The 144179-nt window shown below is 41.8% G+C and overlaps 1 protein-coding gene and 1 pseudogene across 1 annotated transcript; one reads left to right on the top strand and one right to left on the bottom strand.

The window, feature by feature from the left end:
* Window positions 1-77894: 77894 nt before the first annotated feature.
* NDFIP1 (Nedd4 family interacting protein 1) lies at window positions 77895-134078 on the bottom strand. Its single transcript, XM_059417809.1, has 8 exons — window positions 133994-134078; window positions 99894-99981; window positions 95559-95689; window positions 91772-91859; window positions 90725-90849; window positions 88643-88709; window positions 85703-85808; window positions 77895-78977 (listed from the first exon to the last, which is right to left on the bottom strand). Exons 1-7 carry the CDS (start codon window positions 134054-134056, stop codon window positions 85705-85707), a joined length of 666 nt encoding a protein of 221 aa, XP_059273792.1. The 5' UTR covers window positions 134057-134078; the 3' UTR covers window positions 77895-78977; window positions 85703-85704.
* LOC132027896 (tubulin beta-4B chain-like) lies at window positions 107139-108072 on the top strand (annotated as a pseudogene).
* Window positions 134079-144179: the final 10101 nt, after the last annotated feature.

Genomic DNA, 144179 nt, shown 5'->3' with positions numbered 1-144179 from the left:
TACATCATCATTTTACATCATTATGGCTCAGACAACTTAAGCCCCTTACTCAGGTCCACACAGAGTGGTCTGTCTGATTCCAAAGCCCATGAGCATCAACCACCATTCTAGAAGAAAGGAGAGGAAGTTGTAAGGCAGTCCTTCTGTCAGCAAGTGTCACCCCTGACCTCTCCACAGCACAGCATTGTGAAGGATCTGCCCCTACAATCTCAGGACCTAAATAAATGAGCTGCTTCCTAATTTCCCCCAGAATTCTATGTACCTCATAAACAAGCATTCAGATCTGTTGCTCTAACTGATTCTGGCATTTGAAACAACATATTTGGATTAGGTCCTCTAAAACACTAAGGTGAATTTACATAAATGGGCAAATAGTCATGCTGAATTCAGTGTTACTTAATATTTTCTTTAACAGACCTGCAGGACTAAGAGTATCTCATTACACATTAAGATATTCAAGAAAGAAGGACTAGAATAACACTAGCATTATTTGGAGATGAATAAATGATTGGCTATATTAAAACCCTCAAATAATGTGCAGATATAATAGCTGAACTAATCAGAGAGATTGGTAATATTGCTAAATATAAAAATCACACATTTCTATACATCAGTAATAATCACTTAGAAATAGAATTTTCTTGGGGTGCTTGGGTGGCACAGTTGGTTGAGTGTCCCAATTCTTGATTTTGGCTCAGGTCATGATCTCAGGGTCATGAGATACAGCCCTGTGTCAGGCTCTGTGCTCAGTGGGGTAGTCTGCTTGAGATTCTCTCCCTCTGCTGCTACCCAACCCCTGCCTGCTTTCACATGGGCTCTCTTTCTCTAAAATAAATACATATTTTTAAAAAATAAAGATTTTTTTTTTTTTAGATTTTATTTATTTATTTGAGAGAGAGAGAGGGCAGGAAAGAGCACAAGCAGAGAGAGTGGCAGAGGGAGAGGGAGAAGCAGGCTCCCCTCTGAGCAGGGAGCCCAATGCTGGTTTCAATTCCAAGACCCTGAGATTATGACCCACACCAAAGGCAGATGCCCAAATGAATGAGCCACCCAGGTGCCCCAAAATAAAAATGTATTTAAAAATAAAAGAAAGAAAGAAAAGAAAAAAGAAATATGGGATGCCTGGGTGGCTCAGTTGGTTAATTGTCTTCCTTTAGCTCAGGTCATAATCCCAGGGTCCTGGGATGGAGCCCAGTGTGGGGCTCCCTGCTCAGTGGGCAACCTGCTTCTCCCTTTCCTTCTGTTCTTCCCTGACATTCATGCTCCCTCTCTCTCTCTCTCATGCTCACTCTCTTTCTTCTCTCAAATTAAAAAAAAATCATTAAGGGACACCTGGGTAGCTTAGTCCTTAAGCATCTGCCTTTGGGGTGTCTGGATGGCTCAGTTGGTTAAACGACTGCCTTTAGCTCAGTTCATGATCCCGGAGTCCTGGGACTGAGTCCCACACTGGGCTCCCAGCTCTATGGGGAGTCTGCTTCTCCCTCTGACCTCTCCTCTCATGCTCTCTCTAACTCTGTCTCTCTCTCTTTCAAATAAATAAATAAAATCTTTAAAAAAACAAAATTTTCTTAAAAAGACACCCATTTCTAAAGACCACCAAAATTTTTAAAATTATGTAGGAATAAATCTAGAAAAGATATGTAAACCTTCTGTGAAAAATGATCAAACTTCAAATGACACTTAAAAAGTTCTAAATAGATGGAGACAAATACAACATTCTCAGATAAGAAAACTAAAAATCATAACTACATCAATTCTAGCAGTACCATTAATGCAGTACCTATAAAAATCCCATTATATATATACCATCTATACCATTATGCAGTACCTATAAAAATCCCAACAAATATTTTTAGGGACTTGAAAAGTTGTTTCAAAAATGTATATGATAGAGCAACTATCCAAGAAAACCAAGACACTAGTGAAAAAGAATAAGTTGGTGGGGACCTACACAACCAGATTCCATGATCTACAGCTCAAGCTGGTAATAAAGACAGTGTACATTGGAATAAGGACAGGCAAATGGACTACTTGAAAAGAAGAAAGAACCTAGAACAATATCCATGTACATATGGAAGCTTGATTTATGACCAAGAAGATATTTCAGATAGATAAATCCTGGACTAATAAATGGTGGTGAGACAACTGGTTAATTACACAGAAATAAATGAAATTGCCTCTCTGCCTCACATTATACACCAAAAAAAATCCATTCTAGGACTTCAATATCAAAGATAAAACTATAAAATCCTTAAAAGGCAACATAAAGAGAGACACCTGGATGGCTCAGTTGGTTAAGCACACAACTCTTGATTTTGGCTCAGTTCATGATCTCAGGGTTGTGAGACTGAGCCCCTTGCTGGGCTCTTGTTGGGCATGAAGCCTGCTTAAGATTCTCTCTCTCCCTACCCTCACCCCGCTCCTCTCTAAAGTAAATAAATAAACAATAAACATAAGCAAAGGCCTTAAAGTATTTCACAGAAGAGGAACACAAATGGAGTATCAACATGTGAAAATCCGCTCAACCTCATTAGTCATAGAGAAATGTACATTAAAGCCTGCATGAGATGCTGACACCACAATTTTTTTCTTTAAAGATTTTATGTATTTATTTGACACAGAGAGAGAAAGCACAAGCAGAAGGGAAGGGTAGAGGGAGAGGAAGAGGAACAAGCAGACTCCCCAGTGAGGACAGAGTCAACAAGAGGCTTTGGCTGGATGTGGGGCTCAATCCCAGGACCCTGAGATCACAACCCAAGCTGAAGTCAGATGTTTAACCAGCTGAGCCACCCAGGCATTCCTCATACCACATCTAATCAGTCCTACTCCTTCACACCTACTAGACCAACTACAGCTAGAAAGTTGGTCAGCCCAGGTCCTAGAGAAAATGTAAAGCATCAAGAACTGCCATCTACTGCTGATGGTAAATAAATTGGTACAACCACTTTGAAAAAGTTTGGCCTTACCTAACAAAGATTAAGGTGCATGTTTTCTGTCACCCAGCAATTCCACTTCTGTGTTATGTATCCCAGACAAACTCCTGGCCAAGGATCCTAGGCGACAGGCACAGATGTTCTTAGCAGGGTTGCTAGGCAGATCCATGGCCTGAGGGAGGGAGAGAGGCTCTCAGGGCACAAAAGGTAATGTGACACAGCTCAAGGGCTGTTGTAGGCTGTTGCCTCTAATATCACACCCACAGTGTCTGCAGCTGGAGGGGAAGAGGAGAGGGGGTTGAACAGTGACTACCCAAAAGACATGCGCATGTCTTAAAACCTGTGAATGCCAGAAGATGTAATTAAGTTAAAGATCTGGAGATGAAATCATTCAGGATAATATGGGTGGGCCCTAAATTCAGTGATAAGCAACCTTGTAAGAGATACACAGGAAAGGACTTCAATATCAAAGATAAAACACAGGAAGAGAAGGAAAAAGTCATGTGAAGACAGAGGCAGGGACTGGAGCCATACAGCTACACGCCATAAAGCAAGCAACACCTGGAGCCCCCAGAAGATATGCAAAGCAAGGAAGGACCCTCTCCTGGACCCTTTAAAAGGAGTGTGGCCCTGAGGACATTTTGATTACAGACTTCTGGTCTCTAAAACTGGGAGAGAATAAATTTCTGTTGTTTTAAACCATCCTATTTGTGGTCATTTGCTAAGATAGCTACAGGAAAATAACAGTGTCTCTCTTGCCTCACTGTAGCCCCACCTCTGCTGCTCAAGAGAGTAAAAAGAGGAAACAATCCTAATGTCCATCAACAGCAGAATAAATTGTGGTATTATCTTACAATGGAATATTATAGCTAAATAAACGAAATGCAAGAACATGGGTCCATTTGAATGAATCTCATTGAGTGAAGAAGCAAACCAGAGAAAACTATAAATAGGATTCCATTTATATACATTTCAAAAGGAAATAATATATTATGTAGGTCTCCACACACAGATAATAAAGCTATAAAGAAAAGCAAGTGATTAACCAAAATAGTGATTATTTCTGGGAGGGAGGGACAGGTGTTTGGGAAGAAGCACTCAGAGTATATACGGTTGTGGGATCTATGGGTACTGGGTAAAGCAGTAGTTCTTCTACTGTTTCTCTTTACACTCTACATGTACCTTGTACAGATTTTGTAATATCTTTGATATAATTTATAATAAAAATTAACAAAGCAAGTATAGGCTTATGGAAATTAACCTGGCCAGCGTGCTGTTTCTTCTCAGATGAAAGATTCCTTAAGACCTGGGCTAGCTAGGTCAGAAGTCACTCAGTCAGGGGCACCTGGGGGGCTCAGCATGTTAACTGTCCAACTCTTAGTTTCAGCTAGGGTTATGACCTCAGGGTTGTAAGAAAGAGCCCTGCACTGGGCTCTGCACTCAGCGGGGAATCCTCTCTGCTTGAAATTCTCTCTCTTCCCTTTGCCCCTTCCCCCACCCCTGGCTCATGGTCTTTCTCTCTCTCTTTAAAAAAAAAGGAGGGGGGGGCGCCTGGGTGGCTCAGTGGGTTAAAGCCTCTGCCTTCAGCTCAGGTCATGATCCCAGGGTTCTGGTATCGAGCCCCACATTGGGCTCTCTGCTCAGTGGGGAGCCTGTTTCTTCCTCTCTCTCTCTCTCTCTCTCTGCCTGCCTCTTCACCTACTTGTGATTCTCTGTCTGTCAAATAAATAAATAAAATCTTTAAAAAAAAAAAAAAGTCATTCAGTCAGGCACAGATACATCTGTACCAAACTCCAAAGAGGGCAAATAGTGTGCTGTGTTTTGGGCTACCAAATAGTGTGCTGTGTTTTGGGCTACCAAATTTGTAGGGAAAGTGGGTGAGAGCTCAGCCAAGAGAAGGAACATGCACTGACTTATTTGCAAAATTAATTTGCAAACCGAAATATATTTAAGAGCCAGGACATTTTTGCTACCCAAAGCGTGAAAGATTTAGATGAATCTAAATTTAGATTTAGATTTTGATAAAGGGATAAATCTACCAACTGGATAAATACCATCTAGTAAAAGATGAAGGACTGAACACATGTATTTAACATTCCAAAGATGGGATTTTTTTTTTTTTAAATACATAAACCCAGGAGGACATCAGCAAAACAAAACAAAACAACATCACAGCACCAACAAGAAAAAGCAGGAGTACACGTATCTTGATGAAGACTGAATAAAGTACAGAACTATTGAATTAATATGTTGTAAACCTAAAGATAATGTGACACTGTATGCTAACGATACTTTGAAAAAAATAAATGAAGAGTTGGAGGGAAAAAAAAGTAGAAAGCAGATGGACAAGTGGTCACCAATTTAGCAGGCTCCAGAAAGCTGAGTCCTAAGCCAGCAGCTGGGCAAAGGGCTCAGTGGGGGGACAGCACCAAGTATCTCTGGAAGTGGAAGCAAAGGTGGAGCCCAAGTGCTGGAGAATGGGCTGAAAGGCTGCTGACAGTGTGGCCAGACTCCATTCCCTCCTGTTCACCTTGCAGTCCTGGGTCTGTCCCTCCCTGAGGTGGCCCACAAGACACTGGAGGTTTATTCTCTCAAGAGGGAAGCATGGAGGGTATCTTTCCTGGGGGCAGCAAATGAGTTGACAACGGTGGGATTTAAATCAATGTTTACATATGCTGTGCAGAGACACTCCCAGTCCTCTGCCCCACACAGGTTCCCCAGAAGGCTGGCAGCCAGGCAAGCTAAATGTAGTAATTAGCTCCCTGAAGAGCTCAATACTTGTCAGCTCTCATTACTGTGTCATTAGCATGTCTTTCTCCTTCCCCGGGTTCCACCACAGAGCGCCAGGACTGAAGCCCAGACACCTACCCAGACCTTCCAAGCCCAGTGTCTTCCACATTTTTCCAATGGTTCTCCCAACTCAGGTAGACACTCCCCTCTTACCCCAACCCCCATCCTTACCCACCCCCCTTCCCCAATTCCAACAATAAAATATACTGATCAAGTTAGCTGGTATCCATCCCCTCAGACAGGCTGAAGGCCTGGCTACGCTCCCTGCCCTTGGTTAACTCAACTCAGACTCCCTCAGACTCCCACACTCATGCTACTCTTGAATGCAGAGGATTCCTCCCTCTTCTACCCTTACACTGGGAGAGGGTTTTCTGGAAATTTGGGGTAGGTATGAGGAGTCCGCAAGGGTCTTAAACCCTGAAGTGAGAGATGGCATCAAAGGGCAGAGTCTGAGCTTCATGGGCCATTCCTGAAAGCTTGCTGGTCATAGCCAGGGTGTAGGTGATGGGTATCCATTTCCCCAAGCAAGGGAGAGTTCAAACAACTGCTTTGAGATAGTCAGAGAAAAAGAGAAAAAAGCAGCATCAGCTTCTAAACCTGAAATGAAAACCTCCATCTCCCCTGCTCATGCCACCCTATCACTGTCAACACCAGATTAGGGCTCAGCTGTGTCTAAGAGCCTTCTGAGAGGTAAGCAATACAGCCATTTCACACAAAATGCAGTGGCTTCCAGACTACTGGGAGGCCAGGTATAGAGTTTGGATGGTTCACAGTCCTGCCCTAGATGGGGGGCACCCAGGCCCAGCTAACCCAGTCCAATGGGACTTGGACCCTTCCCTCCAATTCACACATCTGCCTGAGCGGTCTGCTCCATTAGTCGGTAAGGGCCCTAACTGACTTAGCACCTCACAACAGAAATGAGAGAGTGAGGGGAAAAGAGCAGAAATACTCTTTAGAAACCCAAGAGGAATTCTGAAAAGATCCTCCACACCCACCCCCTCCCTGCTCCAACCCCAACTGTCATCAGCTCAAGCCACAAAGCCTTGATCCCTTGGGAGCCCCCACTGCTATTCTTCCCTGAGGGTCCCACACAGCCAGGACAAGAAAGCATTCCTTTCGGTGGGCCAGGAGGAAGTGGGCCCAGCCCTGCCAAGCAGGAGGGGAAAAGGATTCCATTCCCATTGTTCTCACCCAGACTGCCCAACAATGGAAGAAGGAGCAGGAGGAAGGAGGGCCTTGAGAGTCTGTCTGACCTGCTGGAGCGGCACTAACTGGATCCAACCTCCCAACTGGTTGTCAGTTGTCCTGTCTTCTTCCTCCCTCCCTTCCCTAGATTTCCTACACCCCTTTCCTTCCTGCCCCTTCCCCTCCCCCACCACTTCCTGTGTCTTCAGTGTTCAGGCTGGAGACAGGGGGACCCTGCCCCAGCCCCAAGGCCACCACCTGTGGCCAGCCCCTGCTTGCCTCTCAGGCTCTCTGCAGCTTTCTTTCTGGCATCCCATAGCCACAACCAAAAGTTAAAATCTGAACCCGTCCCCAGTCCTTAGACTCCACAGCATAATTCCCAAAGCCTCAGTGCACAGGGTAGGTGGCTCATCAAAATCAAGTTTCTTCCACTATAGTCATCACCCCCACAACACTCACAGGCCAGGAGTGTAATAGCTAAGGTTTGGTAACAAATGACCAGTAATCATTTGTGCCAGGTACTGGGGATACAGCAGTGAATGAAACAAAATTACAGTCCTTATAAAGCTTATGTCCTAAGAGGCAGATCTTTCCTTGTTTTCTGCTCTCACTTGTGTGCCAGGTCTATGTGGCAAAAAAAAAAGAATCCACACTCAGCAACGCAGACAGGAGTATGTAATATGGTATAGTAGTTAGGAAGACAGTTTTTGCCCCTAACTAGAACTGTGTTCAAGGGCTGTTTCTACCCATTTGCAAAGTGTATAACCAAAGGAAAATGTTTCTTAGCCTTCTAAGTTTCCTCATCTGTAAAATGGGGTTTTATCACTGAGATAACCATTACTGTTTAGGATAACAGTTAATTATCACCAGAATTGTTATGAAGATCCAAAGGCATGTGAAGGGCTTGGCCCACAGTCAGGCATGTAATAAATAAATGCTCAATAAACATCAGGTGTCATCATGGGGCCGTTCCTCCTGGTGGAAGCTGTCCACAGGAAGGAATCTCTATACCGGTTTACAATATACGTAACAAAAGTTCCACTTGTTCTGACTGCTCCCTTTTCTGTAACATCTGGTTGTGAGCCAGCTTCCAAACCAGACTGTTTGGGCTGTTTATTTTTCATTTGACCATATGCTCACCACAAATGCAGAAGAACCTCTGGGAGAGGATCACACTTAGGAGTTACAGTTGTAACCTTGAGGCCAACACATAGAGTCAGGGGATGGGACCCAAGTACAGACAAACTCTCCTTATGTTTCAGATTTCTGAGGTCCTAAGAAGCATAACCCAGGAAGGTTTTTCATTATGTCACTGGGCTATCTGAGAGGACCCTTCTCAAGCTATCAAACCAAGAGAGAACTCACATTAGCTGTCACATCTCATCAGTTATCTGTGTACACTAGTCCACTGTGTTGGGACAAAAATACAGGTCCCATCTCCCAAGAGGGAGAACACAAGGATGTCTGAAATCATTCACTGAACATAGTATGTGCAGGACCAGGGTGGGAACTGTTACCACATTGCTGCAAATAAATCTTGCCCACAAATGATGTCTACCTCTTTGTGTCTGCAGGGAGAGTGGGAAAACCATTCTCAGAATGGACACATAACACGGCCCTGAGTTTATACACCCAGCTTCCCCAAGGGTGTTCATCCTTGCCTCATCATTTATATGGATATTAGAAGACTCAAGGAAACATCTGAGGAGAACACCATCTAGCCCTATTATCTTACACAAACGTGCTTTCTGAGTTCTTCTCACCACAAACTTGATTTAATGAAGCCTAGTGCTGCACACAGCATCCTGCTAAGCATCACCACATTTGGCTGCCTGCTGTCATTGTACCTATCACATGTAAGGAGGTTCTGCTGAGCTCTGAGGCTCCTAGACACAAAGAAGAGAGAAAAAGCCAACATTTCTCTTGGTTTGTTGGTCTGAGGATCTGGGGCAGGCCAAGATATCCCAGGATGCAAGTCAAATTTCTCCATGTGTGTTGGGGGGTAGAGGTGGGGAAATGGTGCTTGCTTGTCCTCTGCATACACTAGTCCACTGGAATGGGGGGCTCAGTATCAGCTTAGAAATCCCTGAAGTGACTGATCTGAGGTGAACACACAATGACCTCCAGAAAGGATAGGACTACATCTGTTTTACTGATTGTGATATCCCTTGGAGACTAGCAAAATTGTTGGCACAAAGTAGACCCTGCATCAAACAGAGTTTTGGAAGGAAATAAGTAGTATACTCAAATTGGATCAATGAATAGCTTAATAAAGGTTCTTTTTACAAACTTGAAGGAAAATAACAAGGGATAGTGCAGTGTCCCAGGGCAAGTCATAGTAGGGGATCCTTCACATCCTTAGGCCTGAATGGGTGAGAGGAGGGAATAGTGCTCACCCATGGCAAACTAGTTCACTCTCTCACCTCTCTCCTGTCTCCTGTTGGTGCTTCCCACTGGCTAAACAAACCAAAAACCAGGGAAATGGGGCATAGGTGTAGTGGTCTCCCTGGCTAGCCCTTCAAGGCAGAGAGCAGGGCACAGAAGGGAGAGGTTGGATCTGGAGAGGAAAAAGAAGACAGACAGCCCTCATATGAATCTTCTGGTTGACTGAGAAGCTGGCCTCTGACCAAGGATGAAGCTAACAGAGAAAGAAGCCAAAGGATGTTTCCTCTGAGCTTTTGCTGCTCGTGGGCAAACTCAACTCACTGAGTCCTTATGCACTAAGCATTGGATTAAGGGCATGACATAAATGATTTTACTTAATCTTTACAATACCCCTATGAGGTAAGCAATATTGTTATCTCCATTTTTAAAAAATTTTTAAAAATATTTTATTTATTTGTCAAAGAAAGAGAAAGAGATCATAATCAGGGGGAGCTACAGAGGGTGAGGGAGAAGTAGGCTCCCCACTGAGCAGGGAGCTCAACATGGGCTCCATCCCAGGACCCTGGGATCATGACTTGAGCCAAAGGCAGATGCTTAAACAAATAAGCCACCCAGGCACTCCCGTTATCTCCATTTTGAAGAGGAGAAAAATGAATTTCAAAAGGTTTTTGTAATTGGCTCAAGGCCCATACTTATTAAATGAAGGAACAAGATTCAAGTCTAATCCTACTCCTCTATTTTTATATCCCAACTTTTCATTACAAAAATTTTTAAATGAAACAAACACTGAAAGAATAAAACAATGAGCATCCTTATATTAACCACCTAGATTCGACAACTCTATTTTGTCATATTTGCTATATATATTTATAAAAATACTAGCTTTTTATTTAGAAAAAACATAAAATTAAATTTTATAAATTTTATAAATAAAATATTTATATATTATATATAATTATATTTCATTTATAAAAATTATATTTTATTTATAAAAATAAGATTTTATAAATAAAATAAAACATAAAATTCACTTCATGCATCTTCTAAAACAATGGCATTCTCCTCATAATCAGTCATAGTACTATCACACATAAGAACATTAACAACAATTTCCTAATTGCAAGCAAAGTAGTTAAGGGCCAAATTTCTCTAGTATTCCCTAAAACATCTTTTTACTTTTGTTCTTTATTTGCAACATGAACCAATTAAAGTTCATACGACACACATGGTCACCATGTATTTTTAGTCTCTCTTAATCTAGAACTGCCTCTGCCCAATTTTTTCATTTAAATGACAATGGCTTTCTGATGAGTCCTGACCTGATACCTTACTCAACATTCCATATTCTCGATTTGTCTGTTTCTTCATGATGTCATTTGAATTGTCCCTGTATCCCTCTTATTTCTGTAAACTGGAAGAAGAAGCTATGTTGTATTTGAGTTAAACATGTTTAGTAAGAATGCTTTCCGGGTGGTGCTGGTCACTCCTCAGGGTGCCTCTGATAGCAAGAGACTCTCAGAGTCTTCACTCTTACCTGCCCATCAAGGGCTCGTTCCCAAGCTAGGGTAAGAGATAAGCTTGCCTGCCCTTAGAAAAATCCAGACTGGGGAATTCCTACTGACCATTGTCTGCAAAAGAGAATGAAAAATCTGCGGAAAAGAAACAGGACAAAAATGGAGGACAGATGGCCTTGCCTTTGGTCCCAACACAGTGGTAACATACCTCATTTTCCAACTGCAAGGTAAAGGACAATGCCCCACTGTAAAGCATGAATGTGTAGATGTGTGCTTCATTCAGAGGGAGCTGCCCCCAGGCCAGCAATCCCTTATTCACAACCAAGGATGTTTGCCTTACTTACATGGCCACCTTTGCCCATCAAGTTAGGTTCTTTTTTTGGTCAAGGACTGTCCTGTTCCAAGAAATAAAAGTCCACTCCAGGTAACTTAAGTGAAAAAGGAAATAAGGAAATGGGTGCATAAACATACAGACTCCTGGGGGTCCCAAATGAAGAGTTGTCTGGCTCCTCTCAAACTACACCCAGATATAGTAGATATATTTGGGGGTGACTGGACAGTACAGAACGCCCACAATGGTTCTAAAAGCCTGGTTTTCAGTATATCCTCCTTTGGTCAATCAAAATTCACCCCAGTCCAATGAGATTTTGCCTCCCAGGAATTTGGAACTGGAACTAAGAGACGTGGGTCTCTTCTCTTCCTGGAATTAAGGCCGTGTCAACTAGAGTAAAGCTGAGAAAGCCAGAGAGAGAACAGTGAAGTTGCCCCACAAAAAAGCCAGGAGTGTGTCACAGGATCCTGGACAAAGGAAACTGGCACTGCCCACAGGCTTCTCCATAAGAGACCCCACTTCCTTCCACTATATCACCTTTTTGGCTTAACCCAGCTTGTAATGAGTCTGTGTAACCTGTCACTAAACTGACTTGACCAAACAGTTGCATACCAGGGCAGGGCAGAGGAGTAGTCTGCCCCATGGAGAAGAATATTTTATCACCAACATTGTTTAAAATTGCTGGTGTATGGCAAGCAGTCCTTTGCCTTGGTTTCATTCTTGACTTTTCATTCTCCTCAGACAATGTACCCCCTTATTGTCCACACCGGGTGGGGAAGGGCTCCAAACCACCCTGCTCTTTGGCCACCACTGTGACCAAGTCAGAAGCCGGAAAGACTGTTTAAAGCTTTTATTTTCCCTCTGACGTCTGGGCCTTAGTTCAAATGTGCTTCTAGAGGGAGCCTCCAAAAGGAATTCCCGAGTCCTGAAGTTTTCCCTCTGGCCAGCCTGAAGAGGGGCAGAGGACAGCCTCTGCCCATGGGAAGCTCAGCTCTGGGCATCAGCAGGACCAGAGCGTGAGATGCCTACCTGTCCGCAGGCCAGGTACGCACTGGATAGAGGATTTTCCTCATACAAGGAAGATGGTTGTATTCACTCATCCTCCTCCTCCAGGCATTTACTCTTCTGTTATTCAACAAGATCCAGCTCTTTAAAGGAAGTGAGGGTCAAAGATGGCAGCTCAGAGAGCTTCCCAGTGAAGAATTTATGCACAAGACCTCAAGACACAATCCAAGTATCACCCCCTTTTCCAGAAACATTCCAAGAATATCTGCCTCTTTCCAGGCCTGTGGGAGTTTTCCCCTGATCGATGAGATGAAAGCTATCCCACAGAAGAATGGTTAAGAATCAGTCTCTGGCCTGGCTGCCTGCATGTGAATCTCTGCTTTACCACGTAACAGTCAGTCCCTTCAAGCAGCTTACGAGCTCTTAGCCTCAATGTTAAAAAACAACTTTATTAAAGCATAATTTACATATCATAAAATTTGCCCATTTTAAGTGTACAATTTAATAATCTTTAGTAAATTTACCAACTTGTGCAACCATCACCATAATCCAATTTTAGGACTATTTCTATGACTTCACTACATCTCTTATGCCCATTAACAGTTAATCCTCACTCCTACCCTGAGCCTTAGGCAACCACTAATCTACTTTCCATGTCCATAGATTTGCCATTCTGGATATTTCACATAAATGGAAGCATGCAAAATATGGCCGTTTGTGTCTGGCTTCTCTCATTTAGCATATATCAGAACTCCCTTCCTTTTTAGTGCCAAATAATATTTCACTGTATGCAATATGTATATTTTTATCCATTCATCAGTTGATAGACATTTGAATTGTTTCTAATTTGGGGCTAGTATACACAATGCTGCTATGAACATCTGTATCTAAGTTTGTTTTTTTTTTAAGATTTTTTATTTATTTATTTGACAGACAGAAATCACAAGTAGGCAGAGAGTCAGGCAGAGAGAGAGGAGGAAGCAGGCTCCATGCTGAGCAGAGAGCCCAATGTGGGGCTCGATCCCAAAACTCTGGGATCATGACCTGAGCCGAAGGCAGAGGCCCCAACCCACTGAGCCACCCAGGTGCCCCTGTATCTAAGTTTTTGTGTGGACACGTGTTCTCAATTCTTTTGGGTATGTACCTTGAATTGAAACTGCTAGGTGGGGGCCGCCTGGGTGGCTCAGTTGGTTAAGTGACTGCCTTTGGCTCAGGTCATGATCCCAGGGTTCTGGGATCAAGCCCCACTCTGGGCTCCCTGCTCACTGGGGAGCCTGCTTCTCCCCTTTCTCTCTGCTGTTCTGCCTGCTTGTGCTCTCTCACTCTCTGTCAAATAAGTAAATAAAATCTAAAAAAAAAGGAAGAAGAAAGAAAGAAAGAAACTGCTAGGTGGTATGGTAAATTGATGTCTCACTCTTTAAGAAACTAGTAGGTTAGGAGCCTGGGTGGCTCAGTCAGTTAAGTGTCTGCTTTTAGCTCAGGTCCTGATCTTAGGGTCCTGGGATCAAGCCCCCACATCGGGCTCCCTGGTCAGTAGGGAGCCTGGTTGACCCTCTCCCTGTAATCCTCCTCCCTGTTTGTGCTCTGTCTCAAATAAATAAATAAGTAAATAAAATCTTAAAAAGAAGAAGAAGAAGAAACTACCGCACTGTTTTCCAAAATGGACTCTGCTCAATTTTACCATTTGCAAACTCAATATACTGAGTCCCCACAGTGTCTGCATGTAGGGAGGACTGAATAAGTCAAGGCATGTATATAGTGCTTCGCAGAGCCTGGCTCATGGTAAGTGCTCAAGAAATGCTACTTACTATAGCTAGTGTAGTTAGCTCCTGATTTCTTGACTAATTCTTCCTTGCAGGCAAGTAATGTGTCCAAGCTAAGTCTTTATCTCCAGACCTACCAGAGTCTTAGAAACTCAAATACAGGACAAAAGGGGTGCAGTGATGTCTCAGAGGCAGACAGTGACATGGGGATGGAGAGAGAAAGAGGGGCTGATTCTAGCTGAGTGTATCAGGCATGATACTCTTCACACTTCAAGGTAAAGTATCCAAAATACCTCAACTTGAACTGAATCGTGGGGCCAAAATTTTCTTTTGGCACAGAGGAAAATGATGGGGGACACTTTCTGCCTGTTTTCTCTGTTCCCTGCAAAAGGGAGAATAATGACTTCTCAAGGCATCCAAACTGACAGTTCTGTCCAGTATCAAATCCCTCCCTACTACCCACTGGCCATCAAGACTAGAAACAGGCACTGGGATATCCCTCCATGGGGTTGGGTGACAAACCTTAGAACTCACTGCTTCACTCCTTAATGATGCTTCAGCTACTTCCCACCGAGCCTCCATGCTCTGCACCTCTGTCTTGTGTTGAACTCCCCCATAGCTCTTCTCTGTCCCCAGGATTCCCATTCTGTGCAGGCCTCTGTGCATGACAGAAAGCTTGGTTATATGTGTATATGGTGGTGATGGTGGTAGTGGCAAGCAGCCAGGAAAATCAGAGTTCACTGTGGTGCATACTCTCTGCTGGCCTTGCCCTTGCTTTCCTCCTATGCCACTCTCAAGAGCAGAGGTAGAGTAGAAGACCAAAGAGCAGATGCTGGAGACCACCAATACAGGAATGCCTCCAGCCTGACGTGCAGGGGGCCTTGGTCTCAATGCACTTGAGTTGCTTTCCACCAGGCAGCAGGACCAAGAGCATTCCGACCACCAGCAGTCATACCTGCACCTCTACCTCTCACATCTGCTGGAAGCCCACTCCCCATCAGTCCCAGGGACTGACTGGGCGGTGGTGGGGGGGGAAGGAAAAGGGAGGAGGACACACTTCCCATCCCGAAGGGCAATTTCAAAATCAACACATGGCTGACCCAACAGCAAGTCAAAGGCATGTTTAAGGAAATCAGTGGAATGTATGCAATTAATTAAAGGGCAAGTCTAAAAGCAGACTAAATACTGGAAGTCAGGAACCAGAGTCCAAGTCCCTTCATGATCGGAAAGGGGAACTTCCCGAATTGATTGCAGAAAGCAATTTACTTCAATTAGCAGTGACATAAACAAGGTGATTGCTTAATAGGAGTACAGAATCTCTAAAATATAAACAGCCTGAATTGCATCCCTTACCATTATATTAGCAGAATGGGATTGCTTTCCCCAAAACAGGTTTGATTAACCTTTTAGGAGCCACCTCCTCCCAAGCAGAGAACTTCATATCTCTTCTAAGGTCTTTACATGGTGGCCCTAATATTTATGGCACATTTGATTCATACGAATCAATTTACTGGTTGCTCTCATGTCTTTTAATCCCTTCAGGAGATATGCTTTATTTTTACCATTTTATTTTATTTTATTTTCAGATTTTATTCATTTATTTGACAGAGATTACAAGTAGGCAGAGAGGCAGGCAGAGAGAGAGAGGAGGAAGCAGGCTCCCCACCAAGCAGAGATCCCGATGCAGGGCCCAATCCCAGGACCCTGGGATCATGACCTGAGCCGAAGGCAGAGGCTTTAACCCACTGAGCCACTCAGGTGCCCTATTTTTCCCATTTTAAAAGATGGGGAAAATGAACCTCAGAAATTAAGGGAGTTATCTTTTCCTTCCTTTCTTTTTTTTTTTTTTAATTATTTTATGTATTTGAGGGAGAGCAAGAGAGAACACAAGCTGGGGCAGAGGCAGAGGGAGAAGCAGGCTCCCTGCTGAGCAGAGAACCCAAAAGGGGGCTCTATCCCTCTATCTAGACCCTGGGATCATGACCCAAGCCAAAGGCAGACATTTAACTAACTGAGCCACCCAGGCACCCCTTAAGGGGGTGATCTTTGCAAATATAAATCAAATCAGGCCATTCCTCTGCTTAATTTTTAGTTAAAACCCCCCAAAGGCTTTCAAACTCTATCATGACCTCAAAAGCCCTTCAAGATCTGTCTCCTAACTACTCCCCTCATCTCAACTCAAACCACTCTCCCTCTGGCTCACCACATTTACATTCTGTGGCCATTGCCTGTTCCTCAAGCACAACAAGACTTTCCCACCTCAAGGCCTTTGCACCTGCTGTTCTCTCTGCCAGGGATGTTCTTCCTCCGTTTCTAGGTAGAACGGACTTTCTGCCTCCAGGTCTTGAGTCAAACATCACCACCTCCTTCCTTGGAGAGGCCTGCTTCGTCTGCCTGTCTTTCCAACTGCTTTTGGCTTTGCACCAGATACTTAGCCAAAATTATTCTGTTTACTGATGATGTATCTCTCATTCATCCACCCCCACCCCAAGCACCATTAGATCAAAGATCTTATTTCCTATCTTGTTCAGTGCAAATGGTCAAGCACACAGTAGGTAGATGGAAAATATCTGCTTAATAAAGGAAGTATAATCCCTTTTATATAGATGAGAAAATAATGATTCAAATCTTAAGCCCCTTCATATGGTCAAATAAGTAGTAAACTGCAGAGCTGGGGTTCAGACAGCTTCTTCCCATGTAGGTCTACTATACAGACCTTTTGACTTTTTGAGGAGCCTTCATTCCCCTCATCTACACTCCCCCTCAACCTTCTCACCATAACCACCCCAACCCCAAGAAGTTGGCACCCATGCAACCAGCTGGTATATGTCAGTATTGCTGCTCCTTAATTGGGCAATGTCTTCATTCTAAGAATGTAAATTCTGCAAGTTAAAGACCTCAAGACCTTCTTCCTTTGGCTCCTCAACTGGAAGAACGGAGGTAATGAACCAGGCTCGCTTCAGAAATGCACCCCAGCCCAAGGAATGTGGAGCCCATGGAAAAGCTGTTTAGAGGAGCTTAAGCTTCTTGGTGACTCCCACCCACCTACAGTCAAATCCCACCCTTGGCCTAAGCTCACACACAACCATTGGGTGGGGGCATTCTGGGTCTCATCCTAGGCTGGCTGTAAATTGGAAAGGGAAGGGTGGAGAAGTGGTTAGGAGGAGAACTGAGACTGGGTTAAGGTTGTGAAAACAATGAGCATGAGAACCCCAGCTTTGGGAGGAATGGGACTATGAGTATTTTCCTGTTGCCAGGCAGCAGAGGTGGGGGCTGCCTGGAAAGCAGAGTTCTTCCCCCTACCACTGCCCCGTTAGATGCCACCTGACTTTGGGTCTCAGGGTCTTTATCCAGTTCCTCTGCACTGTCCGCTCTCAGAAGAAGGTCAAGTACAATTGTCATCACTGTCCCACTCTCTCTGCCCATTCCCTATGTGACTTTGAGGGGCTTTAATCCCTCTGAGGCCACTTCCTGGTTGATAAGGAGATTATAATATTCGCCTGCCTAGTGCCAGTGTTTCAATAGCTTTAAATAAGGTAATGAACAGGAAAATGCCCTGGAAAATATAAAATATAAAGTATACTAAGGGGATATACTCTAGGTGAAGCCTATGAAAGGGATCTGAACATTTACTAAATGTCTCCAGCCTAAGTTAGGGTTCCCTATGCCCCATAGTCGGAGGAAACTGAGCCTGACAGAGCCCCTTGCCTCCCACTACTAAGCACTGAAGCCTGGATGTTAACCATCATCTCTGCTGCATGTAGGCAGCAGAGATGTGACACTGCAGCTCAAACCTGATCCAGTATCCTGGGGAAAGAATAGTCTAGCTCGGGCCTTGAATGTGGGGTGAGGCGCAGGGTACAAGATGAAGATGAAGATGGGAGAAGAGGCAGGGTCACAGGGCCCCCCCAGGCCCAGAAACGGTTTTTTAGTGTGTGTGTGTGTGTGTGTGTGTGTGTACACATGCATGTGCACGTGTGCACATGTGCATGTATTTTTCAGACCTATTTATTTATTGGTGGGGGAGGGGATGGGGGGAAGAGAGAGAGGGAGAGAAGCAGACTCCCTGCTGAGCAGAGCCTGACTCAAGGCCCAATCTTATAACCCCAAGATCAGGACCTGAATCAAATTTAATAGTCAGACACTTAACCGACTGAGACCCCCAGGTGCCCCAGAAAAGGGTTTTTATTATTTGGTTCCAAATTACAATAAGCACTGAAAGGTCAACATCTCTAAAAGCACCCCGGAAATGAGCATGGGCAGTAGGGCCCGGGATGGTGTTGGAAGAGCATGGAGCTAGAGGGAAGAGGATGCACTTGAATTCAAAACAAAATTTAAAGTTGGAACCCACAGGACCTGCAAGGTGTGGGACATGATGACCAAGAGTGACCACTACTGGTTGAAAATACTTTGCAAAAAAAGCAAAACAAAATTTCACAGCCTCCTGCTTTGCTGCAGACACCCTAGAAAATTTAAGGAGATCCCAAACCTAGTGGATAAACATGGAAAACTCCTGTAAAAAGTCTCATGTATGCCCTCCAGGAACAGGAATGTATGGCACCCCTAACCTGACTGGCTAGAGCCATCTGCTTCTTTAATTAAGCTCCTCTCTTTGCCCCTTCACTGTTAATTATTCCCAGCCTCCTGGGTGAGACAGAACGTTTACTAGAGATTCTGGTCAGGCACTTGTCTTCAGAAATGCCTTTGTGTGGCTTCACTCAGGCTCTGGCACCAGCTTTGGGCCTCAGAGCCTCAAACTCTCCCTTGACCATCAGGAGGGATGACTGAGTCCAATTTGAAGTGATACAATGTTTTCAAAGGAGCTCAAATACCGCCTTTTCCATGACACCTGCCTTGACTACTCTAAAATAGGAATTCCATCTCCTCGTTACTATTTATCTCTACCCAGAGCACTCACAGCAATTATCAAAATTTATACTTAACAATTACTCATTTGATTTACTCTGCCATCCTTAGCCCACCAGGTTGGGCTTTCCTGAGTGTAGGGAACATATCTATCTACTCAGGCTGCATCTGCTGTCCCCAAGCACATTGCTACCGTCCAGAAGTAATTTGTTACGTATTTGCCCACTAAATTCAAGACACATGACCAGGGCTTTGAAAGCCCCCAACAAGCCTTGCCTCTTGTGGTCTCTCTCAAGCCCCAGTGGTCTGATGGTGACAGTGACTGCCACAGAGATTCCTCCTTTCCCCTTAAGCGCCCCAGGGTTTTGTTCCCAGGGGGATGTAGTCCAGTGGCAGCCATGTCTATCATATGACTGAGGTCAAAGAAGTTACTGATAACAGACAGAAGCCAGGCTTCACTTGTTAAAATGATGGCACCCGAAGGATCACTGCAGGTTTAAGTTGATCAGTCAAGGATTCTGTGTGCTAGCCATGTGCCAGGCACAGTACTCCAAAGTGGAATACAGTGGACCAGACCAATACCATCCCTTGGCCCACTTGGAGCTCACAAGCTAGTGGGATCCTCCAAGTCTTTGTCAAGAAACATCTGCTTCTCCAGGGCACAGCTCCAAGGCCAGGGAATCCAGCTCTTCCCCTTCTCTAGCCCTGCGCATGAGAGCTTCCAAGTTTCCTAAGGAAGGAATCAATGCAGTAAACTCCACCTCCCCCAACTCCAGGCCCAGGAAACAGCAGGAATGAAATGTCTGTATCCTAGCCTTATGACTCATTAACTACATGACTTGTCTAAGCCTCATTTCTTCCCTCACAAAACAAAATCGTGTCCTCACCCCATAGACCTATTATGAGGATTAGATGAGATGATGATGATGATAACTGCTAACATTTTTTGAACTCTTTCCTAGTGCCAAGCATTGTGCTAAGAACTTGTCGGCATTATCCTATTTAATCTTCCTAACAACCTTATCAGGAGGGCTATTATCACCCCCATTTTCAGAGATGAGGGCAGGCAGGTTACACCACAGCCCAATGTCACCCAGTCACTAAGTGGTAGAGCTGGGACAAGACCCAGCCCTTCTCGGTACAATCTGCCCTCCAACCTATGGTCTTACCTGCCCCCATGTGCTTAACTTGGTGTCTGGTATGCAGTAAGTGCTCCATAAATGGCACTTCTTATTTAGCAGCTGGAGGCTCCCAATACAAGGCCAGCTCTGACAGTTCTTCAGCACTGGCTGGTGATTTCCCATCAGTCAGACCCTCCCAATCCCACTCCTATTCCAAGTTCCCAGTTTGCCTCCTTATAAAAGCTCAGACTGGAACAACAGTGGCTGGAAGGCTGGCCTTCCTCATCATCTCCCAGCAGCCCAATCGCTATGGGCCACCCAGATCTGGGCCTCCTTGAAGCAGCTAAGTGGCCAAGTTGCCTCAAGAAACTAATTTGTGCTCTCCCTGTCCCCTTTACCCTACCCGCAGGATGAGCTGAAGCAGAACAGCAGGGGCTTAGGAGGTAGCTCCAGGTATCACTGGGACAAGCACAACTCGCTTCCAAAGAAAATGATAGTATGAGATCATTCATGATAATATTTAGCTCCCAGAAAAAAACTGCGCTGCAAGCCCCATCCAAACCACAGACAGCTTTGGCAGCGCCAGTATCCTCTTACAGTTACATAAGCTTTGCAGAGAAATAAATACCAACTCATCTCGAAGGAATTTTAAGGGCTAATAAACCTTAACCAGTCCGTGCAGAAAGGGCTCCCTTCCGAGGGAGGAGAATGTGGTTTTAGAGAGGAAGGACTGAGAGGGCTCTGGGGCAGGACACAGAGCCTCATGAGCCTGGCTACAAGGACGTTCCTCAGAGAGGTTCAACCCCATGGCCTGACTTGTGGGATACACATCTCCAAGGCCAGTCAGGCCCTGGCCACCCCCTCCCTATATACCATCAGAATGCAGGTAACTCTTACAGGTAGTGAGTTTCCCATAACTGGAGATGTTTAAACATATCCAAACATAAACTGCATGGCTCTAAGAGACCTTCTAGTTCCAGGATTTTATTGTTATATCCTGGTTTTCAGCTGTGGGAATGCATTCATGGCAGCAACAAAAGGCAGAATAATATAGGAGAAAGAATCTATATCCAGAGACTGAAGACCTGTAATTTGGTGTTAGCTGGGTGACCTTGGGCAAGCTGCTTCACCTTTTTGAGGTTATTTGTTATTTGTTATTTGTTATTTTCTATTGTAAAATAGAAATAACAATTATTTTCTCCTGCTTGCCCCACCTGATTGCGAGAAGAGGCAGATAATTTGCAGGTGTATGAAAATGCCTTGCAAATCCCAAAATGCTTTGCAAACAGTGAGCTGCTACAGGCACACCACACACTAAGCAGAGATGGTGGCTGCCTGCCTGGGGAGACAGGAAAAGCACTAACAACCCAGACTGACCATCATTCCTTGCATGTCTGAGGCGGCTCCATCCAGTATCCTGTGTTTTCTGGGGGAAGCAAATCAAGTATGTCAGGTCAGTAAGACTGTAACTGGGAGCCAGATTCCCCGGTCTGAATCCTGGATTTGCCATTCACTAGCTGTGTATCCTCAGGCAACTCACTTGACCTCTCTGTGCCACACGTTCCATACATAATAGCAGTACTTATCTTTTTTGAGGTATAAGAAGAATTAAGTGAAATACCAAGAGCTTAAAACAGTGTCTGACCAAAAGGAAGTGCTATATAGGGATTTGCTGTTGTTACTGGCAATATCTTAGCCAGCTAGTTACACTACCTGTCACTGAGCAGGAAGATCAATCTGAAGGGAGAGAATACAAGATGAGCTCATTTTGAAAGGAATGACAAAGATGATGGCTACCATTTAATGAGCATTAATGAGTATGTATTAAGCACTGTGCTAAGCATGTAAGATAAATTGCCTTATCTAATCTCTAAAATAGTCCTTTGTGGGGGTAGTGTTATTGTTCCCCTTACACAGAGGAGAAGACTAAACCTCAACAATGCCATGTGACTTCTCCAAGGTCACAAGGCTTCAGCATTAGAACCTAGATTGTCTGGTGCTAAAACCAATTCTCTCTCTCTCTTTTTAGAGAGAGTGCACATAGGAGCAATGGTGGGGAGGGGGACAGAGGGAGAGAGGGAATCTTAAGGAGCCTTGACAACCAGGACAAAGCCCAACACAGGACTCCATCTCATGACTCTGAGATCATAACCTGAGTCAAAATCAAGAGTCAGATGCTTAACAGACTGAGGCACCCATGCATGCCTAAAACCAATTCCCTTGAGCTTATTTAAGGCTTGGGGTATTACCTAGGCTTTCAGGAGGTACACCAGCGCAGGACACTCATGACCAGAGTCCCTGCAGTGAGGTGTTATAAGGAAATGGGCAGATGTTGTATCATGAACACAGTGGGTAATCTGTAGGTCATACCCCAGTCCCTGGCCATTCTCAAGATCCTAGTGCCTCTGGTTTCCAAGGAAGAAAAGGGCCTGACTTTAGGGCCAGACAAAACGGGAAGGTATTAGGGAACAAATGTCAGGTCTGAGGGAAGTGTTAAGTATAAGAAGAGACTGACCCCCACCCCAGACCGTGTTCAGGAGCTAGGGGACACACCCCCAGGAAGGTGAGACTGAGTGGCAAACTGCCAGGAGACAAGGCTGCCCACTCATGTCAGACCAAATCCAGGGAGAGGTAATGAGTAACTGGGCTCACTGAGATTCAGCCTATGTAACCAAGGCAATCATGGGGTTAAATCATCAGAGACCACAGAGCTACAACAGGACCCCCCAGTTCCAGAGCATATAGGCCACCTTCCCAAAGTGCCAGGATCAAGGCATTTGGACTCCACTGCTTTCTCCTCACCAGCAATGGGAGGCCCTGTGAGGTCCTCCAGTCAAGATAATGATTGCCTTCTCATATTAAAAGCAACAATTTTTGTCTCTGCTTAAAAGTTCTTACTGGCAAGGAGTGCTTGTCTATCAAGCGTCCGACTCAGGCCTTGATCTTGGGGTCGCTGGGCTCCACATTGAACATGGAGCAAACTTTAAAAAAGGTTCTAAAAAAATTAAAAAAAAAAAAATAAAAGTACTTACTGGCTGACACCAATAATAGAAAAAGAACCTGCTCGATGCTTACTCCCCAGACTACTGCACCCTCCAAAACATACATAGGCTGAAAACACCCTGGAAAAGTGGAAGATCGTCCCTATATGCCAGGCATGTACTAAGTGCCACCAGGCTTCTAGACATCTAGGTGCTGAAGGCAGAGCCTAGAGAGGGTGGACACCTTGGAAGCCTGCTGAGAGCCCTGTTGTGAAATCCTGCCTTTCTCCTCCTTTTTCCAGCAGGAGTAGTTTAAAGGTTGGTGGTTTGGGTTTCCCTCCCTGGCCCGGAGAAGTGCTCCAGGTAGCCAACGAGAAGGCTCACAGATCAGCTGTGTTGCCCTATCAGCCCACCCAGCTCCCAGCAAGGCACCTGTCCTATAGAACCTTGCCCACATTGCAGGCAGGCAGCTGGCAGCTTGTTTGATGAATGCCCAAAATCTAAGGGGAACCACAAAACCATGCTGGGCTGCAGGCAATCAATCATGACAGAGGCTGACACTGGGGATGCCCCTGCATCCTCCTCCTAAGATGGGATTTTCTTTTTTTTTTTTTTTTCTTTTTGGCAGGCAGCAAACAAGGTTTATTGAATGATAGAGTACAAAGCTCCCAAAGAAGAAGGGGACCTGAGAAGGTTGTCCTGGGCTCATTTTTAATTTTAGGATATAAAATGATAAGTATTTTCAAGTGCCTTTTTCTCTATGAGATTTGGCCGGTGTGGAGATGGGCAGATGGCTGGAACAATAGAGTTAGGGCTTCTCCCCACCCCTCTTGCTTCACCACATTCACAATATCACAGATCATACGGTCTTAGCTTGGATGTAATTTTCTTCTGAGTGCACCTCCCTAACCATGAGGGCAGCCTTCTTTCCTCATTGTTCTTCATCTCTGTAAGGTTTTTTCCCCCCTCAGAGCACTTCATCATAATGTTAGCTGGGGATTTTTTGATTTTTTATTGTCTGTCTCCTCCACTAGGCTATGAGCTCTATGACAACAGATGTATTCTAAGCATATAGCTTAATTTCCAGCACATACTGTGTATTCAATTAATATTTGTGGGGCACGGGGGTGGCTCAATAGGTTAATTATCCGACTCTTGGTTTCAGCTCAGGTCATGATCTCAAGGTGGTGAGATTGAGCCCCATATCGGACTCCACACTCAGTGGGAAATCTGCTTGAGATTTTCTCTTCTCCTCTCCCTCTACCCCTGCCCACACCTCAAATAAATAAATAAAGTCTTCTTTAAAAAATTAATATGTGTTGAATGAATGAAATACTAAGTTCACAGAAAGATGCCAAGAGGCAAAGATGTGGTCCCTATTTTTGGTCTTACTTATTTAGGTGGTAAAAAGATGGTTATGTGGGGGCGCCTGGGTGGCTCAGTGGTTAAAGCCTCTGCCTTCGGCTCAGGTCATGATCCCAGGGTCCTGGGATCAAGCCTCACATCGGGCTCTCTACTCGGCAGGGAGCCTGCCTCCTCCTCCTCCTCTCTCTCTCTCTGCCTGCCTCTCTGCCTACTTGTGATCTGTCAAATAAATAAAAATCTTTAATAATAAAAAAAAAAGATGGCTATGTGGAAAAAAGTAATCAATAAATTAGAGTGTTCAACAAATGGTCTTAAAGCGACTGCTTAAAACATTAATAAGCAAAAAGAACAAAACTCAAGCTAAATCTTGTCCCTTAAACATTTTTTTTTTTCAAAACAAATCAGAGATCTAAATTTAAAATATAGAGACTCCTGGTTGGCTCACTCAGTTTAACATCCGACTCTTCGTTTCGGCTCAGGTCAGTTCTGTTCTGGGCAAAGTGCCTGCTTAAGATTCTCTTTCTCTCTCTCCTTCTGCCCCTCCCCCGCCCTACTTCCACCCCTCCCAGCCACATACTCTCTCTCAAAAAATAAAAAAGTTTAAAAAACTCCACAGTGACATTCCTATTAGACACTCCTACATACCTATTAGAACAGCTAAATACAGACTTGACCAAGTGCTGCAAGGATGAGGAGCTCTCAAGCACTAGTAGTAAAAATGGAAACGTCTAACGATTCTGGAAAACAGTTTAGAAGTTTCTGATAAAGTCAGACACACTAACCACATGACTCAGCAATCAAACTCCTGAGAATTTACTAAAGAAATGAAAACTTATGTTCATGTGACAAGATTACAGAGATGGAGAACACATCAGTGGTCACCAGGGATTAGGGAGGAGGATAGGAGATGACCATGAAGGAGCAGCTGTGGGAGCTCCTTCGGGGTGACAGTAGAGTCTGTATCCTGATTGTGGTGGTAGTCACACATCTCTCTATAGGTGACAAAAATTTAATACAACTACACACACATACAAAAGTACATGTAAAAACTGGTAAAATCAGGGGCACCTGGGTGGCTCAGCTGATTAAAGCCTCTGCCTTCAGTTCCGGTCATGATCTCAGGGTCCTGGGATCCATCCCTGCATCGGGCTCTCTGCTCAGCAGGGAGCTTCTTTCCTCCTCTCTCTCTGCCTGCCTCTCTGCCTACTTGTGATCTCTGTCAAATAAATAAATAAATAAATAAACTCGTAAAATCCCAACAAGTTCTGAACTCTAATAAAGTAGCAATGTCTACTTACTTGTTTGTTAATATACTCTAGTTATGTAAAATTTCCCCATGGGGGAAATTGGGTGAAGGATAAAAGGAATCAGCAGGACCACTCTGTACTACTTTTGCAACTTCTTCTAAGTCTACAATTGCGAAATTAAAAGTTTTTAAAATAGTAGGGATAATATAGGTTAAAACTCCAAAAGTGCAGAATAAATGTTAGAAGCTCTGAGCATCCAGAAGAGATAAGATTCCCACCCAGTTTTCTTGAGTGGTCAAGAAAAGCTTCAGCTCAATGGGTAGTAACCAAATGCCTATTCCATGATGAATGCTAGGCATCATGCCAGGCAGTAATGGGGCATTCAAAGACACTGGTCCTATTCTCAAGAAATTATGAATCAAGAAGACAGGGTGGTGGGGTGATGATGTGGGGAAATGCCCATTGGCAGTGGGGGCACCCAGGCAGACTTACTGTAAGCTGGATCTTGGTCAGGGCTCCATTTATTATGTGGCCTTCTGTGGGATGGTTCCTTTTCTTTCCTATAAGGTCTATCACATCACCAGCTGGGTTGTCTTGTGACTTAACCCTAATTTCAAGCCATGTAAGGGAAAGTAAAGTCTGATCCCGGAGGTATGTGTTGCCTTAGGGAGAGAGGTCCTTGCACTGTTGTCTAGAACAGGAGAACCCTAGGTCATACTAGCAGGGCTGGGCCACTTCCACGTGCTTGGAAGGCTCAGCGGAATCCGCGAATTTACAATATGCTGGGGAAGCCACATAAGTTTCTCCATCCCACATGTCAGGGTCCTAGCTTTTTCCCACAAGGTCTTGACACTCACATAACATAAATGCTTAGCTTGAGATGTGCCCTCGGCTAAAAGAGATTAGCACTTTTTTCAATGTAAAGAAGAAGCCTCCTGGCTTTCACACTAGCCTTCCAATCTCCTGTTACTGATACATAGTAGTTGATATCTTTCTGGAGACCACTAGTAGGGCTTAGTAAAACCATACCATACATTTATCCACACAGTTCTATTAACTCCACTCATCTCAAACATCTCCCATGTCTACCAGTGCATCCTCCCCACTTCACCAACAGATGAATTAACAGTTGGGCCACCACCTCATCCCCATGCTCCACCACAACCTATGGTAAGTCTTGGGATAAGTGATCCAGCTCCAAACCCTACCTTAATGCTTGCTTTCATGGTCATTCCCTGAACCAACTATCATAGGCTGGGTTCTCCACAAGCACACCCTGATAACAAGTTTGGGGTACAAGTGTTTCTGAGAGCTCAATGCCTGTGAAAGAAAGAAGGCATAAGCAGAACTGGGTAGAGGGAAAACTCAAGTTGCACGCAGAATCTTCAAACACCTGGCCAACCCAGCGGGGAGCTGTGGAGCAAATGTTGTACTAGAACTGTCCTCGTCAAGCAGCAATGGCAGTGCCTTTACACCCTCGCCTCACCAGGCCACCAGATGTGAATGCCCTGACAAGGGCACAACCTTGAGTGGGATAGGTCCTGGAAGCTGAGATGGACTTTGAGGGAACTGACAGCTGGACACTGCCTGCTGACAGCCCCACAGGTGGCAGCAAGTCCTGCCCTAAAGGGAAATGAGGGTGATGGAAGGAGAACTCAAACTCCTTTTGGCTGATGACAAACTTCTTCCCCACAAAGAGCTAAAGCATGGTTGGGATTTCAACTGAAAAAACAGAAGAGAGATACTTTTTTCTGGGAGAGAGCACTTGAAGGCTTTCCAAAATACAGGAGATGGAGGTAGTCCCATAAGGGAAGCTCTGCTCCGGGCTTGGGACATGGTCTGGAGGTCCCCTGCTCAGAGTCACTTTCAGTGGACTAGACACTCTTGACACTCACCATCTATTTGTTGCTCTCTTTTGAAAAGTAGTTCAGACTACTGTTCTTTAGTAAAGCCTACAGAGCTCTGTGGGCACAGTCTACAAAAAGAGGACTCTCAGAAGTTCCCTAGTTAGAACCCGTAACACTACCGATGTTCTCCGGGAAGATCTCTTTACAAAAACTGTGGTGGCTTGGGGCATGTGGGTGGCTTGGTGGGTTAAAGCCTCTGCCTTCGGCTCAGGTCATGATCCCAGGGTCCTGGGATTGAGCCCTGCATCGAGCTCTCTGCTCAGCAGGGAGCCTGCTTTCCTCTCTCTCTGCCTGTCTCTCTGCCTACTTGTGATCTCTCTCTCTCTCTCTCTGTCAAATAAATAAATAAAATCTTTAAAAAAAAAGGGGGGGGGGGCGCCTGGGTAGCTCAGTAGGTTAAAGCCTCTGCCTTTGGCTCAGGTCATGATCCCAGGGTCCTAGGATCGAGCCCCGCGTCTGGCTCTCTGCTCAGCGGGGAGCCTGCTTCCCTTCCTCTCTCTCTGCATGCCTCTCTGCCTACTTGTGTCTACTACTACTGTCTGTCCAATGGATAAATAAAATCTTTAAAAAAAAAAAAACAAACCTGTGGTGGCTTGCTATTTCACATCACTAGTGAAGAACAGAGGGAGAAGCCCCTCAACTCCCTGCAGTAAGTCCTGGCACTAGGATTGCACATCACCACTTCTGATGAGCTACAACCTTGAGCCCTGGTAGTCTCTCCACTTCTCTGAAACAAACCGGGGTGGAAAAGCCTCACTGTGCAGTTAATACAGAGAGAATAAAGGGATATTGGAATAACACTTTGACCATCGTCTACATATCCCTTGGAGTGTCCTGAAAGATCTACTTCATTGCCTATTCTGAGAGAGCTAAAAATTAGCTTCCCTCATAAAGAAGTCAATTCTTCCTACCCTATTTGAGAAAAAACTAATACAGAAGGGGAATTTCTTTTTCTTTTTGTTTGCTTCCAAATACACTTGAATCCAGATACTCAGTCCTTGTGACACCTCCTTACCCCAGTTCCAATCTCCTTCCAGAGGTGACCATGGCCAGTGTTTATCTTTTCAGATCTGTCTCTATGCATGCACATACCTAGATGTGTACAGATGGAAATAATTTTTGTGGAAGTATTTTTTAAAACATATGTCTGTAATACCCTGAAACTCGCATTTTTCACACATCAATAGGTCTTGGAAATCTTCCCTCACAGCAGTGTGGTGGCTTTGTAATTCAGCAATTTGGCAAGGCTCAAGTAGTCTTGGGATTTCCCTTCCCTGTATGTTTCCAGTTAAAATGGGCTAGGAGACATTTCTGCTGAGATGTGGAGGGCAGATGTGATGCAGCTACTATGCTCCTTTTAACTCTCAGAAGGTGAGAGCTGGGTTACTGGGTGCTTTTGCAGGGCACACAAGCTGCCTTTATCTACCCTTTATCAGCTGCTCTGACTTCTCCCATGTCCTCTGCCAACTCCTCCATCTCCTGGGCCTGGTGAGCTTCTCCTGAAGGTTCACAGTTGGAGGCAGTGAGGCTGATATGGATTTTGGTGGGCTCCAGCTGGTTCTTGCTCCCCCGGCCCCGCTCATTTACATTGCTCTTCTCTACCTGCCTGGCCTGTGGACTTCAAGCTCCCACTTCAGATGAGAAAAAACAACCTTACAAAGACTGTTTAACCAGCTCTTCCAGTTGTGTAAAGTCAAGTACCCATCACACACACACATATGTACATCATACCTCTTAGTGGTACCTCTTCTCTAACTGAACCAATAAGAATGCATAACTGTACTTCGTTCTTCATTCTTTTTAAATACCATGGAAATACATTTTACTTAACTCTTCTATTGAAGGACCTTGGGGAAGATCCACTTTGTCACTCTTGTGAACTATGCTACATGAAGCAACCTTCTTAAATATATATTTTTTTAAACCACATCTATGATTATTTCTCCAGGACAGAGATATGAAACTGATGACTCCAAAAGTTGACACATTTTACATTTTAGCAGGGAGACTACCTGTGTCTGGAAACAACATAGGTAGAGAACAGTGACAAGGTAGTTTTGGTCTCCCTCCCAACATAGAAACACACCAGGCAGCAATTAATCAGTCCTGTTAAAGAGCTTCCTGGAGTTCAGTGGTGTGGTTGGCACTAACACATACTCGACATGGGAAGGCATACAGTAAGTGTAGTAAGTTGGATTATTAGTCTCAATTCTTTACCCTCCTAACATCAGGAGTAGCACACATCCCTACCTTCACCATGTTTCCATGTATGACAGAACATGCCTCCCACCCTTGACTTAATACAGTCTTGTGACTTGTATTAACCAATTAGACATTTTATATGCAAAGTGAGCAAAACTTCAAATGTGATGGTGCAATTGAGCTTGACTTGCTTTTTGACCATGAAAAGAATGAGCCTCAGGTATCTCCTGATTATAGGAGTATGAGAGACATGGGGTGCAGATCTGGACTCAACCCACAGCTTGGAGCTGAAACCAACAGAGCCTACCTTAGAGCAGCCAAACCCTGGTGGCCCACAGACAGTTCAGAATCACACATAGCATCACATCTTTATAGTCTCCTCAATTTCAAACAGGTCCTCAGCCCTCACAACCTCAACGCTTCTGAAGATTATAGGTCAGTTATTTTGTAGAATGTTAATTTGGTCCTGATGATTAAATTCTGGTTATGGGGGCACCTGGGTGGCTCAGTGGAGTAAAGCCTCTGCCTTCGGCTCAGGTCATGATCCCAGGGTCTTGGGATTGAGCCCTGCATCAGGCTCTCTGCTCAGAAGGGAGACTGCTTCCTCCTCTCTCTCTCTCTCTCTCTTTGCCGACCTCTCTGCCTACTTGTGATCTGTCAAATAAATAAAATACTTTTTAAAATAAATAAATAAATAAATTCTGGTTATGCATTTTGGCAAGAATATCAGAGAAGTGAGGCTATGTTCTTACTGCATTCTATCAGTGGAGTGTGATTTGTTTGTTCCATTGCAGATGATATTCACTTTGATCATTTGATTAATACAATGTCTACCTGACTTCATTGTAAAGTTACTCTTTTCCTCCTCTGAATTTAAAAACATCTTGTGGAAAGAACATTTGAAATGATGTAAATATTCATTTATGAAATTATATTGGTATGAGTCATAATTTCCTAATACAGTCAATGGGTTATAATCCCTCCCTGCCATTGTTGATCGTCACATTGTCCCAGACTTGGCCAGGAGCCTTTTTAAGCTGGCTTCTGTGTCCACTTGACATTTCCCCATTATATTTTGAACACATCCTTGCTTTCTGACACAAGATGTTCTAGGCTCTTCTTGTACTTTTCATGCCCTAATGCAGGAATCACCATTTTGTTAAGTAGTTCTAGTTCCTGCTAGTGGAAAATGGTATTTAGAAGCCAAGATCTGGGTACTAGGTGTGTTCATTGCTACTGAGGTGTCACTATTCCTGAATATTCTGTGGACATTTATATCTAACTATGTATCATCTGCCTATCTATGTATCTACCTATGTTCTGATAGATAACTGATAGATAACTCCAATTCCAACACTACAGGGTTTGAGTTTTCTCCCTCTCCATAATCCTCTCTTCTCTCACAGTGAGAAACTTAGCTCTTATTAAGTCCTAACATATTTATTTAATAATTCTCCCCAGCATCATCAATCTGTCGTCACCATCCTTTCCCCTGGATATTCTTCTCCTCCTCTGACTCCCGTGCTGGAAACCCCCACCCACAGGAGCATGTTCCTCACTCTGCTGGGATCCTGACCCCTCCTACCAGATCCTGCAGAGATACCTTACTCACTCTACAAGCATACCTTGGAGATATTGAGGGTTTGGATGCAGACCACTTCAAAAAAGTATTCTAAAGAAGCAATGTATATACCTTAATTGAAAATAATTATTGCTAAAAAATGTTAAGCATCATCTGAGCTATCAGCAACTTAAAATCTTTTTGCTGGTAGAAGGTCTTGCCTGAATGTTGATGGCTACTGACTGATCAGGGCTGTGGCTGCTGAAGGTTGGGGCGGCTATGGCAATTTCTTAAAATAGGACAGTATTGAAATCTAATTCATCAATGGACTCCTCTTTGCAGAAAGGAGTCCTCTGTAGCACGCGCTGCTATTTGACAGCATTTTACTCACTGTAGAACTTCTTTGAAAATTGGCATCAATTGTCCCAAGCCTTGTTGCTGCTTTACCAACTAAGTTTATGTAATAGTCTAAATATTTTTTAGGGGGGTACAGAAGGAGAGGGAGAGAGAAAATCTTAAGCAGTCTCCATGCCCAGCATGGAGCCCAGCTTTGGGCTCGGAGATCATAACATGAGGAGAAATTAGGAGTCAGATGTTTAACTGACTGAGCCACCCAGCTACCGCTAAATCTTTTGTTGTTATCTCAACAATCTCCAAAGTATCTTCACCAGCAGATTCCATGTGAGAAACCACTTTCTCTGCTCATCCATAAGAAGCAGCTCCTCGGGGCACCTGGGTTGCTCAGTTGGTTAAGCATCTGCCTTCAGCTCAGGTCATGATCCCAGGGTCCTGGGATCGAGCCCCGCAGGAAGCTTCTTCTCCCTCTCCCTTTGCCTCTTCCCTCTGTTCATGTTCTCTCTCTCACACACACATAAATAAATAAATCTAAAAAATATAGAAAAGCAATGATGAGGACTTAGCATTGCAAATGGCTTTCTCATATATTAAAAAGAAATAGCTCCTCATTTATTAAAGTTTTTTGATGAGATTAAACCAATTCAGTCACATCTGCAGGCTCTACTTCTAATTCTCTTGTTATTTATTTCTACCATATCCGTAGTTACTTCCTCCACTGCAGTCAGAAACTCCTCACAGTCGTCCATGATGATTGGAATCAACCTTTTCCAAACCCCTATGAATATTTTGACCTCTCCTGGTGAATCACAAATGTTCTAAATGACATTTAGAATAGTGAATCCTTTTTAGTAGATTTTCCTTTTGCTTTGTTCAGACCCACCATATGAATCTACCTCAGGCATCTATAGCCTTATGAAATCTATTTCTTAAAGAATAAGACTTGAAAGTCAAAATGACTCCTTGACTCCTTGATCCATACGCTGCAGAATGTATGTTGTGCTAATGTATGCTGTGAAAATAACATGAATCTCCTTGCACATCCTCATCAGAGCTCCTGGGTGTCCAGGTGCACTGTTAGAGAGCAGAAGTACTTTGCAAGGAATCTTTTTTTCCGAGCAGTAGGTCTCAACAGTGGGCTTAAGATATTCAGCAAGCCATGTTATAAACAGATGTGTTGTTAATCAGGCTTTGTTTTTCAATTTATACAGCACACGCAGAGTAGATTTAGCATCAGTCTTAAGGGCTCTAGGATTTTTGAAACAGTCAATGAGCACTGGCTTCACCTTAAAGTCACCAAATGTATTAGCAGTTAGGAGTCAGCCTGTGCTTTGAAGCCACACATTGACTTCTCCTCTCTAGCTGTCAAAGTCCTAGATGGCTATTTCTTTAAAGAGAGAACTGTTTGGTCTACACTGAAAATCTGTTGTTTGGTATAACCACCTTCATGAATTATCTTAGCTGTATCTTTCTGGTAGGTTGCCACAGTTTCTCCATCAGCACTTGCTGCCTCATTTGTACTTTTATGTTATGGAGACAACTTCCTTCCTTAAACTTCTAAACCAACCTCTGCTAGCTTCAAACTTTTCTCTGCAGCCTCTCTCAGCCTCCACAGAACTGAACAGAGTTAGGGCCTTGCCCTGTTAGGCTCTGGTTTAATGGCATGTTGTGGCTGACTGGATTTTATCTCCAGACCACTAAAACTTTCCCTGTATCAGCAATAAAATTATTCTACCTTCTTATCATGTATATGTTCATGGGGGTAGCACTTTTGATTTACTTTAACAACTCTTCCTTTGCATTCACAACTTGCCTGTTTGGTGCAAGAAGCCTAGCTTTTGACCTATCTTGGCTTTGGTCATACCTTTCTCTTGAAGCTTAATCATTTCTAGCTTTTGATTTAAAGTGAAAGACATGCTACTCTTCTTTTCACTTGAATATTTAGAGGCCATTGTAGGGTTATTAATTGGCCTAATTTCAGTATTGTTATGTCTTGGGGAATAGGGAGGCTTGAGGAGTGGGAAAGAAATGGGTAATGGCTGGTCTGGAGCAGTCAAAATACACACATTTATCCATTAAGTTATATGATTGTGGTTCCTGGAATACCAAAACAATTACAAGAGTAATATCAAAGACCACTAATAATAGATCACCATAACAAATATAATAATAAAGTTTGAAATATTGTGAGAATTACCAAAATGTGACACAAAGACACAAAGTGAGCAAATGCTGCTGGGAAAATGGTGCCAAGAGACTTACCTATTCAAAAGTGGCAGGACTCAATTTGTGAAAAAAAAAAATACAGTAGCTGTGAAGCATAGTGAAGCATAATAAAATGAGGTATGCCTATACCTGGACTCTGATACCTCCTAATAGGCCTCTCCTCCTCATGGCCATCCTCCCTTCCCACCCAAGTTCTGTCTTCCCATCTTCTCACATTTGGGTTCTCTCTGTACCACTTAGACACCTTCTTTACCCTTCAAAGGCTCTGATCCCTCCTCCTTGGATGCCTTCTTGTCCCTCTGGGTTCTGACTCCCCATGCCAGTCTTTCTGCATAGACATATTCCTTAAGCCCCATTCAAACTCCAGCATCATTGTGAACCACAACAACTCCCCTGAGTGCGTCCCTTGCTTTGTCCCACCTGATGGCTTTAGAACCAATTTATTCATGAAGGGATGGGAAAATACAGGATGGGTAGGAAAGGGGACCCTGCCCATCTGGATGCCAGGTGAAGAACAGACTGTAGGAATGCATGAGTAGAAGGAAAGACACCAGTTGAGAGGTTATTACAACAATCCTACTGAGATCATAGAGACTCTGTAGTGGGGAAAGTGAGAAATAATCATATTCTAGATATATTCTAAAAGCAAAGCCAGTAAGACATGCTGATGAAATACTTGGGAACTCAAACAAGTATTTATTTTTCATATCCCTTAATCAAGTTTCTCTAGTTGTAAGAAGCAGAAACCTATTCTAACTAGCTTAAGCAAAGACGATGAATTTATAAGGATTTTAACTCTCTTAGGTCTATCTCTCAGAACCCAAAGGCAGAAGCAGCAGCCAGGCCTCACGACGGGCAGGAACCAAGACCTAGAGAGCCACTTGGAACCAGGGCAGGCACCCCTCCTCTCTCTTTAGCCACATGATCACTTGTGTATGCTCTTTTGTACACATCTTCTCCATTCTCTTCTCTTGGCAGATCTCCTTCCTCTGTTCTCCATGCACACAGAAGAAGACAGTGATGATGATTCTGAGCTCCTGTTTCACAGACCCCATTCAAAAGTAATGGGAGGGACACCTGGGTGGCTCAGTTGATTGGGCGTCTGCCTCTGGCTCAGGTCATGGTCCCAGGGTCCCGAGATCGAGTTCCGCATAGGGTTCCTTGCTTGGCAGAGAGCCTGCTTCTCCCTCTGCCTCTCGCTCTACCTGCTAGTTTTCTCTCTCTCTCTCTCTGTCTGACAAATAAATAAATAAAATCTTAAAAAAAAAAAAAAAGTAATGGGAACCAACTGTCTGGTTCCCAGTCCCAAATTCCCAGGGAAAGAAACTGAGTGGTTCAGTGTGGGTTAGCAATCTATCTCTTATGGCCAGGGAAGCAGGGTTACAAAGTAAAAACTTGGCTCCTGGACTTATTCCTGATGGGGAAAGGGTCATTTCTTAGGGATTAGAGGTTAATGGGCAGGTCAGACACACCCCCAAATGTCACCTATTAATCTATCAAATGCAAAGGACTGAACAGCTGCTGTGAGTTACACAGAAACAAGTCAGACACAACCTGTATCTTCAAGCTAACAATCTCCAAAGAGAACTAAGATATGAAACCATAAGAAAATGATTCAAGACAGTTAGGTCATATGGCAGGAGCTCTGAGAAGCGCTGGTGGCCTTCAGAAACAGAAAAGCCCCCACCCATAGCAGGCTTTAATCAGCAGCATCTCAGTTACCAAAACTGAGGTCGGTGGGGAAAGAGAAAGGGAAGAGAAAAGTCTGTGGTTATTTTGCACTGGACATGAGAGGCCTGGCAGAAGCCCTGTGAGCCATGCCGTCCTCTGATTCTGCAGGCAGTGGGCCTCTAACAAGACCTTGGATTCCCTCGCCACTGATTTATGGCTTGTGCAGCCAGCAAATTTATACCCTCTGTGGCTTTGTTTTTATAGCATTGCTTCTCCCAAGAGCTGGCTTCATACCTCAGACATATAAATCTGTTAGAGGGTGGTATATAGCCCAAGAGGTCTTTCCCAGGTGGGCAAGACTTTGTTCTCATCTGTAGAGTCTTTCAGAGTCCTCTCAGGCTGACCCCCACCTCCACTCCCATGCATTCAGCCTATCTTTTTTTTTTTTTTTTTTTTTTTTTAAGATTTTATTTATTTATTTGACAGACAGAGATCACAAGTAGGCAGAGAGGCCGGTAGAAAGAGAGAGAGGAGGAAGCAGGCTCTCCGCAGAGCGGACAGCCCGATGCGGGGCTCGATCCCAGGACCCTGGGATCATGACCCGAGCCAAAGGCAGAGGCTTTAACCCACTGAGCCACCCAGGCGCCCCATTCAGCCTATCTTTATTCACTGAAAAAGCCAACCCAATCTACAATCCCAGTGCCACTGGGAGACAAGGCCTAGCTCCCTCCTGAAGTTCTTAAATGGTCACTGAGCCTCCCAATTGTTTTTAGACCACAGCTTGGAGAGTCAATCCAGTTTGCTCATTTTGCTAATACTCACCTACTGTAGTTAGTTCTACCATCTCTAGGACCTTGGCTAAAGGGGCAACATGACAAAACAGAGGCAGAGTGCTGTTACAAGTAATTCCAGTTGTCATTCAAAACGTACATGTTTAAAATCACATTTATACTCTAAAGCAACACAGTGCTAGGGCAAAAGAGGAAATGTTATGCAAATTCTTGATAAAGCTGTTCTTTTCCCCCTACCTTTTCCTTTTGGAATACTGCTTTCGTTGGAGGAAAGCTGTAGTGTTTGATGTAGGGATGGGGGAGGCAGTGCTGACAAATATTTACTTATTCTTGATAAACAGACACTCCCCCCCACCACACACACACACCTCTAAGCCAAGAAGCACAACCCAACTACCTTCCTTAGGAGTGACCTGCTTCTGTCAGAGATAGAAGGAAGCTTGCGCTGGTTTGTGTGTTGAAGAGGACTTGCTAGAGCAGAAAAATAAAGCACTGCTACCCAGGCTCTCTGAGCACCATAGAAATTGCTCTGTTCTGAGGGCTCCCTTTTTGACTCAGTGACCATAGATTTCATTCACAAAGAAATACGAAGATAATAGGAGCTTCTTCTTGCCCTCTATATAGTTCAGTCTAGATCAGCTCCTTCTAGAGACTGTTCCATGCAACATCAGTCCCATGAAATGTTCATCGACATGTAAGCTTGGACAATACTATCTATCTCCAACAATACTATCTAACTCCAATCTGGGGTTAATACAGTGGTGCACACTGTGGACGGTGTAAAAAGCCCAACAGTTAAGAAGTCTAATGAACTCTGTTTAAGGTGCTTTCCAAACCTATTTGACCATGGAACACATACACCTATCATCGTTCCCTCTTCAGTAATTTCAGCTCTGAGGACACATTTCAGGAAATGATCCTTCTGACAGACCTCTCAGGTAGGATGGAATATATACTTATTTAGTTCCATCCATGAACCCGAACATTGTGGTCCTGAAAAATTATAACTCTTTTAGTGAATGTGGCCTCTGCATCTCAAAAAAATGATGAAGACATACTTGAAAAATTAAGTGATTAAAAACATTTTAGGGGTGCCTGGGTGGCTCAGTGGGTTAAGCCATTGTCTTCAGCTCAGGTCATGATCTCAAGGTCCTGGGATCGAGCCCTGCATCGGGCTCTCTGCTTGGCGGGGAGCCTGCTTCCTCCTCTCTCTCTCTCTCTGCCTGCCTCTTTGCCTACTTGTGATCTCTCTCTGTCAAATAAATAAAATCTTAAAAACAACAACAACAACAACATTTTAAACATCAACATAAGCCAATCTATTTAAATTGAGATTGAACATGACAAGCCAAACAATATCAAAGAAACATGTGGTAAATCTATATTAGAAAAAATAGATCTAAATTAGAAAAAAAAATTTAAAATTGGAAAAATCGGGGCACCTAGGTGGCTCAGTCATTAAGCATGTGCCTTTGGCTCCAGTCATGATCCCAGGGTCCTGGGATCAAGCCCCACCTCGGGCTCCCTGCTCAGTGGGGAACCTGCTTCTCCCTCTCCCTCTGCTGCTCTCCCTGCTTGTGTGTTCCCTCTCTCGCTGTCTCTCTAGCAAATAAATAAATAAAAATCTTTTAAAAATATATAAATAAAATAAAATAAAATTGGAAAAATCACCTCAAATTCACAGTAATATTGACCATAACCTTCTTTTATTAGCCCAGCTCATTTTGATCTATTTAATAACTTAGGTTCTCTAAAGCTTCAGTTTACCCATTCACTTGACAAGGCTGTTGAAAGGCTCAGAATGGAGTACATACACGTTAACTTTTAATATACTGCAATGCTCAAGACACCAGAGGTCTAATATGACTCTTAGGTCTTGGTTTTCTCAAAGGGTCCAGTGAGTGACAACAAAGCCACTTAATGCCAAGCATTCCTACATGCCAAAGTAGGGCACTAACCCACCAATTTGAGATTTCCAAGGGAGGTTGTCAAAAATGATCTCTTAGGAAACATCCACTTTTTTCTTTTTTTTTTTTTTAAAGATTTTATTTATTTATTTGACAGACAGAGATCACAAGTAGGCAGGCAGAGAGAGATGGAGAAGCAGGCTCCCTGCTGAGCAGAGAGCCCGATGTGGGACTCCATCCCAGGACCCTGGGATCATGACCTGTGCCGAAGGCAGAGGCTTTAACCCACTGAGCCACCCAAGCACCCGGAAACATCCACTTTAAAAGCATAAAAGGAAAAGACTAAAGAAGTTAGAAATGACCATTCTTCTAGAGAAAATTACTAGTGTCCTGAGGTATCTCTGACTGCTGTTGGCCATTAGGATTTAGCTATGAGGCCAGAGTTAGGAAAACACACAGAATGTAGAGGAAGAAGGAAGTCCATTCCTTCTTACCCAAAGGAGTGTGGGAAAAGGACAGCAAACAGAAGAACCGAGAAGAAATGTAGGCGTGAAAGTCCTAATTTTCTCTCAGAGAGATGGTAGGAGCTAAGTCAGCGGAGGAGAAGACTGTGACAGGGAGATTCTTACCACACTTATGATGTGGCCTACAGAAGGGTATCAACAGGGCACAAAGTGCAGGAAAACAATAAGCCAAGCAGTATGGCCAGGAGGAGAGGGTCTGGAGTGCCATCAACAGCCAGAGGCCTCAAGTGAAACTCCTGCCCAGAGGCCAGAGGAAGACCAGAGACATAAGAGGATCTACTGAGAGGGAAACAAGTCAGCAAGGATGTCCTACCAGATACCATCTGAGATGAGTAAGAATGGACTCAGATATACAGCAGATACTAGGATGGCCTAGAGACAGGAATGAGCCAACATTCTTTGAGACACCAGCCAGCTCACACCCAAGTGCCAGTGCAAGGACAGAGGGACCCTTCTTCCGGACTATAAATTCTCCCATGCTCCTTCCATGCCAAATTTCTCAAACCAGAGAGAAGAGACCAAGTGAAAAATCAAGAGACTGTTTAGAAGATCAGACTATGTCATAACGTGTACTAGACTGTATTGGCTTTTTGCCTGCCACCCAGTCTATAGGCGTAGAGAGGGGCTTCTACCAGTTATACCCTTGAGTAAAGACACTATACTTTGCCTGAACATCTGAGACTGGTGTGAACACAATTTATGTTCCCACCACCAACTAATGGAGATGTTTCTTTTTATTAATGATGAGACCTCTTGATGGAACACAATGAGCTAACCCAGATTAGGCTCAGTAACAAGAACCTGTCTACTAGGAATCGAGATTTTCTTCCAGAAACAGTTAAATGCTCATTTTTAAAAATACTTTTATTATGCAAGAAATTGCCAAAGGATCGGTCAGTGACTTCATAGTGCCAGGCAGGCAGTGGTTTTGCCATGGACCTTCATCAGAAGGACCCAGGTACGAACACTGAACACTAACATTGTGACCTCAAGCTGCCAACCCCTCCTGTGTCTGAGGCCAAGTACTCACCTCGGAAATGATCATGTCACTCAGCTCTACCTCACTGGGACATTTTGAGGCATTGGTGAGGTAAAGCTTATAAGTATGGGAGACAGGGCCTGACCCCTGTGCACAGCAGTTAAGCAGTTATTATTTCTGTTCAGTCAGTAAGGATTATTATTATTATTATTATTACTATTATTATTTCCACATCTCTCTGCAGCATTGTAAGGCAAAAGACTGCACGGTGATTCTTCTTTTTTTAAACAAATAGAACAAAACTTGTATATCTAACATCAATGTCATTCATTCACAGTCATCTATATGGGACTGAGACCCACATAAGACATTACGTTCCAATAACACCCATGCGCATTCCCCAGAGACTGCACTAAGCTATGCCAGGAAGGGAACTAAGCATTATTCATATTTATCCCCAGGGCCCAACGCAAGGCCTAGAACACGGTAAGGATTACATCAATTCCTCCCTATTGGAGCCTTGCCCTTGTTTGTGATGTTTTTGGCCACTTCTTTCAGAAAGGCCTTCAGGTTCTGAGCCAGCAGCTTTGGTGTAAACCTTAATGATGACAAGTCTTCAACAATGAGGATGGGCTTTAGTTTTGGAAAGTATGGGGCATATGCAGCTTGAATGGCCAATAAGGTAAAGGGAAACTGGTCAAATAATGTGAACCCATTTTTGGTCAAAGGAACTAGGAAGCCATTCAATATGCAGGACCTGTGGAGGAAGGAGCTCCAAGGGAGGATGACAAGCAGATGTGCATAATCCCCAGAACTAGGGAGCATTCACCAGGAGTCAACAGGTTCACTGATGGGAGGTCAGTTTCTTTAACTCTGTGGCCTGAATTTGGAGGCTCTGAAGTCACTGTGGTGGAAAATTCTAATTCTTTTATTCTAAAGAACCAATGACTAAGTTGTCATTCGGCAATATGTATGTGGTATATTTCTCAATAAAAGAAGAGAGATGCTGGCTCAGTCGGTAGAGCATGCGACTACTGATCTCAGGGTTGTAAGATCAAGCCCCACCATGGAGCCCACTTACAAAAGAAAAAGAGAGAGAAAGAGAGATGGTATATGGGATCTCTCAGAAAGGATGCACTAGCAAGTGGTAACAGGGTCTGTCTTGGGTGCTGAGTAAAGAGGCCAGGGCAGAGGATTCATGAACAACAGACTCTCTGACACAGCATTTTGTGTCTTTTAGATTTTACACTATTTTCACTCTATTGCCTATTAAACAGCCAACAGCAACAAAACAGGAGAAGCAGGGGAAGGAGCAGCATTCCTTTTCTCTACAGTAAATATTTAACTTGAGTTTTCTCTAAAAAACAAAAACAAAAAAAGTAAACCATGAAAGGATTAACAAGAGGCTCATGGTCTCATCACACCTGTTAGTCTGTCCCAGGGTTGTTTGCCGAGCCTGGCAAAGGAAAACATTTTATTTCTACCAACTCCAGGTCCGTGGTTGAAGAAAATATGTACCCTTGATCTAAACCTGCACAGATAATTTGCAATAAAGATAATCAAGTTTACAAAGACAAATTCTATAACTGGATTGTGAAAGGAAGCACTCACTCTCCACTAGCTCCTGCCCTCCCTCCCTTCTTGGCCTTTTCACCACTCAGACACTTCCCCTTAGGGCAAGAAGGCTGGTGATGGGTGATGGGGTCACATCTGGCTTGCTCCTCATGCACTCAGTGAAAAGAGATAAGCAGACCATATAAGCCATGACTAAAGCCAGGCTCTGGAATTGTTTTTAACTGTTCTCAGACTATCTCAAGTTTTTCGGTTGCCACTGCTGGTCCTGGGATGAAGTGAATTAGCTTTACCTGAGGACGGGTTACACTCCCAAATCCCCTCACACACACTGCAGCTTTTATATCCTAAATCAATGACTATGTTATGTGCAACATGGAGAAGCCAGGGATAGTGATTTTCATCCCTGACATCCCCAATGTCCTTTCTTCTGCCTTTAGGAAACAGCTCTCAGGGCTTGTCTGGTGTTCTTCCCTCCCCCGTGCTCCAGGAGAGGTTCTAAAACTTAAGGCTCAGAGTGGAACCAACATCACATCCTGAGCCAGTCACTGTGCCAGATTCCCTGGGCCACAGGGCTTGTGTCAGAAGTGAGAAAATGGCCATGTGGGGGCCAGAGTCAGTGGGCCACAGAGGCCCTGCTGGGAATGCAGAGCCAGAGATAGGCACTCTGTCCAGCTGGACTCAGGCCTCCAAGGATAAGGGGCCATAGGTCACCACTGTCTTGCTTCACTGTCTTGCCTCACAAGGTATGAGGAGATCTGAGAGAAAGTCTAGGGTTGAGGAGTATCACCCTTCAGCCCAAATCCAACCCATTCCTATCTCTGCCCCTAGATATCTTGGTATGTGATCTAATAAATATATTGTATTTTTCTGCTTAAGCCAAAGTATGAGTTGGCTTTTCTGTCTCTTATAACCAAAACTGTCCAGCCTGACATGCTAGTGTGCCAAGTCTAGGAGACCAAAACTTGGATCCAAAGCTGGAAAAACAGTAGGACCGACCTTGACCACTGAATGCCTTTGAAATAAACCCTGGATTATTCCATCAAAGGCATAATTTGCTATATCGTCTTATCTTCCTTTTGCGGGAATGTGGAAATACAAGAGGGAAAAGCCTGAAAAGCATGTTAACAGATGGTCATTAAATGGACATTTTACTCCCTGATTCAGCCCACTCCTTCCTCCTTCCTGCATGAGCTTTTCCAGCCCAGCGACTGGGCTCAGAGTTCAGAGCTGGTCTCACAATTCCAATGAAGTACAGACATCCTCATCCTGGGAATTACAGAGCCCTTTGAACACCCATCTAAGTAGATAATGAGCCTGAAGATTGTACAGGGTTAATAATTTGCTCACCCAGGGCTGTGAAAGCCTTTCCCTTGCAGGCAGGTGACAAGCAGCAGAGCTGATGGATGAGGCCCTGAATCAGAGTCCTCACGTACCATATTTGCCCTTCCCACCCTCCCAACCATCACCCTGTTTCTTTGATGGTGCCATGAGCATAGCTGCAAACTATTGTCCAGTACAAAAAAGAACAAAAAATTTTTTTAAACTTCTCAACCCTTCTCACAGTAAAAATAAGAAAACTTTTCACCTATCAGTTGACAAATATGAAAAGAACGGATAACCAACCCCAATGAGGGTATGGAGAAATGAAACTTCTCTCACTGAAAAGAGTATGTGTGGGTTGAAGGCAATTTTGCAGTAGCTATCCAGATCAGAAGTGTGCACACTCTTTGAGCCAACAACTCTTAGAAATTAACCTACAAAAATACTTCTACCTGTTTACAAAGACGTATGAAGAGCAAGGGGACAGACACAGGTAGAAACAAACACACATACTCTTACACATTTATGGCAGCCAGTCTCCCAAAATGGCCCCCAACAATTCCTACTCTCCCTGTACAGGCACACAAGCTGCTCCCACCTCAAAAAGTAGAGCTTGTCTCCCACCCCATTGAATCTGCACTTGCCATGTGACTGGATTTGATCAACAGAATGTGGCAGAAGTAGCATTCTAGAACCTAGTCCCATGAGAAACCCCAGCCATGTGTAGAAACCAGTTAGAGGAGAGCCAAGATGTTCCTCAAGACAGTCAGCCAGCACCAATGGCCAGTCACTAAACCACCAGATCTCCAGTTCTGCCAATACTACACAAGGCAGAAGTACCACTCAACCAATCCAAGGAAACATGATAAATAATAAATCATTATTTTAAGCCATTAAGTTTTAAGGGCTTTCTTCTTCAGCAGTAAGAGAAATAAAATTCATTCCATCTTGTATGAAATAAAGAAAAACTGGAAACAACTTCAAAGGCCATCAAGAGGACAATGGTTACAAAAGTGAGGGTCCAGCTATACCAGGAACACTGTACAGCCACCAAGAAGAAAATCGAAGTAATTCTTAATGTAATAGAGAAAAGCCTCCAAGGTAGGTTAATGAAAAAAACAATTTTTAAAACAATACACACAAGTATAATTTTAGGTAAAACACATATTATTTCAGTAAATGCATATACACCAAACCATTAGCAGTTATTTTTGGTGAGAACCATGGGTTTTGGTGGCAAAGAAGGATGTGAAATTTCCACTTTTTGATTTTTGCATGGATTTCTTTTTTTTTAATTGATTGTGTATTCATGTATTCATTTTATAATCTAATAAAAGATGAAAAATGGACTTCAAAGCCTTTTCAGACCTGTCTACTGACTTCCTGAGAATTTAGGAGAAGCCTAGATTCATGCTAGCTGTCATTTCACTAGGCACTTAAAATAAACCAGGCAACCCATGTATTGTATTATCTCTAAATTTCTAAACAAACCAGGCAGGTGGGCATTATTTTTCCTATTTCTGAAATGTGGACATAGAAGTTCAGAATGGATAAGCAGTTTTCCAAGTGTCACTCAAGTAAATGGCAGTCAGTGTGTGGACCTCGGCAGGGGGTGGGGGGGGTGTCCCACTCTAAAGCCTGTATACCTTTTCCTGTAAGACTGTAGTCAGCTCCAGTGAGTTGAAGGTCTGGCTGGGGAGCAGTACTCACACATTGAAGAAGCACTCATGGACCTGAGTTCAAATCCCAGCTTCACTCTTAACCATCTGTGAAGCTGTGGACAAGTGACAGTCTGCTGTGTCTCACTCAACCTTCAAACAAGCATATACTGAATACTTCCTGGGTATGAGGTACTGCTCAGTCTAGGTCTCTAGCATTTCAGAAGGGAAATCCCTGCCGTCGTGGAGCTTAGGATGTCATAAGAGAGTCAGATGTCAAACAAATTACTAAATAAACAAATTACGAAGTAAACACATAACGGAACCATAGAGAGTGATAAAAGGCGATAGTGAAATGCCTCAATTTCCATGTCTATAAAATGGCATACCAGTGGTGCCAACTCCATAGGATTCATGTGCTGAATAAAACATTTCTTTTAAAATGCTTACTGCCAAGCTGAATGCATACTGAATTCTACAAATGGGAATTATTATTTATTATTATATGCAAAATTGTGTAGGTTGTGATAAAGGGTGCATGACAAATGGAAGCATGCCAAATATGTGTTAAATGAACAGAAGAGGGGCACTTGGGTGGCTCTGTTAAGTATCTGCCTCAGCTCGGGTCATGGTCCCAGAGTGCTGGGATTGAGCCCTGCATCAGGCTCCCTGCCCAGAGGGGAGTCTCAGGAGGAGCCTGCTTCTCCCTCTCCCTCTGCTGCTCCCCCTGATTGTGCACATGTGCTTTCTCTCTCCCTCTCAAATAAGTAAAATCTTTTTTTTAAAAAAAAATAAATGAACAGAACAGAACAGAGACAACCTACTGGGCTGTCTCAGTAAAGGAGGCCTTCCCAGAGGAGGTGCCACAGGGGATTGTGCTCAAGAAGGGACCAAGCTTTGTTTGCAGGACAAATGCCTCTACCCTGCCCTAGAGGCTCTGGAGTAGCTAATAAGACAGAGAGAGGCAAGGTGACCTGTCTGCCCCCCTACAGTTTGGGCCTTAAATGCAGAGAGGAGCTGGGCCTCAGACATTTCATAGGAGCTGACCACACGGCCTGCAGAGAAAGCCAGCTGGGAATAAGCCTGCTGCTGCCACCACTGTGAAGGCAGTGGGGGTGGGGGTGCAGGAAGGCCTGGGGGAGCACTGAGTTATTTGTTATGGGGTGAAGAGGAAGCTATAAGTGGTCCTCTGTCCTCCATTAACAGCAGGATGGAGTCAGGCTGGAGCCGCCGGCTGCGGAATCAGCCTTGTTTTTTAAACACACATGGCTGGGCCAGGCCTTTTAACCCCCAAACACCCCAGGGTTCCTGCAGGAAGAAAACAGTAGCCTTTGGTCTAGAAACTCTACAGCTGGGGTGTAGCTTGGGGCATTTCTGTTCAGCTCAGAAACAAACAGAAGATAAGAATATTATGATAAAAAGAACTGTACTTTTATAATAGATTATTCAAAGTCAGGGAGTCTGGGCTGCTTATAATTCTTTATACTTAAGACTCCTCACTGTACATCCTCAGAACAAAAAGTGAGTTATACAGATGGATTACTTCTGTCTGCAAAGAAATAGAACTATTTTGTTTCTACCTTACCTACTCTTAGAAGAGTGTTTCCCCACCTATCATCAAAAGTTACCTTTAAGTAGGACATCTACAAGTGTTTAGACAAGCTCCCCTGCGTCTCTGAACCTCATTCCCTACCGTCTCTGAACCTCATTCCCTACCGGATTCCATCCCCGCCTCATTCCACCTTATTTCTAGAGCACCCTGTGATGAAGGGAAGAAGGGATTAAACCAATGATTAACGTTTTGGAGCAATCCAGACACCTTGGGAAGCTCATGAAGGCCTTGCACCCTCTCCCTAGAAAAACGCATATGTACAAACCACACAGAACTGTGCAGCTTCAGGGGTCCCAGGTTCTGTCCTTCCCAGATCAGGCAGACTGGTACGTTTCCTTTTAGATCTTTCTCCAAGTCCTCTGACTTGATTCCATACATGAGGTAATCTTTAGCATAATCCTTCGCAATCAGAGGCTCCTGGTAACAAAAAAATCTCAGTGGCTGAGAAACCACCAAGAGACTGCCAGAGCTCAGGTTAGCAAGATGAGAACTGTTAGCTCCAGGGGGACCAGAGCATTCAGGCAGGTCCGTGAGCAGCAGCTACCAGCTACCACAGGCGAGAGGGGTCTCTGAAACACAGGAGGCCCAACAGGATTTCCATCTGCCTCAGAGAGCCCCTGCTAGGCTCAGGAGGAACCAATAAGGAGAAAGAGCTTCCGCAGTCCCCATTGCTTCCCTCCTCTCCAGTCCCCACACTCCATGATGCAGGTCTGCAAACCTGTGCTGCTGAGCAGGGCCAGCCCTGCCGAAGAGAGCTGTTTGGTCCCCTAAACCCCAGATAAATGGCAGAAAGTGAACATGCAAATTCACCATGACTCGATTAAGAACAAAGGACTGTGTTTCAGCCCAACCCAACTGACTGTGATGGGGGGGATGGTCTTTCCCTAAGCCTTCAGTCTTATCAAATCAGCAGCCCTGCTACCTGCCCCAGCACTGCTCCACAAGAACCATCCAAGACCTGCCAGAAAGAAGCATGTAAGTCAAAACCACTGTCCCAAAGGCAGCCCCTTCAGAAACCAGGGTGATCAGGGCAAAGTAACTTACGTGAAGCCAGAAATTAGGACCCATGAGCTTTTGGCTGGCTCAATGGGAGCAAGCCAGTCCAAAATGCAGGAATGATTACTAACAGACCATGTCCCAACCTTACACATGTTCCATATCCACAAACTGGAAAAAATGTCAAATTAAATATGAAACAGGAAATAGAGATAAAGAGCTGTGCACATGCACACCCATGCGTGTCCGCGCGCGCGCACACACACACACACACTCCTTCTCTCTCTCTCTCTCTCCTAGTTAGCATGGGGATGAAAGCCAGTGGCTGGGGGATTGTTAATTAGAAAGGAGGACTAACAGCCGCCTCCCAAGGTCAAGTCATTCATCTCTGAAGCACCAGGCCAGGGTTAACCATTGCAGCCCCAGGGTGAAGTGCCTTGCTATAAACGGCCCCACTTCTAGCTCATCAGGAACTGAAGAATCATGAAGAAAGACAAGAAAGGGGGGGGGGGCGAGGATAGGTTGAGGTCAAAGAGAAAAGCTGGACAGTATATGGTTGAAGGCACCTGCAGCCTGAGAGAAATGGGTTCAACTCCTAGCTCTTATATTTAACAGCTGCATGACTGTGGACGGCTTTCACTGGTTCTTTTGGTTTCAGTTTTCCTGCCCATCAAATGGAGAAGATAGGATGAACTTAACAGAGTGCTTTCAAGGATTAAATGAGATGATGTATGACAAGCACTAGCCTGGAACATTGTAAGTATTCAAAAACAATAGTGACTGCTACCATTCAATTAATTTTATTATAACTCTTTAGTCACCTTAACCTGTGTGAGGCAGCCATTTCCCCCAATTAAATACAAAGAGCTAAGCTTCCACCTGCAGAGACTGATTTTTTTTTTTAAGGTTTTATTTATTTGACAGAGAGACACACACACAGAGAGGGAACACAGGCAGGAGGAGTGAAAGAGGGAGAAGCAGGCTCCCTGCTGAACAAGGAGCCCGATGTGGGGCTTGATCCCAGGACCCTGATATCATGACTAGAGCCAAAGGCAGACGCTTAACACTGAGCCACCCAGGCACCCCCAGAGATCAATTTCAAAGTGTGGGAGGCATAAGAAGGGAATAAGCAGTTGCTCATTTCATAAACAGATCAATTCCCCCACCCCCATCCCATCATCTTCACTAAGAGTGAAACGTGGCCTCCTGAGTTGTAGAGTCCAGTAGGCTGTCCTTTAGGAAACAGACCTGGCCCCTCTTCCCAGCCCTGTCCCCACCCATCACTGCCCTAAACAGCATTTGATTTTAGAACAGACAACAATACAGGTCCCTGGATTTTCCACTTTTCTCTTTTTAAGTCCACATGAGCAGGAAAAAAGGGGCTTGCTCCTTTCCAATACAAAAAAAAAAAATCACTTAAAGGTAATTATCATAATCAGGAAAGAGCTCTTTGCATCTCAAAGACCACTTAAACAGCTAGTGCACAGAACAGTGCTAGGCAAATAGAAGCAACACTCTGTTGAGTGGCCAAATGGATTAACGTGACCTGGTCCCCATGGGGGCTACTCTTGAGGCACTCCCACTCCAGTGAAGGAGATATAAACAAAAAAATTGCCCCCCACACCTTACCAAGCTTCCAGACACAGGGACATCAAGGAATAACAAAAAGCAGTTAAATTATGACCTCCAAATATATTTCTGATTTTATAAAATTAGTTTTGGAAAGAACTGAGCTTTCTTCTCTCCTCTGTCTCCTCGTCACCTTTAGCCACATATTCTTACTAAGACATTGGATCCAAGACCTGGCACATAGCAGGTTCACAATAAACATCTGTGGAATAAAAAGTAATTAAATGCATTTACTGCTATCAAGAGCCACACTGCTGGCCCAAAGCAACTGTCAGAGAAAGATGGTGGCAGAGCCCTGAGCAAGGCAGCCATGTGAGTTTTCTTCCTTCAGCATCCTGTTCCAGACAGTTTCCTCCTAAATGAGATCACAGGTCCAGACCTGCTGTGGGAGTGCAGCATTGCTGACTCACTCCAGCGATTCACACCATATGTTTAGAAAAGAACAGTCCACTTTTATTAGTAGGAGAGCAGTGCCAATAGTTTACATTATGTGCGCATTTATATGCCAGATCCCGAACTGGATGGTTTATATTCAATACACCCTTTAATTCTTACAACAAGCCTATGAAGTAGGTTATATTATCTCCATTGTATAGATAAAACAACTATGGCCGAGGAGTCAGTTTGTGACACTCCAGGAGGCTCTCTTAGCCCACCTCTCAGCACTGACTCTATGAAGTCCACCAGCTTCCTATCCCACCCAACTGTGTCCAATTCTCAAACACCTCTGACATTTGTTCGAGCACTTTCCTTGGCCTGAAAAGCCCTTCCTGACTTACCCACCATGTAAAGACTCCCCTCATCCTCCAAGACTGTGTTCAAATACTTTCTTTCTGAATCCTCCCTCCATCAACCCCCACTATCAAGGCAGAACAACGGCTCCCTTCTCTGTGCCCTCAGTTCACAGCACCATGCCACAAACCCACTGCACTCTTGGGACGGGTCAGGGTCCAGGGCCATGGCACATCCAGCACCTAGCAAGGACACCTGCTTGCCACACAGCAAATATCCCACAATTAAGTAAAATCAAGCACATCCTCCTCCGAATAACAAAACAGAGAAGTAAACCCCCCACCCAGTGACAAGCCCATTTTGGTCCCCTGTCTGCTCTCTAGGAAGTAGGGGATCAAAAGGGTGGCGATGTGGGCAGAAAGATAAGAGAATGACACTCCCCAAACAGTCCTGAGCATGGTCCAGGCCCAGCACGGGCCAGCAGGGAGCCTCATCTTCCCTCCTCAGGCCCTGTGGTGGGCAAGTTGCCCGTCAAGCTCAGATGGTTAAAGGCCATCTGGGCTCTGGGTGGTCACCACCCAGCTCTGCCACTTCTGTGGGTCCCTCACATTCCCTGGCCACCTTCTCTCTGTGGGATCTCCAGGATCCCATTTCTTTTTTACACAAGGGAGCCAGGAAAACAAGTTACCTCCTGGGCTTGTCTTCAGGCCCAAGGGCTTTCTCTCTGTCAGAACAAAGGCCATTCCCCCAGAAGTCCTAGCTTTTCTTATCTCTTACCAAGTAGTTCTAAGCAGAGAGAAGTGGGGGGGGGGGGGGGGGGGGAGATGGTGAGGAACATCTTTCCACTGAAACAACCTCAAAGGGCTGGGCCCAGGGCCTGTGAGGGAGGCCCTGGAATCTTCCTGTGGTGGAAGGGATTGAAGGGGACAGCGGGGGGAAGGTGAGAGAGCTCTGCTTATTGCCTTCCAGCAGAAGAATGAACTAAGAGACATCTGGAAATCCCTTCCAGACCCCAAATTCTATGTTCTTTCTAGAGACTGAGTATATGGACCTGTGGTTCTGGTAGCCATAATTTATAGTCCAGACCAAGAAATTTTTTGTAAAATGAAGAAGGATTGAATAGGCATAAACTGGGCCTGCCCCTGGCAAAGTGAGATGTCTAGTCTTTCAGCCTCCAGGACTGAGGACAGGAAACATTTCCCCAGAGTTCAAGTCTGTAAAACTTCAAACTTTTCCAAAAGAAATGGTCACTTCTCAAAGAGATTTTAGCAAACCACTTCTTCTGAGTAACATAATAAGATACATGATAAGTCATAATATAATCTGTCTTTTGCCTAATGTATTCTGGTTCCTCCTGTAGATGCTAGGAAGAGAGGTACATGCCTGGGGCCTCCTCTGAGCAGAGCAGACACTCCCAAAGGAGAGGATGAGATAACACTAAATGGCCTGCTCTACTGAATGGCTGAGAGCAGTACACCCTTTCTGAAGGGGGTGGGGGGAGGATTGGGGGGAGGCCAGGCTTTTAACAAGCTTTCCCAAGTAGGAAAGGGGAAGGAGTCTAGTTACTAAATACCAAGTAGAGTTGCTTTGGGTAACATACTTTGGGGTGCCCCTCCATGCCCAGGAAGATGGGAATCGGACTAAGGGGGTGGTGCTTAATGTCCTTACACCAGCCTAGAAGGTGAGCCCAGACGCCTGGTTCCCCTTTCTTCCTTCCCTCTGGCCCTGCTGTGGGAGCACACTTGGGCCCAGGATTTGGTTTCAGGGTATGGGGACAAAAGGGCTGCCCACCAGCACTTGCTCCATTACTTGGTGAGCCCAAACAGATGGAGGGCTTCCCTTCTGGCTCTCCTATTCATTAGGGAAGGGGAACTCTGGGATAGGGCCTCACACAAACTTCTGCTGTAGTTTTGCATCCCCTCTATTACCTTGGAACATCAGGGGCAAATGACCAATGGTGACCAAGAGTCCTTGATCTCTCAGGATAGTTATTTCAGAGGTATGTGTGTGAAAGAGAGAGAGAGAGACAGAGAGAGACAGACAGAAAGGGAGAGACCAGAGATCAAAGAATCAGGTATTATGGGGAGTCCCCAGAGGGAAGCAGGCTTCTCCAAACCTTAGTTAAGTTTTGCCCTGCACACACATCACCTGTACTCTTTTATTCTACATAATCCACCAAATCAAGTCCATTTTTAAACTTAAATATGTGATTTAGCCTTTACTAAAAATAAAAAAATCTATAAAATAATGGATTTTACAAATATTTTGCTACATAAATAATATAAACATGAAATGTGTGGTATTTTATTATTTGACTATTAAACTTAAAAAAATTTTATCCACATGCCTCCTAAAGTCACCTCACAATTTGGGGAACACGGTTGTAAAGGAAAAGTGGTCTGGCCTCAGGGCACTGGTAAAGGAGGAGAAGAAGAGGGCAGAATGATGATGGGTATCCTTTCTCCCTGCTCCCTCCCTGCAGAGTCATCTTGGGCTGGCTGGTTCCTTCTGCCAAAGCCACAGCTCCTTTCAGGGAGCCCCTCTACATACCATCCCTCATCAGCTCCTGGTGTCAGCTCACTCTTTGCTTCTGAAGGCCTCAGACTGGTCAGGGTAGGCTGATGCTCAGACAGAGGGCTGTTCTATCCTTGTCAGTTCCCAAACCCTGCCCACACCTTAAGACATTGCCTGTACTAAACTCTCTACAAAGCATCCAGCTGAGTTAGCCACCTATTTCTTGTCAAGGCCTGACTTACACACAAAGCATCTCCTATAAAACACAAAAACTAGGGATGCTTGGGTGGCTCAATGGGTTAAGCCTCTGTCTTCAGCTCAGGTCATGATCTCAGGATCCTGGGATGGAGCCCCACATCGGGCTCTATGCTCAGCAGGGAGCCTGCTTCCTTCTCTCTCTCTGGCTGGCTCTCTGCTTACTTGTGATCTCTGTCAGTCAAATAAATAAATAAAATCTTAAAAAAAGAAACACAAAAACTATTGCAAAGATTCCAAGAAGTCACAGACAAAGCTTAGGAATAGGAAATTCATAAGAATAAAGATGAAATAGTAAACCAATGATGGGGAAGTATTCAAACTACCAGCAATCTAAGATACGTATGATGATAATGCTAAGGAACAATGTTACACCTTTTAAAAATTTATTTCTTTATTTGTTTGTTTGTTTGTTTGTTTATTTATTTATTTATTTTTAAAGATTTTAAAATGTTACACCTTTTAAGTTAGCAGAAAGTACATCACAAGCCAAGAGACCACCCAGTGCTGGTTGCATTAGAGAAAAATTGGCACCTCATCCATGACTGGTAGCAATGAATGATGTATGGTTTTCTTGGAGAGCCATTCAGCAACATGTGGCAAGTGCCCCCCCAAAATAAAATAAATTTAAAAAAAAAATTGAACCAGGTAACAAACTCCTGGGAGTTTTCCTTAGGAAATAAGTTACAAGAGGATAAAAAGAAAATTGCACAGAAAATCTCACTTCAGCTTTTTTAGGTAACAAAACCTAGAAACTATCCAGATGAAACCCAAAAGACATCAGTAAGTAAATTATTCTTTATTCTTATTCCCCCAATGGAATATTGTCTAGTCTTAAAAACTAAAAATGTGGGGCACTTGGGTGGCTCAGTGGGTTAAAGCCTCTGCCTTTGGCTCAGGGTCCTGGGATGGAGCCCCGAGTCCCTTCCTCTCTCTCTGCCTGCCTCTCTGCCTACCTGTGATCTCTGTCTGTCAAATAAATAAATAAAATCTTTAAAAAATAAAAAAATAATAATAGTAAACTGAAAATGTGAAGACTTCATAATAGTGTTTATAATGTGTATAAAGCCAAGCAAGAAAACATGAAATAGTATGTGCATTGTGATTAACAGTATGTAGGATTACTGTAGGAGCAAAGATTGGAAAAATATTTTTAAAAACTGAAAGCACTTTAAAGTGGTGAGATTATAGGCCTATTTTATCCTATGAAGATTTTTGTGGGTGCCTGGGTGGCTCAGTGGCCTGAGTGTCCGCCTTTGGCTCAGGTCACCATCCCAGGGTCCTGGGATGGAGCCCTGAGTTGAGCTCTCTGCTCAGCCGGGAGCCTACTTCTCCCTCACCCTCTGCCATTCACCCCACTTGTGCTCACTGGGGAGCCTACTTTTCCTTTACCCTCTGCCATTCACCCCACTTGTGCTCTCTGGGTCTATCTCTCTGTCAAATAAATAAATAAAATCTTTTTAAAAAGTTTTGCCTTACCACCATAATATATTTAATACATTGCTGGTACGTTACTGACACTTACATCTAAAAGGGAAGAATTAAATTTTCCCAAATCACAAATATCCTGTGGATAAAAACTATATTCAGTTTCCTACCGTCTCTAAATTCCTGTGGTCTCTAAACAACTGTAATAGACACCACGGTGTGATGAATGGAGTATAGACTTTGAGACACACGGATCTGAGCTGTATGGACTGAAGAGCTGTGTGGTCTTGGCTAAGTTATGCAACCCCTCTGAGCTTGGACTTCCTCATCTAAAGCACTGAATAACATCTATTTTCCAGAGATTTTAAAGGTAAGTGCCTAATACAGAATAAGTGTTCACTAAATAATCCCTATCAGGCCAGATAGTCTACTAGCACTTATTTTTATAGGTCTGTTTGGGCTGCCAGTGTTCTTTACTCCACTGCCCATGTGTGAATGCCTCTCCCTCCAAACTAGACAGTGAGCTCCTTAAGGGGTGCCTTGCCTGGAATTAACCCAAGGATGAAGCCAACAGATGACAGATGAAGCTCCATAAATATTAGATAAATGATGAATGGTTACCCATTTAGCCCATTGTTAACCATATGATGAATGGCAAAAGTAAATAAATACTAGAAACACTTAGCCATTCAGGAAGAAGCTGGTTAAATCTATGATTTCCCATCAGCAGAGAGCCAGATGAAGAACCCCTGAGAAATAATGACACTCTTCCCTCTAAAGGCCCTCCCAGCTCATTACAAAAATGGAACACACACAGTATCTGGAAATGAAGCTTACTGCTCTCTCCCCAATGCCCTCCTCTATCTCACCCAGAGAGCTCTCCTAGAATGAGAAAAAATTCTAAGTAGAGGGCTCCACTGCTGAGGAAGAGCTCCCAAGCCCACACCTGGGGCTTCCAGTCCTCTTCTGTTTTGAAGAATGGGGGGAGTCACAAGAAAAAGCACAGGAAACAAAGGAAAAGAAAAGCCTAACCCTTAGTCACATTCATGCTTCGGCTTCCTAAAGACCATACCATTTCAATTCTTCACTCTGAAAATAAGTAATGAAAAGGAAAGAATTCAACATTCTCCCACCTTTCCATGAGGAACTGTGTTTCAGGGTCATCAGTTCCAGGCAAACAGGACTAACTCCATATAAATTCTAGATAATAAATGTAGAAGAAACAAAAATTAGAAAATCAACTTTTTGCAACCTCCATGAAATAAATGACTCAGGCAAGGAACATCAATGGGTGCACTGGTTTGGGGGGAATTGGATATTCTACATGGGACCAAAATATCACCTCACAAATTGTTCACTGGTAGCAGTGCAGAAAAGGAGAAGGTAACTTGACACTGGCAGAATCGGATAGGAACCAGTTACCCCCAGATCAACCTTGGGCCCAGGCACAGAGGGATCCATAGTGAGACCACCAGAAGAGATGGACTCCCTGATTTGGGGCAATAAAAGGTACGCAGTGTTGCCATACCTCAATCTAATCAAGTCTTACGTCTAACTTCAGCTTATGGGAAATACAGCTGATAGGGAAAAGATTAAACACCACAAGTCAGCAATCAGACCAACCCAGAGGTGCATTTACAGGCAACCTACCTGATTTCTTTGGTAAGCCCATGTCATGAGGGTGAGGAGAAGTGAAGAGGGAAGTTCTAGAATAAAAGTGTCTCAAAAAACTTTAACAACCAGATACAGTACGTGGTCCTGATTTGAATAAACCAGCTAGATACTGTTAGGACAACAAGGGACATTTGAATATTGATTGCAATTAGATGACATTAAGGAATTAATGCAAATTTTTCAAGTTGTGATATAAAGTATTGAGGTTATTTAGGAACACATTCTGATTTCTTAGAGGTTGTAATATTTAGGGAAATGTTGTGATGGTTCCAATATACTTTAAAATACATCAGTAAAAAAAGATCTGGCAAATATGACCAAATATTAGTGACTATTAAATTTAGGTGGTGAACTTATGTAACGTACCTAGAATAGCTGGGTTCATAATAACAGTAAGTAGAAGGGGAGTTAACAGGGCTGGGGGCAAGGGTGGGATGGGGAGTTTGACGATTCATTAGTTGCGTATAATACCCAGTGTTCATCAAAACACATGCCCCCCTTAACTCCCAACACTCTGTTATCCCATGCCTCCCATCCCTTCAGCTTGCTTCCCAAAGTCCAGAGTCTCTCAGGGTTCATCATCCTCTCTGATTTCTTCCCATTCAGTTTTCCCTCCCTTCTCCTCTGGTCCTCCTTGGTATTCCTTATGTTACACATATGAGTGAAACTGCATGGTAATTGTCTTTCTCTGCTTGACTTATTTCACTCAGCATGATCCCCTCCAGTTCCATCCACACTGATGCAAATGGTGGGTATTCATCCTTTTGGATAGCTGAGTAATAGTCCATTGTACATATGTACCCCATCTTCTTTATCCATTCATACGTTGAAGGGCATCTCAGCGCCTTGCACAGCTTGGCTATTGTGGACATCGCTGCTATGAATATTAGGGTCCATGTGCCCCTTCTTTTCACTACATCTGTATCTTTGGGGTAAATACTTAGTGGTGCAATTACGGGGTTTTAGGGTAGCTCTATTTTCAACATCTTGTGGAACCTCCACGCTATTTTCCAGAGTGGCTGTACGAGCTTGCATTCCCACCAACAGCGTAAGAGGGTTCCTCTTTCTCTGCATCTTTGCCTACATTTGTTATTTCCTGCCTTGTTAATTTTTGCCATTCTAACTGGCGTTAAGGTGATATTTCATTGTGGTTTTGATTTTTATTTCCCTAATGGCTAGTGATGTTGAACATTTTTTCATGTGTTTATTAGCCACTTGTATGTTTTCTTTGGAGAAGTGTCTGTTCATGTCTTCTGCCCATTTTTTGACTTGATTATTTGTTTTGGGGCATTGAGTTTGAGAAGTTCTTTATAGATCTTGGATACCAGCCCTTTATCTGTAAAGTCATTTGTAAATATCTTCCTCCATTCTGTGGGTTGCCTCTTAGTTTTGTTGACTGTTTCCTTTGCCATTTAGAAGCTTTTTATCTTGATGAAGTCCCAAAAGTTCATTTTTGCTTTTGTTTCCCTTGCCTTTGTAGACATGTCTTGAAAGAAGTTGCTGTGGCCAATGTCACCATAAAAAAAAAACTTAAGTTGTGGGTGTTCATTTTACTACTATTATTCTTTCCACCTTTTCATAATGAATGATTTTTTTAAGGATTTTATTTATTTATTTGACGAGAAAAAGCAGAAGAAAAAGCAGAAGCAGGGGGAGCAGCAGGTAGGTGGGGGAAGCAGAAAGCAGGGGGAACAGCAGGCAGGGGGAGAGGGAGAGGCAGGTTCCCTGCTGAGCAGGGAGCCTGATGCAGGGCTTGATTCCAGGACTCTGGGATCATGACCTAAGCCAAAGGCAGAAGCTTAACGACTGAGCCACCCAGGTGCAGGTGCTCCTTTTTCTTTTTTCTTTTTAAGATTTTATTTATTTATTTGACAGAGTGATACCAAGAGAGGGAAACAAGCAAAGGGAGCTGAAGAGGGAGAAGCAGGCTCCTTGCTCCCGAGCATAATGAGTAATTTTTTAAAAAGACTAAATACTGGGGTGCTTGGGTGGCTCAGTTAGTTGGGCACCCAACTCTTGATTTTGACTCAGGTCGTGATCTAGGGGTCCTGGGATTGAGCCTCACCTCAGGCTCTGCAGTCAGTGGGGAGTCTGCTTGAGGATTTCTCTCCTTCTGCCCACCACCCCCCCAAATTCTAAAAAAGAAATGAAAAAATCTAAAAAAAGACTAAATACTCCTCTGGTGATTCTGATGTCACATTGTCTTTTTTCTACTCCTAGTTATATGCTAAAGCTTTCAAACACCCAGCAGAAAGCCGAAGCACTTATTTTTTAAAATCCTCCTTTATTACTCAAAAGTGAATCTGAAGGACTAATCCTTTTCTGGACCTCTACAGAGTCTGGCTCAGAGCAGAATGGAGAAGGTCACTTCTAGTAAGAGCCAGTGCATGATGAAAGAAGATAAAGGTACTTAGATGGCTGGAGTTCTGAGAAGCCACGCCTTGCTCTGAGTGCTCACTGCAGTCTGGCAGGATTCTAAGGCAGCCTCCAGATACTGTGAGGTCAGCAGCATCATCTGCTCTTCCAGCTAGGGAAACAGCCTCAGAGAAGTTAAGTAATTTACCCAAAGCTGTTCAGCTGATGTGTAATACATTTTTTAACAGGCAATTTAGAAAGCAGAGCCTGATTTAACCATCCTCCCCGGAACTCCAAACCTTTTCTGTCTCCTCCTCTAAAACGAGGGTGGGGCTATACTATTCAAACCTATCAATTCCACCCCCACTGCTGCTGCAGGGTTCAAGGCTGGTTGATTAATCAGTTTAAAGGCACTGACCACTACCTACCATGGACTCTGAACTGTGTGAGGCTCGAGCAGGAGTCAGAGAAAGAAACTTGGTCTCTGGCCCAAAAGCACATACAATCCATTCGTGGAGACAACACTAAGAAACATAACTAGCAGAATAACATACTAGATTGTATGGCTCCTACACCAGCACTACCTTCTGCATGGGGTTCTTCCTGCCCCTGTACCCACACTGCAGTGATATGACGTACTTCAAGAGGATCTTCTGCCTTGGCAGTTTAGTGACAGCGGGCTCCTCAAGCTCAAGGTCTTATCTTGTTTTGATACGCTCAACACCTACACCGCTGCCCAGGATAGACAGGGTGTGGGCAATCCTGAATGCAGGTGGGAAAGAGAATGACCAGATGTGCAGAGGAAATTATCCCAATCCTCACCTTATCTGCCCAGACCTACTCTTTCCTCTCCAACCACCAATCATTCCAGAATCCCTCCAGATGACCTGGATTCCCTCCACCCCAGCCCAGCTGGGAGAGAGGTGCTATGACTCCTGACAGAACCCTGCACACACATGCTAAGGGCTCTGCTGGAATCTGCAGGTCCTGGCCTGCCTAGCTGCTCTGTCTGTATACAGGTGGGTACCTTAGCAGTACTAGTCCCCATTTTCCCAAGTCCCTGGTTTCTAGTCAACCAATTTTCTTTCTTTTTTTTTTTTAAGATTTTATTTATTTATTTGCCAGAGAGAGAGCGAGCAAGAGCGAGCACAGGCAGACAGAGTGGAAGGCAGAGTCAGAGGGAGAAGCAGGCTCCCTGCGGAGCAAGGAGCCCGATGTGGGACTCGATCCCAGGACGCTGGGATCATGACCTGAGCGGAAGGCAGCTGCTTAACCAACTGAGCCACCCACCCAGGCGTCCCGCAGTCAACCAATTTTCTTCATGGATGATGGCAAAATCATGAGGCAGAAGGCATCCACTGCCTACAATCCAACCCTGACACCTGGAGAGGGGGACAACAATAGCACCACAATGCCCCTCAAATCAGGATAAAACTCTGGTTGTAGGTAGAGCAGAGCTGCTAAGACTACCTCTTGTGCCTGCTCTCTCAGCAAGGCCCCTGGGCTCTGGCAGGGCAAGACTGTGACACAAAGCTGGGCCAGTTTCTTGGCACTCAGGTGCCAAGTACATGGATTTCCCCAAGTGTCCCTACGTGGCAAATCACCCTTTGCAGCCCTGGTACAACTGTCCTTCTGAGGAGGGGGAGGGTGGGAAAACTGGAGTCTTAGAAATTTAACAGCTGCTCCCAAGGAAACATCCACCCCCAACGTGTGTGTGTCTGTGGGCTGGGATTTTTCAGTGCGCGCAGCATGCTCACTGCCACATTTTCCTCCTTCCTTCCCAAAGATGGTACTGAAAATTCATGATTTCCAGGCTCCAACGTGGCTGTAATGACTCCACAGTTTTTTTTTCCCCTGAATGCTATTCATTGACACAGTTTTTAGATCCTACAACATGTATTTACTGCCAAGTACATTCTTGCCTTCCAAAGCCTTTTTTTCATTTTGGTCAATCAGATCAAAATGATTAGCATCACAGGCAAAATTTGAAGGCTGAAAAAAAGTTGGAAAGTACAAAACTGGACTTCTGTCCTAGCGTGTGTGCATATGTTTTTTGGGTTTGTTTTTTGTTTTTTGTTTTTGGTTTTTTTTTTTGAGGCGATGGAGTGGAGGAGAGTATCTTAACCAGGCTCATACCCAGTGTGGGACGTGATCTCACAACCCAGAGATCATGACCTGAGCCAAAAATCAAGAGTCAGACGCTCAACCAACTGAGCCACCCAGGCACCCCTGTCCTGGTGTGTTTTTACAATGATACTTCAACTTTTTGGAATGCATACTCAAAGTTTTGTTTTTTTTTGTTTTTTTTTTTAAGATTTTATTTATTTGTCAGAGGTAGAGGGGGAGAGAGCGAGTGAGCACAGGCAGACAGAGAGGCAGGCAGAGGCAGAGGGAGAAGCAGGCTCCCTGCTGAGCAAGGAGCCCGATATGGGACTCGATCCCAGGGCGCTGGGATCATGACCCGAGCCGAAGGCAGCTGCTTAACCACCTGAGCCACCCAGGCGTCCCGCATACTCAAAGTTTTGATTGAAGGTTATATATTTACATTCACTCAAGACATTCGAACTAAGAGATTCAGTTCAGAACAGTACATATTTGAAACTGCATACTACCTCAAGATACACATACTTCAACATAGACCCCTTGGTCCTTCCTGCTGTGACAACTTCATACAAAACCATGCAGACAAGGATGCTACCAGGACTTGCCCTCTCTGCCTACGCCTGCACTACCAGCTTTTTGCAAAGTAGTTGGCTAGATACCATTGGAAAATGGCATTTTTTTCCACAATGACCTTATTTTGTCCTGCCTGTCTACTATTAAATAATTCAAATATTAAATAATTAAGTTATGTGTATAAACCTGCCTAGCTAAACAGCTTTTATAATGCATCATAATGAGGTAGTGTGGCGTAATGGTCTGGGGCAGGTTTAAGAGTCAGACCTGGGCTGTAATCCCAGCTCTAGCTTCCCAGCTGTATGGCCGTGGGCAAGCGATTCAACACTTCTGTACATGAGGTTCCTCTCCTAGAAAATGGAGATGATAACTTGCCTCAGCCTGACACACAGTAGGTGCTCCGAACATGTACACTGCTTATTTTGTTATTTGTCTTGACCCTGTGGTTTTCCCTAATTGCAATCCCCTGCTGCAGATGTCGCAGAGAGAGAATACACGGGCAAAACAAACAGGTGGCCGGTTAGCATATCCTTGGGGCCAAAGTCACTGGTGATCCAACTACATTTTAGCATCACAAACTTTGATTTGACATGGACCCACCACTTAGGCCCAGAGGGTCAATGACACCTACGAAGGGAATGAAGACTATTCCTCTTCTTCAAAGCTCTCATGCAGTTCCACATTTCAGTGCCCTCAGCAAAACACCACTTTGAAAACCATGTCATCCCAAATTAGCTTCAGCTTCCACAGCCAACATTTTCTCAGCACTAGAGAGGGACCAGCTTTGCCGTTTCCCAAGGGTTACTCTCTATGTTGTTCTCAAGGAGCCTACCCAGTAAGGGTGCAACAGTACAGGAGAAACCTAAAGTCTCTTCTCCTTCACCTCCCCAAAGCTGGGGGTAGGTGCAGCAAAGCTCACCTGGGCAGGCTTAAGCCAAAAGACCCATAGTCAGGATCCTTCCACAATACAGCTTAATGGGAGACGGGAACAACAGGAACTGGGATACAGCCTACACATTCAATAATAGATGATTAAACTGTAGTACTGTGATGGAATACAATTCAACCACTTAAAATGATTGTAACTCAAGACCATGAAAAAAGACGCTCAGATGGACACAAAAACCAGGCTAAAAATCGTTTGTACCGTGTAATGCGGTTTGAAAGTTTTAAAAAAATCCTTTCCCATGCATATGTGTTTCTAGACCTGATATCAAAAACATGGAAGCAGACAGACCCAGATGTTGGCAGGGGCAATCCGAGCATGACGGAATTAGGGGCAAGTATCTCGTTCTTGGTTTTTCTCATCAACAGAATTTTCAATAACGTCCACGCATTACATTTGGAAAGAGGAGGAAATGAAAAGTCATTAAGAATGGCCTCACCTCTAGTGTCTCTCGGACTGGGTCACACCTTAGAGGGAAGAGACGAAGATAGACGGTGCGACGGAGCTCCCCAAACTCGTCTTTCCTCGTGCTTGCTTGTGTGCGGGCACGCCTGCGTGTGTGCGTGCGGATGTGCGTGCGTTTGTGCGTGCGTGCGTGCATGCGAGCCACTGATGTTCCTTCTCAGCGGCGGAGAATGCGTTTCTCCACAGCGGGGCAGGCGGGACGGTCGTGGCAGGAGTCACTTTCTAACACGTCCCAACATGTGTTTCCAGTAACGCTGTTTGTGGCCGCTTTTTTCTCTTATCGCTCCTCCCGTGACCTTTGCTGGTTACAGGCTTACAGGCTGGAGCCAGGTGGATTTGTTTGATTTTTGTTGATGGTTATTAGGAAGAGGAAGTGCCAGAAGGGATTACCTCAAGTTTAAACCTATTTCCAGCAGAGTCCTGGGCCTTTAATTACACATCTCAGGTCTGTTTGGTAAAGAAGTGGTCAAAGATGTGCTTTTTATCTCCCTCGGAATCTCCTGTGACTGGCAGCATTCCATTTGTGCCTGGTGCTCCTGTAAACTCCAGACACAAGCTTCTGGTGGAGGAGGGGTGCGGGTGGAGAATGCGATATGAAGTTGAAAGCTGGCGAGAGACATTTTTTAAAGCACCCTACCTGGGACTCTTGGGTCAGGCCCTGTCATTTTGGAGGACAGACAGTAGGGAGAGACGAGGAGCTGGAATTTTGTTTTGGATACCAGACCTACTGCATCTCCTAGAGAAGTATCCAGGGTCAGCTACTGCTGAACCACAAGGATGAGGATAGTCAAAATGCTCAGTGTCCAGACCACTCCAAGAGCAGATTTTATTTCTTGTCGATTTTTTCCGACATCTTGGTATTGAAATACTAACAGCTGAAATCACCATGGGCAGGCAATTACTGAGTCTGGTATGATCAAGATAGCAAATCATCTGTGGAGCAGCTAAAGGTCACTTTTCTCCTATAGGTGGGTCTAGTCTGGGAAAGAACCTTTCCCATTCTGATTTCTCCAGGCCAGTAAAAGAAGACAGACCAGGAATCCCCATCCCTCAGGGCATGAGTATGATGCCATCCTTTGTCTTAGTCGGCGGTTAGAGAGATTGCCAGATTACAAAATTGCTAAAAATCCAAGACAGGGAAGTTTAATTCATAAAATGCAACTTTACTGGGACAAAAAATTGTGGGTGCTCACTTACTCGGGGTCTTATTCCATTTTTCGTATATATAGTGAGGTCAGGAAGTTAGGAATTATTCTTTAGCTGCTTGTATTAAAGACACAGTGATGTAGGTCAAATGTACACACAATTTCAGACAATAAGATTCCAAATCTCCCTTTAATACAGGCCCCAGAGGTGATGGGATTTAGGGAGGAACATCTGGTTAGGATGGAAATAGGAACAACTGAAGTTTAGTTAGAGGCCTTTCATTCTCAACTGGAACACTTTACCACCCAAACTCTGCCCATGGCAAAGCTTTGTCTTTCATAACCCCCAGCATCCCAGCAAATATCCTGCTTCAGCAGGAGCACCCAGCAATGGAATACAGATTCTCGCCCCAGTCCCTGGAATCCTTAAACCCCCTGAAGCCTAGCAAAGAAATAGTCTTTTTCTTGGCCCTATTGCTGACTTATTAGAGCCCTGAAAGACAGTGTGGTTTCCACCAGAAGAGTGCCTTCTGTGGGGTTGCCCCGCTCCTTCCCCAGCGGCTCCCAGCACCACTCCCCATGAAGGGGGCCGGGGCCTGGGCAGGAAGGCTGCCTGTGGTGGGGATGTAGAGGTTACTTTAGTTTGCCCATAATTCTGTGGCAGTAAAGGCATGCAGCCTTGACATCTTACACCAGGACTGTTGAATGCACAGTCCCAATACACTGATAGTGCCTCAAATGATGCTAGTAAAGGCATAAATTTTTCATGTTAATAGTTATGTACTTATTTTAGTGTGAACTCAAGAAAAATGAGATTAGCACATCAGTGATTATTTCATGGATATTGATTAGGATGAGGATAAGAAAACAAATTCAGTAACATTTAATAAAAGTGTTTAATTAAATAGTAATTCAATAATACAGGCGATATATAAATAGGGCAACATACACGAAGCTAATTTTTAGTTGGATGAAGTTTTGGACAATTCTGTGCCATTGGAGTTAACCAACATGTATGAAAAGCTCAGACATGTATATTAAAAACACTTGAGATAGCTGTCCACAGTGCTAAGAGCTCTGGAATTAGAAAGCCCAGGTTCAGATGCTAGCTCTATCTTTAAGTTACCTCTGTGACCTTGGACACATCACGACTCTTTAAGCTTCAGTTTCTTCATCTGTAAAATAGAAATGATCATTCTTAATGCGATTGCTCTGAGAATTAAATGAGGTAATCCTTGTAAAGTGGCTAGCAGAGCACTTGGCATAGAGCAAGTTCCTGGGAGGAACAATGATTATAAATGGAAAGGACTAATTTCTAAAGCGGGCTTCCCTTATATCTGTCCTAAAGACTTCCTTCCAAGAAAAGGTAGCCCCAAAAGTACAGGAACAGGGGCGCCTGGGTGGCTCAGTGGGTTAGGCCGCTGCCTTCAGCTCGGGTCATGATCTCAGAGTCCTGGGATCGAGTCCCGCATCGGGCTCTCTGCTCGGCAGGGAGCCTGCTTCCCTTCCTATCTCCTGCCTCTCTGCCTACTTGTGATCTCTCTCTGTCAAATAAATAAAAAATCTTAAAAAAAAAAAAAAAAAAGTACAGGAACACTTAGCCCTTTTGGTCATGGATCAGCTCCCAGGCAAATGTGTGCACACACACTTGCAAGTGCCAAAACTGTGTACAATTTTAGGTATTCACAATTGACACCTCCTTTAACCACTTCCTGAGTAGACTACAGCCCTGGGAAATAGACGGAGAGCCAGGCTAACAGGAAGTATCTCCACTGCTTCTGCCACAGGGAGCCCTAGAGTCATCCTAGTTTCTGGAGTCATCCTAGTCCTCTAAAGCAGACTCCGGTTCTGTCTGGTGCCTCTTAATACACAGACGACCACAGCTTCATTCTCTACATGGGCAGAATGCAAATAAGGTCCCAAGAACCCACACAAACCACTATACTCGGTAACTGGCTTTTTCTTTTTCTCGTTACACAGCCTGGCCTTGCAATTTTTAACTCAGCACTGATGGGGCTGGGTAAATTCAAGTGACTAGCAAATGTACATGGAAAACTGTGAGTCCCGATAAGCTGCTGATATGGTGTGCCTGCGCTTCCGCCTGTTCTATTTAAACACTGATAGACCCTTCGGCAAACAAGAAACCTTTTGTGTTCTGAGCATCTACAACTGCCATCCGGAGTCCATTCTGGACATGGCCAGAGCTCAGAGTAGGCAGAGTAGGGGTGGGAAAGAGGTAAACTTTTCCTGCACTCTATCAGATAAATGCACACAGGTATGACCACACTGATCTTCATTCCTGGGGTTCCAAATCTTTCTCCCTGTCCTCTGCCACACCTCACAGAGACCTCCCAAAAAGTGAGTGGAAGAACGTGTTTTTCTAGACAATTGACTGCATATCCTTCAAGCAGGACGTATGGGCTGCTTCAAGCCATGACCCACACACATCACACCAGTAAGAGATGAATAACTCAGCTTACAAAGAAGCAATGAGAGGAAAGCCAGAGAGTTTATTGTATGCACTAATATAAACCAAAAAGGGAGTCAAGGTCAGACCCAGAAAAACTCCACGAAAATCAGAATGACATGGAGCCTGAGGACAGGTGTTGTTTCTAACAACTACTTGAGTTTGGGGTTATTTAGTAAGCAGTTTGCAACAGTTGAATTTGAATTTCTTTCTTGAATATTAAGTGGGATTAGAGCACTACTCCTCGAAGCCTGGTTCTCCAGGATCAGCAGTTTGGGCATCACCCGGAAGCTTGTTATAAATGCAAAACCTGGAGCCTCAGACTAGACTTCCTAAGCCAGAATCTACATTTTAACAAGATCCCTAGAAATTCATGTGCACGTTACAATCTGAAAAGCACTGGGTAGAGTATTTATGAAGCCTCTATAGAGGTCTATGAAAGGATAGTCAAAGATCATAGATTGTTTCCTCTCATGTTTGCAGCAGATTTAACCTAAACATCAAGTATTAAAAATTCATGTTCAATTTCAAAGGATGAGATTAATAACAATAAAACTGTTAATATAATAAATTTTGCTTTCAATAATCAGTTCTCAAATCTAAGGGAAGAAATATTTCTCACGAATACCTCAATATATAAGACATCGCTTGGGCAATTTCAATCACCCTTCTCTGACACGAAGACAGAAGTATTTTTAGCAGTCCAAGACTATATACTCCTCCCATGAAGGTTCATAGCTGTGCACATGAGAATTAGTGCCATTTTAAGAGGTCAGAAAAGTACTCCAGATTTAACACTATTGACAGAAGGCAGAATTTTAAAAATTGGCATTGAAATAATTCCATCATGAACATAGATCACCTGTGGGGACCAAAAAGGAGAAGGGGGAAGAAGCATCAATTAGTGATCAGAATGTCTTGCACTATCTTCTATGTGACAATACCCAAGTCACTGGACCTCTCTGAGTCACCTCCCTCAGTACAAAATCAGGATAATAAAATAAAATGGGAATAACTTGTTGAATTTTTATAAGATTAAAGGATATAATTCATGACAGGCACTATAACAGCATTTGGACACAAAAGCACTAAAGAAATGTAAGCTACTAATAAGTTAGTAATGAAATATTGTCTCAAGATGTCCCTTTGCTTAACTGGAGAAAGCAGGATCTTGCCCCGTCTCTGTGCAGCACTTGTCTAAGGGCCTACAAAATCTTTTCATTTGAGCCATGGCTAGAAAGACTTGTATCATTAGCTAGGCCTGCTTTATTGGTTTCAAGGAAGAACAAAAAACTCTGTGGAATGAGCTGTGGAGGCTGAGGCCAAGGTCAGCATGTAAGGACCAGAGGACACCTCGGGCAGCTGTGGAAGGATGGCTGTTCTGGGCCTCCAGGCCAGAATCCCTCCTCTGTGACCCCCAGCAAAGCAAAGTTGGCAGGTTTGAGCCCTGGGGGAAGAGAAAATAAGAGTGGATTAAGAAGGAGCAGGAGAATAAAAAGAGGGGACAGAAGCAGGTGTGGTCACAGGAGGGCCAGGTGTTAGTTCCATCACTGTTTGGAGTTCAGGCTCCGACAACACAAACCAAATTAGTCTCAGCTTCCCCACGTAAGAGCTCCAAGGGGCGTGTCTGTTAACCTCCCTGAGCCTCCCTTTTTTAAATGTATGAAATAAGAATAATAAATAGTACAATCTACCTCAAAGCTTTAGGATGGCAATTAAATGAGCTAATGTGCATAAAGAGTGAAACAGCAACTTGGCAAATGGTAAAAGCTCGATACATGGTCCCCGTTACTGTCTGTCTATGGTAGGCATCTGCAGGACAATAATATACATATTTACTCTAAGTTTAATCCGTGGACACAAAGAATTTGATTTTATGTGAATGTCAGATGTATAGAGAACTAGATCTCTTTTAGACACCCCATCAATGAAAGACAGTAAGTGTAAAGGAAGCCTTTATTGTAACTGTTGCAAACACCTAGTTATGCTCCTTAGCAAAAGAACAGTGGAAGGAAGTATTAGAAGTTGACGTAAAACACACCACCATGGAGGTTTCTTTAGAACTAGATGACAAGGGGCACCTGGGTGGCTCAGTGGGTTAAGCTTCTGCCTTCTCCTCAGGTCATGATCTCAGGGTTCTGAGATCAAGCCCCGCATCGGGCTCTCTACTCAGCAGGGAGCCTGCGTCTCCCTCTCTCTGCCTGCCTCTGCCTACTTGTGATCTCTCTGTCAAATAAATAGATAAAATCTTAAAACAAAAACAAAAAAACCTAGCTGACAAGCAGGAAAAGGCACGAGAATCTCCAGGACAGAAAAAATTTAATGGCTGACATACGGAGAATGGCTTAATCCGTGACCTCATCTCACTGAATGATACCAGGCTAGGACTACTTAAAATGTCAAAGTGATAAATAGACAAAAACAAGACTGAAAAAGAAAAACAAAACAAAACAAGTTGATTTGGGGGTGTAGTGAAGTACAGATGACTTTTAGATTTGTTGGTTATTTTTTGCAAAGTCAGGGTATTTTTGAAACCCCCGTAATATCAAGGTAGAAAAAAAAACAGTATGATGGTCCAACAGCTTCTGGCAAAGTGAGAGATGAGTTGGGGAGCTCACTGAGGGCAGTGGTTTTCCAACCTTTTCTTTCAGCTAGAGAACCTTTTTGTAAACAAAATCTTATTGATACCCCAGTCTATGAAGCAGATAAAATAGTGTTTCTATTCAATTTATTTATACGTTCGATTTTAATCATTGTTCCATTTCGGTCTGTAAATGAGAGCACAAATATCTACACAGGCTGAATACACATTTGAATAAGGACCTTTTATTATTTTTTTAATGGTTAAAGATGTTTTTAGAAGATAAAATTCCAATTAGAAACTTGCAAGATATCAGTGTTTCCTAGAAGGTAGTTTGGAAACATCGACAGGATTCTAAAAACTGGGGTTAGCCCACCATCAGGTGCTTCTCCATATGGACCTAAATAAAGCTCACCACAGCTTCCTGTAGCAGTCATTTGTGTTCCTGTCAAGTGGGAAAAAATAGTGAGCAGAGGACCTCGTTGTCTCCTATTTAATGATAAACCAAACTCACACAGAAGGGACATGAAAGTTGAGCCCATGGTTATTGTGACCGAGGCCACAGTGGTGAGAAGCTCCCCAAATCCCAAATAAGAGGACAAGACAGATAGGTTGTACCTCTGCTACCCAGGGGCATTTAGGAAGGAAATCAAAGCCCGTGACTTTCTGGTTAGGTGGGGCAGAGGTCAATGGCCAAGGAAGGCAAAAAGTAGCTAGGGTTGGTGTGGCCCAGGTAAGGCAGAGAAAAGGAGGCAGAAGATGGCTACAGCGAAAATGGCTTATCTATGGTTGTAGAAAGAGATGTGTAGGAATTTAGGACCAGAAAAGGCCAAGAGAAGTAGAGTCATGGAAGAAGTACTGGAAAGCTTGTAGGGGGAGGTGCGGGGAGACAGGCAGAGGGGATATGTGAAGAGTGGGAGGGGATATGTGAAGAGTGGGAGGGGATATGTGAAGAGTGGGGAAAGTAACAAAGAATTTAAGGCAACTGCAGAAAGAAGCAAGAAGGATAAGAAATTCAAAGGACGCTTTGAAGACCTAAATCCACACACAGATAGTATATGGAGAATCTTGAAATAGAATACAAATGTCCCAAGAAAGAAGGAGGCCAGAATCTCACCCTGTAGAACTCAGGAAAGGAAATAAGAATCAGAGTTTTATTGGATTTATAGAGTGTTTTGAGGTGACTGAGTGTTGAAAGATTATTTGCCAGGAGGAAAGAGGTGTTTGGTTGCTTGGTGGCAAAGAACGCTCAATAATCCCTTTTATGGTAATCTGTGAGGATCAAATGAACATGCATACAAACAGAACATCCTGCGTAAACACATGATGATATTACCAGAAAAGCAAGGGTAAGTTACATTCTCATCTGGGCAGCAGGAATTTAGGAAGGAAAAGAGTGGTCAGACTTATCAGGAATGGTCTAATGACAGCCTTGAGGAAACAAAGAGTGAGAAAAGGCTGAACTTAGGGAAGGAAGCCACTGGTCCTGAGAAGGGAATGAATGCCCTTGGTTTGAATTAGAAGTTTGGGTTTTCCTGTCCTGCCTTTGGACCCAGTGCTATAGTTGGTTGCAGAGCTCTATGTACTTTACCTACATTAAAACTAATGTTTTACCCATTTAAAACTAAAAACAGCTCCGCAGGAAGATATTCTGGAACGCAGGTTAGGACAACAAAGCTTGGCTAGGGCAACCGAATGACCTAGATTGCACAGCTAGGAAGTGGGGAGTTTGGGTTCAAGCCCTGGCCCCATGGATTTGGGCCTACACCTCCCCAGCAGCTGATTTTTCAGGTTCCTGCCAGGAACACCCGACCCCATCCTTGTCCTCCACTCCATCCTGGTCCGCTCTTTGGGTATGGGGGGCTTCCCCAGGTGGAAGCTCTCTCTTCTTCCTTGGAGGGTATTTCGTTTCATAAAGATCTTTAGTGCCTTTCTGGTAAAAACAAAATTAGAGTCAGGTAAATGTAACTTGAAAAGTGTAAAAAACTTCTTCCACCACTATGCAAGTAAGGCAGAGAAAATGATGATGTGTTGAGATTCCTGGACAGGAAAGCACTGTCTTATGTCCTGCCCAGCCCTCACCCTCGACCAGAGGCTCCCTCCAGCCAGGGGCTCTCTTCTACAAAGCTTGCATATGTGACAGGCAGTAAAAGGTCATATACGTCATAATCAGCTAATAACTTTTTAGCCAATGAAGGCCTAAAACATCTATATCCGAGAAGCCGGAACAGTTCAGCTAGGCGAGGTGACTAAGCCCTAGCAGTCTACAGCATGGTGCCCAGCACTAACAACACTGAATCGTGCACTTAAAATTTCACTAAGAAGATAGATCTTACGTTAAGTGCTATCAACAACAGCAAAACAAAAAACCAAAATCAAAAAACAAAACCCAAAAAGGTGATGATGATAAAGAGGGCAAAAAAGAAACTTTGGGAGGTGCTGGATATATTTAGATATAGATTATAATAATAGCAGGGCAGGAAGAAACTTTTGGAAATAACAGATGTTTATGGCATCTGAATGACTTCCTTCCAAACTCAAGTTGTAGACATTAAATATGTACAGCTTTTTGTATGTCAATCATATTGCAATAAAGTGGTTTACAACAAAAAAGCCAAGGTGCATGTATTTATATGCTATAAAAGAAGAACTTCTCTTTCAAAAGTACAGCTTTATCACTTCGAACACAGGGGACTGAATTTCACGCATCCTTCTCTCAGAGGGGATGAGAACACCATAGATGGAGGGGAAGCCAAGGCCGCTCAGAAAGCCAAGATGCAGGGAGGGAGTCTTGGCTTGTCTTCAGCTGTCTCATGTCACCCAAGGCAGTGCTCTGGAGGGCCAGCTTAGAGAAACTTATGACCTCTGTTTGGCCTTGCGTTTCTAAAAATTTAATGGGGAGGTCACTAATAAACTAAGTGTGTAAATGCTTCACCATCTAGTTAAAAAATAATAACTTCACTGCTACTGGGACTGATTTATACTACTTATTTTCTGCAGAACACATTTATTTACCTTTCCTTCTAATAAAATACACCTGGCAATAAATAAAAGGCAGTAAAAGTATCCATGGCTTGCTATTAAAACTTGATATGTTTTAATGACAATTTTTAGTATACTGTTTTTGGATGGATCGGTATTATTTGGTGAAAAAAAAGCACCTAATTAGGAAATGATTGAGATTGGCACCAAGACACAAACACAATAATTTGTTCTAAGTACAGTGTCGGTACTCAGGTTAAATTCTCTGACCTTTAAATTATGTCTCCCCCTGTAAGATCAGATTGCGCTTTAAAATGGTCAATATACTTCCACCAATGAGTCACTTGTATAAAAATGCCATTATAAAACACATTAGTCTTTTTGGCTTTTTGGTGCTTTTGTTTTGTTTTTGTTTTTTTTTAATGTAAACGACAGTCTAGCGAATTTAGTTCATCACATTTAAAAAAGAAAGGCTACTGTGAAGGGGAAAAGAGTCGTCGGAATTTCAGGGAGTTTTTTCTTTCTTTTTTTTGAAGAAAACCTCTCAAGAGGGTATCCAACCTAATCATATGTAAAGAAAAGGGACCTGAATAAAGGCGGAAATAAAAAAAAATCCTTAGTCCCTCTTTAAGTTTATTCTTCAATGTAGGCCAATCCTCTTTTATAGGGCGCTTCTAGCAATTAGCTAGCAATTTTATCCTGTGAGTCTAAAGGATTAAAGCAGGACCAAAGAACAAAAGGAACCGATTTGCTACCCTCTTCCATCACTCCTTTCTTAACAAATCAGACTTCATTTCCTCTAGGGCCCTCCTTTCCCACCTAATCTGCTTTTTTCCTTCCTTCCACGGCCCCTCAGGGGAAACATTCGGAAAGGTAACATTAGCTAATGCCACCTAAACAAAATTCAGAATATACAAAAGTTTGAAAATGGCTTCAGAAACTAGGGAGTGCTTGTTTTCTCATTTCGGAATTCTGAACAAAGTGTAACTTTTTTGATCACTGGATCTTCAAACAAGTACAGTAGTAGGTAATAAGCCTCTCAGGTTAGGTTTACCAGAAGTTTAGACATACTCCTTTCCCTCTTACAGACTATTTAGGATGGTGCTCCCCAAAGGTCACCACATTAAAACAAGCACGGCCTGGGAACAGCAGACCTGACATCTGTCGAACTTATGGTTCCATCTGTCTCTGACGTGGGCCACATACAAACCTCCTGAGCTCCTGGGGATTTTAAAGGGCCTGCTAATCTATTCCTTTTCCTTTATCCCTAAACCATTTCAAACAGATGAATATCCACTCTATTTTTATGTATTTATTTATTTTTATTTATTTATTTAACAGACAGAGATCACAAGTAGGTGGAGAGGCAGGCAGAGAGAGAGAGAGGGGGAAGCAGGCTCCCTGCTCAGCAGAGAGCCCGATGTGGGGCTCGATCCCAGGACCCTGGGACCATGACCTGAGCCAAAAGCAGAGGCTTAACCCACTGAGCCACCCAGGCGCCCCAATCCACTCTATTTTTAAAGACCTCCGAGGAAGAGTCCGCAATCATTCTTAGCCAAATATTTAGAAATTAATTTCCCTATGGCCTTTCCCTGTTGCTCTGCAAACACACTCCTTCCCATAGTCCTGCTATGAAGAGGAAGTATTGTAGCCATGACCTTTGAAAAGACCTACAGACCTAATTGGAAGACAAAATAATTTTTAATTTTACCCAGCAAACAATGCTCTGAAAATGTTCTAATTAAAATTACCTCTTAAGTATGGGTATACAACTCTGCAAAATTTCTCCCGTCCAACCTTCTGTGGGAAGTAAAGACTTGAGACTAGTACTTACACATTATCCTTATTTGGAAGCTCTGTGGAACTGGTGGAACTGGAACAGTTTAACAAACTATTATAAATAGTCAAGTCTGACTATTTATAATACAGGATGGATGTTAGAAAAACTTTTTTGTGTTTTAAGATTTTATTTATGAGAGAGAAGAGAGACAGCACGGGAGTGGGGGGAAAGGAAAAGGGGTGAGGAAAAGCAGGCTCCCAGCTGAACAGGGAGTCTAAAGCAGGATCCTGGGGGTCCTGGGATCATGACCTGAGCCCAAGGCAGACACTTAACCAACTGAGCCACCCAGGCACCCCTAGAAAAACAAGGTTTTGTTTCAATACTAAGTCTAGGGAACTGCTAAATCACAGAAGGGCTTAAGGCCAAATACAGGTGGGAGACCTACATACAGATTAAACCTCATTTCACACATATAGCCTCAGGGAAAACATATAACCATCCCCCCAAAAAGGTTTTTCTCTTATACATGATGATGGACACACAGATATCCAGAGTCTGAGAGTCACTGAGTCAAACCTAGAAAAGCATGGACTACTTTTGCTCCACTTTTTAAAAACTATATACATCATTTGATGTTAGCGATAAAAGGGTTTGTGAAAATATTGATCCAAAAAAGTGGCTCCCTTACTAATTTATTATCTGCAAATCCAGTCAAAATATGAACTAGAAATAAATCATTGATGTAAAAGTCCTTAAAGCTGGTAGAGAAGAAATGGAACATGCTCAAGTGACTAGGATGACGACTGAACCCAGCGACGGCCAAATACAGCCTATGAAATGTCCCATCAAAAGTAAGATGTGAAATCAGGAAGCAGATGGCACAATTCTAAAACCTCACATAAGGGGACATTTTAGGCATTTCTAACTGTTGTGCAAAAGAAAAGAAGGATGTTTCATCAAGCGTAACTCTAGCCAAGCTATGATAATAGGTTGCTCCAATCCTCCACTTGGCTCAGGAAGTTAACTGGCTTAAATGGGGGAAAGCAGCTCTCAGTAGCGGACATGAATGCAAACCCTAACTGTGCAAGGTGGAAAACCACTGCTGCTCTGGATGAATTTCAGAAGAATTAGGCTATTTCATGGGCAGAGGCAGCACTTCCTTAGTTGTATCATTTAGCTGATAATGCTTTGTGTCAGGAAATCACCTTTTCTATTTGAGATTCCTTTTGGGTTTTTGACCCATTTTCTTGTTTCCCAGGCTGCATATACCACTCTTGAAACCTCCCAGACAATGAATAACAATGAATACTGTCTTCTGTGCCTAGTACTCATCTTTTTAAGACTTGAAGGACAGATACCACTTTTCTCACTTTCGTTGTCTATAAACCCCAAATCACGTATGGATGGGGTTAAAGTTTGTGAAACACTTCATTTACCATATAAAAGTAAAAACAGGGGTGCCTGGGTGGCTTAAAGCCTCTGCCTTTGGCTCAGGTCATGATCCCAGGGTCCTAGGATAGAGTCCCACATCTGGCTCTCTGCTCAGCAGGGAGCCTGCTTCCTCCTCTCTGCCTGCCTGCCTCTCTGCCTACTTGTGATCTCCGTCAAATTAAAAAAAAAAAAAAAAAAGATCTGTTAAAAAAATAAATAAAAGTAAAAATGGTGTATCTTTGTGGTGCAGTGGGTTAAGCCTCTGCCTTCAGCTCAGGTCATGATCCCGGGGTCCTGGGATCAAGCCCCACATAGGGCTCTCTGCTCAGTGGGGACCCTGCCTCTCTCTCTCTGCCTTCCTCTCTGCCTACTTGTGATCTCTGTCTGTCAAATAAATAAAATCTTAAAAAAAAAAAAAGAAAGTAAAAATGAATCACCTTTAGAGCATGGTGAATACACAAAGCAGGATTGGGAGAGGTCTATTTCACACAACTGCATCTCAGTTTCTGCAAAATGCAAGAGAATTCTCTATGTTTCATATGTTCTATATTCAGAGTTAAGAGATTTGTTTTTAAGTTTACATCTACTTCACCAATTGAACTTAAGAGTTAAAAACTCAAATATCAGAAAACAATGCTTTTTTGGTAAAGAAAGACTTTTAAGTTGAAACAGGTATTGAACAAAAACATGTAACATATTCTAAAAGTTTCAAATTCTGAGAATAACTGGAGGAGCTGAGGGGATTAAAATGCCATGCATTTGATGGTATTTCAAACTTACAGATAGGGAAACTGTCCTCAGGAGGACAGCTCTCCATTCACAGATTTCCAAGTCACAGGTGAGACAATGAACTGGGTTATAAAATAGCCTCTTTTTAGAATAGAGAGGATACAAAATCAGTTTCTGCAACTCTCTTTTCCTCCTGAAAACCTTTTACACTGAACCTAAACCTGTTCTCCCCTTCGGGAGTTTCTGGCGTATTTCTGTGAGTTATTCTCCACTTCAGTGGCAGAGCCCACCAAAACATATTAAGAGGATCTCTGTCAAAGCACACTTTCACTCTTTGTGGGTGCTCTAAATGACCACAACCATACACGTATACAAAAGTATACAGGTATATGCAAAAGGAAGATAAACCAAGAGCACTTCAGTATCAGTTTAACAAACACTCTCTCAAATCCATTTTAATATCAGACTACAAATAATATTTAGGCATTAAAAATACACAAAACAAGACTTAAAAAATGCACAAACTGGGGCACCTGGGTGGCTCAGTGGGTTAAGCCTCTGCCTTTAGCTCGGGTCATGATCTCAGGGTCCGGGTTCGAGCCCCGCATTGGGCTCTCTGCTCAGCAGGGAGCCTGCTTCCCTTCCTCTCTCTGCCTGCCTCTCTGCCTACTTGTGATCACTGTCAAATAAATAATAAATAAAATCTTTTGAAAAAAATGCACAAACCATCTACAGAAGCTTCTCTGCATTTTGTTACACCTCTCGTCATCTCTTAAAGTATAAAAGGTAAAAATCCACAAACAGCCAAAAAACAACAGCAGATTCTGAAAATTATTAAACTACATCTTGGGGCACACAGTGGCTCAGTGGGTTAAAGCCTCTGCCTTCGGCTCAGGTCATGATCCCGTGTCGGGCTCTCTGCTCAGCAGGAAGCCTCTCTCTCTCTCTCTGTCTGCCTCTCTGCCTACTTGAGATCTCTGTCTGCCAAATAAATAAATAAAATCTTAAAAAAAAAAAAAAAAAACTACATCTTAACCACTACTTACCTGTGTCATCTCTGAGATTTCACCAAGGATATGATTCACATAGGGCACAAGGACCACAGCTCCCTGTTCACAAAATATTCCCAAATCCTTTACATAAATGTACAGTTATGTGTCTAGTCTTGGCATGTTTGAAGTTAAAATTTGATCACTGATATTTCATGGAATCAGGACCAGTGCTTCTCTGGTATCTACCACATTACTCTTCAAGGTTAGACACAGAGAAGAGGTGGTAGGGTTGGATCCAAAACTAAGTAACATTCCATTCATAGGGTACATTTTTCTTGATTCTGACCTCAGTATCTTGCCGCCTCAGCAGCTACTTGAACTGAATTATCACTTCTACTGGCCCTGGAACTCCCCATCAATGGTTATTTCTTCCTCTAAACCATTTACAGCTGTGGAATATATTCTACTCTAAGAATATATTGAAGGTCAAAAGAAATCTCCTATGTGCTACCAATGACTCATGATAGGCCACAGCCCAAGTCAGATAATTTACACTTAACAAGAAAGCAACAAAAACAATTTAAAATATTATCATTTACTTCATTAAAAATCTTGTTTCTTTAAAACCCTAAACAAAATTGATCCCATTAGTAAAGATAGGCACTCATAATTTTTTAACAAGTACATTTTAATAACCTTTGATTCTCACACAAAGCAATCTAATTTTCTGAAAAAAGAAATTGCTACACAGAATCCTTTAAACACAGTTTGTATCATTCCAAATGAACAGGTAAGAGGTGTGAGGACCTCTGTGCTCATGGGTAAGCCCTAGTTGTCCCTTAGGTCAGGATCAAGACCAGTTTACTCCTTAACTTCAGGCAAGTAATAGTGGTTCCTCAGTATACCCTTACAAATAAACTATTATTCTTGATAATGAATCTACCAAAGGGAAACAGAAAAGAATGAGAGAGAAAACTGAAAAGCAAACGTACAGTATAAACATTCCCATCCTAATAGTTAAGGACTCTAAATAACAAATGGTACCAACTTTACATGTTTGAAAATACTTTAGTATGTAGAACATTTAAAAGCAAAAAGAGAAATCACCCTTCTAAGTACTTTGAAAGCATGTTACCCTGTTGGGTTTACATGTGAGAAAGTCTTAAGGACCACCAAATATGTAGAAATAGGAATTCCAAGTATCTCAGTTCTCTGAATATACAAAACCAAATAAGGCACAAAGACCTAAAGAATAAACCCAAAGTGAGTTTATAATGTTTCAGTTTATGTGATTTAGGGCCCTTCTGTTTTGTCCTGTAAGATAATTTAAATAGTTCTCTCTGTTGCATGTGTCCAAATTTATTCAGACTGTTAGAGATACATTCATTCTGAAACTTTAGAACACAACAGGCTCTAAAATTTTCCAAATTCTATTGTTGGCATAATCTGATTCAAAATTTACAATCTCCAAAGAGACCCAAAGCAGGTTTCATTAAAACTGCCTGCTTATCTAACTGCAAATTCTAACCTGAAATATGAACTGGAACATATACTACTAGTTATAATAAATAAGTTAGAATGATCATTGGAATGTCCCTCCAGGAGGCCCTCAGTTTTCCTATTCGTCTTTCAAACAACCTACCCTTCTGTGCATTACATACTGACACCCCTATAGAGACTTCCTAAGCTGATCCCAGATACTCACATGCAGCAGATAACTAACATTTGTAGCTATCATAGTTCACTGGTGCTGGTTTGTGTAGTTATCTGACCATCTTGCTGCATTTGTTCTTTATATTTTATTTAAGTGGAGGAGGTTTAAAGAAAAAAATCAAATGGCTGACATGATATGAACCAATGGTCTTTAAATTTAACTCAAATGGGACAAGAATAGAAATCAGGAGGAATGAGTAATCTTTCACCTCAGCTGGTTACTCATAGGACTTAAACCAGTGAACTGTGTTAGAATGAGAAAAAGAGCAAAGGCAAGGAGGAATAAGCAGAAAATATTGGAAATAAATTATCTAAGATTATGTCTAAAAAATGAAGCAAAACTGGGAATTCTGGAATGATTTAGATTGCTAAAACTCCTCCCCATTTAGTCCATTAGGTTTTGCAGAATCATCTTCAAATACATCTTCAGCAACGTATTGAGTCTAAGAGAAAGGAACTTCCTGTGTTGGGGGTAAAAAAAAAGAAAAAAAGAAAAAAAAACTGGCCCCAAATTATTTTTGTATTTAGTGAATGATTCTGCATGAATCTGTATGAATAAAGATTAGAAAAAAATTGCCTTGGCAATGAAAAAATGCAAACCAAGAAATTAAACACTAATCTACAGCAAAAGTTGCTACACAAGAGACGTTTATTAATGTTCTGTTGTATTTACAGTTTTAACATAGCAAACCAAGGTGAATTACCACTTGGCAGAAAGCACATCATTCTACAGTTTATAACTCATCAGTTTCTGCTAACACATTGTAAAAGCAAGTAGTACTACAGTATGTTAGGGATCATCTCAAAAGTTCCAAAATAATCCTTTCTTTGCTCCTAAGTACCTATTCTCCTCCCTACCCCAGCCCCTAGCCTAATCATCAGGAGAACCACCCCCATACCCCCACCCCCCACCTAAAAAAAGGAAAAAAGGGGGGGTAGGGACTCTAATCACACAGAAAGTGTCAAGAATTCCATCTTAGTAAATAAGCTGCATTTGTCCTTGCCCTTTTTATTTTATACAGTGACAACAACTTTACAATTTTTTAGGTTCATAACACAGAACAATAAGGGACTGCAAAATTTAGAATACAGACTATAAAAAAATTAATGCTTATTTTTTTTTACCAATTAAGAACATATTCTTGACCACACCTTAAATGTATTTTGCACTATGATTTTGCTTCCAGGTCTTCACAGTACAAGTGAATAAATTTCTAGATTAATTTTAACAGCGAGTATGGATTATGTGCAGAAATGCAGTCAAAACAAAAGTTATAACTTTTGAGAAAACCCCCTTTAAAATGGCCAGCATTATACATATCTTACACTAAAATACTTAATTCCAAGTTCATTTTGAGATGGAGGATGAATAAAGCAAGACTGCCCCCTACTGACTACAGGGGCAAGGCTCATGCTATTTAAAATGACTACAAACAATAGATAAGGCATTATTAATACATCACATACTTGATTGCGAGAGATTTTTCAAACATTAACCACTAAGGATTCAATGATTACAGAATTTTGCATTAACTATTAAAATTTTACACCTAGGAACAAATAAAGAGAAATGATCTTTTTCAACAGTACTTTTATTTTTTTAAAGCAGGTGATTATTCCTCTGTGTTCTGCATCTTGATTCACTTCCTGCAGGTGTTCTCTTGCTTCTTCAGAGAGAATTCATAAATGCAGGAAGGCCTTTGCCAGAAAACATCTGCGAGAGAAGGATATTGAATATTGAAACTCTAGTTAGCTTGTTATTTTGGCCAAGAGAAGGATGTAGTCACAAAAGAAGGCAGGATGTTTGGAGACACCAGAAGTACATTTTAACATAGCTTTAAGATTACTATACACTGACATCATACTATTCAATAAACATTAAATTTTCAGTTCTTAAAGTTACCAAGGACTCTAGAACAAGGAAGAACGTGAACGCTTTCTCTAAAGCCCATGAGGCCAGGAATCTCTCTCTCCAAACTTCCTCACCAAAGAATGAAATGCAAATACCACTTCCTTCACCCTGCACCAAACTGCCACAGCAATGACTGTAACTTGGAGGCCAGGACACAGTAGAATCCAAGGGCAGAGGTGATTTTCCTGATACACCTAAAACTACTGTTTACCCTGCCAGTTTCTGATAAGGATGCCAATGATGTCATGCTGTACTATGTACTTTGCGGCATGGCAAAGCTAAAAACAACTGTAAACTCACAGGTATCACAGATCCTTCTTTTTAATCAATTAGGAAAAGAGTATGTATTTGGGGGCACATATATCTGAAAAAAAGTTGATAAAATTTTTTAAAGATTTATTTATTTATTTATTTGACAGAGAGACACAGAGAGAGAGGGAACACAAGCAGGGGGAGTGGGAGAGGGAGAAGCAGGCTTCCCGCTGAGCAGGGAGCCAGAACCCCAGGATCATGACTGGAGCCAAAGGCAAATGCTTAACAACTGAGCCACCCAGATGCCCCAATAAAACTAATTTTTTAAAAAAGGATATGAATGAAATAAACACTCTTAAAATAATGTCCATATACTGTAAAGTCCAGTTCTTATCCCACATTTTGAGGAATTTCTGTATGGGTCTAATTGTTTTGGATTTCATGGAAATAATGGGGAAGGACAAGGAACTCCCAATAGTCATGCTAAAGAAAACCACTAAAGAGATACATGCTACCAAATAAATATTTGAGAAAATACCTTGTGGTACCCTGCACCAAGGAAGAGTTGGATGGGTTACTATGTAGACCCTTAGCTTACTTCTCCACCTTTCCAAATTCCTGTAAAAGCTCCAAGCAGCCCTCTTCTATCTTTTCTGCTTAGACAACTGCAACAATCTTTAAAAGGCTGACAAAATGCAGAGGAGCTACAATAAAAAAGGAAATCAACATATACTTTCTTAAACTGTTAACATTCTCCCAGATCCCAAATTCAGTCGATATTCAAGAAGACCAGTACCACTGACATAAGAGCAACTTCTGTTTCGATTGAGAGAGCTCAAGATGTGCAGGGACAAAGACATGTGAACACAAGGAACTCGAAAAACCAAGAAGCAAAAACACTTATCTGCAGACCGACATCAAATGGGAGGTTTCTGCCAGGAGGCTAGACTTCCTACAAACTTAAGTAACTTCAGTTTTGGCTGTTTCCATTAATAGCTGAAAACTGATGTAATTGTTCCTATTCACCACAACACTAGACTTTAAGAACACACAGTCCAGATAGCTATCCGGTCACTTTCCTTAGACCAGGCTGCTTCCACAGAGGTGAATTAGCTCTAATAGCTCTATCAAAGTCAGCGCCACCTAGCAAACATTCCAATTCCATTAAGAGTGCCTAGACAGGTTAGCAACGGGTGATATCAATCACTGTACAGATTCCAGAGGAAAACGACCGCTAGAGAGGTGCTCACTGCTAAGAACCAGAGGCCTGTTCAGATGGCGGAGGCCTGTTCAGATGGACTTGACTCACAAGTTGTAACAGAAACAATGGTGGCACACAACTGGAGGACAGAAGGGTTTTAGGGACTGTGGGCTTTATTACTAAACTGTACATCAGATCACTTCAGAAACCAAAGGGACCAGGAGCCTACAGATCATTTAATTTCAAGAGGAAGACAAGTATTTCCTCCTGAACGTTATGTGAAATTTTTAAGCTAAAATTCCACTGAAATTTCTACTACCTTGCCACTTTTTAACATAGTCCAATACACCAAACTTTAATTTGAGGTAAGCTTCCTTTAGTAAATTGAGAGAGTTACTAAAGAGGAGGGGAAGATTATATGATGAGACAAATCAAAGCACTTAACATCATATGGGGAAAAACTTAAGTATCTGGTGTTTAATAGGGACAGCTTTACCAGGTCATAGGACTCATTTAATTATGAAGGCCTCTACCTCATTAATGTCAGGGCTTAAAAAACTTTCTTTCCTCAGGGCACCTGGGTGGCTCAGTCAGTTGACTCTGCCTTGGGCTCAGGTCATGATCCCAGGCTCCTGGGATTGAATCCCACATCATCAGGCTCCCTGCTCAGCTGGGAGTCTGCTCCTCTCTTTCCCCTTGCCCCTTGGCCAAAGGGTAAGAGCGCTTTCTCTCTCCAAAGCAAAACAAACAAACCCCAAAACTTTCTTTCCTATTTCACAGGTGGTTAAAATAACAGAATTTAAAATCTACTGTGCCTATACATGCAAGTACTTTCAGAGTAGTGCTGGCTACAGTTAACTGCGTTACCACGTTCCAGCTACTGTAGTTAAACCCTCAACTACTTGGCAGCATCACTGGAAGTGGTACTCCACATACATTTATCTTCCACGTAGCTGGTAAATAAGAAGTATGAACACCAAGCATTTTGACCATTTCAGATAAAGAGATTTCTGAAAGGGATGTGTTTCTTTTTAAACACTACAGGAGCATTTGCATTTTGTTCGTCACTTCCTTGAGGTCACACCCTTTGAGTGCTGCGGGCCCCACCTCTACAGTTCCTTTTGGCTCTTCTTGCTGTGGGGTAGGAAACCAGGTTTCCTTTATAGGCTTAAATGCACTCCCCAAAGGGAACCTGAAAGCAGCCCCTGAGATAGTAGTACAGGAGCTTTAGTGTTTGCCTTTTGTAACAACTACTTTAGCTGATTAGAAAGAGAGCTTCTGGGGTCATTTAAAGGTCTGTTTGCATGTACTGTATTTTAGGTCACCTGAAAAGAAAAGTCCCTATTCTTATACCTTTTTCCAGTAAAATGCCAGATCTTAGGACCACATGGGAATTAAGTTATTCTTCTGTTATGGCAAAGCTATTTTAAAAGTTCCTACCTGTGTCTTTCCGGCAAAAGGTAAACCTACAGCTAGCTTTCAAATAGCGACAGCTACATTAAATTAAGTAAGAAGTCTTGATGAAAGAAAATAAAATCTTCATTCTTCGCAAGATGGTTTGCAAACATTCTACATTTGGATCTAGATGAACAGTTTTTATCCCTGTCAATGGACAAAGGAAATTCAGTCCCATGGGATATTACAGCTTTTCCTATTCACTCTGGGGATACTGACAATTAGTAAGGAAGTCATTAGAATTCTAAATGTTGCTGTAAGTCCCCAAACCCCTAATTTAGAGCTCTGAATCCTCTGGGCATGTCAGAAATGATTTTAAATCGACTAGAATAGCAAAGTCAGACAGAAAAAGAAACCTACTATGCCCTACACTGGGGGATGCCTGAAGTTTCTGACAACTCCTAAAGCACAATAAGCCTTCTGACTCCAAAATAGAGAGAACTGCAGGCTTATCATGTCTCTTCACTGCTCCAGGAGCATTAGTACTAAGGGCTGCCTACTTCAAATCATAACCCACCAAAAAAGACACTTTGCTTTACATTTAGAATACTCCTAGAAAACATTTCAGAATTTTAAAAAATCCAAACAGAACAGTAACAATTTTTAGAAACAGAAGCCCCTCAGGGTGCCTGGGTGGCTCAGTGGTTTGCCTCTGCCTTAGGCCCACATCATGATCCCAGAGTCCTGGGATCAGCACCGCATCAGGGTCTCTGCTCAGCAGGGAGCCTGCTTCCTCCTCTCTCTCTCTCTCTCTCTCTCTCTCTGCCTACATGTGATCTCTGTCTGTCCAAAAAAAAAAAAAAAAAAAAAAGCCACTCAATACAGTCTCCGACAATACAGGAAAACCAAGAAGTTCAGGCTTTTTCCTAACCAAGCTGTTACTTGTTGTGTATTAGAAACAAGATGAGAAAGGGACACCTGGGTGGCTCAGTTGGTTAAGAGTCTGCCTTCAGCTCAGGTCGTGATCCCAGCGTCCTGGGATTGAACCCCGTTATCGGGCTCCCAGCCTAGTAGGGAGCCTGCCTGTGCAGGTGTTCTCTCTCTGTCAAATAAGTAAGTAAAATCTTTTAAAAAAAAGGGGGGGGGGACAAGATGAGGAAGGTGTGCAATCCCCTACTAAATACTGAAACTTCCTTCTAACTGAAGAATGAAGAGAATAGACAGAGGTGTCATCTCAGTCCATTCAGAAATTCAAAGCTACCACTTGACTAGACTAATGGAATCTATTATTTTTAAAAAAGAGAAAGAAGGAGCACCTGGCTGGCTTAGTCAGTAGAGCATGTGAGTCGATCTTGGGGTTTTAAGTTCAAGCCCCAATTTGTAGAGATTTAAAAATAATTTTAAAATATTAAAAGAGAGAGAGAGAAATCTGTCCCTCAGGATACTTCAGGCACCAAAAGATTAGGAGAAATCTATAGATAATTTTGGCACCCTTTGTAACAAGGAGAACCATGGCAACCCAAAAGAATAAACTTTTGAATCTTTGGTAGGTTACGAGTTAAACCTAAGGCTTAGAAATAATTACTAATTATAATGAGATGTGGAGAGGAAAGAAAAAAGATGACAACAGTAACTTCATAAAACTGCAGAGAATATCTGATAAGTCTCTTAAAGTTAGGATGTCCTAGACCCAAAGCATTAGGAGCTAGGCTGACAATGTTAATGTCCACCTGTGTCCTAATTCAAATTCGGGATATGCCACACACTTCAAACATGCAATAAAACATTCCCCTTCTCAAAAACAACAACAACAACATGTAATAATCTTGATGATTACAATTTTCTTTCAAATAAAAGTACACACTCCCTTGAAGAAACTTACTTTAACAACACAAGCTTAAGTTCTTTGTATGCTTTAACTTTTGTAAGAAATGCCTTATGAATATACTCTGCTACAATGCAAATATCTGAACTTACCTATAACTGTCTGTTACTTACATAAGGATACTTAATTATACATATAAACTGCTTAATGTAATATGCGATATACAGAAAACCTGAAAAATGTTATCATCATACCACGCTTGAAAAAAATTTTTATCATATTCAAGAAATTCTCATATTACTCTGCTGCTTACAAAATTTTAATGCTGTCCCCCATCACCTGGCAAATTAAATACGGTGGCTACTTTCTTTCCTAGAAGCATACATCCTGATACTACCATGAATCTTCAAAACCGGGAACTCCACTCTTAGCATATGATTACCTATGCAAACTATGACTACCCTACAGAAAATACAGAACAAATTAATGTTCATGAAGGGTTAGCTTTTCATGAGCCAACATGTCACTGGATTTTAAGGCTGTTAAGAATTCTATAGTTCCACTGCAAATGGGCTTAGTACTCAGTACTTAGATACTTAGATATTTGAGAACACTGTCTCAACCTGCCTTTTCCTGCCCTGGCCTTCAACATTCCTTTATGCTATCATCAAACTGCTGTCCCTTGAGCAAGCTCCATTCTTCCTTGCCTCTATTTACATTCTTCACTCTGCTTCAAGTGACTCTGAAATCTTCCCCACCTTATACAATTTTCACTAGTAGAAATTCTACCTACCACTTGTTATCTCAACCAGTACACCCTTTACAAAACCTTGCCTGCTCTTCAGGGGGCGGCTGGCTGGCTCAGTCAGTAGAGCATGCGACTCTTGATCTTGGGGTTTGAGTTCGAGCCCCACACTGGGTGCAGAGATTACTTTGAAATAAAATCTTAAATAAAAAAAGTCTTGCCTGATCTTCAACTAGCCTAGTCCCTAGATGTAACACAAGGCTCCCCTCCACGACCCACTCATCCCCAAAAGTCTTAAGTAACAATGAGCTAAGTTCAAGAAGTCCTGTATCTTGGTACCAGAGAGATCTCTCTCTCGTTTACTCTTTCCCAAGATTCCAGAGCTCTTCTTTTTTGTAGCTACTGATGGAAGATGGAACAAGCTCTGGGGAAAACTACACAGAAATCAAAGAGGTGCCTCAAATCAGGGCTTAGACCTTCTGTTCTAGCTAGGCAGAGGAAAAGGCCCTTTCCCCTTCCTTTCCTTGCATTTGACCCTCCTTACCACCAGAGTGGTAATATCAGGGTATGAACCTAAGGAAGGGCACCAGGAAAGTCTCCCTGACTAATTTTAAGAGATAGAAGCCTTGGTGAGCTTGTAAGTAAACTAGACAAAAGGAGTTTCTTCACACTGGAGCTCTGGGGTTTAGGGGATCTAATTAAAGCTTGGTGATTAGGCCTGAAAGGCTCCTTTCCCACTATTTTCCTTCAGAACTGGTGCAACAATAAGCAGTGGCTTCAGGATTCAAGACTCAAAGATCTAGAACCCCACAGTTGCAGCCAAATATCCTAGCTCCCTGATGACTAATAAGACTCCGGCCTCTTCTCTACCGTCAGAATATGAGATGATGTCTTCTCCTATGGGTTTTTCTAACTTGCCCTTTCAATAGCTTTTTATGAAAACACCCCTTACTAAACTAGAAACTGCTAAAAGACAAGGACTGTGGCTTCCTTACCTTCTCTGTATTTCCTACTACAGGGGGTATACTCTACTCTGAACCTGAACAGCAATCTGCAATGTATTATGTGATTATTCTGGGACTAAAATAAACTTTTGTTTTTTTAAATACCTTTAATAAATAAAGAGAACTCTGGTCCTGGGGAGATTTGAGAAAGTTTCTGGCATCTTCCGAACCTTTGCATAATTGATAAATCCTCTGAGAAACAGGAGAAAGCCTGATTTAAAAAAGAAAAGTCAAGAATGAATGTATAGTTTCCGTATTAAGTCCCTTCCCCAGAAACATCCCTCTTGACAGCACTACTTCATTGTTTTTCTGCTAAAAGCTATCAAAACATGAGTAATTTTCTCCAAAAATTTCCAAATCTTTCCATTTTTCAATGAGAAGACATAATCTCAAGAGCCCAAATAAAAGTCTTTTTGCATGTTAAGAACCTAAGTCTAAAAGGGAAATAAAAAATAAAATGGAGTTAAACATGTACATTTGGCAACTTGACACGCATCATCAAAACCTACCTTCTGGGTTCCCAAAAAGTATTTTGAGATAATTAACCCCCCACCCTGACCCCTGCCAAAAAGAACAGGTTATAAAATACTTTTCTGAAGTAAAAAGAGAAAAAAAACCCATCCCTTCCTGTCATATCGTTTTTTCTGTCAACTGTACATATGCTGTCCACTAGATGTCAGGATGCCCTTATCTGCTACAGTTCTTTTTTTCCCCTTGACACCAATTCTTGTATTCTCAACTCTGAACTCCATTTCTCTATTCTTAAAAAAATATAGACAAGTAGGGTACACCTGGCCATTTATTTACCAGGCACTAAGGGAGTAAGACTAATTCTGTGCGTCTACGCCAGCAGCTATCCATTCACAGTTGGCACCTCTTCTAACAATCTGTGGGGAAGGTGATGGGCCTCTCCTATGATACCTCACTCGCTCTTGGTCCTCCTCCATTAGAGCTGGTCCCTGAGTCTTAAGGGATTTTTTAAAAGCAGTGTTATGGTGATGTAATTCACACAGCATGAATTTCACTCATGCAATGTACACAGTTTACTGGCTTTAATTTTAGTATAGTTATGGAGCTATACAACCAAGAACTATTATCTTTATTTTAGAATATTTTTAGTACCCCTAAAAAACTTGGTACCCATTCAGTAATCACTCCTCATTCCCATTCTGTTCAGCACCAAAAGCAGTAAGTGACTATAGAGTAGGGGTCCCTGAATCCTAGCAAAATGGAGACCACACCTAACCTATATAGAGGGGACACCTACAGCTCCACTCCAGTAAAAGGGTGGGCGCCATGCAGAGGTCTGTTTTGCTAGATATTCCAATTTTTAAGGAAAGAAAAAAAAAATCATACCTTTTACATGGAAACTCTTGATTTTTAAATGACGACAGCTAATTAAAAAACCTCTGAAATAACTGTAACAAACTAACTACAACTACTGGTTAGGCGTAGCTCATGGGCTGCCAGCTTCAGAGTTCTGTGTGTACCTACTGCAACAAAAACACCCCAAAAATTTCTGCAAGAGAAACTCCAAAAATGACCCAAACACTGGGTTCAAATGCACAAATGGTAACTGAAGCCTCACCATTTTTTGCTTACTGGTAAATAGTAAGAAAGATTAATTACAAGCATTACAAATTCATTTCCCATGAAACTTTAATATAGGCAATCAATTCATTAAGTTTCTTTAAGTTATCTGTGTTGTCAACAATCAACACAGAAAATACTGTGAAAACACTGAAAATATGCTTAATGGCTGGTCCATTCAGGATCTGCTTGGATTTAGGCTTGGTGGGGGTGGGGGAGGACAGTCAGCCTTTTTCTTAAAAATACAATTCTGAGAATAAGCAAACCAAGAAAATATTCCTCCAAGGTAACTCTTCTTTGGGGCACTTTTATCATTAAGTATCTCAGTAATTAAGTGGGGGGGGGTGGCGGGAATCATGACTTCTCTTTCCGTGGAATTCTAATGACCAACCGCAGAATAGATTGTACCATTGGAGAGGCTGGGGGGTGGTGTGATGTAAGACCCGTATTTTCCAAGTAAAATATAGATTCAGCAATGCATGGTCTATCACCATAGGCAAAGCAGGTAGCTCCTGAATGTACTAAGCAACTGTTGGGTATGTGTACTACACTGTACTCATTAGACCCATTAGCACCATTGCCACCAAGGATCTTAATTAAGGTGGCAACAAGAAGTCCCAAGATGGGACAGGAGGAAAGTAGTATCACAGAAGCCAGGAGAGGCAATTATACCATCTTCAACAGCTACATGATGGCCCTGCTATAATTCTGTAGAAATGACAGCAGTGATGGTGATCTGTTATTGTATCATACATATTCTTTATACAAAGAATGAAGAAACCAGTATTATTTACCCTAATGTTCATTTCTTTGCTTTAAAGTGTCTTGAAAGAAAAGATTTTAAAATAAATACTTTATAATAAAAAGGATAATCTTAAGATGAAAACCTGAAATTGCCTAGCACTTTTTTTTTTTTAAAAGGTCTCCTCCTTATTGCTAAATAATTCTTATTCTCATCAGTATTGAACCAAGAATTCTGGAAACCCAATAATGATTCCTCTAGAAGTTATGTCTAGCAAGGCTATACATTTTGTTTCCTGCTGATAGATCCAACTGAATAATGGCCACATACACTCCTGAGTAGTTCAACTGGTTACAATATCCCTGTAAACAATTCAGGGTGGAGTTTGTGAACCCTTCTGTGGTGATACTTCTCCAGAGGAAAAAACTCATAGAGTCATCTTATTAGTGTGTCCCACTGGTCACACAGGAAAACTGAGAAGTATATATGAATGGGTTAGGAAAAATTGACCCTCACTAAGAGATGTTTTATTAATATGCACGTTCCTCTAGTGGTAATGAAAAACTAATCTTTAAGAAATATTTTAAAAATTATACTTATATTGCTAATATATTACTGTATTGTAAGCAAGATGAGGGGTTACTAAAAGTAATTTTACTTCTAAAATTTAACAATGATCTTTTCTCTCCTTTGTCTATATTAAAAGCACTTACCTAAAACCAGGAACACCCACCAGAGCCAGTACTGACCATCAAAATATCCAGGGAAATAGGTAGAAAACTGAAAAATAAAGCAAATTAGATTAAAGTAGCTTATCAGGTATAATTTCACATTTTAACTTAAGGGCACACAAAACACAAAGTTTTTGTAAACTAATGCTATCATTTAGCTCTCACAATTTTTTTAAGTGAAAATATTTTATATATTACTGACTTGAAATGATTATCATATACGCAGATGTATTTCCTTTCATGGAAAATCAATCTTGAAATATGATTTTGGCTTTATAGACTTTGTTTTAAAATATTCAAGTCTTTATTTTTTTAAAAGATCTTCCCCATACAATATTCATCCTTCTAGAAATATGTGGATTTTCTTTAAATATTTTATTTATTGACAGAAAGAGAGAGCACAAGTAGGGGAAGGCGCAGGAAGAGGGAGAAGCAGGCTTCCTGCTGAGCAGGGAGTCTAACACAGGGCGCAGGGCTCCATTACAGGGCCCTGGAATCATGAACACAGCTGAAGGCAGTCACTTAATGACTGAGCCACCCAGGTGCACCTAAAAATATGTTTTGATGATACTTTTACTTTGTCTACCCAGTGCCAAAACCAATAATTTTGTTCCTATTGTTCCGGGTATGCCTTGAATTTGGAAGCTTTACATCCCAATAATCCCATTCCTTTACCAAATAATGGAACACTCTGGCCAAAGTCAGGGGTGCTGAAGTTTTCTTGTACTTGGAGAGCAAAGGAAGAGAATAGTTTTCTTTCTTCTGTTAAGCATGGCTGTGCTTCTGATGTGATGCCTGAAACCGCCAGAGCTGTTAGAACTCTGACGGAGCAGCTGTACCAACATGCTGAGCCAGGCGTCAACTGTCCCTAATGATGTCAATGAAACACTGATTTCACGATCTTCCACAGCAGGACTTGTTTTCATGGGAAATAAATTCTCCCAACTGTTTTCTAAGCCATTCTGAACTCAGTTTTCTATTACTCCCAGACAAAGATATCCTGATATGAGGTGATTCATTCGATTCCGTTTTAACATTTCAGTCAGCTTAGTGAAAATTTTAGTTAAAAACTAATGTTATATGCTTTCTATTGGGGGCTTTTACATTCAAGAGTTTAACACAGTTTGAGCTTTAAAATACAGCATTTTATTTCTTAAGAAAATAACAATTTAAGATTTAGAGAAGGAATGAAAAACCTCTTTAGGGCTTGGGTTCTTCACCCAAGCCCATCGCTTAGCTGAACATGTATTAGCTGCCTCTGGGAAAAAAGTCCAAAACTTTTAATAGATTTTCAAAGGAACTCAAAATCCTAAAAATGTTAACAACTGGTTAAATCAATAAATTTGAAAAAGTCCAGTGGTAAGTCAACACCAATTAGTTAATAATGCCTATTTATGAGGAATACATTGATTTTATCCATCAAGTTGACAAAAGCAATAAACTTACCTGAAATCACAGTACTTTAAGAGACTAGATCTTTTCAAGTATAAATTACTACAGCAATCCTGACTACCTAGTAACTCCCAAATCACTAAAGATGTCTCTCTAATATACTTTAGAGATAAGGCCCCTTAATGGAATAGCACTTGTTAAACCATTTCGGCTCCCATTTTGCCATAACCAATGATTACTGGAGGGAAGAAGGAGGAAGAAACGAAGAGAAGGAAAGAGGGAAGAAGACAGACCAAAACTTTAGCAGGATTAATGTGAGGAATGCCTGTTTTTGATGAGACACCAAAGAAGTGGTATCTTTCTTTCTATTACAAAAAGAACTAATTTTAAAACAAAAACACATATTACCATATCATAAACATTAAAAGCAACTTGTGAACAACCTCTAGGATAGATGCCTTGGGACCACCAATATTCACTAGATTTAACTGTAACTTTCATGCATCAACCACCAGCAAATGCTTTTGGTTCAACTTCATGAAACCAGAAGAAAGACAAACCTAAAATCATTTTAAACGTAAAAATAATGTTTAAAAAAAAAAAGTCAAATAGTCCAAGTTTTTCTACTTATTGTTGTACTACAGGGTCTATCTCTTCTGGTATACAACTTACCCTGACAATCAGGATCCACTTAATTAGAGAGAGACCAAATCCTGAAATGGCCCCATATCTTCCTGCAGCTGAGGTGGTCAGGCAAAAAGACAGAAAAAATCCAATCCAGTTGAAGAGGAATGCCACTGTAAAGGCAGAAAAGAAAAAAACCGTGTCAGACATGTCAAACGCAAGACGTGTCAAACCCAAAAAGCAAGAGTGCTCTCTATACTTGCTTTTGCTTAAATGGCTTTTTCCAAGGATAAAAGATAGTCTGTTCACCCACCATAACCCTTGCCCTACTTCCCCAAAACATCCATTCTGTCTTCTTCCCCCCTAAGAAAAGCAAGAAACCATCTGCTCTGAGTATCAGGTATTACACTGTTATGTCTGCTGCCATTCACTTTCAAAAATGCCTTAACATTCAACAAACTGTATACTTATGACTTGTACCCTTTATATATTACACTTCAGTAAATAAAATCTGATTCAAATTATTCATCCCCCTACTTCTATGAATTTTGAGAGCTTACATTAAGATTACCTCTAAAAAGCACTGTTTCCTTTATATATTTTTATTATAGGAAATTTTAAAATGGCTGCTTACTTCTAAGTGACACTCATGGAAAGTTGAATGCAAAACAACACCAAGTTAGGGGAAAAAAAAAATCAGTTGACTTTCATAAACCAGAAAATAGAAACATTAAAAAAAAAAAATCCATCAGACTAAGGTCTTTTGAATTCCTACTCTACAGGGTCAGGTATGAGTAGGAGCAATGCTAAGGGTCTTTGCAAACCTAAAAGATGGGACTCAGTTTATGTAAAAATACAGCATCCCTAAAATTGCTTCTTTTTATATTTTCTATAGCTATTTGTAGAAAAAGCAGATAAACACAAAGGATATTAAGATAAAAGTAAACTAAGCTCTGAACATCTCAGTAAAAGGCATCAAACAAACACAATGTATTAAAATATTAGCTCAACTACTCATTTTAATTCAGTCAGATTCACCCATAATTCAAAGCACTCCAGTCTGTGGGAGGTTTTTTGCTATACGTAGTTACTTACTGAAAAAAGTTAACATGAAAATCCCATCATTTCCTATCCTCAGCTGGTCAGCATCATCGAAGTCATCTCGACCCACAAAATCCTCATCCTAAGTGAAAAGAAAAAGATTAAGTTAAATTCACAATGAATTAGTCATAGGCAAACGAAAGTCATCAAGAAAAATAAGGAATGGGATAAAAATGAGTACCAGGAGAAATTTTACTGCTTTGGCTCAATTCAAAACTATAAGCATTGGGCTCAGTATGTGCTAAAAATTTCATTTTGTCATTTATGTAAAAGATATAATTAGTGAAAAAATAAATATTTCTTCCATCCCTAAAGTTTTCTAAATGAATCGTTCATTTTATCATCCAAGTTCTTTAATAATGAGCTTCAAAAATTATCAAGTTCAGGGGTGCCTGGGTGGCTCAGTGGGTTAAGCCTCTCTCTGCCTTCTGCTCAGGTCATTATCTCAGGGTCCTGGGATTGAGCCTCGCATGGGGCTCTCTGCTCAGCAGGGAGCCTATTCCCCATCCCTTCTGCCTGCCTCTCTGTCTACTTGTGATCTATCAAAAAAAAAAACCAAAAAACAAAAAACAAATTTATAAAGTTCAATGAAATGTATTAATTCATATGTGTCTAAAGCAAAAAAAGATACACATTTGGCTTAAATTTGGCTTACATTCTAAAACCACTAACCCAGGGGCAACTGGGTGGCTCAGCGGGTTAAGCCTCTGCCTTTGGCTCAGGTCATGATCTCGGGGTCCTAGGATTGAGCCCCTCATTGGGCTCTCTGCTTGGCGGGGAGTCTGCTTCCCTCTCTCTCTCTGCCTGCCTCTCTGCCTACTTGTGATCTCTGTCTGTCAAATAAATAAATAAAATCTAAAAAAATAAATAAATAAAACCACTAACCCAGGGTCTTCTGGGGGCCCATAATATTATTATTCCAGGACCTATTAAGGAGCTCAAATGCTTTATGAGACCTGGGAGAAAAAGGAGAGCATGATCTCACATGAAGAGGCCATAGGGCTGCCCACTGCTCAACTCCATAACTATTTGTTCATATTAGCATATAGGTCTGAAACAACCTCACTTCCATGCTTACTGGCAGATAGGATCCTTTCCATCCTACGCTGAAAACATAATACTCCAAGCCTAGAAGGAACACAATCCTCACCAACATTAATGCCCACATATGGCCCACCTTTTCAACTGATGTAGGTTATGTGTTGAAATACTGAAAAATACATGAATACACACTTAAAAGTAAAAGTTAGATTTGTACACAGTCCAGTGAAGGTTCCCCAAATGAAAACAAAAACAAAAACAAAACTTTAGGGACAACAGAAACTCTCTCTACACAGAGAGAAACAGGGCTGGGAAGTCCATGACAGGCCTGGGGAGGGGATATTAGAGAAAGGAAAGGTGTCAGTGGCAACTTCCATTTCTAACATTTCTTCTCCTGTTAGAAAATTCTTACAATGTGTTTATGTTTTTTAAAATACTAAATACCCAGTTTCTGACTTCATATTAGGAAAAATAAGGCTTTGTGCCTAATTAGACAGTGACGGGTTTTTTGCATAAATACTCAAAGATATACTACAAAAGGACATGGAAATATTTTCTAGTAATATCGCAGGTGCCTTCTAACTGTTCTTCCTATTCTTGGTATCTCTACTACCAGATTTCTCCTACAAATTGCTGCTGGGTTAACATTTCGAAAACACCGTTCTTGTCTTACCATATCCCTGCTGAAAAAATTTTGACTAAAAGAGTCTGTGTGACCTACACTTAAGTCTAAATGCCTCAGCTTAGCATTCAAAACATACTATAACCTATAGTGTGGTCACAAACTCTTTGCTCAAGAAAAATCAATTACTACATTCACAGACCCCACCCCACACCAGGCTGGATTCACATCTGCTTTCTGCCCTTTTCCCTCTGGAATGTTCTTATCCATCAAATCTTAGGGTCTACTTCAGATCCCATCTTCCCCACAATCACACAGTAAAAAGTCACAGTTCTTAATGCTCACTGCACTTGTACTGCTGTTTAGATACTGGTATTTGTGGGCCTTTCCCCAGCTATATTTAAGTGCTTATACGGTAGGAGTATTCCCTTATTCAAAGTTTTCTACCCACCCACTGCAAAATACATTGCACACTGTGTAAGAAAGTGGTCTACACAGGCTTGCTAAATAATGTTTAACAGATTCTTAAATATGTATACTCATCAAATAAAAGTATTCTAAGAAGCTCTGCTATTAATCAGAGCTAACCTCTGCATCTATTTCCATGGGACAGTTACCACAGAGTCTAACATGACTACAAATTACACACAAGATTTTAGAGTCTAGAATATCTGGGTGTGACTCTCACCTATGCTACTTCTTAGCTGAATGACTCTGGGAAAATTACTTACTTAATCTCTCTGGGCCTCAATTTTTGCATCTGTAAAATGGGGATAATATAATCTCAACCTTGCAAGGTTATCATGAGGACTTAAAATAACATACTGGAAACTGAGCATAGTACCAAGCATGCCATTTGCTTCCAATAGAAGATTATTACCCTAAGACTGTTCTGCCCTTAGACCATAAGCTCCTTGAAGGTTGCTAGTTTCTTCTGGCACCTGCAAGAAATGAGCCCATACTACCAGATGGAATCAGCCTAGACTGGCCTTATAAACTATTATTTCTGTCAAGCAGTGGTTTCAGAAGCCCCACCACTCATAGTAGGTGTGGTCTGTAAATAGTCCACTACTCTAAGTCCTGAACTTCTGGGGCCTTTGCCACTGCACTGCCCAGGCCAAACTTCTGTTTTTATTCTTATTGTTCTCTCTGGTTTCCTTTCAGGACTGGAGTCTGGAACCCTGACTGCCCCTATTCTTAGGAAATGAATCCTACTCCATCATTTCCCAATATCTGGACTAAGATCCTACCTACATCACCTTCAACCTAGATGAATATTTATGAAACCACATCTAGTCACTTGCAGATCTGACATCAAGAACAAAGTGTGTCCCAAAGTCTCCTGGCTTTCATCACACCCGATGTCTCCTACCGTAAATCACCATCAGGCTAGACGGGATCTGAATTCACTATATCCCCACAGATGGAGTGGTCTGGAATGCAGTTGGCATGAGGTTCATCGAGACAATTGTCAGGGCCCTTTTATAAGTTTAATTCTATAAAGTTGAACTTATTCTTTCTATAGATCTGCCCAGCAGCTATCTACCCAACACCAAAATATGAAGTATGCAGATTTTTTTTTTAATGATTTTATTTATTTATTTGACAGACAGAGATCACAAGTAGGCAGAGAGGCAGGCAGAGAGAGAGAGAGAGAGAGGGAAGCAGGCTCCCTGCCGAGCAGAGAGCCTGATGCGGGACTCGATCCCAGGACCCTGAGATCATGACCTGAACCAAAGGCAATGGCTTAACCCACTGAGCCACCCACGTGCCCCTGAAGTATGTAGATTTAAGGCAAAATCAGTATATTTGCTAAATCAGCCCCTGCTCTGAGACATTTCAGTCATGGCAGGAAAGCTGAGAAAATGGTGGTAAGAGTAGAGAGACAGGGAAAATAAGCTGGTCTGATTAGTGATTTTCTGCTGATTTGTACCTTTTACTGCATCATTTCCCATATGAGTAAGATTTATTATCTCAAAAGAAAATGTGCTTGTTTTTAAAAATTAGCTGTACTTTTTACTAATCAGTACAATCATAAGGAATACATCAAAAGTAAGTAACGAAAAGAACCTAATTTCCATAAAGCAGCCAGCAATTAACATGGTAAATTGGACTTACTCTTCCAGGAACCAAGGGGATAGTAGCTTCAGCCTTGGTTCTCTCAGCTTCATCATAGCTGGGCAGCGTCGTCGCCACATTATAGGAAGGCGGCTTTGGAAATCCACACTCATCTTTGTAGTCAAAATATGCTGCAGAATAAAAAGGAAGTCACCATTATCTGACCATTAACTGACCTGAGGAAAAAGAAGATTTCCACTAAGTCTGGCAAACAAAAAAACAGCCATTCCTCTAAGAGTACATATAGAATAACTGACTTGAGGGTTGCCTGGGTGGCTTAGTCATCAGGTGTCTGCCTTCGGCTCGGGTCGTGATCCCAGAATCCTGGGATCGAGCCCCACACTGTGCTCCCTGCTCTGTGGGAAGCCTGCTTCTCCCTCTCCTACTCCCCCTGCTTGTGTTCCCTCTCTCGCTATGTCTACCTCTGTCAAATAAATAAATGAAATCTTTTAAAAAAGAAATAATTTAGTTGAAATGTTTATGTATGAATATGAGATTGAGAATGACTTTTAAATTCATCCATCTTTGAATTATTTAAATTTATTCATGTAAATCATTCTGCCTTCCCTTCCAAATGTCCTTAAACACTTTTTCAAATGTTACATGGTACGTTCAAAAAAGCATTTAATATTAATAGTGGCATAAAGACAACATTTAAGCCAAAAATACCTCACCTCTCTATTGTAAGCTGTACCACGGTTTCCTCCCATTTATAAACAGGTAAACCAACTTAATAAAAAAGTCACAGCGTGGGTGCCTGGATGGCTCAGTCCTTAAGAGTCTGCCTTCGTCCCAGATCATGATCCCAGGGTCCTGGGATCAAGGCCAGCATGGGGCTACCTGCTCAGCGGCAAGCCTGCTTCTTCCTCTCCCACTCCCCCTCATGTTCCCTCTCTCGCTGTGTCTCTTTCTGTCAAATAAATAAAACCTTTAAAAAATTTAAAAAAAAAAGATAAAATAAAAACATCAAAAACCAATGCCTTTAAAAAAAAGTCACAATATTTTAGCATTTTGATTCTTACACATTCGTTTTACCGTGTACTGGCTTGTATGATGTGCCTAAGGTAACTAATTCAGTTACAAAGCCATTATTTATTTGAGTTAAATTTTTTATTTTCTCTTTTTAATGCTGCATCTTCATTCTCATTAACTCCTATTATAAGAAACTCAATATTTATTAGAAAAGAGCTATTAAAAATGTATTAAATTTCTGCACAATTTTTTTAAAAACAAACATCTTGGGGAAAAAAGTCTTATTGTTCATCAAGATTAACATTTTTCTTTTTTCCTCTGGTTAATTGTAATAAACTTCCAATTTTACTGTAATATACTACTGAAATCATGAATCAATACAATTCACCTCATTAACAATGTGAAGAAAATTCTATTGTATTTGCACGGGCAGAAAAAGCATTTTATAAAATTTAACACGTTGCCAATAATAAAAACCCTTAGCAAATTAGGAGTAAGAGAAAATATCTTTAATCTGATCAGAAGTATCTATGAAAAACCCAAGTAAATATCATAATTGTAAATTTTTTTCCCCTAAAATTAGAGATTTTAGACAAAAATGTCCCTAAACTTAGAGATTTAGACAAAAATGTCTTAACATTACCTTAAAGGTCCTACTAGTTGATGTAATATGGCAAGAAAAGGAAATTCAAAATGTAAGTATTAGAAGGGACAAAATAACTGTCCTTAATCATGGATGACATGATTATAGATATATCAAATCCAAGAGTATCTACAGACAGAATTAATATATAAATTTATTAGCAAAGACTCTACATTCAAAATCTCTGGATGGATATAAACCATCAAGGGTACTTTTCTTTGCCAGCAACAAGTAGAAAATAAAATTATATATGGATGATTTTTTATAACAGGATGAGGAATAAATCCAGTAATAAATAGGCAGGTCCCCAATATTGAAACCCACAAAAAACTACTGAGTGGATTAAACAAGATCTTAATTAGATGGAGAGATATGTCATGTTTACAAACTGGAAGCAGTATTATAAAGATGTTAATTCTCTTCAAACTGATCCCCAGATTCAGGACAATTTCAACTACAATTCCAGTTTTTGTTTGTTTTGTTACATTTTACAGCAACTGACAAGCTAATTGTAAAATGTATATGGAAATGCAAAGGCCAAAAAAACCCAAAGCAATCTTGAAGAACAAAAGGTCTGAATGACCTATATTACCAGATATAATTAAAGTGGTAGGGGATGGGCATAAAGATAAATAAATAGACCAAAGAACAGTATACTGAAACCAGAAACAGATCCACTCATATATGGCCACCTGATTTACAATAAAGGTGACACTGTGGGGGCGCCTGGGTGGCTCAGTGGGTTAAAGCCTCTGCTTTCAGCTCGGGTCATGATCCCAGGACCTCACGCCCCACATCCAGCTCTCTACTCGGCAGGGAGCCTGTTTCCTCCTCCTCTCTCTCTCTGCCTGCCTCTCTGCCTACTTGTGATCTCTGTCTATCAAATAAATAAATAAAATCTTAAAAAAATATAAAGACACTGTGAAGCAGTGGAGAAAGAACAGTGTTTTCAATAAATGGTAATGTAAGAACTGGCTATCCATACAGAAAAACAAATTGATCTTGACCACTACCTTACAGTACACAGAAAAAAAAAAAAAAAATACCAGATGGAATAGAAATCTAAACGTGAAAAATAAAATACCACAGCTTTTAGAAAATATACGAAAATGTGTTACTGAAACTAAAGAGGCCACCTAATCCAAATTAAAGAATTTGGTTTTTTCCAAGTCAAATTGCTATTTTACATACATGCATACACATGTGTATATACATGGTACAAACCAATGCATCATTTTCTATCAAGTCTCTTTATTTTTCATCAAATCAAACTAAGTCATTACAACTTGAAATGTACAATATAAATTAGCCCACTGCCATTAATTCTGAATACATGAATAAAACTGATACCTACCACTATCTTAAGTTGAAGAAAATCAATATGTGTATTTCCCTATTTCAAAAGATTTCTTAAATGGGATCCATCGATATAGAGACTCATATACTTTTAAGTTTCAATCAAAAGTCTAATGACAATCTTTCAAGTTTATGTAATACATTCAGAACAATCAAAAAGCCCAATACTTCTTAGACTGTTCAACTTAATATACCACTAATTAAAATAGTTATGCAAAATAATTTGTGCTTTTTTTCCCTACCAATATGCATGTGTCTTTTTGTTTCTAACCACATTTCTCATAAATGGACTAACTGGTACCTACGGTCAGCATTTATCTAAAAAAATAAGCAATGTTAATTTAACAACAAGGAGTGGGTAAGGCCATTTTAGAGCTTTCCTTAAAAAGTACTAGTTTTAGATGCTTTTAAATAAAATTAATACAAGCAGACAGGGTTCAAAGGCTGAAGTCAGAGTGGAGGCAAAAACCTTTCTGACCCATGTTCTTCTTCATTATAATGGCAGAGACCAACAGGGACCAACAAATTTAATCCCACATCAACTGACAATAGCCACCCCCAGTGCTGTATTGAAAAGGATTCTGAGCCTGTGTCTGGGATAAATGGTGTTTTCAACTTGCTTATCTACGCTGGGAGGAGGATGGGTTCAGTGGAAGCACCATGAGTCATATACTTGACACTCTGCCACACTTTTCCTTTAGAGAAAATGGAAGATGGCCCATCACAACCAGTCAATTTTCAGCAACTAAAGCAGTGCTGCTCATCAGGCAGCTTGAAGCTACCCAAAGATCTCAACTGTTGATATTTTTTCTTTCTCTTCCCCATCCCTTCTACATAAACATGTGAAAATGTAAAAGACAGTCTGGCATAAGATGTGAAGATGAAAGACTGTTAAAGGAGGGCTTAAACTATGAGGAACACCATGAAAGAGCTGAGAGATTTCCAGCCTTTTTTTATTAAGAATTTACTAGCACAAAAGAAATCAAATGTACTAAGTTCCAGGTCCCAGGTCATAGGCACTAGAATCACAAAGAACAAAACAATTAGGAAGCTACAGAATGAATAAAAATCAGATGATCACCTGGTTGTTGAATTTTTTCCTTTATATTCTGTTGGAATGAAATTGAGTTCCATTAAAAAAAAAAAAAAAAAACCACAATGAAATGGAGTTTTAAGTGTTTTTCAGAATAGTAACATGTTTTTTTTTTTTTTTTTTTTCACTTTTGGCAATAAACTACAAAAAACATCAAAGACTTCCTAGGGAAAGCTAAAGCAAAGACAAAGACACAAGTAAACACATGCTGGCCGAGCCTCTGGCCAAGTGCATTTCGAGAGTCTAAGAGTTCCCTTGCCCAGTTACCTACCTGCACTCTCTGCAGAGATGCTGCTGTAAGGTGGAGGGGCGTCGCCTACAGCCTGTTCTGGCTCTCCAGGCTCTTCCTCATTCTGCAACTAAATAAACATTCCACATTTTAATCCAAGTATAAAGCCGATTAGACAGAGAAGACCCGAAAACTAGAAGAGCCCTTCTGGAAAATTATCTGGTAACATGTTTCAAAAGGCTTAAAATGTGTAACTGCTATACACAGTATTCTGCTCTCAGGAATTTATCCTAAAGAAATAGAGGCAAAGGGGCGCCTGGGTGGCTCAGTGGGTTAAGCCGCTGCCTTCAGCTCAGGTCATGATCTCAGGGTCCTGGGATCGAGTCCCGCATCGGGCTCTCTGCTCAGCAGGGAGCCTGCTTCCTCCTTCTCTCTGCCTGCCTCTCTGCCTACTTGTAATCTCTGTCAAATAAATAAATAAATCTTAAAAAAAAAAAAAAGAAAGAAATAGAGGCAAAAAAAGTAGATATAAAAGTTACTGCGGCAAAAAATAGAAACAACCTAAATTCTACCCACAGGGGACTTATTAAAGAAATTATAGTTCATCTCACAAAGGATCACTAAGCATCCATAAAAATGAAAATAAAGAAAATGAGATGACTTGAACAGATATTTATGCTGTATTGTTACACAAAAAAAGCAAAATTTACCAAATAGTATGTATAATATATTCTGGTTGTGATAGACCGATATGTGAAGGTCTAGAATGAGAGACATCTACAGTTACTCTAGCTGATACAATCATAGGGAATTTTATTTTGTTTATATGTGTATTTGAATTTTTTTTTAGTGAACATCTAGCACTTGTATAACTTTTTAAGTTGGAAAAATAATCCCATTATAATCTGCTAAAGATAAATCATAACAAACCAAGGTGTGCCACTATATTTAGTTTGCAGAGAAATTGAATCTTAAATAACTGAGACACTTACAAAAACATAAAATTCAACATAATTCTACATATATAACCTCTGTTAACAAATCTCCCTCTTTCCTATCTCAGCCATTTCTCCGTCAAATCTACAGCCCCAGTTACTTTAAATAACTCACACTGAAAAGTGCGTCTTTCTGCGACTGCCAGTCTGTATAGTCTACCCAACTCATCTTCACAGAACAAAAACATCTGATTTAACTTTTCTAGTGTGACAATTAACTACAACTCATTTAAAAAGGTTAATTGGGGGGTGTCTGGGTGGCTTAGGGGGTTGGGCCCCTGCCTTCGGCTCAGGTCGTGGTCCTGGGGTCCTGGGATGGAGCCCTGCGTTGCTCTCTGCTCAGCGGGGAGGCCGCTTCCCACCCACCCCACCCCACCCCAGCCTGCTGCTCTGCCTACTTGTGATCTCTGTCAAGTTAATAAAATCTGTAAAAAGAAAAAAAAGAAAGGTTAATTGGCTGAGAATGGGAGTCCATCTGTAAAGTAAGAAGAGTATTTATCGACATAAATAACTTGGGGGTCTGGGTCCTGCCATATGCCATCATAATACACAGAGCCACAAGAGCCGCTTGTAAAATACATACCTCCCTTAAACTTACTGCTACAGACAACTCTATCTTGAACTGAGACAGGAAGACAGAGAGCTAGACTTCCTGTAACATGAAGCAGAGCTCCCTAATTCCTTAAATTTTTAATTAACCATCTCAGTCTCTATCCCTATGCTATTCAAAATCAGAAACCAACAAAACTTTTCTGATGAACACTGCAATATACCGAATTTCAAAGGAATTCTTGTGCCAAATTATCATCAACATCTACCACCTGAGCACATTTTTCCGAACCCTAGAACTCTAATGCTAAACTTAGGGCACTCCCAAAAGAACTGTATTGTAACCTAAGATAAATTTCCTCTTAAAGAGGCATATAGTGCAAAATAGCTATAGTAAAGCCACATGTTCCTGGGACACCAAAGCAGTTAATTATTTAAATCGACTTCCTGGAGCCATGGTTCACTTGTAATTCTTTCAACATTATAAGAAGCTCTAGACAGGGTGTTCTCAGCCTACTCCCACCTAACCACTCTTGTGCTCTGAGAATGTCACAGAAGAGTTAGCAGCAAAAACAAAGGCAAATACGGACTTTGTAAGAATCCTACCTCAATATACTGCAGCCAGTCATGTTCTTTAAACCAGCCTGGAATTTTTGACCCATTTTAGATTTCCTGAGCTTGGTCAAATAATCATTTTACCTCTGCATAATTTAGGGTTTAGAAAGGAAGTGTGACAATTCTGAGAAATACCGAAGTCCAGAGAATAAAGAGGTCTTATGTACCAGCATCTATGAGATAGGTTGCCTGTCTCCTAGCAACCTGGAGATGTGCAATTTGATCATCCCACGCCAAGGTAAGAGATAACAAAGCAAGAAATTCCAACTGTCTCAGAAACCCTCATTTTTTCTTCGGTGAGGGAAAAAACATTTCCAGGTCAAGTTTTTTCCCTTCATTAAACTTCAACACTTTAGAATCATGTACTATTTCTAACTGAAAACAAAAACAAAGATGATTTAAAAACAACAACAACAACACCCACTATGATTCTGGAGGTTCCACATACTGGGATGATCCCAGGACCTCACTTTTACAGGCTTCCCAACAATTCCCTATTTTCTACATGCTGGTTATAAGTTTGGGCTCCACCAAGAAATGTGTTGAAATAAAATACTACCAGGTGGGAGAAAAAAGAAAGAAGCACTACCTGCAGCAAGTATCTAGTGACCACCACCCCTAAGCATACATCTTTTTACACTTGGGGGCCATCTATGGCCATTAATTTGGCTTTGCCCACCAAACAAATCAGGTACTCATTAACAAGGCTGGGGGCAGGGGGCTGGCAGAAATGCACACCAGAACTACAGTGGGACATATCTATCTCTAAGGTTATAAAGTTGGTTACTTGAATTCAAAATGTAATTTCAATGTTCCCTTTTCTGTCCCTGGGAATCTTTCCTGTGCAGTCCTCCTGCCACATCTCTGAGGCTCAGGCTCTCTCCTGAGACTCTCTCAGAGAAATAGGACCATTGTCACTTTGGGGCTGGTGTTGGAAAGATGCCCAGCCTCTCCTGTCAAGAAGGTCGGTGGGAGCATGAGTCCAACCTGTTACAGAATCCTGGTTGTAGGGGACAGTGTGAGAGGCAGGGATGGAAAGAGGTGAGAACTGCTGCTCTCTCCCTGCTGTGGTCTTAGCTGTGGTAGGTGGGGAGAATCCTTTGATTTTATCTACGACATAATAAATACCCACTGGGGACTGATTTCTTTTCTGCCATTTAACTTCTCTTAACCATTCTGATCAACTTCACTTATCTCTAAGTAAGATTTAAATGGGATTTTTTTTCAAAATAGTAATTAATTACACAATTACCTATGCATGCCATATAAAGTACTGAGTTTAGTATAAAATCACCTAAAATTACCCAGGTCTCCATCCCTGAAATAGGAATAACCCAATCATCTGAAAATCTGTCTGACCTTTCTCTTCACCACACCCCCACCGTGCTTTCACCCCTACTTTCCTGATTACTGATGTTCCATTCTACACTCGAAGTAGACCCCGTCACGGCTCTCTAGAAGAACCCTAAAACCCTCCCACTTTTCAACTTTGCATATCACAATCTGCTATGGTACCTCTTGGCCTTGATCACCTCCAATTTTTTTTTATTATTATTATTTACCTACAAACAGATGTTAATAAGTCTTGTCCTCTAGATTTAGCCAGTGAAAGACAGCACATCTAAAATAAAGGATGTTACTCCTTACTACATTCCTCTGTGTCCTATCAACACTGTTGCTATTAGAATCAAATACATGACGTTTTACCTAAACAACAGTTTAATGAATCTCCCATACAGAAATCATACATAGTTCTAGTTCTAATAAAAGCAAACTAGATTTTAGTAAGTTTAAGGACACTTATACCCTGCAGGTTTAAATTCTTAACTTTGAGTTCCCACCCCAACAAGAAGGCCTCATCACTCCTCTGTCCTAAGTAGTTCTAAAGATGGTCTTCCATTTGGAAATGAGCTGTTTTTAATCAAGAACAGAGCCAGGACTAGGATTAGGCCTAAATTAAGGGCTAACATTTACAACTGTTGGATGGCAGGACCTAAGGCTCTTAAAAGTCATTCTTGGATTCTATTTACTAAGAGTGGGAGAACAAACAAAAAATCCATAAAGCGTTATACATGACAAGAGGTACCAAAACATACCTCATAATTCACACAAACACAACAAGCATGTGGAAAATAATGCTGAACTATCCAATAAATCCATAAAGTTACAAGTATTCACACCATTCATTTTTTTTCTTGGTTGGGTCCCATTTAAACAGCTGGAGATCATGTAAATTTTAAATCCCTTCTTTAGTTATTAACAGTAAGTCTCAAAAAAATCCTGGGTAGATGCCTGAACTCTTGCTTTAAATGTTATTTACCACTTATAATTTTAGAGTTAAATCCTAAATCTTTTACCTTATAATGCAATTTTTAAACCTCTCATTACCAACCCACTACTTCTGTATACTCTTTAAATCCCACCAAATGAGACAGTATAATTACCAGAAAGTAAACACACACATTTCCTTAGGTTAACAACCAAGTGTGCATTTTACTCTCATTCAGAAATAACCAGTCTGTGAGGACTGTGTATTTTCTTTTCTTTTTTTTTTAAATAGTAACCTTTATTTTATGGGGCTTTTTTTTTTTTTTAAGACTTTATTTATTTGACAGAGAGAGAGAGAGGGGGCACAAGCAGAGGGAACAGCAGGCAGAGGGAGAGGGAGAGGAAGAGGGAGAAGCAGGCTCCCCACTGAGCACAGAGCCTGACGCAGGGCTCAATTCCAAGACCCTAGGATCAAGACCTGAGCCAAAGGCAGACACTTAAACAACTCAACCACCTAGATGCCCTGAGAACTGTATATTTTCTATTGTATATAACCTGAAGGTTTTTAATTGTATACTGAATATAAATTGTGTTATTCTAACATCACCAAATTCTTTACATTCAAGGACAATTCTCTATTATATTGCTTTTAATTAGAGGATGACATTTAAAATAAGGTAAATAATTCTGACAGAGAGAAACTCACCAATTAAAAAAAAAAATCTAATTTTAAAAGGGCAGGGATGCCTGGGTGGCTCAGTCAGTTAAGCCGCTGCCTTCGGCTCAGGTCATGATCCCAGGGTCCTGGGATTGAGTCCTACATCAGGCTCCTTTTCTCTCTCTGCCTCGGCCTGCCACTCTGCCTGCTTGTGCGTGTGCTTGCTCTCTCTCTTTCTTGTTCTCTCTCCCTGACAAATAAATAAATAATCTTTTTAAAAAAAAATTTTTTTTAAAAATGGGCAAGAGGGGCACCTGGGTGGCTCAGTCAGTTAAGGGTCTGCCTTCCACTCAGGTCATGATCTCAGGGTCCTGGGATCGAGGCTGTGGCAGGCTCCCTGCTCAGTGGGGAGTCTGTTTTTCCCTCTCACTCTGTGCTCTCTCTCTTGCTTGCTCCTCAAATAAATTTTAAAAATCTTAAAAATAAAAATGGGTGAAGAATTTTAATAGACATTTCTCTAAAGAAGATATACAAATGGGCAGCATACACAAGATGTTCAACATCAGCAGTCACAGCAGAAAGGCAAAATCAAACCAAGAGATATCACTTCAAACCCTCTAATATGGCCATAAGAAAATTAAAAAGGAGTATGTTTTTGAGTATGCAGAGAAATTGGAACTCTCACACACTGCCAGCAGGAATATAAGATTGCGACTGCGGAAAAGTTTGGCAGTTTCTCAAAAACAAGTTAAACAGAGAGTTATAAAAAGATCCAGCAATTCCACTCCTAAGTATATATTCGAGAGAAGTGAAAACATAGTTTCATGGAAAAACTTGCATGCAAATGTTCATGGCAACATTACTTATAATAGTCAAAATGTTCATCAACTGATGAATGGATAAACAAAATATGGTATAACCATACAAAAGGATGGCTAAGAATAATCCATTCTATAAAAAAAAGGGGGGGGGGGATGAAGTACCAATACATACTCCATTGTAGATGAAGCTTGAAAGCAATATGCTAAGTGAAAGAACCCAGTCACAAAAGACCATATATTTTATGATTCCATTTATATAAAATAACCAGAAACAGCAAATCCAAGAGATACAGAAAGACAGGTAGTCGCCAGGTGCTGGGGAAGGGAGGAGGAGAGAGTAACTGACTGCTAAAGGATCCGGGTTTCTTTTGGGGTAATAAAAATGTTCCGCCGTTAATATAGTAGTAATGGTTCCAAACCTCATGAATACAGTAAAAATTACTACAGTAAAAATTACTAAATTGCTAATTACTAAATTAGCACTTTTTTAAAAGGGTGAATTTCATGGTATGTGAATTATATCTCAAAAAAAGCATTTTCTAATTTTGAAAACATAAACCTAGATTATGTGAATTTTAGTTAAAATGAAACTGAAGAGAGGCACCTGGGTAGTGCTTAGTCAGGTGTGGGATTCCTTTTTTTTTTTAAATTTATTTGACAGATAGAGATCACAAGTAGGCAGAGAGGCAGGCAGAGGCGGGGCGGAGGGTGGGTGGAAAGCAGGCTCTCCGCCGAGCAGAGAGCCCGACGTGGGGCTCGATCCCAAGACCCTGGGATCATGACCCAAGCCAAAGGCAGAGGCTTTAACCCACTGAGCCACCCAGGCGCCCCAGGTGTGGGACTCTTGATCTCATCTCCGGTCTTGATCTCAGGATCTCCAGTTCAGGCCCTGTGTTGGGCTCCATGCTGGGCGTGGAGCCTACTTCAAAAAACAAACAACACACCAAAAAACTCAAACAAACAAATGGAAGAGCACTCTGCATATCCACTCCTGGGCTCTTGTGTCAGTGTATCCTTCCACCCTTGGCAGTGGCAGGACGCCACCACCACCAGGCCCGCCAATGCAACAACCAGATCATCACCAAGTTCTGGGAGGTCATCAGACTAGCAGGGCAGTGACATTACAGGCACTTACCACCATAACATCGACCTGCAGCTGGAGTGGATAAATCTGTACTACCACCAGGCCAATGGTGGCAAGTACACTTCACACGCTGTGCTCGTGGGCCTGGAGCTGGGCACCACAGACTGTGCACTGGGACCCTCTGGGCAAATCTTCAGTCCAGACAACTTTGTCTTACGTCAAAGTGATGCTGGGAACACCTGGGCCAAGGCACACTACACAGAAGGTACAGGGCTGGTTGCCTGGGTGCTGGATATAATGAAGAAGGAAGCTGAAAGCTGTGACTGAGTACAAGGCTTCCAGCGAACCCATCCCTGGGTTGAGGGCCTGGGTCTGGGATGGGTACCCTCCCCATCCGCAAGATCTCGGAGGAGCACTGAGACAGGATCATGAACACATTCAGTGGTAGAATCCTACAAGGTCACCCTCCCAGTCCAACAGCTGGTAAAAAAAAACACAGATGAAACCTACTGCATTGATAATGAGACCCCTATAACATCTGCTTCAGAACCCTAAAATCAACCACACCCACCAATCGGGACCTCAACTGCCTGGTGTCAGCCATCATGAATGGAGTCACCACCTGCCTGGGCTTTCCTGGCCAGCTCAATGCTGACCTGTTCACGCTAGCTGTCAACATGGTTCTCTTTCCTCACCTGCACTTCTTCATGCCCAGCTTCACCCCCATGACCAGTGGAGGCAGCCACAGTACTAGGCCCTGACGGTGCCAGACCTCACCCAGCAGATATCTGATGCCAAGAACAAGATGGCAGCCTGTGACCCCTGCCACAGCCACTCCCTGACTGTGGCCCCAGGGTCCGAGGGCTCCATGAAGGTGGATGAACAGATAATTTTTAACATCCCAAACAAGAAGAGCAGCAACTTGGTGGAGTGGATCCCCAACCACAGAAGAATCAGCTGGGACATCCCACCCCACGAGAATGTCTGCCACCTTCATCAGCAATAGCACGGCCACTCAGGCGCTGTTCAAGCATATCTCAGAGCAGTTCACAGCCAAGCTCTGGTGCAAGCCCTCTCTGCACTGGTACACGGGCAAGGCATGGATGAGATGGAATTTACCAAGGCTGAGAGCAACAAAAATGACCTGGTGTCTGACTACCAGCAGGACCAGGACACCACAGCCAAGGAGGAGGGTGAGTCTGAGCAGGAGGCAGAGAAAGAGGTGGCCTAGAGCTGCTAGCCAGTAAAGCACAGAAGCTGTGTGAGCTCTTTAGCCATGTCTCTGTGCACACTTGCTCATGTTCCTATTGTGACGTTGCACACTGTGCAAGACGTTACCTTTAAAGCATTTTTATGGGGGGTGGGAACCCCGAAAATTTACTGCTCCAAATCATCATTCTCTTGCTAAATCAATGTCTATGCCCCTTAATGTGAGAGAATGGTCTTCATCCCACCAGTATCCTTAGGGCTTAACTTGGAACACTACTTGCAAATGGACAAAAATAAGGAAAAATAATACACTGAATTGCAAACTAATTCCAGTAAAAAAAAAAAAAAAGAAAAATCCTTCATATTCTCCCCTACTGATGAGAAGAATATTAGGATCCAGAAATCAAAACAGTTTGGCTAACGACCTATTTTAAAAGCTGAGCATAGCATATTAATTTAAATTTTTCTACTTCAAAAGCTTCCCTAAAGATAATTTTTAAAATAAACCACCAGAATTAGGCTTTCCCCAACAATATGTCTCCTGTCAGAAGAAAAAATTAAATGCAAATCCTCTTAATACTAAAATGAAAACACGATTAAAAGTCAAAATTCACCAAAACAAAAGAAATCAGAATAATGCCTTAAAAAGTCAATGCAGTAACAGATGAAAAGAAAACTCTAATACCACAGCAAATCCCCTTAGAAAAGGCCATCAGTTTATAAAGCTTTTTCAAGATTTTTGTGGTTACCACAGTTAAACACATAAACACAATTGATGAATAAAATTTGGTTTGGAAGGAGAAAAATACTTGCAGTATTTATTTTAATCCTTAGAAATGAGAGTAAATGCTATAAACTATGATTACCAACCTGATGTGTTTTCTTACTTCTTCACCTGAGATCCAAGTAACAAGGAATACCATCCAGAGAGAGAAGAGGAAGGCAAGATAGTAGCCACTCATCTCCAACTTCAATTTTCCTAAGCCAAGGTGCTCAGAGAAATCACTCCACCACAGATTAACTAAATGACCCAACCATGGCTATGAGAGCAGCACTGTGAGATTTTTGGGTGGGACCAGAAAACTGTCATCAACCTGCCAACTCCCAGGGATCCATGCACTATGTTCAAGTATTTCCACCACTGACAGCTTCACCAAGACAGCGTCAAGTAAATGATGCCTAGTGTTTTCTAGTACTTAACTTCATCAAAATCTATAACCGAGAGCCTTCAAAGTTAATGATAAGCCCCCCCACCCTCCCTAGGTTTCATAATTTTATAAAGATTGGGGAAATAAGAGGGGTAATCATGCAACGTTTTCAGATAGGTCTTTCTGCCTCTGAACGTACCTTTTGAGAAGCAGCAACTATTTACTAACCAATCCATGTCCTCAGTAACATTCTGAGTGAGTCCTACCTCTTCTCCACTTCGTGATTCCTTAAGAAAACTCAGACTTCAGAGCTCTAGGGCCTACTTGGAGAAGTAATTTAAAGTCCTAGCAAAGACAAGTTGAAATGGACTTGGCTTGTTCTGCCACCTTTTAACAGGATGGTAGAAACCATTTATCTTTTGTTCAGAGAATAAACATAAAAATAGTAGCTAGACAGACTCACTTTTAAATAATTTATATATATAAAATCTAGTCCATAATTTAAATACAAGAGTGGTAAATATTGCTTGTGGTGTTTTTTTTTAAAAAAACAAAACAAAACCCTGTATGTTGTATTCATCTAAGATACGTTAATGCTATAAAATACCAACATGGAAGCAAAACAACCTCCTAATTATTCACCACTTAAAATGCTATATTAAGCAATGCTTTCTGGGGAATTTAGAAAAAAGGAAGTTGTCCCAACAGAACATGGGCTACGATTCTTTTAGACTTCAAGAACAAGTCCAATTTCCAGACTTGGCATAAAGAACAGTTCTAGCCTCTACTAAGATTTTACACATACACATATACTTAATACATATACATGTGTATATATAAAAATGTATCTATTAAGATACACACATTAAGGATATGTATAACACACATACATATGTCTCCCCAAATCCTAACTTGTAGAACAATTATATAAGGTAATATTAAAATTACAAAAGAACTCAACCCTTTTAAATCAGTCCAATCCCAAGTTATTATTAAAACTACATGCCGGGTGCCTGGGTGGCTCAGTTGGTTGGGCCACTGCCTTCGGCTCAGGTCATGGTCCCAGGGTGCTGGGATCGAGCCCTGCGTCGGGCTCTCTGCTCGGCGGGGAGCCTGCTTCAACCCTTCTCTCTCTCTCTGCCTGCCTCTCTGCCTACTTGTGATCTCTATTTGTCAGGTAAATAAACAAAATCTTTAAAAAAATAAAAATAAAAAAAGTAAAACTACATGCCTATCAGGGTGCCTGGGTGGCTCAGTTGGTTAAGTGACCAACTCTTGGTTCCAGCTCAGGTGGTGACCTCAGCATCATGGGATCAAGCCCCACATTGGGCTTCACGCTCAGTGTGGAGTCTGCTTGAGATTCTCTCTCTCACTGCTCATGCTTTCACACTCTTCCTCTTTCTCTCAAAAACAAAAACAACCCCAAAAAACAAAAACCTACATGTCTATCTAGTAATATATTTAGAATAGTTTGATTTCTACAACTTTTCTGAAAACAGCTAAACCACACGGAGTACTTAAACTGTAAACACAACTGGGACACCTGGCTGGCTCAGTTCGTAAGAGTATGAGACTCTTGATCTCAGTCAGGGTTGTGAGTTTGAGCCACACAATGGGTATAGAGATTACTTAAACTTTTTTTTTTTTTTTTAGAGATTTTATTTATTATCAGAGAGAGAGGGAGAGAGTACAAGCAGGGGGAACAACAGGCAGAAGGAGAAGCAGGCTCCCTGCCAAGCAAGGAGCCCGATGTGGGACTTGATCCCAGGACCCTAGAATCATGACCTGAGCCGAAGGCAGGTGCCGAACTGACTGAGCCACCCAGGTGCCCCTAAACTTAAATAAATAAATAAATAAATAAAATGTAAACACTATTAATTAGATATGTGACCTAGAGGAGTATAATCAAATGTAAATATATTGTGATTCAAGCTTTCCATTCTCTCCATTGCTTTTTCTTCTGCCATAGCCCACAACTTTTCTCAGAGATAGTCAGAAATTTGAGTATTTCATTCAAAAAAATTTTATCAGGCACTAACGCATGCCAGCATGATGTCAATTTTTGATTATTTTTCCTTTAATGCTCTTGAAAGAACATTTCCATTTTTTCCATCAACTAGAAGACTGGTTGTTAGCAGAAGCCATAATAATACTATTTAGGCTAATGATTTTGGATATTAAAAAGTTAATTTGATATTTATTAAATGTTGCTTTATGTAAAATTATTAAGATCAAGATCTGTCAACAAGGACAAAATAACTGTTTCATTAAATCTGTTGACAGAAGCACTATTCTTCTATCTCATTATACTAAAATAACAACAGAAGTCATTTCTTAGGTACAGTACCTGGTTTGTTCCAAGCTATACTTGTTTTGTGTATGTCAATATTCTCTACCCTATGATTATCTTCGTGCTTGGGTCATCACAGGGGACAGCATATTTTTATCAGCAATTTCCTACAGAAGTAGGAGATATCCATCTTACTGCTGTTCTTCAAAAGGAGACTATCAGGGATGCCTGGGTGGCTCAGTCGGTTAAGCGCTGCCTTTGGCTCAGGTCACCAGGATTCTGGGATCCAGTCCCACATTGGACTTCTTTTTTTAAAGATTTTTTTTTTTTTTTTTTTTCATCTGACCGAGAGAGATCATAAGTAGGCAGAGAGGCAGGCAGAGAGAGGGGGAAGCAGGCTCCCTGCTGAGCAGAGAGCCCGATGCGGAGCTTATCCCAGGATGCTGGGATCAACGACCCGAGCCTAAGGCAGAGGCCTCAACCCACTGAGCCACCTAGCTACCCCCCCATATGGGACTTCTTGCTCAGCGGGGAGCCTGCTTCTCCCCTCTGCCTGCAGCTCTCTGTACTTCTGCTCTCTCTGACAAATAAATAGTTTCTTTCTTTATGGTTAGCTGTTTTATGTCTAAGGACATGAAGATGTCCACCAACATGTGCTTCTCATATTAAGAACTCCGACACCATTAAGAGAATGAACTTTCCCCAGAGTGGAGAAAAGATATATTTTTCAGACTAAAGACTCATAACCAGCATATATAAAGAACTTCTTTAAAAAAAAAAAAAAAAAAAAAACAGTAAGGAAGAAGGGGAAAAAAAGAAAAAGGAAACCACCAGACTAAAACATAGGCAGAAGACCTGAATAGACATTTCACAAGTTACCAGATGGCCAATAAACTTATTAAAAAGGGTTCCATTTCATTAGTCAGCACAGAGATGCAAACTAAAACCACAGATGATATTTTAAAAGCAGAAAATACCAAATGCTGATGAAGGTATATAATGACAACAACTCTCAAACTGGAATTGTAAATTTCTGCAACCACTTTATTTTTTTAAAGATTTTATTCATTTAGTTGACAGAGGGATATAGCAAGAGAAGGAGCACAAGCAGGGGGAGTGGGAGAGGGAGAAGGAAACCTCCTGCCAAGCAGGGAGCCCAATGTAGGGCTCAACCCTAGGACCCTGGGACCATGACCTGGGCCGAAGGCAGACGCTTAACAAATGAGCCACCCAGATGCCCCATGTACAATCACTTTAGAAAACTGCTCAGCATTTATTAAAGATGAATTTATAAATACTCTATGGCCCCACAATTCCATTCTAGTTACATATCCAACAGAAACACATGTTCACCAAAAGACACACCAGGATGTTTAAAGCAACACTATTAATTAAACTGGAAACTACCTAAATGCCCATCAACAACAGCAGAATGAATAACTAATTTTGTGGTATCTCCATATGATAGATTACTACACAGCAATGTGAATAAATAAACTACAACAATATACAATGCATGGGTGAATCTCACCAAAAAAATGCTGAGCAGAAGAAGCCAGAAACAAGAGCATTCACTGTATGATTATATTTACACAAAGATCAAAGCTAGATGAACCTCATATTCCCCAGTGGTTACCCTGGGGAAGGCATAACTGGAAGGGCAGGTGAAGGAGGCTTTTCTGAGTGCTGGTCATTTTGTTTCTTGACCTGGGTACTAGTCAGAAGTACATGTCCAACTTTTGAATATTCACTAAGCTGCGCATCTATGATTTTTGTTGGTTCTGTACATAAATTACACTTCACTAACAATTCAGGAAGAGGAGAAAAGGAGACTGGAAGAGTATTGGTGACACACAGGGACGTTTGCATGCTGCATCACTGTCTTCACCTCAACACACAACAGTGAGTGGCCCAGCAGGTTACCTTATTAGCATGTGCTGACTCAAGCAGGCACGGAGGTGTAGCTTTAACAGAAATCTACCTGAAGAAACAAGGGTGGCTTATCTTAATGCCGTCTTAACCTACCAGTTCACACTTACCTCGAGTATTCACCTAACTTTACAAATCATCAAATCCCTGTACAGGCAAGACATGTAGCCCCATGCAGATGAGTGCCGACTCTGTGGGACAGTGATGAGGGTCCATGAGTGAGCATTAGCAGCAGGTGGCATCCCTAGGACTACTTAACACCAAGAATACATCAACATGAAGAAAACGGATGAGAAACTAGGCTTTACAAAGCAACAGAAACAAAGCTTACTCTTTCTTACTGACTGGTCTGAAAGCAAGGAGGGGTGAGAACCCCCCCCCCCCCCATAAAAACCAACTTTCAGAAGACTGCTGTGACCTGATTATAAACTCATAGTTACTTGATTTATGAGCAGGCTTTATAAACTTATGTATTACATGTATTCCTTGTGTATATATCATGTATTTCATAACAAAAATTAAAAGAACATTATGATTCTATCATTACCAATTTTCAAATAAATGGCAACAAAAGCTTAAGAAGCACAAAGGAGGGACGCCTGGGTGGCTCAGTTGGTTAAGCAGCTGCCTTCAGCTCAGGTCAAGATCCCTAAGTGTACTGGGATGGAGTTCCACATTGGGCTCCTTGCTCGGCAGGGAGCCTGCTTCTCCCTCTGACTCTGCCTGACACTCTGCCTGCTATTCTGTCTGCCTGTGCTCTCTCTCTCTCCGACAAATAAATAAATAAAATCTTAGAAAAAAAAAAAAAAAGCACAAATGAGAAACAGACATCTTCAACCTTTATCTCCTGAGAAACAACAAACATTTAACATTTAGTATTCAACCAATAACACTTAGCATAGTACACTAGGTATAAATAGGTGTTCAATAAAGCTGGTACATATGAAGGAAAATTAGTGTCTTTTTTAAAGATTTTATTTATTTATTTGACAGAGATACAAGTAGGCAGAGAGGCAGGCAGAGAGGAGGAAGCAGGCTCCCTGCTGAGCAGAGAGCCCGATGTGGGACTCCATTCCAGGTCACTGGGATCATGACCTGAGCCAAAGGCAGAGGCTTTAATCCACTGAGCCACCCAGGTGCCTCAGAAAATTAGTATTTTAATCACACCGTAATTCCTTGAATGTTTTCTTTTCTTCTAAAACCAACCAAATGGGGGTACCTGGGTGGTTTAGTTGGTTGCGTGTCTCCCTTTGGCTTGGGTCGTGGTCCCATTGTCCTGGGGTCCTGGAATCAAGCCCTGGGTTGGACTCCCTGTTCAGTGGAGAATCTGCTTCTCCCTCTCCCTCTGTAATGCCCCCACCCTGCCATGCTCTCTTTCTCTCTCAAATGGAGAAATAAAATCTTCTTTTTTTCTTTTTTAAAGATTTTATTTATTTGACAGAGAGAGATCACAAGTAGGCAGAGAGGCAGGCAGAGAGAGAGGAGGAAGCAGGCTCCCTGCTGAGCAGAGAGCCCGATGTGGGACTGGATCCCAGGACCCTGAGATCATGACCTGAGCCGAAGGCAGCGGCTTTACCCACTGAGCCACCCAGGCACCCCGAGAAATAAAATCTTAAAGGAAAAAAAAAGTTAAAAATAAATAAATAATAACAACCAAATAGTACATCCAAGAAATGGCACAGTCTACATTAAAAACCCAGTAAAGTCGTGCTCGCTTCGGCAGCACATATACTAAAAACCCAGTAAAGTCAATGTCCAGATACCAAAAGTGAAAGACGTGCCTAGAAGCCAGGAACGAGCACAGACTACAGCCTGCTTGGCTCTGCTAGCCTCGTGAGCAACCACAGCTCCCTCAGGCTGAGAAGTTCCAAAAGCTATGCCTGCTTATTACTATATTATTATTAGGCCCGGGGTAGAGCAAACTACGGCAGAGATTATGGACGGGAAAAGGTATTCAAGTGAATCTGCCTTAACTTAGATTTGATCATGAAGTCCCCTTCTCCCTCAAGAACAATGTGAGCTAAGAAAGAGAGATACATTAAGCATCTCATATCTTTCCCTCCATCCCACCATCACAGAATGTTCCATTATACAAGTGTTTAACTGCTAGATTAATTTAACATCACTCAATGGAACAAGTAAGGCCATGCCTGGTATCGGATAAAGGACTCAACAGTAAAGGTGACTGGTGTGTTTAACCTAAGTCTGTAGTTTACCAAAGAAAAGGCAACCAAAAGAATTAAATGCAATTTTAATTCTTCACTTAAAGATTAAACACACACAATTACTTCTTATCCCTTCCAAAGCCATCTTAAACCATAAACGTCAGTACGGGGTTTTTTGTTTTTCAGATTTTATTTATTTATTTGAGAGCAAGTGAATGAGAGAGAGACCAAGCCCCAGAGCAGGGGAGGGGATAGAGGGAGAAACAGACTCCCCACTGAGCAGGGACCCCCCCCCCCGCAACCCCCCCCATATGTGACCAGATCCGGGGACTCTGGGATCATGACCTGAGCAGAAGTAGATGCTTAACTGACCGAGCACCCAGGTTTTTAATTTTAAGGCAAAAAAACTATAGAGCCAAGCACCAGGACAGGAAGCAGCAGTAAAATCCTGAAAGCCTGGAGCAGGATGACAGGTGTCAACTACCACAGCTGACCCAAGAAAACTGAAGCCTGAACCAGAAAGCAGAAAAGCAACCTGTTTTGCCCTATATCTTCAAAAGGCTCAAGTGGTAGCAGCAGGTACTGGTTAAGTAAGAATGACAATGAGATTTAAAAGCAGAAAGGTTGCTGATGTAGCCAGAAATACACAGCTCCTAAGATCCCCATCAGAAGACTAGAGATTTCTTATCTGGAGAGTGTAAAACAGAGTTTTGGGCTGGAGACACGGAGTTTAGGAGAAAGGGTAGCATATCAGAAACAAGTGATTAAGAGAGAGGTTTATCGGGGCACCTGGGTGGCTCAGTGGGTTAAAGCCTCTGCCTTCGGCTCAGGTCATGATCCCAGGGTCCTGGAATGAGCCCCACATCACGCTCTCTGCTCAGCAGGCAGCCTGCTCTTACCACCCCCCTAACCCCCTGCTGCCTGCCTCTCTGCCTACTTGTGATCTCTGTCTGTCAAATAAATAAAATCTTAAAAAAAAAAGACTGAAAGATTGTACATGACTGACCTGCCTGGGTGGCTCAGTTGGTTAATTATCTGCCTTCAGCTCAGATCATGATCCAGCCCCGCATTTAACCCACATCAGGCTCCCTCCCTCAGTGGAGGAGGGGCTGCTTCTCCCTCTGCCATTTACCCCCTGGTTTGTACTCTCTGGCTCTCTCGGTCCAATAAATAAATAAAATCTTTTTAAAAAAGAGAGAGAGAGAGGTTTATGTACTCCATTTTGAGATCTCCCAGCCTTCTTCCTCCCATTCAGCTCCCTTCTTACCAGCAGCCAGGCCTATTCTGTGGGGGAAATGGAGCAACCCAAGAGAAGAGACCTAAAGACACTCTCACTCAAAGCAAGAGCCTAGTCAGGTTCAACAAGAAACTCCATCAAGTATACTGAGCTTCTGAACTGCTTTACTGATTATGCACTCTGAACCAAGCAGGTGAAGACCACCACACACCTAATGAAAGCTTCTAACAGTCGCAGAAGACCAAAACAAAGAGAATAGATGCAATGTGGAGGAAACAAGTAGGCAGGAGGATGAAAACTTAGAAGAAAGGAAAAAGTTTTCAATAATTTCAGAGAAGAGAGAAAAACATCAGAACCATGAAACAAGGATGGTGTGTTATAAAGAAAAAAAGAGAAGGGGAGATTAGAGTTTTTGAACATTAAAACTAACAGATTAAACTTTTATCAAAGAGCTAGAATCTAATACTGAGAAATCTCAGAGCGCCTGGCTGGCTCAGTGGGAAGAGCACAGAACTCTTAATCTCGGGGTCATAAATTTGAGCCCCCGTTAGGCAGAGATTATGTAAATAAATAAATGTTTTTTTAAAAAATTTTAAAATTGAGAAATCTCATAGAAAGTAGAAAAAAAAAGAGATGAAAAATATGAGGCTAAAAAACATTTTAAAGAATCAGTACCCCTCGTCCCGGGAAACGGGGCGCGGCCGGAAAGGGGGCCGCCCCCTCGCCCGTCACGCAACGCACGTTCGTGGGGAACCTGGTGCTAAACCATTCGTAGACGACCTGCTTCTGGGTCGGGGTTTCGTACGTAGCAGAGCAGCTCCCTCGCTGCGATCTATTGAAAGTCAGCCCTCGACACAAGGGTTTGTAAGAGCAATGTGAGGATACAAAGATTTTAAAATAAAAGATAGTAATAAAAAATTTTTTAAATAAATAAAAAAAAAAAGAAAAAGAATCAGTACAAGTAGGTATAGATCCAAAGAGGAAAAAAAAAAAAGCAGAGAAAAATCAAACAAAAACTTTTAATTTTTTTCTTTTCAAAATTTTATTTAAGCTCCAGTTAGTTAATATATAGTGCAATGTTGGTTTCAGGAGTAGTTCTCATAAGTGCCCTCCTAATGTCCATCCCTCCCCTCACTTACCTCCGTCACCCCTCAGTTTGTTCTCTTATTATCATTAAAAGTCTCTTATCGTTTCAAAAAAAAAAAGGAACCACTTAAAATTTCTCTCTCCTCCCCACATATGTTCATCTCTTTAATTTCTTAAACTCCACATATGAGTGAAATCATACAGTATCTGTCTTTCTCTGATTGACTTATTTCGCTTAGCATAATACACTCTAGTTCCATTGATGTCTTCGCAAATGGCAAGATTTCACTCTTTTTGATGTTTGAGTAATACTGCACTGTGTGTGTACACCACACCTTCTTTATCCATTCATTATCCATTTCATACTATTTCCATAGTATGAAAATAAAAACTTTTTTTTTTAAAGATTTTATTTATTTATTTGACAGACAGAGATCACAAGTAGGCAGGCAGGCAGGCAGGAGAAGGGGAGAAAGCAGATGCCTGATGCGGGGTTTGATCCCAGGACCCCAGGATCGTGACCTGAGCCAAAGGCAGAGACTTAACCCACTGTGCCGCCCAGGCACCTGGAAACAAAACCTTTTTAAATTTACTAGAACTGACAGATATGGGTGTCCAGACCAAAAGGACTCTCTGAATGCCTGGCACAATGGATGAAAGTAATCTCAAGATACAACACAGTGAAATGTAGAATAGTAGCAGGGACAAAAAGAAGCTCCTAAAAACTTCCAAGAGTATGAGACAGAGAGCTACAAAAAGCAGACCCCATCTGAAGAATCAGACATCAAAACTGGCTTCATGTTCTAAGAGCACAACAGTGTAACTCAGAAGGCAACGGAGTAAATGCCTTCAAAATTCTAAAGGAAAATGTTTCTGGACCAAAAGTCTAAGTGAGAAGGTAACATAAGAGTCTTCACTATGGTAACTGCTGTGAAGTGTGTAAACCTGGTGATTCACAGACCTGAACCCCTGGGGCTAATAATACATTATATGTTAATAAAAAAATAAAAAATTTTAAAAAAAAGTCTTCAATGTACAAAGTCTCAAAAAACAGAGGCAGGGGGTTTAACTTCCCATGCATTCTTCCTCAGAAGGATACTGAAGGCTATGTTCTAGGAATATGAGGCAATAAACCAAGGAGAAAACTGAATCAAAGAAAGGGGCTTCAATTAAAAACCCTGGGAAAGGAACCTCCCGGGATGATAGCTGAACAGCAGACCTTGGGAGCAATCTTCTAAAATGGGTCAAAAGGCCAGGAAAGACCCCTTCCCACCCTCGATGATATCAATAAAATACCTGATATATCTGAATATATTTTTAAAAAAACTATGAGGTAGTACTAGTTTTAAGAGCCTGAGGATGAATTGGTGTTACTAGCAATATATGATATGTACACAGAAATTAAGTAAACAAAAAATAATTACTCTTTAAAATTTATTTTAATTCCAGTACAGTTAACATACAGTGTAATATTAGTTTCAGGTGTACAATATGGTAACTCAACACTTCCATATATGACCTCATACTTGTCACAGTGCACGCTTTAATCCCCATCACCTATTTTACCTAATTCCCTACCCTCAAAATAATTATTAACTTCATGGAAAACAAAGTACAATTAAGGCAAGGACAAGAAACCACAGGACACCAAATATCTCAGCTGTGAACAGTATTTATTACTTTCAATTACTATAAATCCTGACTATTGATCTAACCACATAACGGATACAATTATATCAGAAAAGTGAAGAGACAGACTAAGAGTATATGCAGCTAGGTAGGGAGGTAAAAGACAAATCCGTACACTCCATAGTGGTAAAGTCAATTTTTTTCCAACGACAAAAACTGAAAAATCAAGACATAGCACACTATAAAATGTTCTTTAGCTACAAGGGTAACAACAAAAAAGCAAAAGAAACAGCTAAAAGAGCTAAGAAGCAGGCAAGTAAACAGACTACTGTTTTTAGTAATAAGCCTGTAAGGTTTATTTGACTCTAACCTATATGCATGTATAATTTTGATATAAAAACTGAACTACACGTTAAAAAAAAAAAATACCTGATTATAAAATGTGTCGTAAAAGAGGAATCTCACTGTGCTCAGGGGAAACTGACCCAATTGGAGGGGGGAGATTACTGAAACTCCCCTTAGGACAGACTACCTAAACTAAGAAGGGGGCTAGGAGGGAGAAAGCATTCCTGGGAGATGGACATAGGGGGACAAGGCCTCCAGACCAGAGAGGGTGATGTGCTCTAGGCCCTGGCCCTGACACATGTCTCCTGTTGGAAACAAGTCATAAGAGTTCACCCTTCCCCCAAATTCTTCTCTCCCTCACTATCTTGCTCATCCTTCAAGACCAAGCTATTCATCTTCTCAAAAGCTTCCTACCTGGAACCAGGTGAGCTCTTCCATCTTAAAATTATGTCTTTTCAATTACCGTATGATCGGGATGCCTGGGTGGTTCAGTCGGTTAGACGGCTGCCTTCAGCTCAGGTCATGATCCCAGAGTCCTGGGATCGAATCCCGCATTGGGTTCCTTTCTCAACAGGGAGCCTGCTTCTCTCTCTGCCTCTGCCTGCCAGTCTGCCTGCATGCTCTCTCTCTGACAAATAAATAAATAAAATCTTTAAAAACAAATTATCATATGATCTCCTGATATGAGGAATTTGAGAGGCAGAGTGGGGGGTTTAGCAGGTAGGGAAGGAAAAAAATAAAACAAGATGGGATCGGGAGGGAGAGAAACCATAAGAGACTCTTAATCTCACAAAACAAACTGAGGGTTGGGGGTGGGGATAGGGAGAGGGTGGTTGGATTATAGACACTGGAGAAGATATGTGCTATGGTGAGTACTATGAAGTATGTAAGACTAACAATTCACAGACCTGTACTCCTGGGGCTAATAATACATTTTATGTTAATAAAATGTTTTTTAAAAATGTATCTTTTATCTGCGATCTCTTTCTCTGAATTAATATAATTCATGTTACATCAAGACCATAAAACATTTTCTTGAATCACTCAATAGGCAAAAATATAGAGAAGAAAATAAAAACCACCAATCCAATCTTTCAAATAGCCTTCTAGACTTTTGAGTGAATACAAATAACTGAATAACCTTTTCACTAACTGCATGGTGGAATTTTCCTTCATTAAATAACCTATTATAATAACACTGCAGTATCTGAAAGTCAGTCTTAATTTTTTAAAGTAAAAAAAAAAAAGTTCCTTTCTCAGAAGTATCTACAGCATTAACCAGGGACAATTAAATAATAAAGCAATCTGCTAAGAGAAATGCAAAATCAGTGTTAGAAGGCATGCCCCAGTAATTGTTGAGACCTTTTAAACACAATCACAGATTCTTACTTTACTATTTCACTGAAATAGGAAATTAAACTTAAAATGGCATTTGGATTATATCAAACCTGATACATGAAAAGATATTTTAACCTTCCAAATAATAGCTGATGCTAATATAATAAGCCAATGATTACCTTTCATGACCCCCATAAACCTTCTCCCTTTCTACTCAGCTGGTCATCTGAAAGTTGTCACTGAAAGGTGGCAAGATGGCTGTGAAACTCACAAGATCACATAACTCTTATCACCTCACTTAGCTACCTAAAATGAAACCAGGCCAAAAGGTCTAAGAGAATTAATGCTGCCTATCCTCACATTTATGACTGAGTAGAACTGATTTTAAGTACAGTTTAAAATGCTACATTTGGGGGGTACCTGGGTGGCTCAGGGGGTTAAGCCTCTGCCTTCGGCTCGGGTCATGATCTCAGGGTTCTGGAATGGAGCCCCACATCGGGCTCTCTGCTCAGCAGAGAGCCTGCTTCCTCCTCTCTCTCTGCCTACCTGTCTGCCTACTTGTGATCTCTGTCAAATAAATAAATAAAATCTTAAAAAAAAAAAATGCTACATCTGGGGCACCTGGGTGGCTCAGTGGGTTAAAGCCTCTGCCTTTGGCTCAGGTCATGATCCCAGGTCATGATCAAGTCCCACATCCGGCTCTCTGCTCAGCGGGGAACCTGCTTCCTCCTCTCTGTCTGCCTGCCTCTCTGCCTACTTGTGATCTCTGCCTATCAAATAAATAAATAAGTAAAATCTTGAAAAATATATATTAAAAAATAATAATAAAAAAATAAAATGCTACATCTGAAAATTCAATTCGGCCATAGGAGGACAAACCATTGAAAAGAATCTAGTACCACCCATCAATCATGTATAAGACCCTCAATTGCAGATTACCCTCAAATCATACTTCTTACTCTGTTTCAAGAGTTATATGAGAATTTCAGTTACATGATAATTTCATGCAGATTACCCTCAAATCATACTTCTTACTCTGTTTCAAGAGTTACATGAGAATTTCAAAACTTGTGAAAATCCAACTACTAAAAAGCAGTTAATAAGAATACTAGAGCTCAAAGAGCCAGCTTTAAAAAAAAAAAAAAAGCTACAAAACTTCTAAAATTACTATTTTCTCACTTTCACAAGGACTTTATTACAACATCTAATCAGGGGCACCTGGCTGGTCCAGATGATACAGCGTGTAACTCAAGATCTTGGGGTTTTGAGTTCCAGTCCCACATTGGGTACGGAGGTTACTTAAAAATAAAAATCTTTAAAAACAAATAAACAAAAAGTCATCTAACCAGTTATAGTCCAGCTTCTGTCATGAAGTAATAAAATTATGTGACAGTGGATGATCATTTTATAGTGAACCTAAAACTGCTCTAAAAAAATAAAGTTCATTTGGGTGCCTGGGTGGCTCAGTTGGTTAAGCATCCTACTCTTGATTTCAGATCGGATCCCATGATCTGAGGGTCATGGGATAAAGCTCCATGTCAGGCTCTGTGCTTGGTGTGGAGCCTGCTTGGGATTCTCTTTCCCTCTGCCCCCACTCCTACCCCCCAAAAAAGTACATTTGAAAAAGTTGTAATTATTTTTTTTGAAGATTTTATTTACTTATTTGACAGAGAGACAGCACAAGCAGGCAGAGTGAGAGAGAGAAGTAGTCTCCCTGCTGAGCAAGGAGCCTGATGTGGGACTTGATCCCAGGATCATGACCTGAGCCACCCAGGCATCACGATAAAGTTGCAATTATTGATTACTTTTCCTGATTTCTAAAAGCATTATTAATTTTTTCCTATAATATAAAATGTTTGACGCTGATGATGATAAGGGAAAGACTTAAAACTAGTACTGAAAAATTACAAAATAGTATTCTGTCCTCAGTGACCCATTTTTTTGAAAATATACTATTAAAAAGATATTTTCTATATTCTTGAACAATGCGTAATTTCTTTTATCTTTTAGCATACATTCACCATCTATATTTACTGACATCACTTTTAAAAATTATTCATCATGAAAGAAGTTTGCTAAATCATGAAGAGAATGCCATCTCTTCAGATCAAAGCCACAAGCTTCTACATACAAAAACAATTATAAAGTTGGAAGGAATCAAAATGATATAGTCTAACTACTTCATTTTACAAAAGAAAAAATAAGGCTAGAAAGAGGTTAAAATTCTCACCCACAGTCACATAAACTCTTGCTTCATGACAGAAGATGGACTATTACTGATTACATGGGGTTTTTTTAAATTTTTTAAAAAGATTTTATTTATTTATTTGACAGACAGAGATCACAAGTAGGCAGTGAGGCAGGCAGAGAGAGAGAGAGAGAGGAGGAAGCAGGCTCCCCGCTGAGCAGAGCGCCCTACACGGGACTCAATCCCACGACCCTAGAATCATGACCTGAGCCAAAGGCAGAGGCTCAACCCACTGAGCCACCCAGATGCCCCCTGATTAGATGTTTTAATAAAGTCCTTTTACATTCTCCTGAATCAGTCTCTATGTCCAAAGTGAACCTTCCAGATAGTGAGGCCTACACTACAAGCTTCAAACTGCTTATTGGGACACCTGGCTGGCTCAGGTGGTAGAGCATGCAACTCTTGATCTCAGGGTCATGAGTTTGAGCCCCATGCTGGGGATAGATTACTGTACAAAACAAAACAAACCCTGCTTATTAACACAAAGTTGTATGAAAAGTTTGGATGCTATAAAATAAAACTCCTAAAACAAAAGCTTCAAAATACTAAGAACACCATATTCCTGATAGCCTAGTCCATAAAATTTCAGCTAAATTTCACAAGGACATAATAAGTTAAAAATAATTTATTAACAAGCACCTGGGAGGCTTAGTTGCTTAAGCGACTGCCTTTGGCTGAGGTCTCGATCCTGGAGTCCTGGGACAGAGTCCCTAATCTGGTCTCTCTACTCAGCAGGGAGTCTGCTTCTCCCTCTGACCCTCCTTTCTTGTGCGCTCTCTCTCTTCTCACTCAAATAAATAAAATCTTTAAAAAAAAAATAATTTAACAAAATAAATTGCAAAACAAGCACATAATTCTACAGAGAAAGAACTGTGAGGTTAAAGTGACTTGGATTTTACAAACCATAAGAGACTCTTAATTTCAGGAAACAAACTGAGGGTTGCTGGAGGGGTGGGGGGTGGCAGGGATGATGTGGTTGGGTTATGGACATTGCAGAGGGTATGTGCTATGAGGAGTGCTGTGAATTGTGTAAGACTAATGATTCACAGACCTGTACCCCTGGGGCAAATAATACATTACATGTTAATTTTTTTAAAAAGGGACTTGGGTTTTTACTAATAGTACTTTCAATTTTTATAGCACTGTATTTCATTGTTAATCAGACCCTCATGTTTGAGGTGAATGTGAACAATAAATATATGGGTGTTATTTTATACTATCCCTGCAACTTTTAAGTTGAAACTTTAACAAACAAGAAAGTTTGTAAGAAATTTTTTAAAAAGCAAAACATGATTATTAACAGCAACTTTGGGGGTAAAAAAGAGAAATCACTCCAACCATTCTTCTTAACAATCTAACTACTGCTAAGTTTCAAACAACTCCACTAAAGAAGGTGAGGAGAAAGGTGCTAACCTAAGCAACTTTGGAAAACAGTACAATCTGTAAGACTAAAAGCAAAAGAAACTGTGTAAATGTCTTATCCTCTAGTTGATAAAAGTGTTTCCTACAGAGGTGTAGGGTAACAATTCTGACACCACTACACATGTGTATTAGAACTGAAGAATTAAGTAAATGGATGGTGGGTGGTGGGAGAAAGGATTCTCACTGCTGAAGTGGGAGCTTCCAGAAAGGCAAGGTAGTAGGCTAGAGTTATCCATGTAGTAATGGGTCCGAGTTGGTTAGTTTAATACAGATACAAGTGATTACATATAGAAATGCTTACAGATGGGTACACCCACCTGTATTTCTTTACTCTGTTAACTTAGAAGGCCTAGAAGCAGTGTCTTCCTAGTAGCAACGTGCGCAGATCTTGGTTTCTAGTATCATTGTTCAAAAAAAAGGAGCAAGGCTCCTTGGAGAAATAGCTGATTCCACGACGGCGCAGGAAATATACACGATGAGCCTTGTGCCAAAAGTGCGTGCTTCAAAAAACCCAAAATGATGGAATCCTGTCAGAGGGACACAAGTGCCAAATGAAAGAGTTCCACTGGCCAAAAGTGCAAAAATCTGAGCCACAAAATAAATGAGAACGGGATTATAACCCAAAGAATAAAATAAATGAGTCCATCCTGGTACCACTGAATAAATAAATTCACAGGAAGAGACAACTATCCCATGCAGAAAAATTCTGAGTAATTTATGTTGATACCCTGCCCTCCACAAGGTGGAGCATAACTCTTTAATTTTTAAGTGTATATTGTACATAGATAGTGCCTTCCTTCCAAAGAGCTCAGTACAAAGGGGGGGGAGGGTAATTTTACAGTAGAAAAACATCACAAATACTACTTCAACCAGGTGATTAAGGTCAACATCAACAGTGTTACATTGGTTGTACGCTTTCCTGTATGATGTGTTGGAAATGGCACTTTACTTCTGTGGTCTTCCTCACTAAAACCAACAACCCCAATATGATCATGAAAAAAGATTCAGACAAATCCAACTGACTGTATGAGCAGAGGAATGATGGGTAAATCTACTGCAATCAGTTCACAATATATGTAAATTAAACCACAATGCTGTAAGCCTTAAACTTATTCAGTGATGTATGTCAATTATTTCTCAATAAAACTGCAAACACACAAAAAAATCCCAATTTGAGGGACAGTCTATAAACACCTGATCAAAACTCCTCAAAACTAGGGTGCCTGGGTGGCTCAGTGGGTTAAGCTGCTGCCTTCGGCTCAGGTCATGATCTCAAAGAGTCCTGGGATGGAGCCCCGCTTCGGGCTATCTGCTCAGCAGGGAGCCTGTTTCCTCCTCTCTCCCTGCCTGCCTCTCTGCCTGCTTGAGATCTCTCTCTGTCAAATAAATAAATAAAATCTTTAAAAAAAAAAAACAAAAACTTAAAACTGTCAAGGTCATCGAAAACAAGGAAAATGTGAGAAACTATTACAGCCAAGAAGACCCTAAAGTAACATGACAACCAAATGTTAGGTGGTAACCTATATGGGATTGTGGAACACAAAAAAGGACATAAGATTAAAAGACAAAAATCTGGGGTGCCTGGGTGGCTCAGTGGGTTAAAGCCTGTGCCTTTGAGTGATGATGCAACATGTGGGCTTAAGTGGGTAGGAGAAGAATAAATGAAACAAGATGGGATTGGGAGGGAGACAAACCATAAGTGACTCTTAATCTCACAAAACAAACTGAGGGTTGCTGGGGGGAAGGGGGTCGCGAGAAGGGGGGTGGGGTTATGGATACTGAGGAGGGTATGTGCTTTGGTGAGTGCTGTGAAGTGTGTAAACCTGGCGATTCACAGACTTGTACCCCTGGGGATAAAAATATGTGTTTATAATAAATAAAAAATTAAAAAATAAAAAAAAAAAAAAAAGCCTGTGCCTTTGGCACAGGTCATGGTCCCAGGGTCCTGGGATCAAGCCCCACATCGGGCTCTCTGCTCAGCGGGAGCGTTTCCCCCTCTCTCTCTCTGCCTGCCTCTCTGACTACTTGTGATCTCTGTCAAATAAATAAATAAAATCTTTTAAAAAAAAAGTTGTATTAAAAAAATTAAAACAAAAATGTGAATAAAGTATGGAGTTTAGTTAATAATAAAGTATCAGTACTGGTTCATTAGTATCATAAATGTTTCATGCTAATGTAAGATGTTAACAGAGAAAACTGGATCTGGAGAATACAGAAACTACTATCTTCTCAATGTTTCTGAAAGTTTAATAATGTTACAAATATTAAAGGTTATTTTTAAATATTAAAAGGAAAGGGAAAAAAATTATTAAGGCCTGAAGAATGCACACCAACTTGAGCACTTAAACCTGAGAAGAGACTGGAAAGGAAGGGAAATCAAGCTTTCCTTTACAAGTATACTGTTTTGACTTGAATATATGAAGAGTATCTGTATACTAATGCCTAACAAGAAATGTTTAATTTTAGATGTCACATTTAAGCACTAAATAATAAATAAAATCAAACTGTTATTAAACAGAAATTGTTCCCTAAACCTGTGTATTTCTTTTCATAAACTATCCAACTTCCAGAAAAACCTCCAAATCACATTCAAGCATCTCATTATCTAGTAACTGATATGTGAATTAAAAGAAAAAAAGGCAATATCCAATTGCTAAGGAAGATAAGAAACATACATGTGAAAGGAACTGTTTCAATCAGTAAGAAAATATTTGACCAGAAACATTCTTAAATTTGAACAGTACTGAGACCCAGTATGTATAACTTTTAATAAACTGTTTTATTCAAGGAGACAAATGAGTCATCCTAATTTCAACAGCAGGAAGTGCTAAATGATGCCTAATAACACTCACTTTATTACTACACTTGGTGAAGGTGAAACAACACATCCTGCACTTCTATCTAGACAGCCACTAGAATCAACTACAACTGGATTATGTAAAGCTCAAAATTCAATGTATGGTATTTACCAACAGCCTATATTGGCAAAAATAATTTGAGAACAAAGGTAAGACATCAATCTTATTATCAGCATCAATCTCCAAACTGTTAGAAGCTGCTTTATCTAAATTGGGCACCATCCACTACGAGAATATGTTCTACTAAACATATGTACTCATTTTTTTTAAGAATTTATTTATTTGAAATAGACAGTAAGCGATGGAGGGAGAGGGGGGAGAGAGACGGAGAGAGAGAGTGCGCGCACAAGAAAGGGGTAGGGGTAGCGGGAGAGGAAGAAGCAGGCTCTCCACTATCAGGGAGCCCAACAGGGCACTGGGTCCCAGGATCCTTAAGCCACTGAGCCATCCAGGTGCCCCATAAATAGCTGTACTTGTTCAAAGACAACACAAAAGTAAATTCTTAAGAAACCAAAGTAATTATTTTAAAGCCCTAAGGACAGATAAATCAGAAGATGGCACTTGGGGCACGTGGGTGGCTCAGTGGGTTAAGCCTCTGCCTTCCGCTCAGGTCATGATCTCAGGGTCCTGGGATCGAGCCCCATTATCAGGCTCTCTGCTCAGCAAAGAGCCTGCCTCTCCCTCTCTCTTTCTGCCTGCCTCTCTGTCTGCTTGTGATCTCTCTGTCAAATAAACAAATAAAATCTTAAAAAAAAAAAAGATGGCACTTGAACCTCTTCAAGCCTTTCCTTTTTTTTTATTTGTAAGAATACAAAGTCACTCTCACAGAAGGATTTATTTTATAATGTAATTTTATGTAAAGTGATGTGACATAATCAGTATCTAGCAGAAAGTAATTTGAAGTTATGAGCAGGCAAACCAGTGGGTGGCATCAGCTGAGATGATGCCAGGATTTCCTCAACTGGGCATTAGTCTCTACCCCAACTAAGAAGTTCTGCCCTGTTTTCAGTGCAAAGAGAGCATGATAAAACCAACTAAATCTCCCCTAACAAGTGGTCACCAGTAGGAACAGGCAAGAAAATTAATGGATCAGCAAGAATCCAATCACTGCTACAAAAAACAGTCACTGCTTACCAAGAGGGAGTCAAAAAAGAATCACAGTTGCAGATCTACAGCTCCTGACACTCACAAATTCTGTTTCCATATTCATAACAGCTTATAAAAGGGTTCTCATGATTTATTTCTTATGTAATACTAAGTGCTTTTAACATCTTATAGAGTTACACACAAAAATATTTATGGATGTAGTAACATGATTTTTTTTTTTTAAGATTTTTTATGTTTTATTTGCTGAGATCACAAGTAGGCAGAGAGACAGGCAGAAACAGAAGGGGAAGCAGGCTTCCCACTGAACAGAGAGCCCCATGCGGGGCTCGATCCCAGGACCCTGGGATCACGACCTGAGCCAAAGGCAGAGGCTTTAACCTACTGAGCCACCAAGGCGCCCCAGGATGTAATAACATGATTTCTAAGACTTGCTTCAAAATAATGGTGGGAAGTATAAATGAAACAACATTACCCATTTGTTGATCACTGTTGAAGCTGAGTGATGAGTATTTTTGATGAATTATACCATATTTTAGTATACACTTGGAATTTTCATAGTAAAAAGTTGAAAATGTAAATAAATACTAAGAAATGACTCTACTCCTACAACTCAACAAAAAGCAAAGAACCCAATTCAAAAATGGGTAAAGGACTTGAACATTCATTTCTCCAAAGAAGATTTACAGATGACCAATAAGCACATGAACAAATTCGCAATATCACTAATCATTAGGGAAATGTAAATCAAAACCACAATGAGCTACAACTTCATGCCCATTAGGATGGCTTTATCAAAAAATAACAAGTGTTGATGAGGATGTTAAAAACTGAAACTCTTACCCACCCACCCCCTGCAAAACTGGAACTCTTACCCACTGCTGGTAGGAATAGAAAGTAGTATAGGTACTATGGAAAAGTATTTTTTTAATCAAAACATTTTAAGGGCGCCTGGGTGGCTCAGTTGTTAAGTCTGCCTTTGGCTCAGGTTGTGATTCCAGGGTACTGGGATTGAGCCCCACATCAGGCTCCCTGCTCGGCGGAGAGCCTCCTTCTCCCTCTCCCACTCTCCCTGCTTGTGTTCCCTCTCTCACTGTCTCTGTCAAATAAAAAAAAAATTTTTTTTAATTTTTAAAAAATTTTAAAAAACAGTACCACATGAAGCAGCAATTTTACTTCTGAGTAAAAAGAACTGAAAGCTGGGACTCAAAAGACACACGTACACCCATATTCACAGCAGCATTATTCACACTGGTCAAGGGGCAGAAGCACCCCAACTGTGTGCATCAATGTATGAATGGATAAACAAACTTAGAATTCTGACACAGGGTACAACATGGATAAAGCCGGAGGATATGAAGCTAAGTGAAATAAGCCAGTCACAAAAGGACAAATACTACATAATTCCACTTACATGAAGTATTAGAGTAATCAAATTCATAGAAAATAGAACAATGGTTGTAGGTCTGGGAAAGAGGGGAGATTGTTTATTTGGTATGGAGTTTCAGCTGGAGAAGATAAAAAAGCTCTGTACATTGATGGCAGTGTTTGCCCAACAATGTGAATGTATTTAATGCCATTGAACTGTACTCTTAAAAATGGTCAAAATGGTAAATTATATATATTATTTTACCACGATTTTTTTAAAGTTTTTAAAAAATACAATTCTACCCATCTCAGTATTTTTGGAAAAACTTTCTTTGATCATTGGACATATAGGCCAAAAATACAGCAAAATAACCTTAAAATCTTGATGTAACATTCTAAGGGACACTCTAAGATATAATTACTTTTTAAACTAAAAAAAAAAAAACCACATGGGCACTTTTCGCCCCTTCCTCCAGGATCGTGACTTCATTTAACACTTTAGCATGAACATGGTTTGGCCTGGCAAAGATGAAATTCTTTCCCTGATCTATCAAAACCTTCCTCTAGAATCCTGAGAGAATTTATCCAAAAAGGTATCATTCCCAAAGCAGCTCTACAATGTCATCAGACCGCATTACAAACTTACTAGTGATGCTTACAAATGGGCAACTTCCTTAGCAGCCAGTAAGCCTAGAACTAAACATTCTGCAGTCTATTTGTAAGCCTACATGGCAGTGTCATTGTTGCCTCCTTAGATTAGATTCCAAATCCAAAGATCTGAAAACATTTCAGGAAGTATTTGGCGAAATTCCTAAAACAGACAAACATACATTCCACTGAGGCAAAGAGGGCTTAGAACGAACAGAAATAAATGTCTTCAGAGAGAGCTACGTATTACAAATTTCATGACACTGGACCTCTCTACACCTTTCTGAAGCTTCTGAAGGCTTGGATATACAATCTCACCTTCAAAATGCAAAAAGGGCAAAAAACAAAACAAAACAACAACCACAGGGAACCTCTGAGACTAGGCTTCCTGTGCGATCTGTCATAATGCTAAATTCAAGTTGTGCACACACTGCACTACCAATAAAAAAACCATAAAGGCAAACTTGTGTTTGTATTTAGTAAAGAATCATACAGTCTTTCATTGCATTTATTTTACTACAGAACCAGCTCTATGTGATTAACCAGATCAAACAGAAGTCAGAACTACCTTTTGTCACAACCAAAGTATCATCCTCCTATCAAGTTGCCTGGACAATTCGCTGATATTCTATAATGCAAAAGCCTTTTAAATATGTATACTCTCTGACCAATTGTTTCCACATCTGAAAATTTATACTAAGGAAAAGAGATGAAGATGTATGTAAATGATATATGTAAAATGTATGTAAACTTCAGTGAAGAAAAAAAATTATGAACATACTTAGTGACGAAAAGGCAACTGACTTGAACTATAGTACAACCACAGTTACATGCTATGCAGACATGAAAATAATAACCTACCTTATACAGCTATATTGTTTACCTCTGTACATACATGTGAACAAATACACATACACAAATGCACATGTGTGAGAACAAGATACACATGGGCATAGTGGGTGTGTAAACATACATATGTACACATATGCACCAAATGTGTACAAATAACCAGAGGCCCATGGAATGGTACATGTGTACAAAGATGTGCCTGTATATGTATGTATGAGAAAATACATAGGCACATATATCTCTGTTAATGCATATGCCTATATTTGGAACGTGAGCCTGTGTTTTAAGTAGGTGAGTGTGTATTTATCCTTGTAATCACTACTTAGAGGCTGTGACCTTGAGTAAGCTAATGATCCTCTTGGACTCTTGACTTTGTCATCTATACAGTAATACCAAACCCTGCCTCATGGGGGTTTTATGAGGATTAATGAAATAATGGATATAAAGCACTTAGTACCGTGATTGGCACATAGTAAATGCTCAGTCAATATTAGCTTTCCTTATCTGTACCCATGTATACTAACTTATAATTACGTATATTTACATACCTATAAGTCCACAAAGATACACATCAAAATATTAACTTTGGTTACCTATGAGTCATAGATTTTTCCCCCCATGTTTTTTGGAGGTTATTTCTAAAACACAATGATTTTTAAAAATAAAAATGACCTGTCCCTGACATACCTCAACTCTGCTTTTTAAAAACTATTAACTAACTACTTCACGAAGGAATACATAGTTTCAATACTCCACCAAATTTTTTGTATTCCAGCAATATGTCAGCATTACCTGATAGCTCAAGAAGATGGCAGTACAAAGAAAGCCATAGCTTTTTGCTTGTTTGCCTTATCCGAAGCAGGATGAAAAGAATGAATCAGATCACAGTGTGGGGTATGTGTGGTTTCTGAACACTGCGAAGAGAGTTAAGTGACTTAAGTGACACCTGTCATTTGTGTTTTACTAAAGCAGGGAGGAACCTAGAGTCTGGCCAAGGTCATACAAAAAAGCATGTGCCAGACCCCAGGCTGTGAGAGATCTGAGGACTAGACTGCATTGCCACAGTTTGGGTGTGTTTATGAAACCAAGAAGCTAAATTCTTAACCAGTCATTTCAGAAGTCCACTGGAGAAGAGAGGAAATTACAACACAGGCCTGATGACAGCAAAACAAACTGGTAACTGGCTGTACTGGGTTAATCTAAATGTTTTAATCATACTGCTTTTCCTTATTTCTAAAATAAAAACTTTAGCTCATCAATGATAGGACACTTAAATTTCATAAAAGCACGCCTGACATATGTATAAAAATTCTATCAAAAACGTCTGAAAGGACAAAACGCTAGCTGTTATCTGCGGTTCCAATCAACACCAGTTCCCATCTGGCTTAATTCCCACAATTATGATGTATTAAGTTAAATACCACTAAACCCCCTGCAGATTGTCTCTGAATTTCCGAGGGGAACCCAGCTACAGACACAGGCAAGTAAAACAAGCACCTCTTTTCCCCAGGGCCTCAATTTATAAATTATAACCGGGATAATACTCCTATACATTTCCTCCCCAGCCATGCTATTAAATCTCCTTAAACGTCATTTCCAAGCTTTTAAAACACACACCGAGGCACACGCCCTGCAAGCTCGACATTTTGGGGCATCGCCCCAATTAAACATCGCCTTTCCCAAACCTACTGCAAACTGCGGACTTGCCTCTCGTCTCATTTTTTTGACTTCTGTCTTAAAACGGAGGCGAGGTGGATGGGTTTCGACAAACAGATTAGGCTTTGAAACCCGGAGCAATCCTCTCGTCGCGGGGAGCTGTCGGCCGCAGTAGCAGCGATTTTAATCTTTTCTCTCCACCTCGTTTCCTTTCCCACCTCCTGCTTGCCTTTTTCGCCCCCCGCCCCCTTTCCAATGACATCAAACCAAAAGCGGAGCAAGAAAAACTGAATGCCCCCGGGTCGCTGACTCCCGAGGGTGGCGCCTTCTGCCTCGGGGACCCGCCGCCGCGGGAACTGCGGGAAACGCTGCGGGGTAAAGGTTTTCCGCCGCCCCAGTGCCGCCCCAGGTCGCGGAGGGATGGGCCGGGCCCGCGGCGGCCTCGAATCTGAGCGCGGGGCTCGCCCGGCCCGGCCCGCCCCGCCCGCCCAGGCCCCGCGCGGCCTGTCCAGCCGCGGCGTCGCGTCCGCCACCGGCTGGGCCAGAGACGCGCGAAGCGGCCAGCAGGGCAGGGTCGGGGGCCCGGGGCCAGAGGCCGGGGGGCGGGACTCTGCGCTGCTCACCTGCTGGTACCGGCTGCCGCAGGCCGGCTCCACCGCCGCCAGCGCCGCCAACGCCAACGCCATGGCGCAGCCGGCCGCAGGGAAGGAATGCGAGCGAGCGAGCTAAAGGGGCGCGGGCGCTGCGGCCTGGGAGCCCCGGGAGACCGAGGGAGACGCGCCTCGGGTGGGTCTCGATGGCCGCCGCCGATTCCAGGCAAGCCGCTCTCCTCGGGCCGTGCGCGCCGCCGCCGTCGCCGTCGCCGCCGCCGCCAAGGCTCCGACGCGGCCCCTGGGGAGGAGGCGGAGACGCGGACGACGACGCTGCGCTGCCGCCCCGCCCTCGACTCGCGCCGCGCCGCGCCGCCCGGCCAGGCCTCGCCCCGCGCCGCGCCTAGAGTCCCGCGGAGCCGCCGCCCGGGGTGGGGTCGGCCGCTCGTCCGCCCTGCGGCCCGGGGCTGCGGCCCGGGGCCTGAAGCCTTCCGCGGAGAGGCCGCTGAAAACGAATTACCCACTGAGGAGCACCTCATGAAAGAAAGCTTTGAGCTTTCTACGTGTGTTCTCTTCTAACCCTCGTCTCACACCCCGACCTAGGGGCCACTGCCCCATCTAAGAGGTCGTTGGCGCGCAGGGAGGTTGACAGCCTGGCACGGCAGCGATCTGCTCCCTGGTACCTGCTGCCCGATCTCGGTTCTTTTCCGGGTCCCTTCTTGTCTGCGGTCTTCGTGGATCAGGGGTCTGTCGACCGCAGGGCAGAGGCCAAATACCGTCCAGTGGCAGTGGAAAGTGTAAGAAATTCACGTTTTGTTGTCCATGCCGTTCCCATTTGTTGAGCACGGCTCATAAATCCTCTTACCTGCTATTCGGCCATTACAGAAAAGTTTCCTAACCTACATCCTCCAGAACTCCTTAGATCTCAAACAAACCCTAGGATGGATAATAATAATAGCATCTTCCTTTTAAAACAGCCTTCAGTACTTTAACACCCTCATCTGTAGATAAAGACATGCTATTTTTCTGTCTTATACATATATGTATATATATTCTGATATATATAATATATAATTATAAAATAATTATATTTTAATTTGTAATTATAATTACTATTTATTTATTTAAAGAAGGCTCCACCCAGCGTGGAGTCCAATCTGGGGCTTGAACTCAGGACCCTGAGATCAACACCCAAGCTGAAAACAAGAGTTGGGCTGTTAACCAACTGAGCCACCAGGAGCCTGTACGTGATATTTTTCTTTTTTGGTGGGCAGCAAAGCAAAGTTTATTAAGTGATAGCAAAGTGATAATACAAAGCTCTGGAACAGGGAGGAGACCCCAGAGGGTTACTCCACTCCAGGATATTTTTCTGAACCAAAGCTCTCTAAAGAGGGGACATGAAGGGCCAAAATCCAAAGATTCAGCCATGCTGAGAGCTTTTCTGATAGCAGGAACATTTGCAAAGGCTGTGACAGGAGTGAGAGCTTGCCTTGCGGAAAAACTGAAAGGAGGCAGGCAGAATTGCCATATAGGCGGTACAATTACCAATGTTTCCCACATGAGGACATTAAGCTTGAAGAGATTAAATATCTCACCCAAGGCTAGTGAGGGTGAAAGCTGGAATGTAAACCCATTAAACCAGCATTGTTAACCATTACTGTGCAACTAAATTACAAACGCTGTGAAGATGAAAGTATGTATCGCTTAAATATTTTTATATCTCCTATAACATCTAGCACAGCACACATATGAGGTCTGTTGTTTCCTTCTGTCATACCCAGCCACCTGGAATTGCTTCTACCCACAAGTCCAACACGGGGGTGGGGGAGGGGTGGGGGGAGGGGTGGGAAGGATATTTGAAGCTTTTTGCAATTTCCATTTCTTCTTGATTGCCTTTCCAAGTTAGTCATCTAGAGTTGGCGTTAATACACTTATTGTTTTAGCCTCTGATTTTCAAGTTTAGTTAACTACATATTTTTTCACCGTAGCTGTGTTTTGAACCTACCCTGAGGTTTCTGCATACATGAGCTAATTGTAATCAATAAAAAATCTTAGATATTTATCTTCCTCACTTTAAGTTCTCCACCAGTTTCCAAACTCCTACATGTCTGTCCCAAAATCCAAGTGTTAGCCTCACATATTTTCACTTTGGAGAAGTGAACAAATCCAGCAAGATGCCAATCTGAGAGTCCCAAAGTGGTATACTCCTTACTCTGCCCCTTAACTGCTTTTAATCCAGAGAAACCACCTTTAAATGTAACAAGGTACAGTCAACCATTCTGCACATAATGTCCTACCTTGTGGTCTTATATGAGGGGGGAAAAAATGTCAAATTTGAAATGCTTTAAAATCTCACCAGTAAAAAGTAGAAATCCAGATATCTTTGCCCAAATATCTAAATTTACGTGTAAGGAGGAATAAAAAAAAGTCTGTGCTGCCGCATATGGCTATGGGAGCAACAGCTGCCATCTTTACACACGTCGGCGGCATGGTGACGTTTGTGGAAAAGATGTTGTTACCCTTACCATCTACTTCTTTCCTAAATTACTTTCTCCCTCAATAGCGATACACTCCCTGCTTATGAACATAATATAAATACTGGGCTCTCTCCCTGAAACATTTTCTCTTGAAAGAAAATAAATTCATCTGCAGCTTCCAGTCTCCCTTTCCTACTCCTTTTCTGATACCCCGAACCAAATTGTTTTGCGTTCACAGTGAAGTCTTGGTCCTTCTTTCTCTCTCTCTCTCTCTCTCTGAGTTCCCCGCAAAGCCTTTATTAAACAAATGGAGATGATTTGTGTTGATTCAATGGATGGGTAAATTGGGAAGTTGAGAAACTGAGTCACCGCTGTATAAGGTCTCCAGTTGGCAAGCAAACTGTACAGTGAAGGGGAAAACTGAATTTCTGACTCACATATCCATGCCTGCTGCAAGCCAAGCAGACAGCAAAGATAATCCAAGGCTATAAAAATTGCACTCTTTGGCTTCATCTGAAGATGTTGTCAAAGAGAGTTTCCACAGAGAAAGTTATTAATTTCAGATTGCTGCACTTAGAAACTTATTTCCCCACAGAATAGCAGTAATACTTTCCATGTGCAATACTCTTTATGTGAATTGCTGACTCTGAATCATCCATCCTGAGAGAGAAGAGAAATATTATGGAAAGTAAGAGCATAGCTCATGTCCGTTTCTCTACTCCCCTCACCCCCTTCAGATAAAAATCTCCTCCAGAGTAGATGTAGTCTTCAGTCTTTCACATCCACCTGAGGCATGTCCTTGGCAGTACTGAGCTCAATAAGTAACCAAAAAGGGTTTGTTAAATTTTAAACAAAGCTTCATTGGTCTAATATCTCATTTCAGGCCCTGAATGTCTCCTGCTAATCTTTTTTTTTTTTTAATTTTATTTATTTGATGGAGAGATAGAGAGCACAAGTTAGCAGAACAGCAGGCAGAGGGAGAGAGAGAAGCAGGCTCTCCGCTGAGCAGGGACCCCGTTGTGAGGCTCCATCCCAGGACTCTGGAATCATGACCTAAGCTGAAAGCAGCCATTTAACCATTTGAGCCACCCAGGCACCCCTGTCTCCAGCTAATCTTTACAGAGCTCCCACCAAACCATGCATTTCCATTTCCACTTACTTATTACTTCGTTTAATTCTCATTACATTACTATGAGTTTCGTTAAAGGCAAGGTGATATCTTCATATTACAAATAAAGAAAATTTTTAAAAAACCAAATAAAGAAATTATCTACTGATAATTACTACTGTTTGTGAAGCACCTTCTGGATCTTGGACCCTTCCACTTGTTGTCTCCTTAATTCTCAAAACAAACCCAGTCTGCAGCAAAGAAATTCAGGAGATTACATCACTGGCTCAGCTAGTGATGGTGGAACCAGAATGCAAACCTAAATCTGTCTGATAACAAAACTTGAAGACTGCTATATGTAGAGGAGAGTATAAGATATAGAAGAACCGGCCTCATCCTTGGAGTCTCTGCATTGAAATAGAGAAGATAGTCAACACAGACTCAAGACATTTTTTCAACTATAAAAACTGCAATTAGAGGCTCAGTGGGTTAAGCCTCTGCCTTTGGCTCAGGTCATGATCCCAGGGTCCTGGAATCAAGCCCCGCATCGGGCTCTCTGCTCTTCGGGGAGCCTGCTTCCCCCTCCCCCTCTGCCTGCCTCTTTGCCTACTAGTGATCTCTCTCTCTCTGTCAAATAAATATAAATAAAATCTTTAAAAAAAAAAAACCCTGCAATTTAATTACCGCTGTTTTGGGTTATATTAACTAAAGATGATGAAGAGAATCATGTGATCGTGTATGATAATCAGGTAAGGATTGAAGAGAGGTTTTTTTTTAATATTTTATTTATTTATTTGATAGAGAGAGAGAGAACACAAGCAGGGGGAGTGGGAGAGGGAGAAGCAGGCTTTCCAGCAGAGCAGGGAGCCCAATGCGGGGCTCAATCCCAGGATCCCGGGATCATGACCCGAGCCCAAAGCAGATGCTTAATGACTGAGCCACCTAGGCACCCCAAAGAGAAAGGGTTTTGAATGAGAAAAAGGTTTTGCCATGAATGGAAAGAGGGGAAGGCACATCCAGTCATGAGTATGCTTGTACAAAAGCTTAGAACAGGGGTAGATATGGGATGCCTGGGTGGCTCAGTTGGTTGGACGACTGCCTTCGGCTCAGGTCATGATCCTGGAGTCCCAGGATCGAATCCCACATCAGGCTCCCAGCTCCATGGGGAGTCTGCTTCTCCCTCTGACCTTCTCCTCGCTCATGCTCTCTCTCACTGTCTCTCTCTCTCAAATAAATAAATAAAATCTTTAAAAAAAAAAAAAAGAACAGGGGTAGATAGTATTGGAAATATTTTGGAGTTTGTGGGCCACAAGTTTTCTGTCACAACTACTCTACTTTGCCACTATATCACCAACATGGCCATAGATAATATCAAGCAAATTGGATGGCTGTGTTCCAATAGCACTTTATTTATCGACACTGAAATTTGAATTTCTTATTTTCAAATGTCATGACATAATTATGTTTCTCTTGATTTTTTTTCAACTATATAAGAATGTAAAAATTAAGGTTAACTCTCAGGTCATACAAAACCAGGCAGTATGCTAGATTTGGCCCCCAAGCAGAAGATGGCCAACCCCTAGCTTCCTGGCAGGACAAAAAAAGTTTATGTACTAAGAGCTTGAGTAGGAATTTTAAACCACAGAGTAATACAGAAGGCCTAATGGACAGGCAAGGGACACAGAGAAGAGGATGGGAACTTATAAAAGATCTTAAAATACAAGTAGCTTCTGCAAAAAAGTAAGTCAGAGAAAAATTATTAGTCAGTTAAGGATTCATCATGAGATTTCTGATTCCTTGACTTATCTTCTTGCCCCTGCAACGCAATTGGTTTATTCGTTCAACAGGTATTAATTGAGCACCAATCTGGGCAATTGCTGTGGCTTTCTGCCTAAAACCTGGAACTACAAAAGAATAGTTTCTTGTTTATTCTCCAAAATGAAATTAAGAAATGCTAAGTGTGGGTATTTAACATACCATAAGATTTGGTATGCTATGTCTTCATGTTTATTCATTTCTGATCAGCACGGGAGTTTTGACCTGCTCCGTTTCCGACCTGGGCCGGTTCACCCCTCCTTAGGCAACCTGGTGGTCCCCCGCTCCCGGGAGGTCACCATATTGATGCCGAACTTAGTGCGGACACCCGATCGGCATAGCGCACTACAGCCCAGAACTCCTGGGCTCAAGCGATCCTCCTGCCTCAGCCTCCCGAGTAGCTGGGACTACAGGCGCGCGCCACCGCGCCCGGCTGTTTATTCATTTCTAACTATTTTCTAACTTCACTTGTGATTTCTTAGACCCATTGGTTACTAAGCAGTGTGTGGCCTCATTTTGACTTATCCATGCATTCCCCAAATTTCTTTCTGTCATTGATTGCTAATTTCATTCCACCGTGATTGGAGAACATTCTTTGTATTTTTTCAACCCTTTTAAATGTATTGAGGTTTGCTTTATACCCTAGCCTATAGTTTACCCTGGAGAATGTTCCATGTTCACCTGAAAAGAATGTCTATTCTGCTGTTGTTGGGTGGAGTGTTCTCTAGATGTGTCTATTGAGTCTAGTTAGCTTGTAGTATAATTCAAGTCTTCTATTTCCTTGTTGATCTTCTGGCTAGTTGATCTTCTGGCTAACCATTATTGAAAGTGGATTATTGCAGTCTCCCACCTTTAACTGTAGAACTGTCTATTTCTTCCTCCACTGGTGTCAGTTTTGCTTCATATAGTGTAGTGCTTTACAGTTAGGCACATATACATTTATAGTATTTACTTATTTTATACACTGTCATGATCCAAAAAGGATTTAAGAGACTGAAGTATAGCAAAGAAATCATAGATTAGAAGTAGATAAGAAAGAAAAAGCAGAACAAAAATAGCAACATGAAATAAGACCTTGCCTTCTTGTTCACCGTCATCTCCATATGAACACAGCCTGGCATATAATAGGCCCTTGTAGGATTGAAAGAACATCAGGAATGAGTTTAACACAAAAATGAAGTTATACATGTTACAAGTGCACCGATGAAATGGAGACCTGATTGGTTATACAACTGACAGGGAACCTGGGCTAAATAAAATAGGATACCAACACCAACAGAGAAATTTCTTCCAAGAGTCCTCAGTAACATTTAATTTTAAAGATGCTGAACTGACCCATTGGTCCTAAATGGAATACATGCTTTATATTTGGGGGAGCCCAGCCCCCGCCAGGAGAGATGCTGTAACTTGGTCTTCCATGTATTGACTGCCACATTTTATTGTATAAATTGTACATTGACACAGTTCAGGGATAGCCAGACCATTATAGTCTATGCAAACAACACTCCCCCGACCCTGATTTGGGCAACAAACAACCTATCCAACCACAGGAGGTGTCCCCATAAAATCTTTAAGTGATTCCCCTCCCAACAAATGGCTCACAATATATTTAGAGGTGGCAAAGGAATGAGGAACGAAGAACAGCGACATGTCCACAAGGAAATCGAGCATCTAATTCTCATCTTTGACCCAGCATACCAACCAATTGCTTTAACTAAGTGTCTTGAACACAAAACAAGGTGAGTAGAGAAAGTGCCATCTCAAGCTGATTCCTAAGACAAGAAAAGGGTTTCTCATATTTCCCCAACAGGTAATTTTCTCCCTATGTTCAAGGAGTATCATGAGAAACAGGATTACACGAGGGAAATACTAAAACTGCACTGACTGCTCTGTGTTGGGGGAGATACTACTTATGCTAATTATGACAACCCCTCCAACCCCCGGATAGGGGCCCCCAATGGAAGAAGCTGATGATGTTGGCTTAAACTCAGCCATAGCTTGTGGGCACATAGGGAACTCTGCCCTGGTGACTCAGAACAGCCCTTAGGCAAAGGACAAGGGAGACTCTCCAGTTCTAAATAACATTACGTGAAGACCAGGAAATCATATCTTAGTTTTATTTTTTTAATTTCTTTTGAAGATTTTATTTATTTATTTGACAGAGAGAGAGAGCACAAGCGGGGGAATAGGCAGAGGGGAAGAAAGCTCCCTGCTGAGCAAGGAGCCCGATGCGGGGCTATGATCCCCAATGCAGGGATCATGACCTGAGCTGAAGGCAGACGCTTAACCAACTAAGCCACCCAGGTGCCCCCATACCTTAGTTTTAAAGCAGTGTTGAAATCTTATTTATTCAGGAGCTCCTCTAACATTATCCCTGTGTGGGGCTCTCCCTCATTCACATTTTCAATACCTGAAGCCCACAGATGGAGCAAAGACAAGCCCCCTTTTACGCCAAATTCCTCTCCTGGAGTCAGCCATGCCGTGACAGAGTAATGGTACAAGTTGGGATGGCATCTGGCACACAGCCTTTCCAGAACTGATGGTGACAAAACAGATTTCAGTTTTAAATAGTAATTGGCCACTGGCTCAGGGGCTAAATGGAAGTTGTATCCTTCACTTCTGAAACATCATTCTCTTGCCTCAACTTTCCTTTACCTGTTAAGCCAGTGTCACTCTGTAAGCGGATATGGCCAACATACGAGTCTACAGGTCTTCCAGAACATTGGCTTAAATTGCCACTGATGTTTCTCACTGTAAACATTTAAAGACACATTTTTTTATCATTCACTGACCTAAAAAAGGTGCATCTGATATCACTGCCCCAAAGACCACTACTTTAATTATCACACATACTGAACACTTACTTTATGCCAGGAACTGAGCCAAGCAAGAAACACATGAGGTAGAATCTATTTAATGCCTACCCTCTGGATGAGGGAACAAGTTGCATGATGATAATTATCTTGCCTATGTATGTGTGTGTCATAGAAGACAAGAGCTATAAGGGTTTTTGAGATCATTTGGTTTGATCCTTCATTTGACAGATGAGGAAACTGAGCTCAGAAAGGTTAAGTCATATGCCTGTGATCACACAGCCAGGATGTGGTGGAGCTGCTATGGAACATAAGGTTCCTTCCATCCCTGAACCAGACAATCTACCACTTTGGGTTAACACACATCACCCTGGCCTCCTGTACTCTGAGAGCATGTGGCCCAAGCTTTTGTGATTCGAGGATTTGTTCCATCCCCAATGTGCTGTCCTCATGCAACCAAACTAGGGTTCAGAAGAAAGGGGAGAGGATGTATTGTGCTCTCTCTGCTACCAATAGACGATGAAGTCAAGCTACATGACTCAGAACATGCTGAAGCTCTTGGCCCTTCACAACTTTCCCCACAGGAAACCCACCAGGTTCTTGGTTACCTTCCGAGTGTTTCGTGGGTGGCACAGAACACATCCAAAAATAGATCTGTCTCCAGCTCTCCCAGAAGAGACTTGGAGCCTAAAAATGTCACTCCCTCTCCCTTTCAAAACAGACATCACTGCCTGGGGCTTAGCCCTTCCTTCCCAACCTGGCAGCTGCCTAAGGATAAGCTTTCCTCCCACCTGCAAACTAGACTTACTTCTTAGGGAGTGGAGAGAAATGCCAATTGTCAGTAGGAAAAAAAGACCTTTCATTAGTTCTTGGGCAACAGTTGCTCTTCTGAGGCAGATTGATTTCAAGCAAAAAGTCTGGTCTCTTAACTCCTGAAGACCAACTAATTGGGACAATGCAGGTAAAAGTACTTTGTAAACTGCGGATACCACATGCCTTTGCATGTGTTCCCTGAATCTTCAAAACTGAGGAAGTGGAATGGATGAATTATCTAGTGATCCCCTGATGACACAGATTTTCCAGCCACAGAGAACCAGGAAGTTTTCTTGGGCAGGGCTTTCTGTGGATAACTCCTTGTGTGCTGACATGAGATTAGGATGACTGCAAAAGCCGCTCTGAGGCTGGGTTTGTGCGAGCTCCAGGAGGGTGCTGGGTGCCTGAATGAGGCAGAAAGAGTTGCAATCGGTCAGCAGAACTGAGGAAACAGGGAGACAGCCTCATCTGACTGGGAGGATCTCCCAGTTGAGTCTCTGCCACTGTGTTGACCTGGAGCTTGTCTTAATACAAAGAATGTTTACTAGTTTCTTATCGGGTGCATAAGCTACTTGAGCTCCATGGAACATCTTGTCATGGAACTGAGGTGTTAGCAGGTCTTTGATTTTATTCATGCAATCACTCATTCAGTAAATGCATATTTAATTCTTACTCTACAGGCAGCTTCCTGTTTAAAAAAAAAACAAAAACTCCGGTTTTCTGCCCACATGTAAAGCCCATGTAAAGTATATAGTGAGTATAACCTGTAGGTAAATATGTTTTATTTAAAGAAGAAAAGTAAAGAAGGGCCATTTTCCCATTGTATCCACTCCCTGCCATCTCCAAGCCCCACACCATAAATTAGAGGTCGCTTTTGGGATATTGTCTGTTCCTGGGAACTATTGTGCTCCTGGAAAGCACTCATTTCAGGGCTTTGGATGTTTATAATGGGATGTCCAAAGGCAGGGGAGATGTGTCTGACTCATGCTACCTTTCCCATGTGCAGAACAGAGAGCAGTAATCTATCACAACCCTCCCACTGAGGTCAGATGCAGGTAAGAATTCTTCTTCTTCTTTTTTTAAAAAAATATTTTATCTATTTATTTGTCAGATAGAGAGAGAACACAAGCAGGGGAGCAGCAGGCAGAGGGAGAAGCAGGCAAAAGGAGAAACAGCCTCCCCACTGAGCAAGG

The sequence above is a fragment of the Mustela nigripes genome, chromosome 12 (assembly GCF_022355385.1).
Source record: "Mustela nigripes isolate SB6536 chromosome 12, MUSNIG.SB6536, whole genome shotgun sequence".
In the NCBI taxonomy this organism is placed as follows: domain Eukaryota; kingdom Metazoa; phylum Chordata; class Mammalia; order Carnivora; family Mustelidae; genus Mustela; species Mustela nigripes.
This window is presented reverse-complemented; position numbering and strand designations above follow the sequence as displayed.

Excerpts from the sequence above, each read along its gene's own strand:
- NDFIP1 (XM_059417809.1), bottom strand. The coding sequence starts at position 134,056 with ATGGCGTTGGCGTTGGCGGCGCTGGCGGCGGTGGAGCCGGCCTGCGGC. Across the intron at positions 95,690-99,893 it reads CATCTCTGCAGAGAGTGCAG|CATATTTTGACTACAAAGAT; the intron begins GTAGGTAACTGG and ends TTTATTCTGCAG. Across the intron at positions 91,860-95,558 it reads TCCCCTTGGTTCCTGGAAGA|GATGAGGATTTTGTGGGTCG; the intron begins GTAAGTCCAATT and ends CTTTTCACTTAG.